Source organism: Plasmodium coatneyi, chromosome 5 (assembly GCF_001680005.1).
Source record: "Plasmodium coatneyi strain Hackeri chromosome 5, complete sequence".
Taxonomy (NCBI): domain Eukaryota; phylum Apicomplexa; class Aconoidasida; order Haemosporida; family Plasmodiidae; genus Plasmodium; species Plasmodium coatneyi.
Genome location: NC_033560.1, coordinates 1,353,324 through 1,497,502, shown reverse-complemented (window position 1 = coordinate 1,497,502; position 144,179 = coordinate 1,353,324). Strand labels below are relative to the sequence as shown.

Sequence of the window (144,179 nt, the reverse complement as noted above, 5' to 3'; positions counted from 1 at the left end):
CCCCACAGATGCTGTGTGACCGAATGTCTGTGTCTGTCCCTGTGACAGTGTTGAGTCGCATTGTGCTTTTAACCGTTCTGGATTAATGTTAGTATTACTCCCACCTCCATTGAACATTTCTGTAAGTGTGGTACAATATGGTTTACTATTAATATCCCCCTGACAATACTGATTCATAGTTCTATAAGCTTGTTCAGCCTCCCTCAGATAATGCTGATATTTCCTACAGCAAGAATTGCTATTATTGCTGCCCTGTAGCTGCTCCTGTATAATATCACGATCTTGGGAGTAGTCGTACAATTTTTTCATATGGTCGAATAGGCCTTCATCAATATTAGTTCCTATATTTGTGCAAGGCTTTGTGACACCTAACATTTCTAATTTCTCGTAAATTCCTTCTATAACTTGCTTCCATGTGCTCACAGTCCTGTTTTGAGATAATAAGTCCCCAATCCAGTAGTAGAAATACCAGCAGGGTTCCTTATCCTCCGAATTTTCCCCTACTTCTTGGTTTATATAGCACCATGTTTCCATAACGGAGTCTATGGAATCCTTAATTTTCTGGTATCTCCATAATTCATTCTGTAGTTTAGTCTTCACTCTCATACGGAAATCAGTGCTCCCATTGCACTGATTGCTCATATCCTTAAATTTACTATACATTTCCCGTGAAGGTAATTTATCTACACTACACTCATCCTACAGCAGATGTTGTTGAAATGAGTGGAGTACACATAAATGTATAAATGTATTTATTTCTTACCTTCCATTTTATTGTGTGTTATTGCACATAGAGGAATATTATATGTGTGGGCACAATAATGTACATTCATTTTATGGAGAATAAATGAAAGGGGGGGGTGATTACTTTTGTCATGGTTTGGGTCGTTCTTTGTTTATGTACATTGTTGTTGTATGTATATGTGGAATGTGAATTTATGTGTTAGAAATCGTCCTCCCTCTATTTATATATTTATGGAGAATGGATATGTGTGCGGCACATCCCTTATCTTAATAATAACATTCTGATCACCGGTGTACACCTACATGCACAAACACACGCACATATGCATAACGTTTCATTTATAATTTTTTTTAATGCTTAAACTGTATTTATAATTTTTTAATGCTTAAACTCTATTTATAATTTTTGTTAAGTGCTCAAAATATGTGAGCATAATATGCTACTCCTCCTTCCATTGCACCGTCAGATGTGCAATATACAATTGAGAAAAAGTGCTCATTATTATTTTTTCTTTTTCTCTCTTTTTGTAGGAAAAAAAAAGAATACTAACCAATTCAGGTACTACTGAAATAGTAGAATTATGTGCTAAAATGAAATAGTTTTTCATTATTTTTAATTATCACATTTTTAGTATTAATGATTGTGCATACTAGTAAATTCCTTCTTCATTTTAAAATATATATACACACACACTGAAATAGCATAGTAATAACTAATCGCAAGTTGCACCCACAGAGCAAACTCCATATAAATATTTTATACAAAAAAGAAAGAAGTATTTATATAATGCAATATGTACATATATATAAAAAAAAAAATATTGTCACAATTTTAGAATTTTATTAAATTAAAGAAAAAAATAATAATAATAAAAAACAACCACAAATGACGGCAACAGAAAATGTGTTGTGTGTGTGTTTGTACATGGTAACTTTTATTAAGGATATTACATGTTACATTCTCGCTATGAATGTTACATTCTCCCATAACTAATATTCCTTCTTTGTCCTTGCTTTTCCTTTTGCTGTTGCTGTGGATGTTGCTCGTTCCTTCTATTATTATTATTATTATTTGCTCCTCTTTGGGAATATTTCCCATTATATATAGTAGATGCTTCATCTGTTGTCGAATCTGCTGTTGTTAAATTGGATGATGAACCACCAACTGTTGAATCGTACCTTGAGGTGTCTTCTGTGAGTGTGTCGTCGTCAAAGTGATGGCGTCCCATTGTGGTTGATCTTCTCTTTCTTGCGTTGCTTCCTCTACTGTTGTTTTCTTTAAAATGACTACGTAACCAATCAGGGAGAATATTATACTAAAAATAAAAGGAAAGTAATGTAAATGGGAAGGAGGTGGGGAAAGGTGGAAGGTGTATTACATATATACATATATAAGTACATATATATGTAAAACATACATATATACATATATATTGTTATATATATGTTTATACATATGTCTACATACATATATATGTATAGACATATATGTGTATATATATATATATATAGCCCTATTATAATTGTTGTAATTGTTCGTAATTGTAGTTATTACTTACTTTATATAAAAAGAATGCAGCAATTGTTGGTAATCCTACTGCTGCGGTGACCAATGCAGAAGGAACTGCAATGGATGCAGTACCAGTTCCTTCCTCCCGCTGTGGTAATGCAGTTTGTGGTTTGGATGCTGCTTTACATTCCAAATTTAGTAGGTCCTTAGGATTGTGTTGCTTATAGTCGCTCCCAAAATTTTGACAGTACGTACTGCTAGTATTATTACCCGTACAATATCCATTCATAGTACTATAAGCTGAATCAGCCTCCCTCAGATAATGCTGATATTTCTCCTTACAGCAAGAATTGTTATTATTGCTATCACTGTCTAACTGTCCCTGTAGTTGTTGTCGTATAGTACCTTCGTCTTGAGTATAATCGTACAATTTTTTCATAAAACCCAAGATGGTTCCATCAATATCAGTATACACAACATTACATTCATTTTCAACGTTTAATTTTTTCAATTCCTCGTAAATTGTTCCTATAAGACTTGAAAAATCATAAACGACCGAACCTTTAACTAATAAATCCCCTATCCAGTAGTACAAAAAATTGCAATATTTATTATTGGACTCATCTTCTCCTTTCATTTCAATTGCGTGACACCAAGCACTCATAATCTTATCAATATGAATTTGAATTTTCATGTGTCGATTTAACGCAGTATCTAATCCACTCCATACTGCGGTTTTGGTGTCCCCATTATTGCACTTGTCTTTGCTTTCATTAAATGTTGCATATATTTGTTTGGAAGGTAAATCATTCACATTACACGGTTCCTCCTACAGAAGATATTGTTGGGTGGAATTAGCCATATGTACTAATGTATATTCCTACAGTTTTCTATTTTATTATGTGTTATGCGCATAGAGAATGTTATTATGTGTATACAGATGCATTAATTTTAAGGAAAGAATAGGTTGCATTACCCCTGCCATTTTAAGTGTACATTTTTGTGTATATGTGGAATGTGAATTTTATATGTTATAAAATGTGTGTTGTGCTGTTCATGAATTATTCATACATTCCTAATAGGAATATTAATATAATATTGGAAAGTACTTTATTACGCAAACTTTTATATTATAATACATTTCCATGAATTATTATACAAAAAAAAAAAAGAGAAGGGGCTCGGGTGAGGGAGTAATTTCTTTATGCACTCTTCTCATTTTGCATACACAGGACTATATTTTATGTGGAAAAAAAAAAATTTTTTTTTCAGCGCATGTACGTTGTACATTTTGCGTTTTTTTCCTTAAAAGAAAAAAAAAAAATGGATTACTATGAAATATTCACATGCATATATTGTATACTGTATACTACATACATACAAAGAGAGCATTCTTCCCTTTAAATCTGTGCATACTTATTCATATTTAGTAAAGGTAGGAAGCGTGTACATTTTTAAAAATATGTGTAAAAGATTATGATACAGGGAATTACTATAATTATAAGGAAAAAAATGTTTGTACTTTAATAAAAATGCTCCCCTCACCATACACCTCCTTCCCCTTATAGTGGTTTAGTAATGATAATTTTTTCTTCTTTCCCTTCCTTTTTTTTTTTAAAAATATAAATATTCTTTTTTGAAGAGGTTAGTACTGTTCTTTTTTCCTTTCTTCTTTTCTAATGTATAAAAATAAATTACTCTATACAAGATATTTCCTTAGTTTGTTATGCCCAAAAAAAGAGGGGTCATTTGTTCTTCATGAATGATGTACGTTTTTAATAGGGCGCACAGAGCACAGAGCACAGAGCACACTGAGAACAACAACACATATAACTGTAGTATTCCACTATGCAAGTTAGATGGGGATCCTATGATACACACATATATATATATATATAAAAGAGAAGAAGTGACATTACCATAATTTCTGGCGACCATAAAATTCACTTATTTGTGTATACTAACTACAAAAGGGAGGTTGGTTAGCACACACCCTTATATAGGGTGATATTTTATATTCGTTCTTTGTCTTAACTGCTTTTGTTGTTGTTGTCTACTATTCTTTGCTACTTTAGACCTAGCTGTGGTATATGGAGCAGAAACTTCTGTTCCATATACTATGGTAGAATCATCGCTAGTGTATAATGTTGTTAAGGTGTCGTTGTCATCTTCTGTTAGTGTATTGAAATGGCGTGTGGTGGATCTTTTTTTTCTGGTGTTCGTGCTTCGTAATTTTTCACTTAACGGAAAAGGTAAAAGGTTATACTAAAAAAAAAAGAAAAGGAGTGGAAAGGAGGGGGTATAAGGGCATAAATATATATATATATAGTTATATATACGTATATATATGGACATATATATAAAATATATGTTATATATATATCATATATACATATACGTTTATATATAGGTATATTATAATTATTACTCACTTTGTAAAGGAGGAAGGTGATTGCAGCAAATCCTCCTAATGTAGCAATTGCAGAAGGAATTGCAATGGCAGTGGAGGCAGGAATTGTTGAATCTGCTGTGCTGGGTGCAGAACGAGTTGCTGTTGCAGGGTCCTCCACTTGGGGTTTAGGTGCTGCTACAGTACACCCTTTTTCTAAGAGGTCCTTATATCTATTGTCTGCAGACTTCTCGTGAACTTTGACACAGCATGGGTCACCATAATCCTCATTAGGTTTACAGTATGCAACAACATCACCATAGACGTTGGAAACTTTTTCCAGATATTGTTTATATTTACTTCCACACCAATTGTTTTTGTTATCGCTTGGTAAGCTGTCGTATATAGTTTGGTAATTGTCGTAATAGTCGAATACTAATTTTCGATTTTGGAAGAGGGACCAAGTAACATGGTTAGGGGTGGTTATAAGTGGGCATGAGATTCCTTCACCCAAATTTATTAATTTCCCGTAGATCAGATTCATAACATTCGCAAATGAACCATCGTTTGTTAAATTTTTTATTATTAAATCTCCTAACCAATAATAGAATAAATTACAGCGATCTGTATAGGATGGATCATTGCTGTCCATTTTCTTGTTCACATAGTACCATGCACCTATGATTTTATTTGTACAATCCAAGGTATTCGGATACGATTGTAATATATTCCGCATACTACTTCCATGTATGGCGGCAAGACCAACACTGTCATCCTGCCTTCTCCCGAGCTCAAAAGCTGCATAAGCCTCAGCTGAAGGTAATTCACCCAAGGGATCCATTTTTTTAAGGAGATAATTAGTAAAAGATATAAGTGCCCATACTTTTTTTTTTAGTAACCATAGTACATTATACAAATAATATGTAATATGCGCATATGTGCATGATCACTTTTCTGAAGGAATGTATGGACGAACCTGTTGTGGCGACATCTTCGTCATTGTTATTGGTTATGCATAGTGTTCTTTGTATAATTCACTTTTAAGTATTATTCATATGCATTTATATAGAATTTTTTGTGGGAAAATAATAAAGTACAGAAAAAAAATTTGCTTGCTAAATGATGATTATGTCCTCCTATGGAGTTTTTATTTTTTTTCGCAAATATATATATCTACTCCTAAATTCCTAATTGGTTTTAACACATTATATATATATGTACACATCAAAATCATTTCATAATATGTGCACATAATAATAATAATGAAGAAATATAAAACAAAGTTATTCTTCAAATAGCAAATATACAAAGTAGAGGAACCGAAATTCTCATGTGTATATCGTTCTTCCATACACTATAATGCTCCGTTATAGTGGATTATTGGAAGCACTGGATTAATATATACAACATTTAGTTATTATTACATATGAAGGGGGAGGAAGCGCAATATCTCCTATTGCGAAAAGTTTTCATCATATATATATTTTGTTCGTCTAAGTTTTAATTGTTATGTTTTAAAAGAAGGGGGAGGAATGTTCATTAAGAATTGATTAGAAAATATTGTTAAAAATTCATTAATAAATAATATTGTACAAATTATATGTACGGAAAGTAAATTCCCTTCCTTTCCGCTTCCCTTTTAAAATGAACCACTCCCTTCCTTCCTTCCTTTTCTTTTCTGTTAAGTGTAGATTATATTCTACATATACTAATGTGCGCATGCGCATTTTTTCCCCTTCCTCTTTCATTCTTTCCTTCCATCTTTCCTTTTCTTCTTTTTCGTTAAATTATAAATATTTCACTTAAATTGTGAAACACACGCATAAAAAGAGAAAGGGGAAGGATGGGGGAGCATCGTCCCTACATCGTCGTCGATCTCCCATACATATATGTACACACATTTACAAAACATTCCCCCCCAAAAAAATGTGACGTCTATCATGTGTGGTATAATACGTTCCTCTCCCCTACATCGTCGTCGTCTCCACATTGTTCCAGATTTGTACACATTTACAAAAGATTCCCCCCCCAAAAAAGGGGGAAAGCAATGTTTCCCCCACTACAACCTCTTAAAAGAGAAAGGGATGGAGGATGTTCCCACACTACAACCATCTCCTAAAAAGGGGGACAGGGGACTATGTGTTACCACTACAACCACCTCCTAAAGGGGGGAGAAGGGAAGGTTTCCACTACTACTACCTCCTAAAAGGAGGAAAGGATGGGGGATGTTTCCGACACAACCTTCTACGTATATATGTGGTGCTGTTCCTACTTACCTATGTGTACAACTCCCCACAGGGGACCCCCTTTTTTCATGGTGCCATTCCTCCTCCTCATCCCCATCGACATGTCGGGGGTGGGTGGAGGTATTGATTGTGTCCAATCCATACCAGTTCAATCCATACAAGTTCAATGTACACCAGTCTTATACATGTTGGTATGGATAGGCTAAGGACAGGCTAAACGGAGCACCTACTTTCAGCACCTGCACTTCCTGTGAAAGGAAGGGAAATTTTTTGTTCATTAAAGGGGTGTTTGGATAGTGGTGAATGGTAGATGCATTGCACTGCACTAGCACTATGCGTGGGCACATTATTATCTAACCCCATCATATAGTGCACGACTCCGTATGGAAAGATTTGTCTAACGAGGAACGTTGTTAGATGGTACATGGAAGGGAAGGCCGTTAGGTGGTCGGTTGAAGGAAGGTTGTTAGGTGTTATATGGAAGAAAGGTTGCGTTAGGCCTGGAAGGAAGGTGGTGCTAGGTGGGTGGTAGGTGGGTTGTTAGGTGTGTGGTAGGTGGGTTGTTAGGTGGGTGATAGGTGGGTTGTTAGTTGGGTGGAAGAAAGGTTGGTAGGGATGTCAGGGTGGTAGAATGGTGTTAGGGTGGTAGGTGGGAAGTTAGTTGTTAGATAGTAGGTGGGTCGAAGGAAGGTTGTTAGGAGTGGTGGTGGGTGGTGTTAAGGATGATTGTTAGGTGGGTTATTAGGGTGGTGGAAGGAAGGTTGTTAGGAGTGGTGGTGGGTGGTGTTAAGGATGATTGTTAGGTGGGTTATTAGGGTGGTGGAAGAAAAGTTGTTAGCTGGTAGCGTGGTAGGTGGGTTGTTAGTGGTGGTGGAAGGAAGCTTGTTAGATGGTAGGTGGAAGGGTTGTTAGGTGGTAGGGTGCTAGGAAGGTTACTAGGTAGTACATGGGTCGAAGGAACGTTGTTAGGGGGTGGTAGAATGATGTTGTTAGGGTTATGGAATGATGTTGTTAGGGGTAGTAGAATGATGTTGTTAGGGGTAGTAGAATGATGTTGTTAGGGGTGGTAGAATGATGTTGTCAGGGTGGTAGGAAGGTTGTTAGGGGGTGGTAGAATGATGTTGTTAGGGTTATGGAATGATGTTGTTAGGGGTAGTAGAATGATGTTGTTAGGGGTAGTAGAATGATGTTGTTAGGGGTGGTAGAATGATGTTGTTAGGGTGGTAGGAAGGTTGTTAGGGGTGGTAGGAAGGTTGTTAGGGGTGGTAGGAAGGTTGTTAGGGGTGGTAGGAAGGTTGTTAGGGGTGGTAGGAAGGTTGTTAGGGGTGGTAGGAAGGTTATTAGGGGTGGTAGGAAGGTTGTTAGGGGTGGTAGGAAGGTTACTAGGTAGTACATGGGTCGAAGGAACGTTGTTAGGGGGTGGTAGAATGATGTTGTTAGGGTTATGGAATGATGTTGTTAGGGTGGTAGAATGATGTTGTTAGGATGTTAAAATGAAGGTTTAGGGTGTTAGAGTGAAGGTTCCCGTTATTAGAATGATGATTTCGGGCTGTTGCAATGAAGGTTCGGGATATTAAAGTGAAGCTTCAGATTGTGGGAATATGTTTAAGGTTAGGGAATAAGGTTTTTTTTCTAGCTTATGGAATAACAATATGGCCTGGTATTTAGCTTATTAGAGGAATATTCTTTTTGTTAAGGAAAAAGGAATAAGGAAGGAGCAAAAAAAAAAAAAAAAGAAAGAGTGGAAAAAAAAAAGCAATGAAAGAAAGAAGTGTCAAGAAAGAATGTGAAATCCATATAGGAGAGAACGGAAGGTTGTATGGAAGAGTTTTTTTTGCTTTAATTTTTTTTCTTTAGAGAAATAGAAAAAGAAAATGAATGAAAGAGAAGAAAAGAATTTAGAGAAGATAGAAAAAAGCAAAAAGAAGGAAAAAAGAATAATGAATGAAGGAAGGAAAAAGAAAAAGAAGAAAAGAAAGAAAAAAAAGGAGGTTGCAGTGTATGGGAGTAGGTTTAAGGTTATGAGAACAGGGTTCAGGGTGTGGGGGTAAGGTTCTTTTCTAGGTCATTTCAACAACATTATGGCCTACGGCTTAGCCCCTTAGAGGTGGGAAGGGGAAGAAGGATAAGGAAGAATGAAAGATAGGAAGGTAATAAAAGGAAGGAAAGGAAAAAAAGGAAGGAAAAAAGAAGGAAAGTAAAGAAGATTAGGAAGAAGGAATAAGAAGGAGAGTTGTGTTCGGTATTAGAGTGAAGGTTCAGGGTGTATGAGTAGGGTTCCGAGTGTTAGAGTAGGGTACAGGTTGTTACAATGAAGGGTTCCGGGTATTAGAGTGAAGGGTTCCGGGTGTTAGAATGATGGTTTAGCGGTGTTAGAATGAAGGGTTGCGGGTGTTAGAATGATGGTTTAGCGGTGTTACAATAAAGGGTTCAGGGTGTTAGAATGAATGTTTAGGGTGTGGGAGTAGGGTTCCTTTCGTGAGAGTAAGGTTCCATTTGTGAGAGTAGTGTTCATGGTGTGGGGATAAGGTTTTTTTCTAGGTTATGGAGATACAGTGTGGAATGGTACTTAGCTACTTAAGGGGGAGATGGTGAAGGAAGATAAGGAAGAAGGAATGTAAAGAAGATTAGGAAGAAGGAAGAAGAAGGAGTGTTGTATTGGGTATTAGGGTGAATGGATCAGGCTGTAGGAGTGGGGTTTCGGGTATTGGAATGAAGGGTTCAGGGTGTTAGAATAAGGGTTCAGTGTGTGAGTGTAGGGTTTAAGGGTGTTAAAATAGAGGTTTCAGGTTTTGGGTATAGGATTATGGGTATTAAGTTGAAGATTCCGAGTGCAGGAGTTGGATTTAGGGTTTAGTGTTCAGCTTTTAGTGTATGGAAATTGGATTTCGGATTTATGTTTAATGTGTATGGGTATATGAATTGGATTTCGGTTTTCGGATTTAGGTATAATAATAAGGTTATTTTCGGTTTTTGAGCAACACTATGATCTGGTATTTAGCATCTAATGTAGTAAAAAAAAAAAAAAAAAAAAAAAAGCAATAAAAAAAATGGAAAAAATGAAAAAGAAGGAAGAAAGAAAAAAAGAATTCAGGAATAAAGAAGGATCAATGGGTGTATGTACGTTCTCTGTGTAGACAGTATATGCATAGTACTTAATGATGAGTAATGTTATTATTGCATTCTTAATTTGATAAGCAAAAAAATTTCATTGAATAGAGTGAAAGGAACAAAATGAGCACACACAGAACATGGAACAGTTTAAGGAGTAGTTGGAGAACGGAAAAGGGGGGCGGGAATGTAAAATGGATTATATTGTTCTTATGGAACCATAAATAGGCATTTCGTACATTAATTATTGTCCTGATGAGTATATGAATTAAAGAACAACGGAAAGGAAAGTGTGCGTGTACGTGCTTTTTTTCCTGTAGGATCCTCCAATAGGATTAATAGAGGGGTTTTTTAAAGAATTCAAGGATGAGATAAGTAGCAATATTAATAATGATGAGGATACATTATATACGTTCTGTGAAAAGAAGGTTGGAGATGGTGTAATACGCGACATGTCAAAACATAAGGATTTATGCCACTTTCTTAGGGGAACAATAAATATGCTCTATAACCATGGGGACGAATATAAATCTACGAATATAGAACATAACATGAAATATTATCTGCGCTGTTTCGTATTGAAAATATGGATATCAATGTTACAGTGGAATAATTGTCATACAGTGGACATTATTAAATACTTACTGCACGCAATGAATGAAATAAACAGAACTTTAATAAAGGACACGACGTCTACTGAATGTCTGCTCGAAACTAAGGATGTTGTTTTTGTAGAAGAGAAAAGCATCCTATATAAAGGTTTTAATTGGTTAACGGAAAATGCAGATATTAAGCGTAGGTACGAAAATATACCTTCAAGGAATGATTGTAATGAGAAAGATAGAAAGACAGAACTAACAAGGGAAGATGATAACGAATATGCAGAAGTGGATGAAAATGTGAGAAGAATATTTGGTGCACTGGACGAAATAGCACAACAGGTAGTCCCACCTACCAACGACCTAACAACCGGCCTACAACCACCACAACAACCACAAAAACAAGACGGGAAAATCGCTAATGCAAAATCCGTGGGTTCACCATTCTTCATGAAATTACTGCTAAGTTTGTTACGGGCAAGGACTGGCGTGGACAGGAAAAACATAAATGTAAGGGACCTTAAAAATAAGAATAAGGAATAGTAATATGGAAGTTATATTAATGAAGAATAATTCATAGTATACTTTATATAGGAGCAATGCGTATATACACATATGTTTATGATAATTCATTCTACAGGTAGAAGTATGGGAAGATTTAGATACAGTTTTTAAGGATATGATGAAAAATGTAGAGAGCGATGCGGGAAATGATCAAGGGAAGTGTTCCACGTTGAGGGGCGCCAACAAGAACAGGCAAAAAGAGTTATGCAAATTATTATTAAGAATGTTCTACTGGATGGATGGATTCGTGAGAAAAAAGATAGATGGATCGCTCGACCAATGGGAACGGAGTATAAAGGGGGAAGGAAAAATGAACGAAGAGAAATTACAATCTTACTATAGATGCCTGTTAGGAAATGTGATTATAATAAGGATGTTGAGCACACATTGTGACCTGAAAGAAGTAGCAACAACCGTTAGAGATGGTAGGGAAGAAATGAGGCAAAGTGTTGGGGATAGGGGAAGTGGGAATCAATTCTGTAATGAAGTAGATGTCGGGAGTTTAAATTTAGGGGGAAAGTTCATATGGGGTGAAATTAGTGAATGGATAAATAAATATAAGTGGGCAGGGGGGAATGTACATGGGTTACAGGCACGAATAAAAGGAAAGAACAAACTTGACAGAATAGAGAAAGAGGGGCAGCAAGCTTGCTGGAAAAAAAGTGAAAAGGAAAAAAGGGAAAATAGGCGGGAAGCACTGAAAATTTTAGAAATAACAGTCGACGACCTTAAAGACTTGGACATAGGGAAAGACAGTGGCAATTTGCCGAAGGGTGCTCTGGGGAACTTATTGAAGAATGTCGAGGATGCAGTGAATGCCTCACGATTAGCAAGGAACAAAGTCCACGGGGATGGGGAAATAGGGGAGGAATTGAAGCGGGAAGTACAAGCAGCCCTGGAACAAGCCATGGAAAAATTCCTACCAGCACGCCTCATCGATAGACAGAATAAGGATACGCAACTAACGCCGCAGTCACGTCCTGGGCACTCCCAACCAACAGCACCGACAGGTGATCCTTGCGATGGGGACCTTAAGAATCGCTTAGAAGAAGTAACAAATAAATGGGAAACAAATAGAACAGAACATGGACAGAAGCCAACCGAGGTAAGAATCATTACTATACACTTTAATCGCGGTTAATTCAGTGCCTAGTGCTGCTTATGTATACTAGCACAAAAGGGTAGGGCGATCATTAATTTTTATGCATATGCACTGAGTATACACATACATATGTGTTTCCGTCCTCCTTCCTTTGGACAGGCCCAATTTTGGGGGGACATTGATTACCGGGTTAAGATGTTTGCCGAGGACATAACTAAGAATGAAGTAAGTATGGATAGTTATTGTAATAATATTTCAGGGTCAAATGGTAAAACAGTCACTAACAGAGAGAAAGAGGCTTGCAAGTTTATTACTGCAGGATTAAAACATATATACAACACTGGAATAGATAAGAGTGATTTAAATGATGGTAAAAAGAATGAACGTGAGGACGAAAAGAAAAGGAAGGCGGAAGACAACAGGGATTTCAAAAGAACTATTGGATGCCTAATATTAAATGCCTTCGCTGAAAAAGTAAAGGATAAATGTCGTATCTCAGAGGACGACGTGCAAAAAGCATTTACTGCCGGAAAAGGTTTCCAGACAAGTGAGTGTACGGAGGGTAAATGTGATGAATGTAAAAGATATAACTGCACCAAGTACGAAATAAATGGGACAGACCTATGGGAAGGAACAGAAACAAATTCCACGAAGAATGAAGGATTTAAAGAAATAGAGCAGACTCTGGAAGATCTATGTTCTGTAGCAGTCAAACCTGCTGCAGCAGCAAAACCGACCGAAGACGTTCCTCTGGCCAAACCATCGGCAGATGCACCAGCACCAGTAGTACATCCACATACAGGTAAGGAGAAAGATGAGGAAAGTGCATGTAAGGATAATGCTGAAAAAACTAATACTCAGGGTGGTCCCAGTAGTGTCCATATAACTGCAGGGTTTACATCTGCCAAATCCTTGGGAGCAATATCTGATCATACTGACGATGATGACAGTCTTCCCCCAGGTGTTTAGCTCTCTGATATTGGTAAAAATGGAATAACTTTTGAACCCGCTCCTACAGATCCAAGTACCATATCCCAAACTCCAAGCACAGGAACAGACACCCATACTCCTTCTTCAACTGGTGACCAGGAGGGTGTTGCTAAGAAGAATGACAGTGAAACCACTGACAAAACTGATAAAAATGAAGAAATTCGTGAAGAGACCCCAGAATCTTCCGTTCAACCGCTCAAACCTGCTCTTGGTAGAGGTGGTGGTAGTGATGGATCAATTCCAGTTACCCCTTCTCCTGCCGAACTTATTGACATGAAGGACAACCCCGTCCTTCCATACCTTCCTACCATTCCCGTCTTCATTGGTCTTTCTGTCATAATTTGTCTGCTGTTGAAGGTAAAGAAAAGAAAAAAAAAAGAAAGAAAGAAAGAAAGAAAAGAAAGAAGAAAAAAAAAAAGAAGGAAAAAAATGAAGCTTAAGAAAAAGAAAAAGAAAGGAGGAAAGAAATAAAGAAAGAAAGAAAAAAAAAACAAAAACAAAAAAATAAGATAAGAAAAACAGAAAAAAAGAAAAAATGAAAAAAAATAATGGTACATGAATCAGTGCGGAGGTGTGCTGTATTTCGCATTTTAGGGGTGTGTGTGTTGGATTTCGCATTTTAGGGGGTTATGTGTAGGAGGATTTCGCATTTTAGGAGTGCGTTTGTATAGGATTTCGTATTTTAGGGTGTACGTGTAGGACTTCAAACTTGGGTTTGAAGTAGTAATTACTATTGCGTGTGAACAAAACGTTTCACCCCTATTAAAGAAACATTTTTTCCCTGTTTTTTTTTTTTTTTGTAGTACTTTGGAATTCTTCGTAAAAATAGAAAACGTTACAGAAGAGCTCATCATGTACGTGGTCCATCCTTAGAACAGCAGATTGTTGACCCTATGGACGACAAAGATGGTCCACATGAATATACCTTAGTAAAGGAACGCAAACCTCGTTCTACGCTTAAAAAAAGGAGGAAAAAACGTGCTGCTGGTCGTGCTCCTCGTCGTGGTGTACGTCGTCGCCGCATGATTATTGATATTCATTTAGAAGTCTTAGATGAATGTCAAAAGGGCAACCTTCATTCGAGAAAGGAGGACTTTTTTGCCATTTTGGTTCAAGAATTTATGGGAAGTGAATTCATAAAAGGAGAATATGTTACTGAGGAAGATGTTTCTAAGGAACAGGTTCGATGTTCAGATTCCGGGTTTAGGGAGGAAGACTTCGTTCCTAAGGAATATTGTTCTAAGGAACAGGTTCCAAGTTCAGATTCCGGGTTTAGGCAGGAAGACTTTCTTCCTAAGGAGGATGTTCCTAAGAAACAGTTTACTGGGGAAGAGGTTCCAAGTTCAGATTCCGGATATAGGGAGGAAAATTTTGTTCCTAAGGATGAATTTCCTATGGTTGATGTTCCTAAGGAAGAGGTTCAATGTTCAGGGTTCCGGGTTTAGGGTGTATTAACTATTTTTCCTTTTTTTTTTTGTTTTGTGTATGAAAGTGTTTACATGTTCAATGTGTACCTGATATAAGTGGAAGTGAAAAAAAAAATTTTCTTACCCACTTTAGTTTGATTTGTTTGGGGATAAATTTCTTCTTTATTGAAGAATTAAAAAAAATGCTTATTTATTTTGTTACAAAAATTTTAACTTCGTAAATTTTTTTTTCACCATTTTTAAATACACCAATATTTCTTTAAAGATGTCAGCACCTTTCTTTTTTTTTTTTTTTTTCTTCTTTGCGCGCCCCTTTCTGGGAGTATTTTTTCCCTTGATGGAGACTTATTCATACACATACAAATGTAGGAAGGAAAAAAAGGAAAGAAAAAATATGAAGAGAAAAAAAGGAAGGAATAAAAAAAAAAAAAAAAAAAGGAGAAGGAAGGAAAGGAAAAAAAAAAAATTAGCGTTTAAGGGAAAGAAGGGCGAAAAAGGAAGAATGGTCATTTTTGCTTCTGACATTGTATTAATGTCGCACTTCATTATGTTCACGCAGGAAAGGAACATTTCACATTCTAATGTGTGTTACATATAGGATGGTGTTACATTACGATGTGATGTTACATATTTTGATAGCCTATTTTTGGACGACCTGATTCATTATTTCCTTTTGCTCTTGCTCTTCTTTCTCCCCTGTTAGGCTGCTCTGTGTAAGCAGCAGCAGAGCGCAGTGTGGAATTCTCTGTGGGACCTATTGTGGAAGTGTCCGTTGAATCGAATGTTGAACTGTTTTCTGTGAGTGTATCAAATTCATTCCTTGTGGACCTTTTATTTCTTGCTCTTCTTCCTCCATTTCCAGAAGAGTGGTTACCAAACCAAGAAGACCATGGTTTATACTGAAGGGATGGGCGGGTTAAAAGACAAGTTAAAGGAAAAAAACGGTGTTAGAAGGAAGCGAGGTCTAAGAAGGGAAGGAAAGGAAGTGTTCTAAGGAAGGAAAAGGAGGTCTAAGGAAAGGAGGGTCTAAGGAGGAGGAAGGAAGGGGGTCTACGGAGAAGGAAGGAAGGGGATGGTCTAAGGAGGAGGAAGGAAAGGGAGGGTCTAAGGAATGAAATACTATTACTTATATTATTTGGCTCTTTAATTATACGTATTATTTTACCTTATATAAGAGGAATGGTGCACCTATTGTTGCTAAGGTACCAATGATAGATGAAAAAGCCGTGGTGGTGGTAGCATCACGTAACTTCTCCTGGAATGTTTTTAAATTTGCATCTGCAAAATAGCATGTCGTATCTTCCTTCTCTGTTTCTGGAATTTGTGGTGATTTACACTCCATTGCTGTTAGCCTCCCTCTACAGTAAGCTCCGTATGTTAAATAAGAATTCTCACAATACGGATCACTACTTTTTTTACCCTGCCCGCCGGGTTCGCAATATTGTTGTACAGCTTTACATGCTGCTTCAATGTTCTTCTTGTAAGTGGACCACTGTTCGTTACATTGGGGCCAGGTTCCCTCTAAATGACCTTCTATAGCACCACGGTTATGGAAGAAATCGAATATGATTTTTCTTTGTTCGAAAGTTTCTCTTTCAATTTCGTCACAAGTAACTTTACACCTTTGATCTTGATATGTTTCGTTTATTTTTAAACAAACCTTGTTCATTAGGCTCTTGAACTGGTCCCTTCCATTTGTCTCACTTTTCAGTTCGTCCCATATTTGTTCTCCTATCCAATAGTACAAAAAACCGCAGCGGTCACAGTAGGATGGATAACTCTTGTATCTCTTCATTCCCGACACAAAACAGAAGGCACTTTTAATCTGCTCAACAAGATCTGTCATATTTTCGAGTACACCTTCGAGTCCTTCAATATTTTCGGAGGACCTATCTTCACAGTTTCCCATACTATTTTTAAATTCATCATAGAAATTGACTTTCGAAGGTAAACTATTCAAAATTACATCCTACAAGTATATTTAAAGGTATATATGTATTTGTGCATTCCTCCTGTACAACGTATAAAAAATTACATGTGCAGTATGTGCCCCTTTTATGTGCTCCTCTTTGTATTGTACAAAAGAAGGAAAGGAAAGGAAAGGAAAGGAAGTGAAGAAGCAACCCTCACAATATTATATTCCCTTACATCTCCTGCTGACATTGTTATTATGTATTCTTCATATATAGTAAATTTATATGTTATAAAAGGTTGTTTTAAAAGGTTGCGTGTGCTGTATATATTTTAAAGGTTGCGTGTGCTGTATATATTTTAAAGGTTGTGTGTGCTGTTCCCTATATGTGCTGATACAAAATTCATATAGCGTTATTTCTCTTGTTCCTTTAATGAACATATATATTAAAGTGGCAAAAATATAAATTTCTTATTTATTTCCCCTTTCAGCACATGTGTATATATTTCTTAATTCCTTAAAAGGAAAAACTGTATAATATACACATAAATACATATGTACATAAAAATTAATTATATGTATATATAATTATGGTACCATTATAAGGAACTAGGCAAGAAATAAAAAAAAAAAGAAGCAGAATAGATGAGGAGATAAATTTTAAAATTTTATGATATATATATTTTTTGCATTTCATCCATATATATTACCCTTATGATGATGTTACATCTTATTATACATTATACACCTGGTACATTGTACACCTTGTACATTGGAGCATGTATGTTATTATTATTATTTGTACGCTCCTGTTATTGAGTATAGAAGCGTATTTTTTCCTTCAATCAATATTTTAGCATGTATTCTATTCATTTATGTTTTATTGGCACTTAAAGGAGTGTTCAAAAAAAGCATTGTTAAGAAAATATTGTTAACAAATAATTTTAGGAAATACATTGTTCACAGATTCCTCATATATATATATGTAGTATACAGTTCATATATATTTGTACAAGGAGTCACATTCCATCCCTCCCCCTACTCTAATTATATATATATTGCTCAATATTCAGTAAAAAAATATGCATGTGTAAAGTACAGTAAAGGAATATGATCAATAGTATTTGTATAAATGACATGTATAAGAAAACATATACTCGCACATTTTTAATAACATTTTCTGCATTACACTCTTCCTTCCTTCCTTTTTTCATGATGAAGATAACTCTGTTTTTTAACAACTTCCCTTTTTTATTTTCCTTTTCTTCCATTTTTTTATTTTTTAGAGGAAGGGTGAAGGCTGGAGGAATATGGTACAAAAAAAATTGCAATCATTATATACCGAAAAAAAAAAAAAAAAAGAGAGAAGTATATACACATCCTTCTAGTAATAATTCGTAATACACACGCCTATCTCCACCTTCCTCATTCCTTCTTCTTTCTTACATTTATGATTGTTCTGTAATAATAATATTTTCACTCCTTCCCCCTTTTCCTTTTCTTATACCAATGAATACATTATATGCAGCTTCCCTTTCCAAAAAGCACATTATATTATTTGAGCTCTTATCTCCTTCTCATTACAGATTACATTCTACATATGAAAACTGTGCTTCCCTTTCCTCTTCCATTTCATTTTTTTTTCCCATTTATAATAATAGGAGTGGTTCACATTGGTTTAAGGGAAACGTTCAGAGAAGGGTTCATGGAAGGGTTCACATTGGTTTAAGGGAAGGGTTCAAATGGTTCAAAGGATTGTTCACGGGGAAGGTTCAAAGAAGGGTGTTCCAAAGGAAGACTTTTTTCCTAAGGAGGATGTTCCAAAGGAAGGATGCTCCAAAGGAAGGGTGTCCCAAAGGAAGGGTTCATCGAGAAGGTTCACGGGGGAAGGTTCATGGGGAGTTCCATGAGCTTCATATTGTAGCGTGCCACAATATATATGGAGTGTACGAATACTGTGGGGTTATTATTATTTTGGATGTATACGCGTCACTACACGTTAATTGTTGCCATCACTTATATATTTTTCCATTTATGGAAGTTTATGATCATTATAGATAATATGTGAGTGAACATTATTTATACTAATGTGCACGTATACATTTTTTTTTTTATATTGTAATTTGCGTACTGTGCACATGTTACCAAGGAAAGCGTAAAATATGTAATATAGAAGGATAGGAGACAAGTTCGTTTGTCCAACATTAGGACCAAGTTCTGTGCAATACAGTGTTAAACTATACCAACTACTTCTTCCACTTTTGTACGTACACAGAAAAATTGTGATAGAGTACCATGTTCCATACAACTGCGATAGACTACCATGTTTTATACTACTGTGATAGACTACCATGTTTTATACAACTGTGATATTGTACCATGATGTTCCATACAACTGGGATAAAGTACCTTCTATTAGGAATGGTATTCAATAGAGGCTAAATTTTAAATATACACAGATCATCCTACCCTTCTTATAGGATTAGGAACAAATTGTTTACTTTTTTTTTTTTTAATTCCTCTATACTATGAACTACTTCTAAAAGCCTGTTCTTTTTTTTTTTCTCACTTTTTCCACTTTTTCCATACGAACCTGTACGAATACGCCCGCCTTCACCCCCCTTACTTATTAATGGTGGGGTGCGTATACATTTCATTCTGCGAAAAAACACACACACATATATATACATTCCTTAATGAACTTTTGACATGCCATGAGTAGCTTCTTCAATTTATATATGGTAGGTGGGGTGGTCATTCATAGTGCAGTGTAGTTTATTACAGATATTATTATGGATGAAAAGGAAGTTGGAGGGACGGAAAACAGGATTATTCTTTCTTCTTTATATTATTTATGGACATATGTAAGTATGCATACCATTAAATGTAACACATCATTAAATGTATAGAACACATATACATCATTAAATGTATAGAACACAACACATCATTAAATGTAACACGCACATTCGTAATGTAACACCTGAAAAAGGAAAGTCTACCCCCCTCTCTGAAGGGGGGACATATATAAACGCACACGAATACAGTTTCTATATACAGTGTGTGTAAAGGAAAGAAGCAAAAATGACCATTCTTTTTTCCTCCATTCCTTTTTCTTCTTTACTTCTTTTTTTATGTTGTATGAAGGTGCTTATGTTAATGTGTAATTATCATAAGCGAAAAAAAAAATTCCACACTTGCATACTTGCAACTCACATACTTACAACGTACAACTTACAACAATACAACTTATAAGTTGGATTTACAACTTATAATTTGTATGTTATAAGTTATAATTTGTATTTTTTATATTTGGAACGTTGGATGTATTTTTTTCGGGATCGGTAATAATAAAATGCTAGTAGAGCACTAACCATGAGGAAGCCGACAATTGTGAACGTTGCGCGCACTATGGTCTTGGTCTGTGGATCTACATTAAATAGGATTTCAGTGCATTCCCCTGTTCCAAAAGGTTCTACGGAGCTTTTAGAAAGAGAACTTATATTGGTGCTTGTATAATACGGAATGAACAAACCAAGAGCTACCAATGCCAATATAAGTAGTAGTAGGGTTCTATGTTTAAATTTTCCATATTTACATTTGTTATGTAACCTTCGACATTTATCTTTTAGGGTGATATTTTTATTTTGGTTCTTCCTTCTATGTGATAAATCACATGAATTTGCTCCTAAGTTTGAATTTCTAGGTGGTTCTTCATATGGCAAAGTAATTTTAATGGGGTCTTTATCACTTCTACTATAAAGTTGATTTGGCAAGTGTGTTCTTGTACCAATTCCAACACTTGTTGATGATGATACTTCACTACTTGTACTGCTTGAATCTGATGAATCATATGGGTCATATGGGCTGGTTGTTGTTGTTCCTGTTCCATTATTACCATAGCGTGATGATGATGTGCTTAAAGCAATCACCTAACGAAAAAAAAAGAAAAAGGTAAGGAAGCGGTAAGGAACAAATGTGTTCATAATTCATGTGGAGTATATATAAGTATTACGGTTCAAAAAAGAAAAGAAGGAGGAAGGAGGGCGGGGGAAAGGGAAAGATTCCTTCCCTTCCCCTTTCCCCCACCCCGTCTCTTCTTTCCTTTCTTCCTTCACTCAGCAAAAATGAATAAAATATTCATTCATAATCATAACAAAAATGTATGTATGTGTATGTCACAAAATTTAAGAATGCGGTAGTTCTTATCTTACGCGGTGGTTAGGGTATTGCGTCCAAAGGAATAGGGTACAGGTGAGTATTAAATATTTTGCAGAGGTTAAAAGTGCCATCATTTTGCTGTTTTTGCTTTTTTTCTAATATGAAAAATGCTTAAAAGGGGGGAGGGGGCGATGTAATCTTCTTGCTTTTTTTTTTTTTTTTTCTTTAATGTAGATAATGTTTTAATTTAAGCTGTTTTCGCACATGATGAAAGTTTTTGAATATGAATGTGTGTAAGTGTATTTTTCATTCTAAAAAAAAAAAAAAAGAATTTAAATTCATAATAATATACATATATAAAAAAGAATATACATTAAATACAAAATAATGGTCAAAAAAAAAAAAAAAAAAAGAAGAGTATTTCATTTTTTTTTTAATTGCACATATATAATTATAATATTCAAATGTAGTGGGAGTGGTTCGTATTCTTTTTTTTTTTTTCTACAAAGAAAGAAAGAGAAACAGAGCGAAGAAAAAAGTTCGCTCTCTAATTTATAACAGTTCTAACAGTGTAATAAGTACGATTTACTCATATTTTGAGCACATTGCAATTATGCATGTTTATGCGCTCAAAAATTTTTGTTGTTGTTTCAATGTTCCGATATAATGGGTGAATAGAATAGAATGAGGAAGCAATGAGTTGGATTTTTTGCATGTGTTGGGAAGGAATGATGGAAGGAGTATGTTAGTTTCTTCTTCTTTTTTTAGGAAATATAAAGAGGACGTGGTAGAAGTTTTTTTTCTCCCTTTTTTTTTTTTTTTTTTTTTGGGGGGGACCTTTTTATCTTTTTTTTATTTTAATAATTTTATTTTTCCTTCTTTCTTCTTTTAAAGAATATAGAAGGAAGGGAAAAAAAGCAATTACACAAAAATAGATATAAAAGAGAAAAATGAAAAATTAAAAAAGAAGAAAGAAGAAGGGATGGTCATTCCGTTTCCGCACTGTATGAATTCTGTGCGTGGTTATTTATTGTTCCCTTCCACGGGAAGGACATTACATTAATTCAGTGTTACATTACAAAATGTGTGTGTTCTACATATGTTGATAACGTATATTTCTATTCTGTCGTGCTCTACTTCTATTCCTTCCTCCTCTGTGAGACTGTTTAGCACTGTATGGTGGAGCAGAAGAATATACTGTAGTAGAATCTTCTGTTAAGTTCGATGACGAACCAAGTGTTGTGGAATTTAATTCAGATGAAATTTCTGTAGAATCGTCGTCGTAGTCGTTCGAAGAACTGTTATTAAAATGCCGTTCTACGGATCTTCTTGCTCTGTTCCTTCCTCCTGTGTTAATCTTTCTAAAGGAGTCCCTTATCCATGAAGGTAAAAGATTATACTAATAATAAAAAAAGGAAAGGAAGTGAAAGAATGTGCATTATATACACACACATACATATATATATGTATTATATATGGTGCATATATGTATGTGTGTGTATATATGTTCATATATATGTATGTATACAATACATATATATATATGTGCTCCATATGTATATGTATTTTATGTATGTGTGGGTATATTATTCTATTGTTACATGTATATAATGTGTATTAGTAATTATGTAAGTGCTTACTTTATATAAGAAGAAGGCAGTCATTGGAAGTCCTATTAATACAACAGCAGCAGATACAATTGGGGCGGTGGCGGTGGTGGAGGTGGTAGGGATGCTAGGTAACTGTGGAGTTGGTACACAAAGGACACCACCTTCGGGGATGGAGACCCTTTCCTGAAGAGGTAGTGAACACAGTTCATCTTCGTCCTCCTCCCCCAATTCGTCCCCTGACTCATCTTCTGAATGGTCTGCTCCCAAAGAAAGAGGTTTTAGATGTGTATGTGTCCTATTTGCCATATTTTTTTGGTCTTGAGATTCTGTGTACTTTTCTTTCTTCAGATAGAAAGTGTTCCTCTTGATATCCAAACATTCAATTTCACACCCACCACCATTAACCAACTCCATCAATTTCCCACAAATCGTACTCATAAGACTGGTAAATTTACCCCCCTCCCCTGAACTTGTTAGTTTGTTCCATATTTTTTCTCCTATCCAAAAATAGAGGAAATTGCAATATTGGCAATAAGAAGGGTCTCTCGTTGTTTCTTCTGCCATGTTAGCCACTTTACACCATGCATTTTGGATTTTTGCTTTCTCAGCCACAATTTCCTTATGCCCCCGGAATATGTTCCCTATCTCAGTAGCAGTGGCGCAAGATGTTAAAACTGGTGCTGTGTTGTACTGATGGTAGTAGAAAGCATTGGACCTTCTTATTCTTTGTTCCCCTTCCCCTTCCTAAAAGAAAAAAAAATTGGGTTAAACGCACAATTCCACATATCAACTCCTTATTTCATATATGTGCACACCAAATATTATAAGTGTATTATTAAATTCTTTATTCTAAAAAAAAAAAAAGGGAAGAGGAAGAAGTGAATCCCCCATACCTCCTCCACACCATCCCTCTGTAGTCGCTTAAAGTCTGTCTCATTGATTTCTTCACATTCAGACTTCACCTTCTTGGGATTATTTTCGTCAGTGAGGACGTCGTTAATTTGTGTACAATACAAATCATCTGTTGTCCTTAAACAAGTTGTTTTCACTTGTTCGTAAGTTGCACAAATACCTTCCAAATATGCACAATATTTGGAAGGGCAATCGAATCGATTGTCAAGTATGTATGGTTGGATAGCATGATGATAATTCTACCAATAATCAAAAATAGTTTTTCGTTGATTAAATTGGGATTGGCTGCTAATATTGTATTTCATTTCACATTTCTCACCAGTTGGGAATAAGGGCTTCAACTGTTCGTAAATTTTATCTAATATCACTTTATACTGGCGACCGGCGGTACTATCATTATATATGTTGTTGCCTAACCAATAAAATAAAAAATCACATGGCTTATCATAGAATGGTTTGTTGTCTTCATTTTGTACCATTTCGGACACATGGCAAAAGGTTTTTACAATTTGTTCGGCATGTTCCTTAATTTTTGTATATTCCGGTAATGCGGTTTCTAAATTTCCCTTATACTTATTTATCACGCCCACCTTAGTGCATGTAACATTCCCATTTTTAAATGTATTGTATATTTCTTCTGCGGGCAACATATTGGCATTTCCATCCTTTGTTAGTGTCATTCTGCTTCTATTTGTGTATATGATCAATATATATAAGTTCAGAAAGAACAAACCAAAAAAAAATGTACTTAAAAAAAGAAGAAAGTTAAAAAAAAGGAAAAAAAAAATATTTTTTTTCCTTTTTTTTTCCACTCTCTAGATAAGAATTCTTGCATACACTATCCATTTTATATGTTTTATTATTATTTACAGCGTCTATGCAAAGCTATTCATATATATGCGTAGTGTACAGTTCAACATGCACGGAGCACATTTCTACCTCTTCCCCTTCCCGTTATCCTTTTTTGCACAATGTGCGCACATATTGTATTCATCAGTGTTCATTAAAAAAGTATAAATTTATAGGAAAGAGTACGGAAGGAATCGACAAAAAATAATATATATACATATATATATTAATTATACATATATATGAAGAAGATAGAGAAAGAAAGAAACGAAAATTGTACTGTATGTGCGCACGCGGAACTCTCTCCCCTTTTTTTATAATATGCTCCTGTGCCACCCTTCCTCTTGCTAATTCATAATTGCTCACGAATAATAATAATTTTTATTTACTTCCCTTCCTCCTTCCTTTTCTTTCTTTCCTTTTTCGTTCTCCATTTTTTCATTTTATATAAAAAATAATTATATAAATAATTATATGAATAATTGTATGAATAATTATATGAATAAATATATAAATAATTATATGAATAATTATAATGCGTAATTATATAAATAATTATATGAATAATTATATAATGTGTGTTACACATTTACTACACACACAATATTTTGTATTTTGCGTTCTGTTGTTTTTTACATTCCACACACATCAATGTGTTGTGTGCTGTTTACACATTCCAATCAATGTGATGTGTGTGTTGTGTGTTTTACATTCCAGTCAATGTGATGTGTGTGTTGTGTTGTTTACACATTCCACATATACAAATGTGTTGTTGTTGTTTGTTGTATACAAGGATTGTTGTAGTAGTTGTTTGTTTGTTTGTTTTGTTTGTTACATACGTTGATAAACTATATTATTTCTATTCTGATGTTGTCCTTTCCTTCCACTTCTGTTATTATTTGTTCTTCCATTATTTGTCCTTCCTGCTGATGGTGGCGGTCTTGCTCTAGAATTATATATGATAGAATGATCTTCGGTTGTTGTGGACTTTGCTGTGGACGCTTCTGTGGAGTACTGCGTTGTTGTGTCGTCGTTCGTAAACGAATCAAAATGATGATCAACGGACCTCCTTCCTCTTCTGCTTATGCTGTTCCTACTTTCTCCCTTAAATATGTTATGGAACCAATCAGGTAGAAGATTATACTAAAAAAAAGAAAGGACAAAGGAGGGGTTGTACGGGCGGTAATATATACACATATACATACACACATATATATGTTATATATATATAGTATATATATATGGACATATACATTAATGTATATATATACAATACATACATATATATACATACATATATATAGACCCATGCATACATATACATATATATATATATATATATATATGCACATATGTGTATATACATATATATATGTATGTATATATATATATTGAACGTACAGTCTATTCTATTCTACATATTTTTATTTTTTCAGTAGGAAAAATAAATAATAATAAGCACTACTATTATTATTTACACTTCCACCATGTTGTCTATTACCTTATATAAAAGGAAAAAGATGGTAGGAAGTCCAACTGTTCCTAGGATGGAAGGAATAATAGAGGCGGCTGTAGGTGCTGGGTTTTCCTGTGGTTCTTTGTCAGTAATTACAACAAAAGTTTTTGTATCTGCTGTGCGTTTTACTTTTTCCGCATGTGTACACTTCGACATTGAGAGTTCGTCAAAACTATGTTTACTATATTTGCTCTTGAATTCATTACAATATGTACGATCCTTATTAGGATTTCTACATTCTCCACTTACCAGGTTATAGGCTAATATAGCCTGCATCAGGTATCCGTCCAATTCCCCCCTGCTACAGATGGATCCATTCTCCTGTAATTTTTGTTTTATATCTGCGTGATCCTTATAGTAGTCATATACTTTCTTCGCTTCTTTGAAAAGTACTCCTTTGAAATTGTTACAGGTAATGTCACACTTCTCCCCACTCTTAGGGAGTTTGTTTATTTCCTCACAGATAATACGCATAACTTCTGTAAAATTATTCTCCTCCTGAATGTTAGATATTATATCCCCCAGATGATAATATAGAAAATAACAGGGTGCATTATCATCGGCCCGTGCTTCCTTCTTCTCTTTCACGTAATACCAATATTTCGAAAAATTCTCAGCATAATCTCCGTCACTATCATATGCCGCTAGTGCTCCTTTCATCCTTCCTTTTATATTATCCTCATCTGTACTACGACTATCTCTACTTCCTAGTTCAGTGTACGCTTTTCTAGATGGTAACCACTCTAAATCATCTCCCTATAAATGTAATTATAAAAATAAGTATATACCCATATAACCTCCTTTCTCAATTTATTATGGTACAGATGGGAATATTACATATGCATGCATGTATACATTAATTTATGTTTGATTTTTTGCTTGTTATGTAGAACATAGAATGTAATTTGGTAGTACTTTCTTCGTAAGCACCATTTCTTACCATTGTGGTTCCTATGTGTGTACATATAATGCTCCTCTTCCTGCTGCGTTTATGTATAATTTGAACTTAATTTAAATTTTATATTGAATTTTATAAATACATGTTAAAGAAATTGCATGTTGTTCCTAATGTTTTCCTACATGTGTATACACTTTTGTTGTATATATGTGGTGTATGCGTTTATGTAATATGCCTATGTACGAAGGTAATTTTTTTCCCCAAATATATATTTTTTTTTTTTTTTTCTTTTTTTTTTTTCTCGTTAAAGGAAATGACCTTCCTTCTTTTCACCCATAATACATTTCCTTAGGTGCACCCTTCTGCACATTGGCCCTAAGCATACATCCCCCAACATACTGCCACAGATGCACTTTCCTGCACACTTTCCTCTCTCCCTTTTTTTCTTCCTTCTTCTTTCTTTCTTTCTTTCTTCCTTCACCTTTTCTTCTTCTTTCTTCTTTTTTTCTCCTTCCTTAAATCCTCCTTTTTTACACCTTTTCTTTCTTTTCTTAAAACTTTCTTTTTTTATTTCTTATACTTTCTTTTTCTTCTTCCTTAAACCTTATTTTTTTTATATAAACCTTTTTCTTTTTTTTTTTTTTTCTTCTTTTTTTTTTATACAACCTTCGGGTGTTTCCCTCCCTAAAGGAAGTGACCCTCCTCTTCCTTCCACCCCTAAGACCCCTTCAAACCACCTACCACCCCCAAAACCCCTAACAACATTCCTTTCCTTAGGAAGCACCTTCCTTCTACCAACCACCCCAACAACCTTCCCTTCCTCCCTCCACCCTAAGAATCATCCTTCCACCCACATACTACCCCTGAGTGCACCCCCCTACACACTTTCTTCCCCCTCTCCTTTCATTTTTTTTTTTATTTTTTTCTTTTCTTTGTTCTTTGTTCTTTGTTCTTTGTTCTTTTTTTTTTCCTTTTTTTTTCTTCTTTTTTTCATTTATTTTTTTTTCTACTTTTTTTATTTTTTTTTCTTTTAAAAAAAAAAAGAGCAACCTTCCCTTCACCCCTAACACCCCATAAGTACACCATCGTGCACACATTCCTTCCTTTTCTTTCCTTCTTTCCTTATTCCTTCCTTTTCTTTCCTTCTTTACTTCTTTCCTCCTTTCCTTCTTATTCCTTTCCTTTCAAAAAAAAAAGAAAAAAAATGGAAATTTTTTCCCAATATATTCATTCCCTATTTATTATATTATTACCATATGTATGTGTAATTATTTGTACCATTATATATAATTATTTGTACCATTATATATAATTATTTGTACCATATTTAGATATGTTGCATATATAGAAAAGAGGGTGCATAATATTTTTTTCTTCCTTTGGAGCAGAAAGTTTTTGTATTTTTCCCCTCTTCCTTCCACATTAATATTAATAATGTGTTTTTCCCATTAATGGTTTCTTCCCATTAAATGTTTTTTTTCCATTTCACATTAAATTAATAATATGTTCTTCCCATTAAATGTTTTTTTTCCCTTCGACATTAAATGTTTTTTCCCCATTAATAGTTTTTTCCTCCGATTAAATGTTTTTCTTTCCTCTTCCTTTTACTTCACTCTATTTTTATTTGAACCTGTTGGGTAATCTTCTTTTTTACGGAAAATCGGAAATATTCATTTTTTTCTTCTTTTTCGTTTAGACCTTTACAAGTTTTTATCTGTATAATTTTCTTTTTTCCTTTCTATTCTTTCCTTTAAATATTTTTCTGAGGAGAGAGATAACATCTCTTTCCTTTTTTCCTTTTTTTTCTTTAAAGGATATAGGAAGAAGGAAAAAAAAAAAAAGGAATAAAAAAAAAAAAAGAAATGCAAAGAAAAGAAGGAACAAAGGAGGAAATGTGTCATTTTGTTCCTCACATACTATATAAAATGTATGGTTATTTATGCCTCCCCCTCTGGAGGTGGAAAGGACATTCCTTCCAGGTGTTACATCACATATGATGATATATTACATGCCTTGATAAGTAATATTTCTTGACCTTTGTCGCCTTTGCCTTTGTCTCTGTTGTTTGTTTGTTATCATCTGCGAAGAAGATGTTCTGTTGTGTGTTCGTTCATCTGAGAAGATGTTCACTCATTTAAGATGATCGTTCATCTAGATGTTCATTTAGATGATTATTCATCTAGCAGATGTTCGTTATCATCTGTGAAGATGTGGTTGTTGTTGTTGTGTTCGTTCTTCATCTGAGAAGAAGATGATCACTCATCTAAAGATGTTGTTCATTCATCTACCAGATGATCATTCATATGGACGATGATGTTGTTGTTGTGTTCGTTATCATCTGAGAAGAAGATGTTGATGTTGTTGTTTGTTCGTTATGATCTGAGAAGAAGATGTTGTTGTTGTTCTTTCATCTAGCAGATGATGATGTAGTGTATGGAATAGAATATTCGGACGAATTAGTTGTTGTTGAGTCGTCGTCGTCGTCCGGGAACCTGCTCAATTCTCTCCTAATGGCCGACCTTTTCCTTCTGCTTCCTTCATTTCCAGAGTGGTTATTCCCCTTAAAGAAGGAGGAGAGGAAGAAAAGGTGTGATTTATACTTGTAAAAAAAGTATGCCAATGCAGGAAGTCCTACTGCAGCTAATGCACCAGACACAGCAGCAGGCACAACACCACCAGAACCATTTGCTCCTGCTGCTGCAGCTGAAAAATAAATAAAGAAAAGGAATCATATTAGCGTTATAGTTTTCTTCCTTTTTTTTCTTTTTTCCTTTTCTTTAGGAAAGTTTTTCTCTTTCCTCCCTTCCCCTTAGCGAAGGAAATGTTCCTTCCCCCCTGAAGGAGAAGGAATTGTTGTTCCCTTTCCTTCCTTTCTTCCCTTAAAAGGTATTGTTCCCCTGGAAAGTTTTTCTTTTCCTTCCTTTTCTTAGGAAGGAATGTTGTCTTCCCTTTAATTCCCTCTCCCCTGTCTGAGTACACTTACCTACTATACCCGTGGTGGCACCTGATGTGCCTTCCGCAGGAGGAGTTTCTTGTTGTGGCTGTAACTGAGATTTCAGTTCTGATGGTTTTGGAATAGGGTTGTCACCTTTCTGTTCGAACATGTTCTTAAAATCAATGCACCATTCTTTGTCAGAATTTTCCCGTATTTTACAGTAATTCCCTATTTTTTCATGTGCATCAGTGGCTGTGGTTAGGTAACCAATGTAGTCTCCCTTACAGTCAGGAGTGGTAGGAGTTCCAGTGCCCTGTACATATGTATTTATATTTGAATAGTCCTGTGTATATTCATATACTTTTTTCATATTTAGGAAGGTGTCCAAAGGGATGTTGTCCTTCCCATTATATAAAATATTGCATGGGTTATCAAGCCCTGACCCCTCCAGTTCCTTCAATTTGTTGTACACTTCCTCCATAGCTTTAGAAAACTGTTCGGGTTCGGTGGAAGTGCCAAATAGTTCATTCCCTAACCAGTAATATAAATATTTGCAATAATCTTTATTGGACGATGGCGACTGCTGCGGTTTCACCTTCTGTGATGCGTAACAGTAGGCTTTTGCAGCTAATTCTCCATAGCCTGGAATGCCCCCATACTGGGTCAACAAAGCGTCGATTACACTTCCTACTGTTTCTTTGTTCGTTGCACATTTAGGCTCGCCAATGGCCTTACTTAATTCTTCATGCATTTCATAGAAAGGTAATTGTTCCAAACATCCTTTCTATAAGTATGTAATAAAGGGGAAAGGGAGAACATATGTACTTACATATGTGTATATACATGTTTGTATATATGTAGGTGGTGGTGTTTTATCATTATTTATTATTATTCATTACTTATTATTGCTATTATTTATTATTATTTATTTATTATAGCGGCTGCTCCGTTGTTCTTCTTCTTCTTCTTACCTGTGTTACCGTCAATCCTGGTCCCGGCAGCCGTTCTACGGGTATCAATGGACACTTCAGTTGCTCCTCCCCTTCTGTGAAGTACTTGTCATATTCCTCCTTAATTTTGCTGCACCAGTCACTATCACCACCATTACTGCAAGTGCTAAGTACTTCGTTCCATGCAGTTTGCGCTGCACTTAGGTAATTGGAACAGTCTGGACTATAAGAATTTGCATTACTCCTTGCTTTCCTCAGTGCAAAATTACAATTATAGTAGCTGTCAAAAAGTTTTTTACTCTTTTCAAAGAGGTCTTCGTTTATTATAACGTCTATGTACCTATACCCACATGCAGAGATGGAGTCCCTAAGATCACTATGAATTGTGCTCATAACCATTTGGAAATGGTTCCCTGTCGTAAATGTTTCCTTTACTTTGGTACCTAACCAATAGAAAAAGAAGGTATAACGATCATCATCGCCCAAAGTACCCACCCAGTCCCCTTTCGCGCTACACGCGCAGCAGTAGTTCTGTACAATTTTATTGGTCCAAGTCCAATTTTCTCCATTGTATGATCGTAATGAATTTTTTATTGTCCCTGCCAGGGTACTAGGGTTCCCCTTTTTCCCCTGGAATGTACAATGTCCCGTACTTGTGTCCAATTTAGTATATATTTCTTGTGAGGGTAATGTAACCTGTGCTGGCGCCATTTTTCAATAGTGTACTTCTTCTTTGTACAATATATAACTATACATACACATACATATATACATATGTATACATATATATGTTAAGATTACTCCTTCATTTATATATATATAAGGATTGATAAAAGAAAATTTCCCCTTTTTTCATTATTAGGCATATTACATTTTGCACTTTCTCCCCTTTTCCTTTTTCAATTATACTTGTATATATATATATGTGTGTATATATGAAGTATATGTATATCAAAAAAAAAAATTTTGTGCTCACTACTTTTCACTATTTCCTTCCTGCTACCTTTTTAAAGAACTTTCTTTTTTTTTTATATTGATGGAAATGCGCAGATTATTTAATTTGTTTTGTTTTCATTCCCTAAGGTGCAGGATAATACATTATATACATGCATGTGCACGCATCCCAACTCATATTAATATGTATATATGTAATGTGAATTTTATGTTAAAATTGCTATTTTTTCATCTACATATATTTATATATATAAAAAGAGTAGGGTATATGAAACTCGTTTATATGGGAGATTCCCATATTCTATTATCTGAGCTATATTCCCTTCTCTTTCTCTTTTATTCATATTATATGGTTACAAAATTAAAGTTTTGCCACTTCCCTATCCCAAAGGTTAACATTATGTATGCCTGCTCCCTAATTAAATTATATAATTCTTTCCCCTGATACATTACTTTCTAATTGAACATTTCACTTTTTCTTTCCTTTGTATGTATTTATTTGTTCGTAACTACTGTATATTATATAAATATTCAAAAGGGTGGAGGGCGGAAAATGTAGAATATGAACCAGGATTTATTGCGAATTTGTGGTGATGTTTTACACACTTACTCGGCTTGGTGTATGTATATGTGCCTGTCCACCCCCACCCCATAACTGGTATATATTCATATAGAACTGCGTATATATACACATATATGTGTGTTCCTCATACATATATACATATATAGATATATATGTATATATATATAGTTATATATGTATATATACATATACATTGTGTACACATATATATTTGTGCATATTCCTATCTCCATACGCACATACGACGTTCTACAAAGAAAAAAATCACATTAAAAATGAAACAACAACACCCCAAAAAAAAAGTACCAAATGAGACAATTTCCTTGTTTTCCCCTTAAATTTTATTATAGGTGTACCACATCTTATGTAATGTTTTCACCCCTAAGAACCTTCCTTTCTTCCAATTCCTTCCTATTTGTGTGTGTACACACACACATAATTGTAATATTCTTCGCTCCATTCTATGTTACTTCTTTAAAAAGAGGGCGAACACTTAACCAAAAAAACAAATATGAATGATCTAGCCGTTCGCTGTAGAATAATAACTAACACTATATTCGTCATTAGTAGAAATAATGCTGCTATCCGTATCGGCAAAGGAGGAGGAAAACACGTCCTTTCTCTCCCTCTCCCTCCCATTCTTTCCTTTTACATTCTTCCATTTGTTATTCCTTCCTCCTCCTTCCTTATTCCTTCCTCCTCCTTCCTTATTCCTTCCTCCTCCTTCCTTATTCCTTCCTCCTCCTTCCTTATTCCTTCCTTTCTTCCTTATTTTTTCATGTACAAAGGAACGAAGAGGAGTAAACTAACATAAAAAAAAGGGGGGGTAGTATGTATACATATACATATGTCCATATATGTATACCAACATATACATATATATACAGATACATATATAAATATACATGTATATATATGTGCCCATATATATAATTATACATATATATGTAGTTATATATATAATTATTATAAATTCGTGTAGAATGAGCAGCACTAGGTGCTACTGACTACTAATGAAGGTTATACTTCATTAATGATATTTTTTTTTCTAACCTTATATGCTAATGGGATGAGAAGGAATACCAATATGAAGGTGGTGGTAGTAAATCCTTTAATTAGCGCTAGCCTTTTTTCCTCGTTTTCCTTTTCTAAAATGGGGTCATATTGGAGTAATTTAAATTGAGGACTAATTTCACAACTGGCATTACTTTTAACTAGTTGAATACTCGCATTATACTTACTTCTAAAGGACAACAATTCATTATAAAAGTCGTCATTGGTGCTATTGCACCGATTTATTGCTTTGTTGTAGTTATCATAACAGCTCTTTATGTAATGTGAACAACGTTTCCCATTATGCATTTGTTCATCTTGATCTGAAAACTGAGTGGAAATTATGTCCTCATTATAATATAGTCCATATAGAAACTCCATCTTTCCTAGATCCTCTGAACTAATGTTACTCATATATTTTGCTAAATCTGGACTGCCCGCGAAGGTTGCACTATTCTTATTTTTGATTTCATTGAAAAAATCCTTCACATTAAATTCAACACCCTCCTCAACACTTTTGCTTAATTTATCATTTAGCAAATAATTTAAGAACTCACAGTCTAGACCTAAAAGTTCCTCTCTTTTTGAGGGAGATACCACTACATTATGCTTCTTAAGGTATTTATAAATTGTTGTAAAATCTTCACATATTTCTTTGGTAGGTGAGCCGCCCTTGAATGTTAAAGTTGTACTTATTGAATCACAGTTTATTCCATCTATAAGAGTTTTTTTACTACTATTAGCACTACTTGAAATTCCATTGTAATAAGATGCGTCCCTACAAAAGGAATACTGAAAAAAAAAAAAAAAAAAAAGAGGTGGTAATAATTACATAAACATATAAAAAGAGTTACTATTATAAAAATACTCTTCACACCGTTCATGTTATAGGAATGCACATATCATGACTATTTTTATAGATGTGTTTTATATTTTGTAGTAGTGGTGGTGGTGGTGATGTGTGTGTGCTTAATTACCATGTTGTTTCCTTTAGTGCATGGCATTTTGGTGCAGCGAAATATTGCATTATTAACAGTAATATTTTTATTCTAATATAAGTACTTGCACGAAGAAAATATTTTTTATAAAATTGGAATTTTATATTTTATATACAATGTACAAATTATCATAAGGGCAAAATTTTAATTTTTTTATAAAAAGTGAACCTTATACAATTAATTGTGACATATATATCATGTTTCATGTTTCATGGTTTATGGTTTGTGGTTCAGGGTTTAGGGTTTGAGGGTTTAGAATATTTGTGTTTTTTTTTTTTATTATTCCAATTTTTTTCAAAATTTCTATGTTGACATACTTAGGTTGATAATGGAGAGGGTTCAGGGAAGTTCAGGGAGTTTATTATTTCATGTATTCATTTACTCAGCAACTAATTTTTTTTTTTCATTTATTTATTTATTTATTTATTTATTGTAATATGTATTGTTATGAAGGAATAAATGCAGAATGCAATGTACGCAGTTCCACAATGTTGTGCACACGTATTCTTTTCTCTTGCACGGAGTGTCATTTTGACCCAATTGAAATGTATAACAAAGGAATATCTATCTATCTATATATATATATATAATTAAAAAAATTAAAAAGTTCAATAGTTAAAGGGAGATTAGCTTATATTATGTGGTCATTTTACATTTAATACACTATGACTAAAATAATTGAAATTTTTTTTTTTTTTTCATACGTAAAACAATTATGTGCGCGTGCAACAACTACCATGTCGTATAATATTATACATAATTATATAAGGAAGGAGTTTGTTACACTGAGAGCATTTGTGTAAGTGGGAAAAAAAAAGAAGGGATGGTGGTGGGGTCAAATTGCATTGACAACTCCCATCCAACTTCCCTCCCTAAGGGAAATGTGAATTACCTTTCCTTCCTTTTCTTTCTTTTTTTTTCCTTCTTTCATCATCTAGATGAATGACCATCTGGTAGATGAATGAACAACTTAGGTGTTCATCTACAAGGATGAACATCTTCACCGATGAACAAACAACAACAACATCATCTGGACGATGAAGTAGTAGTGTATGGAATAGAATATTCTGTTCCCGAATCAAATGTAGATGAATAATCTTCTTCTTCCGTAGAAGAAACATCATCATCTTCCTCATTTCGCACATTCAATCTTCGTACTAATGATCTTGCACTTCTTCCTTCTCTTTTTTTTCTTCCAGTGCTCCTGTTTACCCCTCCAAAACTGTTCCTTATCGAGAAAGGTAAAAGATTATACTGAAAATTGTTAAAGGGGTGGAAGAAAGGAGGAAAAAGGATGAAAGGAATATGGAAACATACACCATTTACCCTGTATACCTTACTCTATATAGATTTTTTTAAACCAAAAAGGGTAAAAATAAATAGAATCCTATTGTTCATATTTTTCATTATGATTATGTTAATTATACTTACCTTATATAGAAATAGTGCAATTGTTGGTAGTCCAACTCCTGCTACTCCCAATATGGAAAAAATAGCGGTAGTAGTGAGGGTGTTTTTTCCAAGGGTGGTTGCCTCCCCCGTCAACTGTTCAGTGCACCCCGTTGTTGGATCGTCAGGAGGCAGTTCACCACCACCTTTAGAAAGAAGAGGAAGAAGGAGATCATCTTCCTCCTCTTCAGGCTCCTCTTCTGCAGACAGTGGCTGACATTCTAATTGCAACATTCCATTGTTTCCAATTTTTTTAAATATTTCTTCAAATTCGCTATGGCAATCATCACCCTCCTTTCCACACTTAGTGTGCACCTCGCTATAGGCCTTAACAATGTCCTCTAAGTGTGCCTTATATTTTTTATCACATTGCACATTAGAAGTGAAGGAACCGCCAAATTGTTCTTTCATCTTATCATGGTCATGTAAAAATTGGAATAATATTCTTTTGTGGTTAAATTCATCCTTCCCTATATTAGTTTCCTTCAGTTGACACTTATATTTTTCTGGAATTCCTTTCATCTCTTCGTTAATTATATTTATAACATCCGAAGGTGCAGTATCGCTCTTTAAGTATTTATATAATATATATTTTAGCCAATAGCTGAAAAATTGACAGTGTGTATCAGTGAAATCACTATCACCTCTTTTCCTGGTGTATACGTAACACAATGCTCTGGTAATTATATTAGCATACTTTTCATCGTTAAAATGTTTTTTTATTTTGTTCCATATTTTTTTTCTAGGAAAACAAGGATAATGGCAATATTCCATGCCCCCTTTAAATCTACCATAATACTTTATAGTCGAGTCTAACACCTCTAAATGCGCCTTCTATAAGTGTATGTAAGTGGAAGGGGTGTTTTGTGTAATTAGGGGTAGGGGAGGAGTGTTAGGGGGGAGTTATATATATGCTACTTATATATATGTAGTTATACATATGTATACACATATATATACATGTACATATGTATGTGGTGGTGTCTTTTTTTTTTTTTTTACCGTTAGTTGGATTGATGTGGTTGCTTTTTTTGGTGATTTTGCTTTTGCTGCTGGTTTTGGTGGACAGGAGGAGGGGACATCTTCTTCTCCCCCTTCTGAGCATGATGCATGTTCTTCGTCCTCGTCGTCTTCGAGAATTTCTGTTGCGCATGGTAGTGGTTGTGGTGGAGAGAACTCAGTCCTTTCCTCCTTCGATTTTTCGATGTTGAATTTGTCACAGTATGAAAACCCAGAACGAGTTGAACAACTTTGCCTTACTTCGTTATAAGTTGATTCGGCTGTGCGCAAGGAACTTTGGTAATTTGCACTACTGCAATATTTAGTAAGCTCATCGCTGCTTTCCAGTCTTTTATAGTCGTAATAGTAATCGTGCAGTATTTTTGCCTGTGTGAACCTATCCTTGCTAACATTATCGTACATATTTTTGCACACATATGTGGAGATGTACTTATTCAGATCAAAATAAACTGAATTCATAACCATTGGGAAACTCCCGTCCGCGTTCAAATTCTGTTTTATTATAGTGTCACCTAACCAATAATAGAAAAAAGGACAACGGTCATCATCCCCCAGCATATCCAATCCTTCCCCTCTCCCCGTATGCATGTAACAGTAGTTATTCATAATTTTTTTTGGCAAGGTTCTATCCATACTCTTTGTGTACGATTGTAATGTATTTTTTATTCCTGTCTCTAGATTACTACGTTCCCTCAGTGCCGCCCCCGATGTACAACTTCTTCCTACTCCTTTGTTTAACGCATCGTATATTTTTTGTGAAGGTAACTCTTCTGAAGGATCTTCCATATTGTTATCAACATCAACATCAAATCCGCAACGAACATCACCTTTTATAGATGTATATATTCTTCTTCTCTTTCTATTGTGTTGTTGTGGATATATGTGGAATGTGTAATTTTATTTTTAGAAAAATTGTGTTCCATCCCTTCTCTTCCTCTTATGGAAAGTAATGTTCCTTCTTCCTTTCTTTCCTTCTAACCCCTTTCCTTCCAGCTGCTGCTGCTTCCTTATTTATTTATACAGAATGTGTTCATGTGTGTGTTGAATATTTTGTACATATTATAGGAATGATTATAAGAACAAGCACACACATGTCAATTTTATCAAATTTATCAAACTTTTTTAACTTTTTTTATTTCTTTTCTTCTTTTTTCTGATTAATGATGATGTACATATATATATATATATATATATATATATATATATATTTGCTTAAAAAAATTTTTAATTTTTTCAAAGGGACCGTTCATGCATTATATATATGTATGTATGCACGTACGTATGTATGTATATGCATGCACGTACGACACACATATATGGAGGGACATATGCTTTTTTTATTTCCTCCCTCTTGAGTTGGAATTTTTTTCTGCTGGTACGCACTTTTTTCTCACTTTTACGCCCAATTATTTATTTAATGGGGTTATTAATAGAACATAATTATATGACCATTTCATCATTTGTACCTTCACTTAACTGTTGTGTTTATAGGAGGAGTGTAATATTTCATTTTTTTTCCTCTTCCCTTTTTTGAGCAGGAAAAAATTCTCTTCCACTTTATTTTGACTCGTTTGGGAAAAATTTTTTTTTTATTGAAGGTTCCAAATGCTTATTCATTTTTGCTACAACAACGTTTTGTATTTTTGTGTAATTTTTTTCTCTTTTGCTTTAAATATAATAATTGTTTTTCCTTTCTTTTTTTTTTTTCTAAAAAAAATAATTAATTAATAAAAAAAAAAAAAAAAGAAAGGAAAAAGAAAAAAGAAGAGGAACAGGGAAAAAAACAAAAAAAAAGGGAAAAACAAAAAAAAAAGTGTGTGTCCTTCTCTCCTTTTATTGTTATTCTGCATGAACTATACCTGATCACACACGTACTTCCTGGCGGGCATCCATTCATTTAATGCTACATTAAATACGTTGATAAGCTATATTCTTCCTTCGTTCAGGGAGATCATTCTTCGTTCTTCTTACGCCACGTGGTAGTTCATTATATATAGTAGATTCATCTGTTGTTGACGAATCGAATGTTGTTGTATATAATGTGGACGTGTCTGTTCCATCATTTGTTAATGTGTCGAATTGTTGTTGTCGGGTGGTAGATCTTTTTCCTCTTCTATTGCTTCTATTGTTGCTGCTGCCTCCAAATTGGTTGCCAAACCAAGAGGGTAGAAGATTGTACTGAATGAAGGAATGGAAATGAGAAGGGTGGAAGGAATATGTACATATACCTATACATATATATAGCATATATATACCCCATATATACCATATATACATATATAAATCTATATATTTATATATATACATATATATGTATGTATATAGTTTTATATATGGTATATATATAGGTGTATATATAATGCACAACGTACAGTCTATACTATATATATTTGTTTGTTCATATATAAAAAGAAGAATGGTATGTGCGTGTCTGTGCGTGTGCACACACAATTTTTTCAGTTGTTATTGCAACTAGTACCTTATATGAAAAGAAAATAGCGGCAGCACCAATTCCTGCTATAGATAATAGGGATGATATGGCAGTAGTTGTGGTGGTGTTTCCAAGGGTGGGTAATGGAGTGCATGTTAATTGTGCTAGTTTGCTGTCCTCACAGTAATTGTTACTTTGTCCATCTTCTTCATTTTGCTCCTTAAACCATTTACAATATGGGTAACCTTGAGTGCTTCCCATGTTACAATTCGTACTTATAGCTCCAGACGCTGATTTAATTTTTTGGATGTGAGCATTATAATCACTGTCACAATCTTTTCCATTACTAGTTAAATGGGTTTGCAGGGTTGTATAGTCCTTGTAGTAATCATATACTGTTTTTCTCTCATTGAAGCTTTTTCCATTAACACTTCCACAAAGAATCTCATTTTGCCCATCTTTACACTTATCCTTCATCTTATCGCAAAGCAAAATCATGTAGCCCGCGAATGAACCATCATTTTGCACATGCTTCCACAATATATCACCAATCCAAAAATATAGGAAATTATAACGTCCATTATAGGATATTTTTCCTGCGTCCTGCATTTGGGATGCCCTGCAGGAGGCGCCTATAACTTCATTCTCATAACTTTCTTTATTAGAGAAAACACTTATACCTTCCTTTACACCCTCCCTGCATGTGTCCTTACATTCCCCATCGCCCGTTTCGAATTTACTGTAGAATTGTTCCCGTGAAGGTAACTTTTCCAGGAGGTTAGCCTATAGGTTCAAATGAACAGAATTTATATATAAATATATATATATATATACATACGTAGATATGTATATATGCACATTCCATGTGTATTCTCATCTACATGAGATGGATGATGCATAATGGATGATGTATACATATACGTGTGCGGATATTTATTTATTCATATTAAAAAAAAAAAAAGAAATAATAACCGTTCGTCCTGCTCCTTTTCCTGCTGATGATGGTGCCATTGTTTATATGTGTGTGTACATATTCTTCTGCTGTATATGTAATCAATTGTTTTTATTAAAATGTGCTCATTTCCACAAGATATATACATATACATGTAAAACATATATATATATATATATGCATATATATACATACATATACCCACATATATATAAGCATATATACATGAAGTATATAGGTATATATATATATCGCATATATGTATATGAACATACATATACACATATATAAGTATATATACAAGAAGTATATAGGTATATATATATACATATATGGCATATATATATGTATGTGTCTACATACACATATATATGTACATAATTAGAATGTGGATGCAAATTGTGCATGTAAAATATTTTGGATGTACAAATTTTTTTGCATAGATATTTTTTTTGCATGTAAAAATTTTTGATATATAAATTTTTTTTTTTGTACAAAATTTTCGTACAAACTTCCCACGGATGGTTACCATAAACGATTACATATTATTACATACACTTCTTATTTTTCTTCCAATTAATGATGTACATATTATTACTCAATTTTGTTAGGTAGCAATAACACTTTTATACATATATGCAAAACTATTATTTTTTATATATAATTTAAGGCCAAGAAGTGGGAGCACATGTAATAAAGTATCAAAATAAGGGGCAAGGAAGGGGGTAGAGGGTAGAGGGGTAGAATTTCTTCCCATATAAATCCCGTTATGTACTCATGGATATTATTGGATTTGTTATGGACTATTGAGGGATGTTATAATTATATATTTACTTCCCTCCATTATTATATATATATATTAGTGTGTCACCTTTTTTTTTTTTTTTGGATAAAGAATTTAAATATATATAGATATATATATATATATGTATGTATATACTATTTATTTTATCTTTTATTATTATTGAAGAAGTTCGGTCAAAACTTTATATATACATATATTGTATACAGTTCATATAAATGAAGAGTGCTGCTGCTCCTCCTCTATATATATGTGTACATGCATTATTCAATATTCATTGAAAATAGCTCTACCCCTATATAGAGCAAAAATTAACTACATATATAAGAACGAAGGGGAGGGAGGGAGGAAGGAAGGAAGCCTGGGAACAGGAATTCAGTAATTGCATATATTATGATCAATTCCCATGGGGGAAGTGTACATGTAAAATTCCAGCAACTACTTTCCACTTTTGTACACAATAATTGTTGCAACATTATTCCGTATTATGCATGATCGTATAGGAGCCGCTTCTTTAATAAATGTTCTCTTAGTAGAAGGAAATAACTTAGTGTATCTGTATTAGGTAAACATGGAATATTGTACATATTATTTCCCCCCCCTAATATACCTAATTTTTGTTTGTGCCAATTCCACAATTATTTATTCGACGTACTTCGTTCTACTTTATTATATATATATATATATAAGTGTGTTGTATGAGTGTTGTATGATTGGTTGTATGAAGTGTTGTATGGAGTAATGTGTGATAGAACACTGTTCCACATTCCTAATGATGGATATATGTATGTATGTAACAATTTAGCATATGCGTATCCGCAGATTGTGAATTTATTCCTTCCGAGATTAGGAGGGGGAGGGGAGAAGGGAAGGAACGCATTACACATTCCAATGTGTTACATTCCACATTGTGTTTTACATTCCAATGGGTGTTACATTCCAAGTGTGACGTTTTACATTCCACATAGAATGTGTATGTTTCACATTCCACACACACAAATGTGTATTGCATTACATTCCAAATATGACGTTTTACATTCCAATGTTACATACAATGTGTTACATTACATTCTACCATAACTAATATTCTTCCTGTTTTCATTTTCTCTTGTACCATTATTTGTTCCCCTTCTTCTTCCTCTGTTAGACGGTGGAATAGTGTATGGTGGAATAGAATATTCTGTGGAAGAGTCCGTGTCACCTATTGTTGTAGAATTGTCTGTTTCTGTTGTTGAGGTGTCGTCAAATTTGTGACGTCGAATTGTTGTTGTTGATCTTTTTTTTCTTCCTCTTCTGTTCCTTCCAGCGCTACTGCTATTTCCAAAAGTGCGGTTACCAAACCATGAAGGTAGAAGATTATACTAAAAAAAGGAATGGAAAAAAAGGGAAGAAAGTGGGAATGGTTATATAGACTTGCATTATATATATATTTATATACCTATATACATATGTACATACGTACATATATGTGTATATACGATACTATGGTGGATATATATATTATGGGCCTATATAAATGGTAGTTTATAATGGTAGTTGTCCATAATTGTAATTGTACTTTGTACCTTATATAAAAAAAAGGCAGCCGCTGGTAATCCTAGCAATGTGGCAATTGTGGAAGAGACGATTGGGGCGGTAACCTGGTTCCCTGCGGTGGATGTAGAACCAACTATTCCCCCTGCATCATGTGCTGCAGGTTCCTCCACTTGTGGTTTAGATGCTACTTCTATACATGTTAGTATTTTTAGCTTGTCTGCGCTACAGTAACCTGTCTCCCCCTGCTTTCCTGCTCTGAACTCGCCACAATAGGAACCATTACTACTCTGGGCATCTGGACAGTATGTTTTCATAGCATGGCATGCTTTAGTAATGGTGTCGAGGTGATCGTGATATGCTTTATCACAAGTCTTTGTATCACCATTACTTTTGGCACCCTCTAATTGCGTTTGTATAGTATGGCGATCTTTAGAATAATCATATACCTTTTTCACGTCGTCGAAAATATTATCTTTCACATCCTTGTATATAATTCCACACTTCTTCCCTCCAATAGAAATATTCCCCAATTGTTGGTAGATTTTTTCCATACTGTTCAAAAATGAAGTACCAACTTTTAATTGGTTAATTAATATGTCTCCTAACCAATAATAGAAGAAAGGGCAGAGCCCAGTATAGGATGTACCCGCACCTCCTCCCATCCGTGAGGATGCGTAACAATATGCACCTAATATCTTCTTTGCATAATCTTCAGCAGTTCCACCGTTTTGTGACAATATATCCTTTATTTTATTCAGCTCTGCCCCCGACCCTGGACAGTATATGCCAATGTAACTTCCCCTCCCTTCATCGTTAAATTGAGCATATGCTGTTTTGGAGGGTAAACTATTTAAATTTGCCATCTACAAAAATGGAATTGAGATAAGGAGAAAGTGGAACCATGTACATTTGTGTAGAAATTGAAAGGTAATGTTCTTTCCCACATATATATATATACACTTTTTTTTTTCTGCATTTGCATTATCCAATTCTATTACATTACACACTACACACCACACACACACACGAAGAGGGTACTATTATATATGTGTATAACATATGCTCATATATCCATATTGAGCATAGGAAGGGGGGGAAGATAACGAACCGTTAATAATGCTGTTGCCGGTTTTGGTGTCATTGTTCATATGCATTTTACTATACATATAATGTGAATTTATGCTAAGAATGTGTGTTCCTTCCTTATATTTATGCAGAACATAAATAAGTATGTGCGTACACAGGGATATTTCTGCTTCGCATTCTCATTATGTAGAAATATTAAAATTTTCTCTTCTTTATTCAATAATGAAACATTCTTCAATTGCTTAAGAAATGACAACGCATTACATATATATGCATCAAAATCACACTATACACATAATTAAGGCAGGAATACTAACACAAGTTTCACAGTACCAAAATAAAATAGAACGTACCGGGAATAATTTAAATTACTCATATCGTTGCTTGCTTATTCATACATTATATTAGTGACTGGTATATGATTATTTGTATCATTATATATAATTATTTGTACCTTATTTAGATATGTTGCATATATATAGAAAAGAGGGTGCATCATTTTTTCCCCCACATTGGAGCAGAAAATTTTTCTATGTAATATTATAGTTCATGCTTTCTTTATTATTTATAAAGAAATTATTGAAAATTACTAGCACCCACTGTATACTTCATTCGCGCACGAAGAAAATTCACATTATGTATACTATTTCAGCATTTCTACTCCCTTAATTTTATACTATACATATTCGTGTGCCCCTTCGTTTCTCCCTTTTTGCTTTCTTCCTTTTTCCTATGATTATGTTGCAAAGAGCTCATTTATATATATCTATGTGGGTGGATTACGTGCACTCCTATATTGTTTGAGATGCCCATAGCTCTATCCTCCTCATTACATGATACATTCTTCACATTAATAATATTTTTTCTCCGCTTTATTCTTCTTCTTCTATTCTCTGTGTAATGAGTATATTGTAACTCCTTTTTTTATGGGACATGGGCACTATGCCATGGAAATTCCCTTATTAATGTATGTTTTATTGTACATATTAATGTGTTTTTACTTTTTTTTTTTTTTTCTTCAGTGAAGTTTACATGATGATGGGATAGAATAGCAAGGAATATGCGGAATATGAAGAATGTTCAAGAACATAGAATACCCCCTTGTGGGAGAAGTACACATAATGAATATATTTGTGTTCGCATCCTATAGGTACATTCTTCCCATAAAGAGAGACAGGGCCGGAAACGGATCATGCACCAACTTGTTCCCAGCGCCCCCTATATAATATGTTCTATAGGAGGAGTTGAAGCATGTTCCCCTTCCAACTGTTATTATTACTATACTAACTTCAGGAAAAAAGAAGTGGTACAGTTGCACTGATCACTGCACAAGTCTATATGTAAAGGAATATGTGCATACATAGTTATGTAAGAACTGCAGCAAAAATGTGTATGTAGGTACTGTTGTAGGGAAACCTCCTAGCGGGGGTGTGGGGAAACCCCCTCTTGGACATGGTCATGTACATGGACTATGATCATGTCCCATACTCAAGTCACATTAAACACATAGAATATGTTGGGGGGGAAGGTACGATCTCCCTACGTAGTTTCTACTTCCCCTTCCCTTCTGCACATTTATTATTCGTACCGCACCAGGAGTACATGACGGATGTGGTGGACACATTGGTCCGCTTTTATACGATATATGTCTCTGTTTATGGGAGGAGTGGCACAGAAGGGAAAAGAAAAAGGTTTGGGGTGGGGAGTGAGGGAGAATACACCCTCCCACATATATGGGGGATGTTCCCTCCCTCCTACATACATATGGGATGTTCCATATATGGTATGGTCCCCACATATGGGATATTCCACACACACATACATATATGTGGGATGTTCCCCATATACATATATATGTTGGGGAATTCCATGGTTCCATATATATAGACCATATAGAAAAGGAATAGAACAAAGTAAGAGCACTTAAATACGTCACATTCCCAATGTTGTTAGAGAAACCTCATCATACAAAATATTTCGCAAAAACTAATTATTCATTCATTAATTCAATGGAATTGTTCCCTACAGTTAAATTCAATTGTTCATTCAATAGTTCAATTTAATAGTTCAATGCAATTGTTCCTTATATATATATGTAAATTCTTTTTGTACATATACCATGTGCATGTAAAACTTTCTTTTTCCCACAGATATTTCCATTTTCCAATAGGGAAGGAAAAATTTTTATTTGCCCATATTTTACATAATAATACGTTCTCCATCTACCACCCCACCAACACCCCCTCCTCCTCCATTTTAGTGTGCGCAAAAAAAGAGGGCGGACGCACCTACTCTCTTCAAGTGTTTTTTTTTTTCTGTTCCTTTGCACGGTTCTATATTCACCTTCCCATTCAAAATTTGAAGCAATACAAAAAAATACTGGAAAAAAAGAATTTTTTTTTTTGAGCACACGCAAACATGCACATATACAACTCTATTTATAATTTTTCTAAGTATTCAAAATATGTGAACATAATTTGCTACTCCACCTTCATTTCACACCGTTAGAATAAGTGTGGAATACTATGGAGAGTGTGGGCCACTCTCTTTGTAGAAAAAAAGGAGGAATTTTGATCATTCCCGCGCCCACTTCCACTTCTACTTCTTTGAACTTAATAATTTTTTTAAAACAACATATAATTATGCAATAATGAAAAAAAATTTTTTTTTTGAGCGCCAACATGCAAGCAACACAATGCTGTACACCCATATATGTATATATATAATGTTAATGCTCAATATATGTGAGCACAATTAGATCCTACGGTACACCATCAGAAAAGTGCGACACATACAATTGGAAAAAGCAAACCACACCTTTTTTCATAGAGGGAGGGAGAGAGGAATGTTGATCACTCCCACTCCCATTCCCACTAAATTTGAACTTAAAATTTTTAGAGCAATATAATCATGTAATAATGAAATCAATTTTTTGACCATTATTTTGCATTATATTACATAACACCTTCCACATGTGTTAGTGTACATTCTAATTTTAAATTGAGGAATAAAACTTCATTTACACACTTAAAATTATGTAGCGTGAATTATAGGCGCCTAAGTGACGTAATAAACATTTAGAATTAACAAACATAAAAATAATCACATAATGTATTAATACACATAGAAGGAAAGAAAAATTTTCATTTTATATATTTTTTTACATTAAAAAAAAATAATAATAAAAAATAAAAATAAAAACAACAAAATGTTGGCATTCTTCCCTACAAAATATTTAATACTCACCTGTACCCTGATGGTCCTTTGGCAATACCCCCAGCACCACCACCATGTATGACAATAACAACTATTACACTTTTAGAGTTCGGCGAACATATTCATTATGATTAATGAACATTTTTTTTATTTCTCTTGGGGAAAAAAACACCTCTTTTTTTTTTTGGGTGGTAATACTTATATGTGTTATGTAAATTTTGAATGTACATTTTCTGCTTAACCTTTCCTTTTTCTTTTTTTAGGTGCGTGCCTTAAGCACATCATCATCACATTATGGTGGAAGAAGAGGTGCATATGACTCCTCAGATGAGAGCACGGTGGGGTCATCATCAAGTGGAAGTACTGTAAGAACTCAAGTGCAGGGAAGTCCATTTTCTCATAATAAAAGTTATAAGGAACAACCTCCCTTTAGAAATACTTCCCTAAATGGAACAAATTCAAAAAATTCCGCTTCAAGGTTCGATTCAAAGTTCGATTCAAATTTTGATTTAGATGTAGATTTAACACATTTACCACATGGAAGAAAAAGAAATAAATATAATAAATGTATTAAGGACGAAAATAACAACACCTTAACGGAGAAATGTCGAAGGTGGTATAAAAAATGTAAATATGGAAAATTTAAACATAGAACCTTACTATTGCTTATAATGGGTATCGTGGCACTTTCTGTGCTAATTATATGTTTTGTGAGCTTAACTGAAATAGCTTCTACTGATTTTCCTCTAAAGTTTTTAGCAAAAGCAAAAGAAGCTGACTCCCTCTTCCTTAATGATTCTGAATATATTTCGCCGTGGGGAACCGCAGTTGCTGCATTCATTGGACTTCTTATGGTAGGAGCATTCGTAGGATGTCACTATTACCGAGCTCGAAAAAAATATCTCCAACGATCCAAATACAAAAGACACAAACTATAAATACAAATAAAAAAAAATACAAATTATAAGTTGTACGTTGTACAAAATATAAGTTATAATGCAACTTATAAATTATAAGTTGCAAAGTTGTAAAATGTGGAAATGTGGAACAGTTTTGTTGTCTTTTTCTCCTTCTTTCCTTTCTTTTCCCCCCATATATTTTTCTATATTATATATATTTTTTTTTTGGCCCAACTTTTTGTGCACATTTTTTGCAATTTTTTGGAGAATTTTTTTTTTGCTCATTTTTGCACACCTATTTTTCAAACACCTTAAAAACCATGTGTATATAGTTTTCTTTTCCGTATGGATGATCAATTCCTCCTCCTCCTCCCCATCTACATGTGGGGGTGGGGGGAGGGGTTGATTGTGTCCAATCCATACACCAGTTCAATCCATGCACACCAGTTCAATCCATACACCAGTCTTATACATGTTGGTATGCATAGGCTAAGGACAGGGTGAAATGATCACCTACTTTCAGCACCTACATTTCCTGTGAAAGGAAGAGAAATTTTTTTGTTCATTAAAGGTGTGTTTGGATAGTGGTGAATGGTAGGTGCATTGCATTGCTATTATCACTATGCGTATCGCACATTATTATCTAATCCAATCATATAGTGCACGTCTCCGTATGGACGGGGGGGAAGGAGGCTTATGTAGCGCTTTTATTTCCTTTACATGTTGTGTGCCACACACACATCATATATAATATTATGTGCTACACATATATAATTATTATTTGTACAAATAAAAAAAATAGGAAGAAACCTTTGTAGAATTGTAATATTGCCCCCCTTCAACCTTCCACCCCTAACAACCTTCCTTCCCTTCCCGCTGAACCCCCCCTGTATTTCTGTACGAAGCATCTATATTTTAATAGAATGTGTATTCTGTATTGTTTTCCCAGTGCCCGAAAATTTGAACACAGTAAAAAAGAATGAAAAGGGGAAAGAAAAGAAGAATTAAAAGGGGGGAGGAGTGCACATTAGTATATAAAAAGTATAACATAAACTGAAAGTAGGAAGGAAGGAATGTACTAATAGAACTATTATTATGAAAGATGCATATAAAATTCTTCCTGCAATACATATAATGTATACAAGTTCCGTTGGTTTTATATGTACTTTCTTCATATCCATTCCATAAAAATGTACACAATCTTCATTTCCTAAAAATATGAATGAATGTATGCACATTCAGGGGAGGAAAGGGAAAGAAAAAATATTGTACTTATGAACTATGCAATATGTGCATGTATGAACTGTATACTATACATATTTGAGCAAAATTTAACAATATTTGTTAACAATTTTTTAACAATATTTGTTAATAATTTTTTTTTTTTAATAACAGTTAAATATAAATTAATAGTGCGTTCGCTAAAATATCTACGCCAGAAGGAAAAAAAGAAAAAGAAATAAAAAAGAAAAAAAGGAAAGTTTAAGCAAGAAAAAAAGAAAAGAAAGGGAGGAAAAAAGGAAAAAATACTATAATATAAGAAATTATAGTATGCACTTAAAAAAAAAGGGAGAGGCGTAAGGAGTAGCTCATGTTCAAAATGGTATACATAATGCACATATATATATATATATACATATTATATGTGAATGAGTTATTTATGGTGTATTAATAAGTAAGAAGGGAAAAAAAAGAATAGGAACGACGTTACCATAACTGAAAAATCATAAATGAGAGAAAAGAAGTGTACCATAGAAAAGAAATGTTATGAGAATCCATACATTTTTTCCTTCAATAAACAATTAATATGTAATTACGTATGTTATACTTTACTTCATTCATTTATTTCATGAATGTACACTCTCCATTCATGAAATATGGAATAAACAAGTCTATACATAATTCCGTAAAAGGAAGAAAGAACGGAATAAATAGATATTTCACATATGTATATATGTGAAATATATTGTAACTACGTCCCTTCAGAAGAATTAAACAATCTATATTATTTTGTACGATACAAAAATTTGGCACATATTCTCTCTGTTATAATTCTTGTTAAAGGAAGGGAACAGAAACTTTCTTTGTGTGCGCTCACACATATATATGTATTCATCCTCTGTTATGAATACATATGTAAAACAGTGTTAACAGCAGCACAGCACACACTTTTCCTCTAACAAAAAAGGTACTTTATACTGAATATATATATACATTTAAACAATGGTAAAACCACCGCAACCAGAGGATCTACCTGGTGGAACACAAGAAATATTAGGGGTACGTTTCCCCTTTTTTTTTTTTTTTTTTTGAACATGCATAATTTAACATGATGAATATAGAACAATTTATGTGTAATAATATGATGAACTGATAGGAAGGGAAGAATGTTATATATAAGAGTATATATATTTCCACTGAATCACATTTATAGGAGAAACAATTAGAAGAATTACCATCAAATGTATTTTACTACAGACTATTCAATGAGGGTTGGGTTCATTGTAAACAGCCTGAATTATGGGCACAAGGAATGAAAAGTACACTCCAGGAAGATCCTAATGTCGGGAGTCATGCAGAACGAATTGTAGGAGCGCTATGTTATGTAGAAAGTATGAAGAGCAGTACGAACGCTAGCAAATTCTGTGATTTCTTTTATTTTTGGGTGGGGAAATTATTATCACAAAGTTTAAGTGATACATCATTCCAAACAGCTATGAAACTGATTACGACCACATTAAGGTCTAAGGAGAACTATCATAAGTGCAAATTTGAGCACCGTGAGAACCACAAGGAATATTTCAATAGGTGGAAAGGAGTGTATGAGTTTTCCAGGGACTGCGTTACTATGCAAGATGCATTGGGAGACGCAGAGGTTCCGTGCACCTGGGGCTATTACAATCACCTGGAGGAAACTGTTTCTGCCTACAAAGCTGTACAGGGATACTGTTCGCAGAATACTAATGGTGAAGACTGTTCAAAATTGAAAAGCATGTTTAATGGACACAAGGAGGAAGAGTTATTAAAATTAAACTGCAAGTTAGTATCTGGAACGAACATCACCGCTGCTATTTCTTCTATATTTTCTATAGCAGGACTTGGACTCGCTACATTCTTTTTACATAAGGTAATAGCGACTACAATTATGGACAACTACCATTTATATAGACCAAATATATAAAGGGGCAGTACTGTCATATATATATATAGACATATATGTCTACATATATATATACATATATATATATATATATGACGTATAAATATGTATATTTAATACACACTTCCACCCCCTCACTTTCCTTCCAACTCCTTTTTTAGTATAATCTTTTACCTTCTGGGATAAAAAACTTCCTAGGAGGAATCAGCAACAACAACAGCAGTAATAGAAACAGAAGCAGAGGATGGAGATCAGCCGAACGCAACTTCGAAACCCTCACAACAGACACCTCTTCATTATATTCAGCTGACACTTCTACAGACTTCTCCACAACAGACAATTCTTCCATATATAATGACGGACTACCACGACGACTATCAGCCACACAAAGAGTAACAGTAGCAGGAACAAATAATAAACGGCAGAAGAAAAATGTACCTTATCAACGTATGTAACGAACACAACATACACATCACATTATGTGGAACACAACACGATGCACACACATTGTATGGAATTTAGCACTAAATGCATGAATGTTCGGGAGGCCGGGGGGACCATAAAAAAACCGCGCGCCTTACACAGTATGGGAGTAAAATGACATTTTTCCCTTCCATTTTTTCTTATTCTTTTACCCTTCCTTTTCCTTTACTCTTTTTTTTTTTCTTTCCTTTTTTATTTCTTCTTTTTTAACTTTTTCGTATTATATATTTTTTTGCGTACGCTTTCCTTTCTGGTTCTACAGTTACCGGTGGTGATATTGTGAACGCAGTTAAAATGAAAACTGTGTAAAATGTGAACACAGTTAAAATGTGAAAACTGTGTAAAAATGTGAACACAGTTAAAATGAAAACTGTAAAAAATGTGAACACGGTTAAAATGAAAACTGTGTAAAACGGAAACTGTGTAAAATGTGAACACAGTTTAAATGTGCAAACTGTGTAAAAAATGTGAACACCGTTAAAATGAAAACTGTGTAAAATGTGAACACAGTTAAATGAAAAACTGTAAAACGTGAACTGTAAAAATGTGAACACAGTTAAAATGATAACTGTAAAACGGAAACTGTGTAAAATGTCAACACCGTTAATAAAATGAAAACTGTCGAAAATGTGAACACAGTTAAAAATGTGCATTGTCTGAAAATACAACGAACACAGTTAAATGAAAACTGTATAAAATGTGAACACAGTTTTAAATATGCATTGTGTGAAATACTACAAACACAGTTAAAATAAAAAACTGTAAAAATTCTAAACAGTAAATTAGCAACCGCAAAGCAGAAAAGTGCGAAAAAAGATTTTCGTCCTTGCCGTCGCTGTTGCGCGAAACTAGTGAAACGTTCACCAGTAATTGCGGGGGAAGCAAAATTACGCGGCATAAAGTATTTACAAAAAAAAAAAAAAAAAACTATCAATTGATATTACGAAAAAAAAAGAAAATCATCAATGAAATTTATGTTGCAAAAAAAAAAAAAAATTTAATAATTCAAATCACAAAAAAAGAAGTAAGCAGAACAAAAAAAAAAAGGAAAAAAAATTAAATTGAATTAATTCATAATATTAAAAGAAACAAAAAAAAGTAAAAGGAGGAGGAATCCACTTTGTCCTTTACACATTGTATGAACTGCGCATAGCCCCCTTTATATTAAATGGGTCACATTACACATCGAATTTTTTACATGTTACTTATGATGAGCGTAGGAATAGATTTTACTTATTGCTTGGCGGAAGGGCATATTATGCAGGATGGTAACGTATATTCCTGCGACCTCCTGTTGTATTCGGCCTTCCTCTTCTGCTGCTGGTGGATGGTCGTGTAGTAGTGTATGGGGCAGAATGCACAGTAGAATCCTCTACTGAATCCTCCACTGTAGACTCTTCCGTTGAGTCGAACGCTGAGTCAAATGTTGAGTCGTCTAATGTGGAGTCTCCTCCTGTCGAGGCTTCTGTTGTTGAATATTTAGTAGAAGAATATTCCATGGAATCGTCGTCATCCGTTTCCATATCCAAGTTCTGTTCTATAGATCTTCTTCTTCTGTTAGAAGAGGAGTTATTATTCCTTTTAGAAAATATGGAGGTGTACGGAAAGGAAGGAGCATATTCAAGTATATGGTATATATGTGTACACGGCCGTGCCATTTACATTTATCCTGAATATAAGGACACATTAGTGTATGTTAGCGTATGTATATATTTATTATTTCTGTGTACCTTATATAGAAGAAAAGTGATGATACTAATTCCTGCTGCTGGCAACACAGCAGATACGATGGGGATGGTAGGGATGTTTACTTCAGATGGGGAGGCTGGAGCAAGGAGTTCTGCTTTCTGCACTTGATGGTCACTACTATCCGACATACTCTGCTGCGGACCCCGTGAGTCCGTACCTTCAGAGTTGCCCGGATTACCAGGTTGGGCATGCGGTTGTGGTTTTTCTGGTATAGGTACTGGTGGCTTCTTTTCCTCCTTTGCACTCTCATCACCTCGGGTACCTACTGCACCTGCTGGACCTGCGGAGCCCATTGGACCAGTTTCTCCCCTTGGACCCTTTTCACCTGGTCCAGGTCCTGCTTGAGGTTCTGAAGGTCCATTCAGGGTAGTTCTTTCTTCCACTGAGTGGGTTTCACTGCTTGTAAGTTCTGGTGATGGTGCTGATGCTGACAGTTGTCCCCCTCGAGCTGCTGGTCGTGCTGGTTCCGGAGGTGGTGGAGGTTGGCATGTCAACTTTGATGGGTCCGGGACATTTTTACCCGTATTTCTACTATTGAACATTCCCAGGAGCTCGGTACAATAACTTTCACTCTTACCCTTGCCACAACGTCCCACCATACTTCCATATATTCCTTGAATCTTCCGCACATACGCAGCACACTTAGCGTCACACTGCTTACCATCACCCAACTTCCCTTTTGTACTACTACTATAATTCTGCCAGTAGTCAAATAATTCTTTCATTCGTCCGAAATCTTCTACGCTTATATTAGGGCATAGTTCTTCACAACTATTATTATTATTAACCTCTTTTATTAATTTATATATTTCCCTCATAGTATCCTCGAAGTCCTGGTCCTTGTCTTTTATTTGTGATATTACACTTCCGAGCCAATAGTAGAAGAATTTGCAACTATGCCCGATTGGTCTACCTACCTCTGTTCTATTTTTATTCCCTTTACACCATGTATTCAGAATTTTCCTCCTTAAATTTTGGGAATGCGTACATTCCCCTAATATACCCTCCACTTCTTCCCCCTTTCCATTTTATGAATTACTGCATCTATTAGTATTTGCCCAACTATCGAGGCCCTTATATATAGTTTCGGAACTTAAGCGTCCGAAACAATCTTTCTGTAAGTACAAGAAACAGTATAAATGTATTATACTATGTATGTATTCCGTAATATAGTACACACATTATGAAGTACTTTTCGAACATTACAGATTTATTCTTCCTTCCGTAAAGTTTTTTTACCGCTGACATTTTATCCTTTCCTTTGTTGCGATATTTGGATTTATAATAACTTCATTCTCCTATTTGTATATACCTTCGGTATATACTCCCTTTCCTCTTTTTAATGTACACTTTTTGATTATTCCTTCCTGCGCTTCATTTATACTTATGGTTATACACAGTACATTTTTTTTCCTCCTGTAGCAGTTATTTTCTTATTATTGGAATTAATTATAACACATATGGGCATATGTACTGAATTTTTGCATATATATTATTCATTCACTCATAATAGGGCTTCCATAATTTTAAGGGTCCTCCATAATAAAAATATAAGAAGGAAGAACCATATATTTTTAACTCCTACACTTACACAATATTCCATTCTTCCATCCTTAGCATTATAATTCTATATATATATTACTTATTTCATACGTATGAATGTAATTTTTTCCCCTGAATATTATATTTGTACTATATTTTAAATTCGCATTCTACTGTTGCTAAAATTTATTATTTATAATTATTCATATATTATATAATTCCCAAATTATAAAGGATTCCTCACTCCACCTTACATCGTATACAGTAAAGATCTGTTTGCACTATTAATTTACCTTCCACCGCAATTTTATTTATTCATACAATGCGATTACTCCTTTTATTCTTATATAGAGCGTTCATTTTTTTAAATTTCTTCTTTGCACCTGCGATTTTTGCATATGCGCGATTTATACACACGGTCGTTGTCCATTTTCCTTCCTTCTTCCTTTTCTTTCCCTTTTTTTTTTTTTTCTGGACAATTCTTTTTTTTTTTTCTCAATTTTTCCTGTGTGACAAAATTTATATTAGGGCAAGTTTCTTTTTGGACAATATTTTTTTTGTGTGTGAAATTTTTTCTGTGTGACACAGTTTATATTAGGGCACATTTTTTTCTTTTTTGTGCAATTTTTTCTGTGTGACAAAATTTATATTAGGGTATTTTTTTTCTTTTGGACAACTCTTTTTTTGTGCTATTTTCCTCTGTGGCAAAATTTATATTAGGGCATTTTCTTTTTTTTTTCTTTTAATTTTTTAAAGGAGTAGACGGATTATTATTTTTCCTTTTTTTTTGTATGTTTGAATAAGCATATAAGGAAAGAATGCTCCAAACAATGCGGGAAAACAAAAAAAGGAATGTGCTTACTCCTCGCAAAAAAATATGTGTAAAAAATTAAAAACAAAATTTATGAAGGTAAAAAACTATAACAAAAAAAAAAAATTTTAATGAACATATTTTGGATCCTTCAGTAAAAGAAGAATTTCCCAAAGAAATCCAAATAAATTGGAGGGAAAAAAATTTTTTTTTTCCTTTTGAACTTATATTAATTACACATTAACATAAGCACCTTCGTGCAATACAAAAAAGGAAAGAATTAAAGGAAAAAAAAAAAGGAACAGAGAGAAGATGATGCCATTATACCTTGTACACTATATGAGCTTAGCGGTTATTTATATCACCCTCCCTCCGAGGCGGAGAGATGGAACATCACATTCAATGTTACCATCCGAGTGTTACATTCCAATGTTACACATTCAATGTGTTACATTACAAATGTGTTATATTACATATGTTGATAACTAATATTCTTGCCCCTTCCTTTCCTTCTTCTTCCTCCTTCCTTAGACCCTTCCTTCCATCTTCTATCATCATCTAGATGATGATCATCTGGTGGATGAAGTAGTGTATGGGATTGAATATTCTGATGAATTTATTGTTGTTAATGTGTCGTCTTCGTCGTCGTCGTCTGACAATGGTGACTTAAAATAATGATTGATGGTTGATCTTTTTCTTCTGCTTCTTCCATTTCCAGAATGGTTATGGTTCCTCAAGAAGAAAGGTTTGTACTTATAAAAAAAGTAAGCCAATGCAGGTAATCCTATTGTTGCCAATGCACCTGATACAGCAGCAGGGACGATAATGCTAGCATCTGCTTCTTCCCCTTCTTTTCTGTGACTACCACCACCGTCTCTCCCTCCCTTTCCTTCTCCACCAGAGACACCATCAACAGGGCATGAACTGCCAGGTTCAGTACAACTGCCACTACTGCCAGCTTGATTTGGATTAGGATTTGGTTTTGGACATTCCAGTTTTTCCAGTTCCTGAGAATTACAGTAATCTTTACCTTCCCCTTTCTTCTGATTAAACCAGGCACAATATGGATCACTACTAGTTGTAGGTTCATTGCAATGTGCAATTACAGCAGTACATGCTTTAGTAATGTTTTCTAAGTGTTCTTCGCATTTACTTATACATTCAGGCCTACTACTCTGTAACACTGTTTGTATATTATTACGGTCGTAGTAGTAATCGAATATTAATTTTCTATTTTTGAATTGTTCCTTGGTAATATTACTGTCCTTGCATACTCTGTTACACTCATGATTGCAGCTCTTGCCAAGAACTGATCTCCCTAGGTATTGGTAAATTGTCTCTATAACTTCTCCTAGTAATTTGGGCCTTTCTACTTTATCTTCTACTTTATGACCTATCCATAAATACAGGAAATTACAACGTTCCTTATGCGCAGGGTTGTCACCACCCATTGTACATGCATAACAGTAGTTCTTCGCAATTTCCCCTGCATCACTATCATCCGCTTTATACATTTCTAATGCTTTCTTCACCCCCCATTCCGCCGTACTCTGGTTCCACTGATCTCCCTGTGCTGGACACACTATTGTTTTCATGTCGAACGCAGCATACACTAATTTCGATGGTAATTGCTTTAAACATTCGTCCTACAGTTGGAATTGAACAAAGGAATCAAAATATATAAGGTGGTATTTACGTGGGTGCTTACATTTTTATTATATTGTTCAAGGGATATTATATGTATAGTAGTAGTGGTGCATCCACTTTTAAATAAAAAAGAGAACAAATCACCAAGTACTTCGTCTCTTCCCTCCACCATTGTTTACATACACATTTTTTGATGTATATATATAAAAGTAATCTAACAATGTTCAATCATTTAAAAGGAATGTGTACAAAAATATTCCTTGTTTCATGATTATGAATGGAATTGTATGTGTGACAATTCCGTTTGACTAGTGATTATGAGCTTGGACATATATCAAATTCTTATTCACTTCCTCTCAGTAATACATATTGCTTCATTTTCAAGTAATGATAAGATATTATGTATACACATAAAATCACTTTACACATATAATTATTGCACAAGTAGAAGAAACTAAGCAAGAAATAATGAAATAAAAATAAAAAAATCATACTTCATATATTCTTCACACACCATACTCTCTTATTGTTGCTAATAGTTCAAAGCATCATATTATTAATCCTACCACTTAGTTATTATATACATAAAGGAATAGTCATATATGAGCAAAAATGTTAGCACTTATTATATTAATTCATGCTTCACTGTTGTTTAAAAGATTACTAAGAACTGTTAACAAATGCAATACACTTCGTCTGCATTGTGAGCTCTTTATTTCAACCTCCAAATGTGTATATTCCTTATTATTCAACAAGTCCAACGTACACTTACACAATAAGTGATACATAACTAATGAGAAACACTACATTATTTACATGTGTGAAAAAGAGAAGGTTACGAATCCGTATCATCATATCTTACATGACATCTTCCCCCTTCTCTTTCATGGTCCTTCAATAATAATAATACATCTTTTTTTTTTCCTTGCTCCCTGATAAGTGTGCTGTAACTCATTTCTTACATGTGGAATGTGCACTACATTATTTGAGTCACTTCTCCCATAATGCATATTATATTCTATATATTAATGTAAACGCCCTTTTCTTCTTTTTCCCTTTTATTTTACACTACTAGGTAGTTCATAAGGGTTAAGAAGTTTGGGGTGTTAGGACGTTTTGGTTTTCTGGGGGGAACTCCTTTTTTTTATGTGTATACGATGTTAGTAAAATATATATATATATTGTTGTTATTATATATGAATGATGATGACCATCATCATTACTGCCATTGGTGTACTCATTTGTTCCAACATATAGTAATGATGATAAATCACAATTTGGAAGGAAGAAAAGAATAAATGAAGAAAAGTGAAGTTTAATAGTGTGTTCGGTGTGTGCGCACAGCAAATATGATTATCAATAGTACTGCATAAGTGTATATCAGAAGTTTATTAAGGAATATCTTATAAGAGAATAAGCTGAATACACTATAGTCGCGCCCCCTCCTTCATGTTCAGAACAGCGTTCCTTCTTCTACATATTTTTTCCGTGTTAACTTACTTCATGTTGTGCTAGTAAATATTCATTTATTACAGACATTGTTCTCTATACATTCCTTATATATAAAATATTTCGAGTTTATTCCCTAGTAGGGCGACCATACAACCTTTACTCCATCATACTGCACTCCTCTTAATTATGTCGAAGACAACGACAGTCATAACAAAATTGGAGGTACTACCGTAGTATGTTGCCCCATGTGTGGTGAATATAGAGTGGAATTTGCACAGTGAAAAACCCCTTTCAACTGAACTACAGCAAAACGACATTGCACATGTGTAGACTTCCCCTAGACCACCTCCTTCCCTTCCCTAGACCCCCTGTTTCCTTTTTAACCTTCCTTTACCCTAAATGCAGAATCCAACCCTTTAATCTTCCTCCTCCCTTAGACACTCCTTCCTTATACTCTCCTTACTTCCCTCCTTAGGCCCTTTCCTTTCCTACCTTCCTCCTTAGACCACCTCCTTTCCTTTCCTAAAATGGAAATTCCTCTTCCTTCATCCTCCTTCCTTAGACCCCTTCCCCCGAAAGTGTCATGTTCGGACCTTCCATATAACCCAAGAATGTAGTATACATTCCCTCCCCCATTTGCATTACCTTTCCCCTCTCTGAGCTTGACATTCCACTGTCGCTGATTAGTTCTATGGACGTTTCCTATTTTAACTTTTCCTTTTTTTTTTTTGCACTTTTGGGGGGGGTGCCCCCCAGCATGGAGGGTCCTCCAAAGGGGGAGACCCCAAAGGGGAGCTATAAATAGGGAAAGTAACCCTAACGGGGATGACCCCGCCGTCGGGGCCGTCGCCCACCTGAGTAGTATAGACAAACCTCCAATACTATGGTTGCCATGACCACGTATTATATGCGTAGATGGTGCGTACATAGGGCCTAAAAAGGGTAGCCCATACAGAGCATAGAGAACTGTCCAATTGCAGACTACGAATTTGTGTACAGTTGCGACATCGCCCAAGATACACATATATATAATTCTACACACCATGTGGATCGCGTGGACCATCTGCAGCACTTGGACCATGTGGATTATATGGTCGACATGGTCTACATGATCCATATGGATCATGTGGTTCATGTGGTTCATGTGGTCAGCATAGTTCTAAGAACGCCACGTGTGCGCTACACTTGCACACAGGGATAATACTGCAGAGAAGAGTTTGATGGCAAAGTTGGATGGTATCATACAATTTGGGGTTAGCTCTGTCATGTTCCTAATAGGAATCGTGGCGATTCATCTATGTATAAGTGAAGGTTAATATTCCAATGCACAATTGTAATGAAGGATGTAAGTGAAATATATGTGGGTAAAGGACAGCGGGGAAATATATCGTGCTCATAATTCTTAATAGGTGTTGTGGAGAGTGTGGATGTTAATTTTGGCTTTGTTGTTTGAGGAGTGTATGAAATGGAAAAAAATGTGTGTTGTGAGGAGGTTTATTTAGATCATTTATTACACAACACCTAAGGAACGAGGGCGGTGTGGTGTTATACCTCATATGTTATACTATGTTTACATTTCGGTATGGACAGACTTGGTACAGAGGGATATCTCATTTTTGAACATTCCTATATTTGTCAAATTTAATAAATCTCTCTTTTTGTAAACCTGTGACCAGAAGGTTCACTCTGTTCTTTTCCTTGTTTTTTACACCATATCTATATGATGTAATATTAATATTACTACTTGAATGTGCACAGCTTTAATTCATCATTAAATGACAAAAGATATAAATTTCTGTTTAATTTTTGATCCGACAAAAATTTATTAGATTACGCTTTTTTTTTTTTTTTTTTTTTTTTTTTTTTTAGTTTACACGCATATATATTATTAATTATGCATATCGAAACCATGTTTTGTGACATACAACAATTGAACACAATATTTGTTTAATTTATTACCACCCTTCCTTTTTCAAAAGGACTTCTTCGCTTTCCTTAACATTTTTCATTTTCATGTGAAAGTGAAAGTGAAAGTGAATGTTGAAGTGTCCAAAAAAAATAATCCTCCGCAACGAACACATCAAAAATAAATGTTGCCAATCGGAAGATTATAATTTTTAATCAACATAGTAAACAGTTATGAAGGGAGCATAAAGAAAAAAAAAAAAATTAATACACAATAAAATGATCAACACTGATTAACATAAAAAAAAAAAAAAAAAAAAATGAGTCACACAAAATGTTACTCCTGCGAGGTGTACACACACATTCCCGCGCCATCGTGTCATTCACTCTCTGTGTTAGTAAAAAAGGTGGATTGCACATTTCCTTAAAAAAAAAAAATAGAGAAGGGGAACCATGTGCATTCCTTTCCTCATAGGGAGAAACACCTCCTATATGCTAAGCAGCTCAGATGCTCAATTCCCTTTCGACGTGCTGCCCACTTTTGACGACGGCAGACCCATAATCCAATCTACGATTTTTTTCAAAACTTTTTCATTTCCGGGCTCCTGAACGACGGTATGTTCCATATCCTCCAGTGTGTGCATTTCCTTATTGTTCACATCGAGTCGATTATAGAACGACAGGGATCCGTCATAGCAGCACAAAATGTCCTCCTTAGAATGAATAATCAACACAGGGATATCTTTAGGCATGTGTTCTATGTCATTGTCTAAGGTGCCAATTGCTTTCAAAAGCTCATAGCCAAGTCTACACGTGATTGCCTCCTTAGATCGAATTTTATCATACTTAATAATATATTTAACATACGGATACTTCTTATATGGATACTTGGAAATAAGTCTCACCGTTGGAAACCAATCAGCAATGCACTTGGACAATGGGAGATAAACGTACTGAAATAGGAACGAATTTCTCGATGGTAGCTTTTTAGCAGTTATCATCGGAGAGATGGATATGCATCCGTTGATATACAATCCCGTACCTTCTCTTCTATTATGCGACTTCCCTAATATTTGTAGCATCCTTAAAGCGATACTTCCCCCCATGGATATGCCTACTACGTAAGTGGGAAGAGTCTTCCTTCCACATATTTGGTCCTCCCGAAATGGCAAACTACCATCCTCCCCCTTCCGTGGATCACCAACATTGGAATCATTTATGCTATCCTGAATGTTCCTAATATACTGCATTACATCATAGGCGAAATCATCAAACTCTTTTACGTTAGCTTTTAAATTGTCCCACCCGTCGGACAGTCCATGACCTTGTAAATCTAATCCAAAAACGGAATATCCATGTTTATTAAAATGTTCTACCCAGCTATCTTTATAAACGTAAAAATTATTTCCATCTTTTAATATGGCTTTATCGTTATTTACTATTTCAACGTTATGCCTCAAAAATGAAAACCTCGTGTGTGAATTTAATCCATGGATTAATACAATGAGGCCTACCGCATTCCTTACTATCCATCCGTATGATCGTAATAACAACCCATCCTTATTAAAGAAAGCACCAAGTGTTGGTTTGCCGTCTAATCTAGTGGCCCCTCTCAAGCATATTTCTCCATCGCGCGATTCATTATCAACCATTATATAAGTTAAAAAAAAAAAAAAACAAAAAAAAAAAAAATTTTTTAGTTCAACATAAAATGAAAAATCAAACAAACAGTGGACAGAAAAAAATAAAAGAAATGTGCGACTTAGTATAACGTCTCAAGGAGAAAGCTCCTCAAGAGAAGCTGTTCTCAAAGGGAGTGTATATTCTTAATACAATAATGATCACAGAAAAAAGGGGGGAGGGGAACTTTTCTAACTTCTGCTTTTAACTGTACCGCATTAAGCCTATCCATAAAATGGGTAATTCATCCCCTTCCCTTCAGCTTCGGTTTAATTCAGCAAAGACCTTAAATACACCACCCCCCATGGAATTTGGACAAAATACTATTTCTTATTGCATCGTAGCCGCGCGTGCTCCCACTTTTTTTACAAAGAAAAATTACTATTTCTTTCTTTTTCTTTCTTTTTTTTATTTTTTTCCATTGCACTAACTTCCAATGTTACTTTTCTTCGTAATAAAGTAATATGGACAAAAAAAATACAACTTTTAAAATTATAATTTTTTCTAATATATACATTAAAGTAAAAACAAATTACTCCTGAATGGTGGTTGCGTTTCATTCTATTTTCATCCTAGTGCACAAATTAATTATTCTTGCGTCTGATAAGAATATATGTATTATTTATTATTTTAAATGAGACGACTAGAAAAATACAAAAAAAAAAAAAAAATGGGGGGTACATAAATAAATAAATGATGACAACATCGCGTACCGTTGCTAGGGCCCGCATTATATACCCCGCCACAGCGTGCATAAAATAATAACTGCAACAAATTATTAGGCACATACTTTGACATGCTTCCCATAATATTTGTAACCCCCTTCCCTTTTCATCGCGTAAGGCGCCATAGCGCACCATATATATGTATATATATATGCTCATATAAATAACATACAAAAATACACTTCTGAGCATTTTAGTAACTCTAAAATTATAAATCCTAACACTCCAATTTATAAATCTCCTATATGCGATTGATGGAGGCCCTTCTTCTTTTCTAATTTACTCCGCTCCGGTTGAATTTAAAATCTTTTCAACCTTCTAAATGAACAACAAAAAAAGTATAAGCAACGAAATTAGATATATCAGTCCGTCGACCCCATGGTGTTCTATTTTTTGTGATTTCGTTTATATATATATTATTAATTATTATTTCTGCGTCTGCCCGGATTAGTAGTATCATCACGGTTTCTTAATCATTGTTATTGCGCATATTAGAAGAATATTAAAAATTGCATAAATAAATATGCGCATATTATTTTTTAAGCAACGCCACATTATTTGCCTTACAAAAAATATTTTTTCCCTTTTTTTTTTTTCTCCTTCAATTCACGTTTATACTTATATTGAGATTCGGATGAGAATCATTTTAGAAAAATAAAAATTTTAGATGTAGATTGATTCTTCAGAAAATGCATTTCTCAGAGTAACAAGCATTTCATTTCAATTGGAAGTTCCTTTCTTGTACGTTCGCTTGCCCGCAATTTTTTGAATTTTTATTTTTTTCTAAATAAAGAAAAATCAACATCCCTAATCGATTATTTTATTCTATTTTCTCCTTACCCTGAGTGAAGAATTTAAGTATAAATGCCCGAATAAGATAGGTGCAACTGGGCTAAGAAATTTTTATTCCTCCGGAATACAGCTTATAGAATATGTTCCAATTTCATAGCAGCTATTCTGCTTTTATAAAACGATCACTTCACGCACTCCCTTCAGTTAACCAAACTATTTCACCACAAACAGTCACCATGGAAGAAGCTACAGAAGTTTTGAGCACCCCCTTGACAAGTTCCAATCCTCTTACAGAGATAGCCTTAAGGTACAAAGATAAACTCCTAACCAGTCTCGATAAGGAGCAGATGGTCCTAACGGTGGGTATCATCATGACTGCCATCACATCCGCCGTTGCTTTTGGCGTTCTTTCCACGGTAAGATAAAAAAAAAAAAAAAATCTACATGTGCAAGGGGGGATAACAGCACTAGTCTGTTCTCTTCCCCCTGTTTGTGTTAACCTGTTCGTATCAACCTGTTCGTATCAACCTGTTCGTATTAACCTGTTCGTATCAACCTGTTCGTATCAACCTGTTCGTATCAACCTGTCCGTATCAACCTGTTCGTATCAACCTGTCCGTATTCACGGTTAGTTATACATATGATCCCCCTCGCCTTCTCATGCCAGAATGGAGATTTTAAAGACTTCATAGGAGGCCAATGCGAAGATGAAGAGGAGGAGGCCCCAAAGGAGGAAGAACCCGTAGAAAGGACCGAAGAGTGGAAAAGACAAGAATGGAAGGACTGGTTGAAGAAATTGGAACGAGAATGGAAAATATTCTATAAAAAGCTAGAAAATGAAAAAAATGCATTTATGGAAGAAAAAGAAGAAGATTGGAACACATGGATGGAATCGATACAGAAAAAATGGTCCCACTTTAACCCTAACATGGATAAAGAATTTCACACCAATATGATTAAGAACTCCATGAATTGGACTGAGCCTCAGTGGAGAGAGTGGATCCAAACGAGCGGAAGAGTATACCTCGATATCGAATGGAAGAAATGGTTTTTCGAAAAACAATCTCACCTAGACGAATTAATTGTGAAGAAATGGATTCAATGGAAAAAAGACAAAATCATCGACTGGTTAATGTGTGACTGGAAACGAGAAGAACAGGAACAGTGGGAAGGGTTTGAAGATCAGCCATGGTCTTCCAAAATATTCCAAATATTTAAAAAAAAAAAGTATGAAGCTTTTAAAGAGAGAACTGAAGATGAATGGGATGATTGGTTCGAATGGGTAAAGAGAAAAGATAATATTTTTATTACCAACATTCTAAATGAGTGGATACAATGGAAAGATGAAAAGAACATTCTGTACAACCAATGGGTAGAGACCTTTATCACCAATTGGATGAACCAGAAAAAGTGGAAAGTGTGGAATGAGGAGAGAAGAAACCTAACCGCAAAGGCGAAGGCTGCATTAAATAAATAAAGTTAGTTACACTCAAAGAAGGAAAAGTGGTCCAAACTAACAATGTGCGCATTAGGCGCTTCTTTGCTCTGCCAAATGGACCCCTTATCCGCTACACGGCTGGGTCAACTATAACTGAGAAAGCTAAAATGTAAGAAGAAGAAAAGGGAGGGGAAAAAAAAAAAAAAAAAACTTATAAAAAAGGATAACCTTTTTTTCCGCGTTTGCCTATTATCTCACTCCGAATAAGGCCACGTGTTCCATAACTGCGAAGTGTATTCTTATCCAACATTAGATCAGCCCGAATGAGATGACACCACTGAGGGGATACTTTCCGAAATGGGACCGTAACGATTTGCTCATAGCTTGAAAAGGCACAAAGACAATAATAATAGCAATAGTAATGGTAATACCCCCAGAGGGAAAACACACACTGATATGCGGCCAAAGCAAGCAGCGCGAACAACGCACCTAAACCCGCAACGCAGTTACAAATATGGCTTAACGGACCGAATTAACCATATTTCCAAATCGATGTTTCCACGATTGGTTCATAGCTATATAAATATTCAAGTACAATTAAGTATTTTTTCCTTACTTTGGCCACTGTTTTATGTAGCCCACCTTCTGTCGCGTGGCGAAATCGTTTTTTCTTATTTTTTTTTTCATAAATAATTTTCTTCCTCTGTGTGCTATTATACATATGTGTAGGCCCATGTGCATTACCACGTACAAGTGCCAATACAAATATAATTATAAATATGAATATAATACAAATAAATATTCTACACTTCCCCTTTTGCATATTTCCCCACAACATTTTCTCTCATCCCCTCCCCCCCAAAAAAAAACATATCAAATATAAGTTATTCTATATTCAGCTACTTCTCGCATTATTCATAACACTGCTTCGGTAGATACCTTTTATGGGAATAATTTCTTACCCTGCTTTGAACTTTAAAAATATTTACGGCAGGAGAAGTATCCGAATATTACAATAATATGTTCCTTCCCCCATAGTAGACAAGAAAAACATTGTGCGCACTACACAGTTGCGCTCCTAGGCATCATATAGCAGTGTACTGTCATAATCAGTACGAACTAAAAATGAGGGATCAGCTGTGCCAACGGGGATTTTTTTTTTCTTCTTTTTTCCCTGTGCCACATGTTTGAGGAAGTAGGTCCACGATATGGATTAGTTCCACGCTATACAAAATCCTTTGACCTATCCCCTTTATTGTCACATCGACATATTCACAAAATCACCTTTGTTTGCTTCCGTTATGCGTTCCACTTTTACAACTGGGATTATTCACCATCCAACAAATGAAACGCATCCGAAAACATATTCACCTAATTTACTGTTCTTATCAAAATTCGTAAATACATACTGCACATATAATATATATTTTTTCCCATTACCATTACAAAAATTTCTTTAACACTTAAGCAACGAAGGTGAGGAAAATGCCACAACACGCTGAGCACGGCAAAGTGGAAGAAAAAGGGCCATGTTTATAAGCCCTATAACTCACGCAATAAGGAACAACATATTGTGTCACTCTTTAATATTAGTGAGCGTGACGAGCTGCATTTTTAACTCCTTATAGTGTGCCTACTTTTTTAAAATTAACTTCCCGATCAACATACACATGTCGGGCAACAGATTCTGTATGCTCGCTCCTATAACCCCTTCTGCACATCTACCGAATTACATTCCTTCAATTCCTTCCACCTTCCTAATATACCTCCATATTTGGCTCATTTCCCTCTCCGATAATGCATTTAAAAGAAATCCCCCCGTGTTTACACGCAATGGGAAAAAGCCGAATTTTCACTGGAGCTACGCTAAGAAAGGATGCATATGTACATAGGCACATTATGTACATATTTATGTTCGCAATATTTCTACCTTTTTTTCAGCGAACAGGTCAACAAGCTGATCAACCTTTTACGCACAAAGTGCTCCCTCCTCATTGAACAGTTCTCAAAAAAAAATAGTAAAAGGAAGATGAAAGCATAAACATACGTAGGTAAAAAATGCGGTATATTTAGTACGGGCTTCGCGATAATTCAAAAAAAAAAAAAAAAAAAAAAAAAAACTCTCCCAAATCAGAGTAACTCTCTTGTCATAACAATACTTTATAAGAGAAAGAAAAAAAAAAAAATAAATAATACTAAAAAAAAAGGGGTCCCAATTTTAACACTCTATTTTGCCATTTATAGAAGGTTCATGGCACATGGTAGGCCCCGTTTTTTTTTTTTTTCTTTTTCCCCTTTTAAACATTTATTTTTGAGTGAAATGATATTTAGTTTGAGGTGTTATTCATTAGAAGGATACGTGCACAAATGGGCAAGTAGGGTACGTCGTTTTATGCATAAAGGATCAACGTAAAAATACATTTAACAAACGCTTCTCATAGTTTCATTCTTTCTATTTGAAATAAATTTATGAAAAAGAAGTGCTCAAATATAGGGCCGCTCAAAAGAATAAATATTATATATCTCAATAATGCCTATCATCCGAGTTACGAAAAAAGAATGACGAACGGCATATCTAACCACCTGCCAAAATGTCATTTTTCTTTTTTCCCTCAATACCCATTAGTTCTCCTCCCCTAATTTTATTCTTAATGATGAATTGGGGGAATGGCAAAAATAAGCCACATTAAAATTGAACGGCTTGCCCATCTGCTGATTTGCTAATTTGTTCGTATCAACATGCGTGTAATTTTTTTAAGTCACCTCTTCGAAAAATCAAACCGTTGGTTAGTCAATTTAAACGGTGACCTCCTATACACTTTATGCATCTACATTCGTTACGCAGTTCTATGCACCCTCCTGTAAATCTCATAAAACGGAATATATACTAGTTGTACTTTTTTTCTTTTTTTGGCTACATATTCTTTATTTTCTTCTCGATCTGCCGCCCCTTCTGCTGCAGTTCTTCCAGTTCCAGCGCGTGTAGTTTTATAGCTCTGCGCATTGGAACTTCCTAGTTCGACACAAAATGAGATGCACGCAGGGAGAAAAGTGGATGACGCGGAACCAGTAGGCATTTCAAATTTTTGTGTACCCACATTCCCCTGAAAGCTGATATCTTTATATGTATCGAACTGGAAAGGGAAAAATAGCAATCCGCCTACACACAGACGGTGCAAAAACCAACAGAAAGCAGTGAAACATCCGAAGCAGGACAAAATGGAGCTAGAAACATATCAAGATGACAGTGCCCCCCAAGGCAACTTCCTTTCAAAGTTAAATATACAGGGGCTGAAGCAAATGTTACCGGAAATGAACGAGGATACTTTAATGGCAGTTGTATACATCGGTCTGTTTACCTTCACGTGCTATATTCTCCTTTACATGAGTTATTACATGGTAAGGCCTAAAAATTGCGCCAAATTGCCTTCTGTAGCAATCGTAATTGGTGAAACTGCTAAACCGGGCAATACGTGCTGGAGCTGTAAAACGCGATGATAACACAAGCACTATGCCCTTTTCCTCACCCCACGTACGCCCCATTTTAAACGTTTTTTCCTTTCTAACCTTCTCCTTCATTTACAGTCCGCTAATAGGAAAAAGAGGAACATACACGACACCACGGGAGAGGTCTACTTCGAACAAAAGCTAATAAAAAAATCGGAAAGCATGAAATGTTACGCATGGAATAACTGGATGAACCGCTTAGAACCAGACTGGAAGCATTTTGACAACGCCATTAAAAGAATAAAAGAGAAATGGCTCGAACAAAGAGAGCAATCCTTGGAAGCATGGCTCAAAGAAGTGGAACACAAGTGGAATCATTACCATGAACATATTGATATTTCATACAAACTTTATATCCTGAAAATGTCGCTTTCATGGAATGAGTCTCACTGGGAACACTGGGCGAACGAAGAGTTAAAACGCTTTTTGGACAGAGAATGGCATGATTGGGTCGATCAAACTGAACACCATTTAAATACTTGGATTATGAATGAATGGACTAAATGGAAGGACAGCAAAATAGAGGATTGGTTATCCAGAAACTGGAAGCTCAATGAAAACGCATATTGGGAAAGAATGATAAAGAAAAAGTGGGTCAAGTCCTTATTCAAATTGGTCCGAAGAAACTGGCGCAAATGGAAGGAACGAATTAATAGAGAGAACCAGCAGTGGAACAACTGGGTACAGGGCAAGCAGGATCAGTACATAAACAATCATGAATGGGATGCATGGGTTAAGTGGAAGACAGAAAAGTACACCTCTCTCAAAGAGGTGAGAGAATCCTTGGTCACAAAATGGGTCAGGGACAAGCGGTGGATGGCCTGGATTCAGCATAGACACCATTCGCTTATGGAGGAAAAGTATGAAAATACCTTTCCAGGACACACGCGCATGAGGGTGGAAGAAGTATACTAAGGGAAGGAAGGTTGTCAATATTCTCGGCATCACTACTAACAACTTTTGTCATAATGACTCTGCTTTACCTGACTTCTCTCCAGCTAAATGAATTTTACCCCCAATTATTCTGCAAAATAGCGAGGGAAGCGTAAAAAACGCAAAGTCCGTTAAAATTCTGCAGCTCCATCATCCATATGGCTGTCTTAACAATAACGAGGCCGAGCGTGCATTTAACGCGAGGACACCTATTCGATGTGCGCACATGAAGGAAGAGAAGCCACTTCTTTGGTATGCCCCAAACGGATTAACCGCACAAGAAATGTTTCAAAAATATGCTCCCCATTTTTCATGCACACATAAGGTCCGATCAAAGCTAAACACATTACAAACACTCGCTATGCAAAGTGCAACGTGCAGTATGCGAAGAGGGGCCAGCGGCACAGGACCTATTTCATTAATTAATTAATTTCCGACGGATATATGATGCTTTCACAAAGTTGATAGGACGCTCGTCCTCTTTTGTGAACATGTCCATTGTCATATATTCCAAACTGCTTGTAAAAATGTATTTGTCAAAATTGCCTTATGAAAAGGGTGCTTCATCTGTCTGAATTTGCATCTACATGTAATCACGCTTCCATGCATTTGCCCACGTGTATGCGTCTACGCACATGAACAACTTACACACATGTAGTACCGTTCTTTTCGCCCCAATTTGTAACTGTCAATTTTTCAAAATTTTATTTTATTTTTTTTGTCTCATATTAAGTATATATATGATATGTATAAAGTTGGTTCCCTTGCGGCCACCTAAATTTTCCGTTTTTGCTAAAATTAACTATCCATTATAAATACTATGTCAATTATTTTTCTATCCTTTGTGCCATTTTGCTATGGACATACTCAAGGCAAACATGTCGAAAGCGTCCACGCAGCTGCGCCATTCAACGTCTAGGGGAAAATATCCCCCAATTCGGCTATCTCATTTGATATAGAAAAATGTTTGCACTCTTTTCTCCTCTTTTTGGAGGTGTAAATTTGAAAGAGAAAATATTCATATATATATTTCTTTCCCGTCCGACGGGTGAATAATTCTTTGGAAAAGGAATCCGCCAACAAGTGTAGCGTAACGTGAGCAACATATTCTGCCATTTACGATTCATCAAAAATGTTATAATGAAACATAGCAGGATAGAACACAAGAAGAATTATCTTTTGCGCAGGCTCAAAATAAAATTTCCCCTTTTCTTACTAGCCTATCCTGTTATGGTATATCCCACTTCTGAAGCGCTTCAAACGGAATATTTTACGTCTGAGCAGTTCACCACCACGTACCTTTTCATGGTTGCCCTTCTTTCTTTAAATAAATAACAGCACAGTTTCCACGCAAAAATTTTAATAAGACATAATTCCATCTGGTACAAAGGATTAACTGCAAAATGATACCACAGAAAAGATGTCCTTCGCCCATTTAGATACCAAGCAGTGCCAGTCACCGATGTGTACTCATAATATGGGTGGACAAATATGCCATGGGAAGAACCTGCCTAACGACTTGCACATGTTCTATTCTAGATATTCACATCGCGAATAAAATGTGGACCCTTATAATGCTCCAAACAATGCGCTTAAACAGGTTCATAGGAAATGCAATATGCAATGTTTATAATTTCTTCCTCGCGCCGTTCGTCCGCTTGTCCTTTTATTTTTCTATTTTATATTATTATTATTTTTTTTTTATTTTGTTTTATTTTCTTTTTATTTCATTTCTTTATTTTTCTTTTTTTTAACCTCTGCGAATCCGCTGCTACTAAAGCGCAGATAACGCAGAAAAAACTTCAAATGTTCGCATCTGTATACACGAAGCGGCCATTTCTCGCAGAAGGGAAATCCGCTGGAAGGGCAATTCTTCGTTCTCCTGACCGCACCATTTTTTTCTAAGGCTAGTATAAATACGCACCTGAAAATAATTGCTGCAGTACGTATTATGTAAAAAAATACCTCTAAACCGGCGCGTGACATTTGCAGGCAGAGGCTTATATACTTGTACTGTTTTAATTTTATTTACAATTTTGCTATGCTTGTGCTCCTTTTTTTTTTTTTTTTTTTTTTTTTCTTATTGTAACCCCTTTTAACCTAATTTCTGCGTGATTCCATTAGCCGTACAATTTTTATCCACTACTTCTTTTTACCTTTTTTCTCATTTGATAAAAATTGAGGAAAAACTGGCTTCACGTTTGTGTTCACTTATAAAAGAAAATTGTTATTTTATTTTTTTATATTATATTATACTGTATTATATTTTGATTTATTCTTCATTTTGTTTTTTTTCGTGCCCAGGGCCTCCCCTAGACACCTGAACAATTTTCATTCTTCCATTTAGATGTAAAAGAAATATGGAAGAAGTTGTCGAAATACCGGAACCCACTTCGAATACGTCCTTTTTGAACGCATTTATTGAAAAATACAAGGATAGTTTTTTAGCGAAGGCGAAGAGGGAGTTCCTCATTATTGGTACAAGTTTTATGACGGTCCTTTTGGCTAGCTACATCTTTCTAACATACGTCAATTCGGTAAGTGAAAAAAAAAATGTTGCAGAAAAATAAGAAATAGAATAAGGCACGTGCAGCCTCCTTTTTTCCTTTTCTTTTTGCATCCTAAATGTTCGGCCATCTAATTAGCCTAAACGAGCGTACATTTGTACATGTGTGGAGAGTCGTCCGTAGCGGCGCGTACGGGGAATACCCCCAACGGTGGTTCCATCTTACGTGACAACGAACCCTATTGCCCCACCTGTAACTTATACACACGCTTCCCCCCAACCCCCCATCAGCCGGCCAAAAAACAAATAAAACAGAAAGAAAAGACCGAAAAAAAGGCAATTACCAAAGAGAAGGAAGATGAAAAGAGCAAATCGGATGAGTGGAAAGCAAAAGAATGGAAAGAATGGATGACGCAGTTAGACAGTGATGCAGAAATATTCACAACCTCTTTAGATCACAAAAAAGATCAATGGATAGTTCAAAGAGAACTAGAATGGGGAAATTGGATAAAATCCATGGAAGAAAAATGGAATCATTATAATGAAAACATGGGTTCAGAATACTACTCCTTTATTTATAAAAACACCCCAACATGGACAGATGAAGACTGGGAAAATTGGATAAGGACTGAAGCAAAGGAATTGATGGAAATGGATTGGAATAACTGGGTCTCAGAAAGTGAATCCTATGTAGATGTCATGATGGTGAAGGAGTGGATTCAATGGAAAAATAACAAAATTATGGAGTGGATTACGAAAGATTGGAAATGTAAGGAAGACGAAAAGTGGGATGCTTGGGAAAAAAACAAATGGTCCAAGTGGCTCTCCATTAATGAAAGGAAAAAATGGGCCCAGTGGAAAGACCGACTCAGCAAAGAAACGGAAGAATGGACCGCCTGGGTGGAAAACAAAGAAAAACAATACCTGGATAATGAAGACCAAAAATTAGCTGAATGGAAAAAGAACAATTACGTTTTGTTTAACAAGTGGATGGAATCCTACATCAACAAGTTTATTAAGGAGAAGCAATGGAAGAATTATTTCAAACAACCCAATAGTATGGAATCGCCAGAAGCGATGTCCATGAGTATATAACCACGTGGAGTTTTTTTCTACTCCATGTTTTTACTGCAACTTATTTTTTCATCTTATTACTTCCTTTTTTTTTTTTTCGTATACGTGATTTTCTTATGCGACATGGGGACACTAGCGCTGCTGTGTGTATATGCCCATCTGTCCAACTGCGCGAATGAACAAAACTGATGAACAAGATCAATTAACAGAAAAATAAAAAAAATTCCCAAAAAGGAATCCTTTTATGTGATGCCAATTGGGTGCTGCTACAAGGTGGATGTACATTGTGTCCCATATGTACAGTATTAAAAACTGACATTCATGTGTCACATGATAGGTTTAGAAAAAAAACTCTATATTATCCAGTACCCGAGTATTTTCCTCCAGGGGGAATTACATAAACACAATTTAAAGGCACACCGTGGGCACTACCCGAATTTTGTATTCACGTGGGCATTTCGTACCAGACAGCTTTTTCCCAATTACAGCTGCTGATGAGAACCACTTCACACCAATACTGTTACCAAAATGGCACTCTTATGATGACGTAAAAAAATACAACCGTTAAGTCAACTGTTCATTTTATTTTATTTTTTTATCCATCACGGGAATGTGCAAGACGTGCATGCACATATGCCCTGATGCTTCTGCTTTTGTGCCGCACTTCCATTGTATGTCGAATTGTCCTTCTCAATTGCCTATCTTCCACTGCAGATGTCAAACCGTGATGATTCTTTGTCAGTTTTGCAACCCTGCCAAAAAAAAAGTTGCTCATTAAAAAAGCCTCATTTCCCACCCCAATTGGAAATTAATTACTAACCTTTTTTTTTTTTTTTTTCCTTTTTACCTGTTTGGTGTTAGCAAGATGAACAACCTTCCACGCTTCTGTTGTGTTCCTCCAAAATATTGTTAATAACGGAGGCATGTCATATGTAATGCACCTGGCGGGCCAAACATAACCAAGGCAGGACGGGAGGGGTGACCAGAAGGTGTTTGTCACCCAATTTAGCTAGCTAACGAAACGCATCCGCATTTACGCATATGCGCCCGCATGGCCATTCTCTCACTGATGCATAGGAGGGGTGTGAAAATCCCCCTGTTCCTGCCATAGGGGTCCTTCAAAGTTCGCTTACACAAAAACAGGAAAAGCACAGTTTACGGTGGGTATATAGTAGCCATATATGTAACAACTTATTTCTCCTTCATTTTGTTGAAAAATTGTGAAAGTAAGTGTAGTCTCATTGGAGCTCCTTTCAAGGAATATTACTGTTCGGTGTGCAGATACGGAAGGTATCAAACTTGTATGTATACCCTACATGCCGGGCGATACACCACCTCCCCATGTGTACCACTCACGCAACATGATCACATGTACCCTTTTGCAAATTTATACAAACGGAGAGAATACTTAAGACATAAGGAAGAAAATAAAATCCCCCTGTCGACGTTCAAACCATGGTAACTTTCAGAACACTTGGCAGATTTTTTTTTTCTATGTGCATCTTTAACCCTATATGGTGATAACCCTCTAAGAAAAGCCCTTTCCGAACAGGAGTATAGAGGGACCTTTTTCTAAGGCTACACTAATGATGGGCACTACACCAACGGTCTGCAGCTACATGAACAGATAAATGTGCCTATGCGTGGTGTCACCTGGTAGAAACAGCGCGCCGCCAATGTTTGCATGCACAAGTTATTCGATTCCCCATTTGAGTAAACTACCATTTTATTTTTTTTATTTTATTCCATTTTGTTTTTTTCTCTTTTTCATATATGTATAAGTATAGATAAATCCATGCGTATATATTATTATATACATTCCTGGATGTGAGAAGGGCACCTCTATGCGAGTCAACCGTATGTTACTCATTGCAGACGTGCTAAGCTTTAGATACCATTAGTAGTAGTACTACTATTGCTGCCCACTATATGGTGGCTTCTCTTTTGTAAAAATATATTGATGGGCATACGCGCGTTTTCTTCATTGTAGAACCCTTTTCCTACCTTGCATAAAAAATAATGCTCAGCGCAACTTATCGCTCTAAAAGTGGCATAAAAAGAGGTAACCCTAACTTACTGTTATGCTAATCAGAAATGAAGGAAATGCCGAAATTTGGAAAATGTAAAAAATTATAAAATAATTGTATCTTCTAAAATGGCACAGGAAGGAATAAAAGGAATAGAGCAAAATAAAAAATAAGGCCAGCCACTTTTCTGAGTCGATTTTTTTTTTTCCCTACACCCCCTCATTTTCTTGTTATACATACTTTTTAAATTAAATGAATAAAATTGCAATGCAAATATATATATATATATATATAATTATTTAAAAAAGGTTTTCCTTAGCAGGACTAGTAAAATATAATAAAAATTAGCCACATATTATATTTCTACAGGGAATTATTTTCATGTGCATATGAAATGAATGCATATATGTATGCTCTTCTTTTGCAATTTACAATTTTTGATCATTCACCTGGGTTATATTATATAAAGATTATACTCTCACATACAAGGTAATATAATAATAGTACTGCCTCTTGCTCCCCAGTCGAATAAAAAATACAAAAGAAAAAGGCAATACCATGCGAAAAGAGCAATGGACAAATGCCCCCGCGTTATTCCGCTCTTTTACTTTTTTCTTCCTTCTTTGAAAAAGGGGAACATGAAAAAAAAACACGGCACATTTTTTCTGCAATGTATTTTATTTTAAAAATAAAATTCATATTCTACCTTTTCCTATTTTTATTAAAGCAAAGTTTTTAATTTCCTTTATGAAAAAAAAAAATCATTAAAAGTAAATAACCAAAAATGCAATACTAACAAAATATAATATATTGGTTTTTATTTTACCTTAATTTCTGGTTCCTAAATTTATTCACGTTTCAATGATAAAAAAATAATAATGTAGAATCTATGAAAAAAAAAAAAAGAAGGGAATTTTTATATAATTTCTTGAAGAAAAATATTAGAGCAAATTAACTCTTTTTTCTGCTATTTAAATTTTGCATAAATGTACAATTACACCACATAATATATATGTGAAGTATTAACCTGTTTAATTTATCTAATTATGCTAATTTTACCAAGGCAAGGAAATTTTTCTACCAAATTTCCCTAACGTTGTATTTATTCGTGTACCATTTATACAACATATATATATGCTACACCCCATTCCAAACGCTGAGGAAAAGTGAATTCACCATTTTATGTGCTCAAGGAGTATACCAACACGAGCTCTTTTAACATATCCTAGCATAAGCGTAAAACATAACGCGTATTTATATGCAGTGTTCCAACATTGGAAGAAATAATGACCGGTAAAGTATTCCCATAAGAAGTATCGCTCCTAAGATCAAGCAAGCCGTAAATCATTCACTTCTAAATTTCTATTCTGTTTGTTTTCGTTTTGTATTACAACACTCTTTTGAAGAAACGAAGGAATCATAATACGAGTAGCAGATTCTATTCCAAGTATCCACGCACCTTCCCCATAACGTCGCAATAACGCATTACACAAGTAATGTGTACCTATTTCTGTCCCCACGATATGTTATCATATTAACATACACTGGTCAGATAAGCTCAACAGAGCGTTGTAGAAGAGACATCTGCAGTCATCACATATATATCTATACAATACATACCCACGCATCGAAGCGTCTTCCCTTTTTTTTGCACAATCAAGACCAACTCAGTAGAGCACCCAAACCCTTCGCCCATTTTCCACATCGTACCCCCCAAACACAATGGAGTCATACTATAAGCATGTGTATGATTACGTGCCCAGCACAACCACAACTGTCCTAACAATCACACCAGAACCTGCCCCAACAAACTCGCAAGAAACTGTTCGAATAAGCACTCCAGAAGCTGACCTAACAGGCACACCCGAAACTGACCAAACAGACAGACCCGAAACTTCCCCAACAGGCACCCAAACACCACCACCACCATCCGACTTTTCGGAACCCTCCAGTGCCTCCTCCTCATATACGCCCTCAGAAACACCTACCTTTACCCCCCCTTCCGATACCCCTATATATGATGCATCACGCAATTCACCAACCTTTACTCCTACCGGAGCTCCAACCTTCACTCCACTAGATGGTTCACCTACTTATTCCCAAAGTTGGTCTCCCAATTACGCATCTACAGATATGTATAATGATCGAATGAACTATGGTTATCCATCCCGACATCCCCACCCCCATGGTTCTACCTCTCCCTTTTCCCCTCAATCCCCTTATGGAAATGTGCCTAACCAGATGGACAACCAGATGGGAAATCAGATGAACAACCAGATGGACAACCAGATGGGAAATCAGATGGACAACCAGATGGACAACCAGATGGACAACCAGATGGGAAATCATATGAACAATCAGATGAACAACCAGATGAACAACCAGATGGGAAATCAGATGGGCAACCATATGGGAAATCAGATGGGCAACCATATGGGCAATTATATGGGTAATCAGATGGGAAATCATATGGGTAATCAGATGGGAAATCAGATGGGCAATAATATGGGAAATTATATGGGTAATCAGATGGGCAATAATATGGGAAACTATATGGGTAATAATATGGGTAATAATATGGGTAATAATATGGGAAATTATATGGGTAATCAGATGGGTAATCATATGGGCAATCATATGGGCAATCATATGGGCAACCAGATGGGTAATCATATGGGCAATCATATGGGCAATCATATGGGCAACCAGATGGGCAATCAAATGGGGAACCAGATGGGCAATCAAATGGGGAACCAGATGGGCAACCCACAAAGACAGCTAATGAGGAGAAGCAGAGGACCATACCCATTGCCACCACCCGAAAATGAAAAAAGCACTAGCAGCCCCAGCATGTTCTTCTCCTCCCTCTTAGCTTCAATCATGTATCTATTCTCTTCAACCTCTGTCCTATTTAGCAACATTGCACACCCACCACCCAATGCAAACAGCCTACAATTTAACGCCCCACAAGCAATCGAGTACCACCCAAGGTTACTAGAAAAATCCGAAGAGTGGAAAGACAACGAATGGAAAAATTGGATGAACCAATTGGAAGGAGAGTGGGTAGAATTCAACAACACAATTGAGAAGGAAAAAGGAAAGTGGATAAGTGGAAAGGAAAAGGACTGGGACGAATTTATACAATTTATGGACAACAAATGGATGCACTACCATGAGGACTTAGAAAAAGATGTAAAGTCAGACATATTGAAGAGATCCCTAACCCTAGACGAAAGAGAATGGAAAGAATGGATAAAAACAGAGGGAAAAGAATTAATGGAAAAAGATTGGAAAAACTGGATTACCAATAATGAATCCTATTTAGACGTATGGAGTGTTAAAGAATGGCTCAAATGGAAGAACCAAAAAATTGTTACATGGATTATGACGGACTGGAAATGTGAAGAAGATGAATATTGGTCCAAGTGGGAAGAGTCCTGGGCTAAATGTCCAAACATGCATGACAGAACCAATTGGCTCAACTGGAGAGAAAGATTGAACAAAGAAATGGTCCAGTGGAACAGTTGGGTTATGATGAAAGAACAGAATATTAGAGAAAACCGCTCCAACAACTGGGCCAAATGGAAGAGTGACAAGCACGTCATGTTCAACTTATGGATGGATGCCTTCATCAACAGATGGATCAATGAAAAGCAGTGGTTCGTGTGGGTCAAGGAGAGAAACCATATAAGATCAAGGGGAAGATACCAGGGCTACTAGTAAATCTGCAGAAAAAGGGGTACCTGCACAGAAACCGGTGGACACAGCGACAATTAACGAGATTCGCATCTCCCCCCCCGGTTCCTAATTACGATGGAAAAACCGGCGCCCACACAGAAAGGTAGTAAAAATTGTCCCCCACCATGTATAACAATAATGGCAATTTTTTCTTTTAGAAAAAACATAACCTTCTTAAAGAGGCCTCCCAAAAAAAGAAGCTTTAAAATAATCTATCCATGTACCATCATTATAGCACATGCATTTCTCAGAACAACGTTATTAATCTCTCTGTTCATTTTTTAATTGTATATATTTTATATATATTTGTGTTTAAGAAGAAGAGTTTGTTTTTTTGGGACCTTTATTTTTCCCTGCTAAAATGATTGATGAGTGTTTGGAACTCCTATTTTTCCATTCTCCATGGATATATAATGCTTATATATGTATATATATGTTTATAAACATACACATGATGCAGTGCCTCATTTTTTGTCTCTGAAAATGCATGTATATATGTGATAATATACACATAAATGTACATATATATATTTTTTTATTTTCCTATCGCTATTTGCACGTACGTACATGTATGTGCATATATGTATGTACAAAATGGCCTTTATTAAAATTCCTTTTTATTACCATTTAATTTTTTTTTTTTCTTTTTATTCTTATATTGCTTATGATATGGGTCATCACACCCCCTGCATGCATACATGAAATGTGCACCGCCTCCCCTCTCTGCTTACCCAAATGTTTCAGTATGAATTTTGAAAAAACGACACAGTGTAGATTCCGCATGTAATTCTTTAATTTATAATAATCTAAAACTCGTGACCCCATCGTAATATGTGTCCTCGTGACATTTACGTAGCGGGTCCTCAAATGTGAAAAGCGGTCCACACGCGATCACATCAGACGTGTGCAAATGTGTGGACTGTACATTATGCACACATCGTAGAGGGAGTCCTCTTCGATTCAATTAGTCCCCACGCAGCATACGCCCTTAAAAAGAAAAAAGGACTGCAACCGTTAGTTCATCCCTCCCATGTGTGTTCCATTTGTCCAACTTTTGCACGTGTATGGCAGACCTACGCGCTGTCGTTTTAACATAAATTTGCAGCATATAGCCGTTATTACGAGATAACAACCGTGTCATTGTTTCAAGAAAACATCACGTGACTCTCCCTTATGCTCTATTTTTAAAATAAGCTCATCTTCTTCAAATGGGGCCTTTTCCTCCACTTGTTCTATCTACACGTGGGACAGAACGGGGATTGCGCCCTCTCCCCCGAGGATGGCAATTCGTGAAAAAAAAAAAAATAATTAAATAAAATAACGCAAAATAAGCCAAAATAGTGTAAAAAAAAATGTTGAGATAAAATATAGTAAAACAGAAGGAAGTGTTGTGACGTGGTGACACAACATGCGTCTCAACGCAGAGCTGAGTTCTGTCTACTCCCCCGGTTTTCTTCCCCAAATGAGGGGAAGAATCCTCTGATCAGTCCCCCTTGCAAAGTCTAACCTCATCCGTTCACCATCAACTGACTGCTTGATCCCTCCTCTTGTGGGGACCCCTCGCTACAGCGTCATATATCATGTTCCTCCCTATGCCATCCATATGGCGCAAAAAGAATTTCCAAGAAGACTTTTTCCCCCTTATGAAGTGCACATACTCATCAATAGTACATTCTCCCATATCCGCCAATTTATATAAAGACTTAAAATCTTCAAAATCTTTTTTTAACAATTCCTGAATCATGTAGGAGGAGATATGAGTCCATACCTCTTTCCTATACTCCTCATCCAAAAGTTCTTTTTTGGACATACTTTCCAAAAAAATTTTTAAAAGGTTTTGCATTTTTTTAAATTTCTTTCTTTCATTTTCGTGAAATGAATTATACACAATAAACATATCCCTGAATGGCACCGGGTCATCCAAATTTTGAATCCTTTCAAATATTTCTTCTTCCGTCATGTTTGCATAAAAATCTGCGGCTTCGCAATCGACTGGAACATCGTCGTCTTCTATTACCTTGTTATGCTTGAGCAACCTTATTTTATCGTAATTTGAGTTTATCAAAATACTGTCCTCGAACACTTCCTCGCCTATTTCGATATCATCAAGGGACCCGTCTGAGAGGTTCCACACGCTGTCGTTCTCACCATTACTCCTGATTCCACTGCTCCATTCACTGCCGAGGTCGATGCTTTCGTTGCTGCTGACGTGGTTATAGTAATCGCCCAGTACAGAATCCGTTACGCTTCCCCTCCTCACCCTCTTAAGGTGGTCCACCATCTGTAGGTATTTGCTTTTCCTTGGGACCCTTCTGTAATAGTTACCGTATGCGTTTATTTGGTGCCCGGGGATTCTCGGGTTCTCCATTATGCCCTACCAGGGAAGGAAAAAGAAAAATCACCATGTAATGCTTGCACACACGTGTATACGCAAAAACGGCACAGATGCACTAACAAACATGTGTACGGCTTCCCTCCCCTCCTCCGAGGGGGAACTCACCTCGGTGGGGCTGCTGCTCAACAAACTAGAAAATGACGAGAGCATAAAAATTTTAGATAAAACATTTTTAGAACCCCTGCTACTGCCCCTTCCACCTCTGCGGATGTTGCGCCTCCTCTTTCCCCCTCTATGCACATAGGACTCAATTTCGTTATCGTAAAATTCCTGCATGTGCATCCCATGATCCTCATACAGTTCGGGACTGACAAATAGAGACTCGCTAGAGCTGTGAGACATGATGGCCAGTTTTTGTATAGCCTCCCTCTTCGCAGTAAGATGCGCCTTCGTTTATTAGGTGATCCCTATTTTGCTTCTACTTTGCTCTTAACCTGCCTCCCATTTGCGCTAACATGACCCCTGTGAGGTTCTATATTCCTGAATAACCTTCTTCCCTATTTTAGCAATAGCGAATGTGCAAAAATAAAAAAAGTGAAAACTTGTCAAACTGTGGATATCACCCTGTTTGCAATTTATTCGCGTAACAAGAAAAAAAAAAAAAATTTTATTTTAAAATTGAAAGGGGAAAAACTGTGCCTGCTGCACCGCATCCATAGATGGTACTTAACCCCTGATGAATGCATACCTATTTTTTTCTCAAACAAAAAGTCCAAAAAAAAGTGCCAAAAAATATGCGCTACGAGAGTAATCTATCGGCATGTCACCCAATTTTGATGAATGCCTCTTTTTTGCTGTTCATCTTTGCTTTCCCCATTTGGAGATATTTTTATTGTAGGCATAGATATGGATTCGTAGAAATTATTTGTCCTCTTACATAGAACGAATTTTATTGTTACTTGTCTTCTTTCTCTAAAATAATTATTTTATTAGTGGAAAAAAAAAATATAGCACCATTTTTTCGCAGATTAGATAAGCACCGATTCGACTCTTCCGCTTTTTTCACTTTTGCATTAATAGTCTAAAAGGAAGCGACCCGCAGTTGTATATACGTAAATATATATAATAAGTACGCATTTGAATGTGGATCAGGATGCAAATTATTTTCCTTTATTTTAAATTTATTCTGAAATGACTTGATCCTCACGTGCAGCTCGTTTTCTTTTCCTAAGCGAGTTACGCGGTATACGTGCTCGGGCTGCTTGCGGTACTTTTTTTCGGTCACTTATTTGACATCACCCTGCTATTACCGTTGATACTATGTTCATATTCATTGTTTTATTTTATTTTTTTATTCAGTAGAACAAGTTTTTCCTGCGCATTTTAGAACCTACCCCCTTTAGCCCATTTTTTTTACTAACCTAGTTGTTACTTCCCCTGTTAGAACAAATCTGCTCCATGGGGAACAACCATCAGCATGACGATTGGCGCTTCACTTCTTCTTTCTCGCGCAACTCACAATAAAGCACGTCACAATGGGTTTCTTCTCCGTTCTGTTCTGTTTTGTTTTTCTTTCTTTTTTATAATTTCCTCCCCTTGTATAGTCATAAGAAATATAAAATTCGCTGTGACTCCTTTCCAAGTTAATGCACCCCCGTTGGAGGATAAAACGAACAAATCTATGAAAAAAAATGAAACTAAAAAAAAATCAACTAAGCTGTCAGCGTAAAAATAAATTTCGCATCCACCCACTTCTCGGCCATTCCCCTCATCATAATTTGAACTGCATAAATCATGTCCATATGAATTTCACAAGGGACCCCCCGAATGGTGTTACGGATTAGGAAACAATCCGTGCAATCACTAAAATGGGGAAGTATTGCAAAAAGGGAGGAACATGTCACCTAATCACACGCAGTTAGGAGAGCCAGTTTCTGCATCATCTTTCCCCTTGAAAGGCTAATTTTATGAAAAAAATGAAAAGTGCATTTTTACACATCCAAAAGGGGCAGTTATATAGACTAAATTGGGAAAAAAAAAAAAAAAAATGACAAACCTTTGCCCTACCCGCAAAATCGGAAACAACATATTTTTCCACCATTTTAAAATTCGCCGTAATTTTAAATTAGATCATTCGTTCCAAGTGAGAAATGGGAAAATTAACACCCCCTGCGAAATTCCACCCTTCTTGTAAATAACGGTTTAGAGCGGGTAAGGGAAGAGCAAACAAAAAAGAAGCAACAATTTAGGGGAAAAAAAAAAAAAATTTACACACCGGATTGAATCAGCAAAGGTGTAGAAGAAAAAAAAAAAAAAAAATCCCCTTTTCTTAGAGCAATTCTGCCAATTTCTTGCAAAGTCCACAACGAACAAATCGCGCCTGTGTGTTATAGTCCTGTCGCAGATTTTCGGATGGACAAAATTGTTTGCAACATGGGGGTAGAATTGGGGAAAAAATATTTCACCTCATTATTTTCCGTTTGAAATTTTTTTATTCTATAATTAATATTTTTTATATTATTTCTTTTATTTAATTTTTTCGTTTCCCCTCGTGACAACGTTTTTTCCCCTATGTTTTCTCTGAACTAGCGCCCCCTTTTGGCCTGCTAGGGGAGTACCTCCACGTTTTGCCCCAACGCGCAAAAGTTTGACACTCTTTTCAGACAAGTCTACTGAAAGAAGAAAAAAAAAAACGCTCGCTTTAGCCTCACGGGTATTCAGTTCGACCTACCCCTTGCGTCTTTCCAGTCTTATTTCACTCCTTCACTTCCCAACCGAGCAAACCCCCAGCGTTGCAGAACTCTCCAGTAACATCGCGACTGAGTGACCTCTGAAGAAGCTAAAATGATACTCACAAAAATTGCACTTTTGTTTTTCTTCGTGCTAACCTGCCTAAGCACCAACAAAGCGAGCAAACAAATAATCATCCTGAACGATGAAATAACAACCATAAAAAGTCCGATACACTGCATCGTCGACATTTATTTCCTTTACCGCAATGAATTATACAAAACGTGCATACACCACGTCGCTAAGGGAAGCACAGAGATCCATGTCCTCGTGCAGAAACGAATCAACAACACTTGGAAAACCCAAAAGACTCTTCTCCAAGATAAAACGTGGTACCAACTTCCATTCGTTTTTAATTTCATACAGGGCAATGAAATTATTATTGTAGTCTGCAGATATAAAGGTTTGACAAAAAAGGAAGGAGCCACCTGTGAACGTTGGAGCAGCGTCACGGGGACCATTTACAATAAAGAGTATATTAGCATAGATGAAAAATCCCTTATCAGCAAAAACTTAGATTCATACGCTTCGGCTCCTCTAACAATTTCAAATAAAAAATTTTTCCATATTTGTGGAATACATTCCGACGAATACGAAAATGCTAAGAAGGATAATTTCATTTCTTGTCTTGCCAGTGAAGACAAGGGAAAAACCTGGAGGTACGTTTGCTCCGAAGGGGCAGAATGAAAAAAAAGGAGAGGGAACACTTTTGCGCATCCCCCCCAAAGGCAGAGGCATGTTTGTCCTCCATTCCACGAACACATTTTTCACTCACCCTAAACCCTTTCCAAATTTCAACACATTTTTCCTTCCTCATACGCCGCTTCTCCCCCGCAGCACCAAAATCCTCATAAACTACGAACAGTTCAAAGAAGGAATTCCCTACTTCTATCTGCGACCTCTCGTTTTTAACGATGAGTTCGGGTTCTACTCCTACTCCCGAGTAAGCACCAGCAACACGGACAGGGGAGGTAACTATATGAAGTGCACCCGGGATGTGAACCACCGAAGATATAATGAATATAAGTTCACATGCAGAGACGTTGAACTCATTAAAAAGAACAAGTCCCTTCAAAATATTACTAAGCTAAACGGATACTACATAACAAGCTACGTCCATAAGAACAACTCTAATGAGTGCTACCTATACTACACAGAGAATAACGCCATTGTTGTGAAACCCAAAGTGGAAAACAATAACCTTAACGGTTGCTACGGAGGCTCCTTTGTAAAATTGAATGAATCGGAGGTGCTCTTCATCTATTCCACTGGGCACGGTGTTCAGAACATCCACACGCTGTACTATACAAGGTATGACTGAGAGGGGCACATCGCAGCGGGGATCCAACAAAGATAAACGCAGAACTCCCTCACCCCTACAAAACGGATCACCCTTTGCCATTTTCCCTGAGGGAGTTTTCCCAATGTGTGAGCCCCTAAAGTGAGGAAAGCAAACTCACAGAACTGTAAAACTTATGTTCACGTTAATTCTTTTTTTTAATTACTAAGGAGAAATATGTGTGTGCATTTTATGCAGATGTAGAGCTTTCTCACTTCCCATAGTTCAACCCTATTCATGTCGTGTCTGGCCATTTAATCTAACATTGTGTTACTCATTTTTATTTTGCTCCTTTTTGAGCATTCCATTCTTATGAATTGCTTCCGTTTGGACTTTCCCATCACAACCGATATTACAAAAAAGGAAAAGAAACGCATAATAGAGGGACTATATAAATAATGCCCACCTTACTATAAAGTTTTTTTTTTTTTTTTTCCATTTATTTTTAATCAGAAAAATGTCGTAACGGACGAGAAAAAGTTGATTCATTTTAAAAAGGAAAAATGAGCCAACTGGAAAAAAAGAAAACCCTAAATTTCGGTTTAAAAAATACTACTAAGGCACAAATTTGCTCAAATGAGGGGATCCTCTTTGTGGAGGTTCCCAATTGGTCAAACGGAGCACACACGCAGAGAAGGTATCAATAGATAAAACAAAACGGTAAAACAAAACGGTAAAACGAAACGGTAAAACAAAATAATAAAAAGAAACAGTAAGAAAAAACAATAAAATAATGATAAGGAATGATAAAATAAAATAGTAAAATTCCCTGGTGGCACACCGTATCCCGGCGACCGGCACAGACAAATCGCATTCTGCCAACCGGATCCAGACACACGGTGGACTCCCCTTCAGTGATCCATCTAGACAACATGCCTTACCATTTCCTCTACATGAGAATAGTAACCCTCGTCTTCTGATTCCGCGTTACGAAACACTGCATAATCTTCATCGTCATATTCAAGTTCCCAGTTTAAGCCTCTTCCTTCAATCTATCGTAAAAAGAAAAAGTGGAAAGGGTAAAAGTTTGCGTGATTCCAAATGGGCGTGCCTTCAAACGGGCGTGCCTTCAAACGGGCGTGCTTTCAAACGGGCGTGCTTTCAAACGGCTTTCGTAACACATCGGCGTAAGCGCGTCACCCCCATGTATACACGCCCTCTTTTGTATGCATTACCTTCATCAATTGAAAAGTGAATATGAAAAAGAAAAGGTACAAACAAACAGCTATTGCAAAGAAGATGCCTTTCCCGCTTATTTTGCTAATATCCGGAAACCCTGCCTTCCTAAGGTGGTCCACCATCCCCCCAGAAAGCATCGACATTATTCCCTTTGTCATGTTTGCAAGAGTGGACTAGGATTAGCTTATCTTTAGTAGGTTAAGATTTTTTTTTTTCTTTTTTGAGCGGAAGAGGCCGCAACTGTTTTTCCAGTTAAAGGTTTTATGCTACAAGTTAAGCCCGCGCGAAGATAAATTATGCAAGAAAAAACAAACAAACAAACAGAAACGACGAAGATCGAAAGGGAAAAACAATTATTATGCTATAGCAAATTATCTTCCTCCCCGCCTCTTTTAAACGTGGAGCGTAGACAATAACAGGAACGAATCTCTGCAGGCTGCATCAAGTACAGGGTTGTCAAATGGAGCATCTCCTACTTTGTATTAAATTATATTTTATTTTCACTTCCCAATGAGAGAAAATTGAAGATGCAAATGAAAAGGAAAGAACAGCTATTTCGATTTAGAAAAAGGCGCTTTAAGCACTTACTGATTTTTATCTGCCTGGGTAATTTTTTCCTAACCCGTTTTGCTTTTTTTTTTTTTTTTTTTTTTTTTTTGCCGTTTCTGCTTCCTACCGGGGGGCAAATATGTCTTTTATCAGGGTAAGAGAATCGGCTACATGGGGCAGAAAACAATATGGCGGCACGTAATCAACATAATCAAAGAAAAACTAAATTTATGCAAAACTGAAAAGGTATACATAACATAGAATGGCAAGAATGTGAAAAAAAAAAAAAATAAATATGTATATTTTTACATGTTTATGTTTATGATTTTTTTTTTTTTTTTTAAACAACCTAATTTTTCTAGCCATTTTACGCGCTACTGCTTCGTCAAAAGTCTGACTTTTAATTTGCGTTTCTGTAATACCTCTTTATGCCTACATCTGTACATACCATGTTATAGACCTATTTTCGAGCCCTTTTTTTCGCTGATCCCGACGCCCGCGCCGATGGTATACTGGTGGCACCAAAGTCGGCATTAACCAGTTTAGCGCTTTCCGCCCACCCCGCGAATATGTATACCAAAGTAGAACCACCACCCCCTTTCAATGTTTTTACAACTAGATTAAATCTAAAAAATGGAAGTTACAACTTTTTTTTTTTCCTCCCTGCTGCGCTACTGACAAGCTAACATATTAAAGGCTAGATCGACGGTGCTCTAACGCTACCATTTTTTCGGTCGATATATTTTTTTTTTTTTTTTTTTAATAAAAACTACTATGCAGAAACATATATATAATATTATGAATATATACCCCCGGGGACAAATGTGAACCAATTTAACATGCACAAATTTTATCAGCCCGCGTACTTCTTCGCTGATAGAAAAAAAAGAAAAAAATTCAATGACCCAATGACCGCCTTCCAGTTAACCTAACAGTACCGCGCATCACTCCGTGGCAATAGTACCCTGCCCCCCATTTTTGCAACTCACAAAAAAGTCGTTCTCCTTGCACCCATGAATAATGCGAGGTATTCTCGTGGGAGACTCTCACCCATACACCCGTGACTTCACCTATTTTAAACGTCCCCAATTTAGGTGACAATTGGGAGAAACAGAAACGTGCGTTCCGATCATGACAACCCCAATATAGCGCTTTTGCGAATGTTGCTTTTTCAAGGGATCAATTTTAAGAAAAACGTGGCACTGCCACAAATACAATAGAATAAAATAAAGTAATCCTTTTTTTGTTCCTTTTTATTACTACCTCATTGTTATTCACGCTTGGCTGTTTTTTTTTTTCTTCCCACCTCCTGATTGCTTATTACCCGAATGGGCAGCTGGAGCCCCAGCTTGAAAAACCTCTCGACGTTAACCTGATGCTACAGTGTAGGCACCTCTAATATATGTGCTTCTTCCCCCTACCAGTTAACATAAAATACAGAAGACTTTCTAATAGCTGCACACCCACCTCCCGTTTCACCTTCCCGTCATACCTCCACTATGTACCCATCGTAAAAACGTTCACCACGTCAGCATCAAATTTAAGCCGAAGGGGGGGGAAGGAGTTGTTATAAAAATAGCACTAAATGGAAAGTCCGCCTGGCACACTTCCCATCGGGTAGCAACATCCCTTCCCATTTTTAATAACCCGAATTAACAATTTTTTTTTTGCCAAAAAAAAGTACCCTTATATTTGCGCTAATTAATCCATCTACACATACCGCTTAACTGCGCCGCCAACTTGTACCTTGTTGGCAGTTCTAGAATTGGTTCGAGTAGCCCCTAGAGCCGCTCAAGCCTCTCCGGCCGGCCATTCGACTTCCCACTGGCAGTCGTTCCTAAAAACAACAAACGAGCGAATGTCACACCAGAGATGCCTAAGATATTAGTAGTCCCTTTTATAACCACATAGGGATTCACATGCAAAGGTCGACCTACATAAGTTATGCTTCCTTTCATACCACCTTATCGAAAGTGGGCTACGTTAACTATTCTCACAACCGAACGGCTATTACACCCAAGGCTGCCTTCATTTCTTTATTTTGCCACTCTGCTATTCTTCCATTCTGCCGTCTTTTTCCTTTTGGTTGGGAGCTCAATCTAACTTAGCCCACAGCACATTCGCCCCCGTGGCAAAATAATAAATAAATAAATAAGAAGGAAGCGTAACAAAGAAGAGCAGCATTTCCATTTGTGATATTAACTGTAGGAAAAACGTCTAAAGGAGGGCGCTACCCTACTGGCATCTAAAAAAGGAACAAGCACACACATGCACGTGCCCTCCCGTATGCACACACTTAACTTCTATTCCATCCCCATGTTGCATTGTAAGTTCCGTCTCCCATCTGCCACAGTTGTAAAAATATTTCTTCCAATGGAAGCTGAAGTGTGCTTACCCTATATTGGTACCTTCTTAATGGCTTCTCCGTTGGAAGTTCCCCCGTGGAGTTGCAAAAGCATCGTTAAAAAGGGGATAGTTTATAACACCGCCAGCGATGGCAAGAACCTTGGGTTGCCAAACAAATGTGCCTCCTCCTCACTCTAATGAGCCATGCAACCTGAACCCACGCTCTTTATTTATCCTCCTCCGTAAAGCTAACTAGCACAAAAGATTTCAAATAAACTGCAGGGGCAATTTATCCCCCCCCGTGCAACTCCCCCATCTTTATCGAGTCACACTCCTATGCATGCTGATGAATAAGTAGACCTACTAATAGAACGCACCAGCCATTTTGTAACCCTTCCCCCTTTTCTTTTTTTTTTATTCTTTCCTTCTTTTGTTCCCCTTTGTGACGTCCCCTCCATTCGCATAATGCAAAAACACATGTAGGTAGAACTGATACAATACATGAGCGATGGGCTCTTAGGGTCGGCATAAAATGTGCCCAAATTACTCTGCGATAACCTCCACTCGGGCATGCACATATATACATATATATATAAATAAATGCATAACATTCGCGTGGCGTACACTTTCTTCTGCGTAATCAAGGTTGTGTGAGGAAGTACACAAAAAATTATGATCCTACCCCGGTAAAGAAGAGGGGGCAAAAAAAAAGGGCAAGAAGCGTTCCGCCGTTTCTTTAACCTAAAGGGTTACGATGAGAAGCGGGAGGAAAAAACCCCATGCCGGATATACAGCACAAGCACAGGAACGCAACTAAGCAAAGGGCGGGGGGGTTAAAAATTGCCCAAATAGATGGTCCAAATTTTTATTCGAAAGTTTACCCAAAGTTTACGCAAAATTTACCCCAATTTTACCCACAGTTTTACTCCAAAATGGCGCAAAGTACAGCTAGCCAGAACAACTAAAATATATGCAACAAAGGAACGAGGGGTAAAAGAAGAAAATCTTTACCCGAATTCTTACTCCCTGTGCGTATCGCACATGCAACATAATTTGCGGATGCACCGGGCGGGGAAAAGCAAAGCAAGAGCAGCAGCAGCAGCGGGGCAATGCTAAATAAATCCCACGAGCAACAAAACTGCGAATACGGGGTAAACGCCGTGCAATGTGCGCGTAAGTACGCATAGGCATGTGAATATAAACACGTATACATGTACCACTACACGCACTGTATGCGAACCTTCCGGAAATGGCAGTGTCCCCGTAAGTACATAATAATTTTTTCTACCCCTTTTTACTTAAAATTTTTGCTCACTAACACAAACTTTTTTTTTTTTTTTTTTGCTCCTTAACATGTGAGCCATTCCTACGTATGCACCTTGTGCGTAATTTAATATGCAAACGCATTATCTATACATATTAAATACATATATATATATACTATGTATACCCCTTTTTTTTGATTATATTTTAATTAAAAAAAAATTATTATCACGCACCTAATCGTGAAAAAGGAAATTACTTCACATAAGGAAAATATTTTCAAAAAATAGCAACCGCTTTTCCGCCATATATTCGACACATGGGAAATTACTTTTAACATAATAACACTTCGAAAAAAAAAAAAAATTTTTTTTTACTTTTCCTTAGTTTTACCTAAAACTTTTAGAAATAACAATAACACTAAACATTTTTAGAATTTCCATAAAAATTTATTATTCTGAGTTTTTCACATTTCACTCCTATTTTTTTACGCATACGTTTCGCTCACTTTTTTTTTTTTTTTTTCAACGCTTTAATTTTTCTTCTCAGTTTTTACTGTTCACCTTTTGAGCATTATTTTTTTTTTTTTTTCCACCCTCATTACTTTAAACGCATCGGCATACGCGCGATAAATATAAATAGCTATATATGTGCTTAATACATCATCCATATTTTACCTTATAGTTTTTTTTTTTAATACAAAAAATCTTCACGGCTTTTATAACATTACCTGCATTGCTACACCTTTATCCATCCCCTTCACACTCGCGAAAATGAAACTAGCTAAATTATTTTACTTCGTCGCCTTCCTCATAACCATTAAGGTGTTCGTTCCAGGATTCAACAATGATGGATTAGTTGAAGCAAAGAAGGCTTCTAACGCCAAGTCCTTAAAAAAGATCGACAAGGATATGCTAAGAAAAAAGAGAAATAAAAAGATCATGATCATATCTACCATCGCCACTAGTTTAGCTCTACTCATTGGTAGTGCCTTAGGAGGATACAACTACTACAAACAAAAGAACACCAAGAAACTCCAATCAAAAACAGGAACTAGAAACTTAAGCAAGTCACAGGAGGATATCTCCAAGGTCCCAATAACGCCACCCACAATGCCCCCACCACCGTCAGTAACACTACCCTCACCACCTTACAAACCACCTCCCACCAAAACCCCAACATTCCCAACAACCCCATCAACCCCATCAACTCCAACAATCCCAACAACCCAAACAATCCCAACAACCCAAACAATCCCAACAACCCAAACAATCCCAACAACCCAAACAATCCCAACAACCCAAACAATCCCAACAACCCCAACATTCTCATCAACCCCAACAACTCCAACATTCTCATCAACCCCATCAACCCCAACAACCCCAACAACCCCATCAACCCCATCAACCCCATCGGCATCCGGACCCACCACGAATTACGGTTATTAAACTGAGCGCGAACAAATGTGTAGAGAACAATTTTATCTGCGTGTGTGAATAATTTTCTTGTACATGTGTAGAGATGTTATGTTACACACCTAAGTACACTTCAGCCCCCCGCACCGTGTCTACGTTTAGAAAATACGCAAACGTAGAAAAAATATATGCACACACGTGAAGCAGTAAATTTTGTACTTGTCGAAAAATGCACGCCGTTCATCGCACGCCCGATGTGTATGAAATGCATAAGATAACTCTCGAGGGGTGTTTTAAACTGCAAGGTGTTTTTCGGTTTCCACACAAGTGAAGGAAAAAAGAATAACTGGATGGATACATCATAATTCCTGTGAAATGCATTCCTGACACTACTTTTTGTGGCACATTACACACTACACATAACATGCATCAGAAGAGAGATAAAAGAAAGACAGAAAGAGAGAGCTGTTTTTTTTTTTTTTTTTTTTTTTTCCTTTTTTCAATTGTTTTTACCTTTCTTCGCTAACCCTCTTATAGGCATGGGAAGTGACTACATGAAATACAGAAGACCATAAGCTCCATACCAAAGTGAGAAAGGAACCACTAGCCCAGCACCAAAGTTGATGAAAAGCCAAATGATCAACAGAAGCTAAATTTGTGTAAATGCATTTGTGCAGAGTATACCGAATGCACCAATGTAGGAGAAAAAAGAAGCTTTTTAAGCTTTAATTTTTTTTTTTTTTTTTTTCGCCAATTTACGTGTGTGTCTATAGTTGTATTATAACATATGCTTGGTTATACATACACATATAGACGTTTTTTCGTCCCCTACCGTGTTATTTGCCCTACCGTGTTATTTGCCCTACCGTGTGAATTACCCTACCGTGTGAATTACCCGACCTGTTCCCGTTTGCCTCAACATGTTCGTACGTAGGTGTGTAATGTTCGTGAGTCCTTTCTAAGTACGTTAAGTGTTCTTGTGTGAGTTCTGTAAAATAGTTCGCCTCGTCCGTGACCCGCGTTTTTTTTTTAGTAAGTCGGTCCGTGTTGCTTGTTCGTGATCGTCCGCCCCTTTTTTTTTTTAACTGTCCGTTTTTGTACTGCCCCGTATTTTCTACCGTCCGCCTATTTCTGTTTCAGTCCTGCGTGTTCTCATGTTCTCCTGCTTTCCTGTTCTCTCGTGTGTAACTGTAACTGTACATTTGTGTGCAACTGTACGTGTGTGTGTGTGTGTGTGTGTTTGCTCGTTCGTTCGCATGTCCGTAAGATCGTACTTTCGCATGTCCGTAAGATCGTACTTCCGCATGTCCGTCAGGTCGTTCGTTCGAATGTCCGTATTCGTGTGTGTGTCCTGTGAGTAATTTTTTTTTCAAGTGTGTTTTCGTTTCCGTTTGCGTGTGCGTGTGCATAGTTATGTATGTACAGACGCCGAGTGCCCAACTCTTTAAAAACATTTCAGCTCTTGAATGTACTTCAGGGGAAAATTAGTTCTTATCTCTTCGAAAAGTAAAGAAAAAAAAAAAGCCGATGCAGACTAACCAGTGCTGATAGCCGCACCTGCTAACTTCATCCCAATCGTATCATTACGCTCCTGCGTATTGTCACCCCGTGCTACTCACCCATGTCCTACCAAATTGTTTCACCTAAACAATGTCGGGATGATCATATGTTTGCACGCATGACGCGTGAACAAACGTAAAAGGTGAAGAAGAATAAAAAATCACCGTTTTTTATGTTCCTTTGCTAAGTTTGAAATGTCCCTTATTAACAGCCGCATTTATTTGTGCGACGGGAGGGAGAATATATGAGGGTTGTCTCACCCATGCAACAGGACCTATGTGCATAACAGCTAAAACATCGAATGACCACACTATATACCTTCCTACACTTATGCATTTTTGCGAGCGCCTCCTATTAGCGTGGAAAAAGAGTGGCAAACTAATTTCTCCCCCCTGAGTAAGGAGGTTACACTTTTTATTTTTACGTCAACGGGGGGACTATATACCCTTTCGCTTTTCCCTCACTTCTGGTACGTTCTCTCCCCAAGGAAGGACATTTCCTCCCATATTGCACTTTCGAATAAAAAAAATAAAAAGGCGCTACCAAATAAAGACCTCCAAAAAAATATTCATCCTTGTTGTACCCGTCATGTCGTTTTTATCAACCCAGTGACAAATCAGACAGGGAAGGAACCAACCCCCTGAATGCTCCCCAACATGTAACATTTCGCCTTCTATAAATACATGCAATGGGGCTACCAAACCAGTCGACCACCCACAAAATGTGAAACGAAATATTGTCGATGAGGAGAGCAACTCAATTTTAACCCACGAATTGGCAAAAATGGATTAACCTAACCTGTCCCGTTTGTCCCATTTTTCAAGCTCCCCTTTTCGCCCTTAATAGGCTATCCAATCAGCACACCTGCGTCCGAAGCATTTTTGTTCTTTTTAATGTTCCCGAAAAAAGCTCCACGAAGGGGACAGCAGTCAAAGGGAAGACGAACGTGCATACGTATAAATATATTTATAATTTTTCTTTCACTTTTTTCCTTCACCAAGTCAAATTCCACCAAAACTGCTCCTTTGTCCTTCATTTTCACGTCCCTTTTAACCATTGGGATAAGAATGAAAGGTGAACCCGCGTGCCACCTTTACAAACCTACTGAACAACCGGACCTGTACCTTCCATTGCAGACTGGTAAAACTGGGCGACATGTAACTTCCTTTTTACAACGCAGATCGAAATTGCATTTTTTTTTTTTTTTTCTCCTGTTTTAATCGCGCGCGCGGCTTCGCGAAAAATTCGGGTACTTTAAGAGGCCTCTAACCCGCATGCAGATATGCACACCTGCACATATGCCTATACATACACATGCTAACGCATGCAAATACATGCACATACATTTTCGCTCTCCTTCATTTGTCATTCAAGTCACAACATGCTGCTCCATTGCCCCTACACCACGACTGCATTACGCAATAGAGAAAAAAAGAAAAAAAAAAAAGGTGAAAAATCCGGAAGGGCAAGCGGAACGAACAGAACAAATTCACACCCCGCGGCTCCGATGAGGAATCCTCTAAATGCATGCAAATTAATTTTTCAGTGTGGCCCAACGTCGATCGGGTAAGCTACAATTTTTCCCCCGTTCAGTTGGATGAAAATACTTCCAGGCGGAAAAAACAAAATGAAACACACATATGTTTGTATGTACAAGCAGGTACATGTGCATGTGCGCGCTTATATAAATATTTATACTCATATGCATGCGTGGCTTGGCGCAGATATATTCATACAACACGCATGTAGAGAACGAGAATCGACCTGACAACCATTTTTTCTTAACTGTGAGAGGGATGCCAAGTCCACTTGAAGCACAATTCAGAGGTTGGTTTTTCCCCTCCTAATTGTGCCAGCCAATTTTTGCATCCTTTACGAATTTTCTTATATATCTGTTTTTATTTTTGCGCGCATTTTATTTGCCATGCTGACATTCCTCTGCTACCATTTCGAATTTTTTTCTAACAACCAATCCTTGCGGTTGTACTGCAACTTTTTCTCTCATTTTTTTCTTTTTTTTTTTTTTTTTCCTTTTTTGCATTTTTTCTCTGCTCTCCTGATTGTTTACTGTTATGTGAATTCCACGCAACTACGTGGTTTAAAAGATAATTCACTTTCGAGCAGCTTGCTTAATTGCCCTGACACGTTCCAACGGGCATAGATCAATATGTACAACCTGCACAGTGTGAATACAAACATTTGTAAAAATGAGATGATTAATTTGTCAACGAGTCACCTTTTCCGCCAAAGCGAAAAATTTGTTTGTATTTTTTAAAAGAAACATTTCGCGTTATATAGAAAGTATTTTTTTTTTTTTTTTTTTTTACACTATCCACTTGGTCGATTTGCAACCGCGGTATTGTTTCTGCGCTATAGAGAAGCACCGCTTAACCATTTGTTCGATTGCTTATTATATTTTTTCTGAATTTTTCTGTTTCTCGTGGCAGCTCCCAATTGTGCTTGTTGTTTTTTTGCAGAAGCCGCGTTGCTCCACGTCCGTTCGTTTGTTTGTTCATTTGTTTGATTGATTGCTTTTTTGCACCCTTTTTTTTTGCTTCCTTTATTATCTACAGCCGTCCTTTTCCCGGCTTTACACACCCGCACGTGCACTTACCCACCATGTTTTGTGATAAATTCGTCTTCCTCTTTTTCTTTTCCCTTTTAACCATCGTATGGAGAGACGTACACAGTAGGGACGTCAATGAGAATAAAATTGTAGTCAACCCCGTTGACACGGGAACGCCCGGGGGGGACAACTCCTCGGGCGGAAAGAAGGGATCCAGCGGGGATGAGAAGGCCAACAAGGCAGACAAAGTGGGCAAGCCCGATGAGGAAGAGGAGGACGAACCAGATGTAGATGTGGACGCCGACGAAACGGAAGATGCGTCCCCAGAGGGAGAGGCTACCACCCCAAAGGATTACCCAACTGAAGGAAAAGACAACCAGGAAAATAACATGGACGCCATAATAAATGAATATTACACAAATGTGCTCATTCCAAAGGAATCGAAGGATCGCGCCGAGATGGAAGAGGAAAAAAATAAAATGTCACTCATCACAAGAATTAAAAAGTTTTTCACAAAAAAAGAAGAAGAGACGGAAGAAAATCCACCAACATTAATTGAATACATACGTCAGAAAAATAAAAAAATATGGGATCTCGAAGAGGAAAAGGCAAGCAGAGACAGAACAAAAAGTATGTATAAATATCTTTTCTGGACCACTGCTTACCTCCTAATTAACGTGGCTATAATCCCATTCTTATCTTATTTTTACATGTACAAGAGGGTTAAAAATACCATTATGGAGGAATATAAAAATAACCCAGATAGACGTCTTGTCCCCTACAACTACGACTTTTCCTCTAACAGACCTTCGGTAAAAATTTCCGGCAGGACTTTCCGCAACTGCAGGTATTATCCTCCGAAGAGGAGGACCCAATTCCCCTTCCTGGTCGGGATGCTCAACGGGAGCCCTTACGGTAGGCAGATGACCGCACGGCTGCAACATGGCACGATCATACATATACGCATAAATTTGCATACCTACGTGCATGCCTACGTGCAACCCTTCCATCAACACATTACCTTATCCCTCACCCCTTTTACCTTCTTTCCCCTTTCGACAGCGATTGTCAAACTATGACACGTGGAATTGGCAAAAATCGAAGGGTTAATACCCACGACGTGGTTACTCTCCCCCGTCGGATGGAGCCTCCATTTCACCTCCTGACGGACCCCCTGAAGCACCCCTGTATATGTACGAATTGCCCACCTTTCGTATATCGCACCTGCGCTGATTGCATCACGTTAACATATTACAGTCGTTTAAATTCATCATCAGCTGTTTGGACAAGCTGTGCTCAGGCAGCTGCCGGCACATACAACACACGCATAAATTTACATCCCCCAATTTTACTATTCAAGAGTGGTTAAGCAAATGGCGTTACTGACGGGATGGTCCCCGTCTGGCACCATCTCCCCCATGTACAGGCCAGCCGTGGAGGGTAAAAGCTCTCCATACAACAACGCCTCTCTATTTAAATCCCCCAACTGATTGACCACTTTGCATTAACATTTGTTTCATGTGGGCCATGCCTTTTTCCAACACTGTATTGTTTTTTATATGTGCACAAAACGAACACATTTCATGGGGATCCCCTCAATCTATTTGCGTTTAAAAAAAAATTACACATAGTGGGGATTTAATTCGCGTTTGTAATTTTCTTTCACGTTGATAAAGCAATGGTTGGCATGTTGATCGGCATTACGCTTGTCACTCCTCTCATCATTTTGCTTCCCTTTTTTTTTTTTTTAATCCTTCACCACGGTAAACAAAACTTTTTTTGTCCACTCATTTTAACCTTTTCAGAAATGCGTGCATGCAAACGCATACCTGCTTGCGTATTTCCACTCGTTCCATCCGAATGGGCGATTAGCATTTACCCCCCTACGGGCTGTTCCTTAAATTGCTTTTACTCATTTGGAAGGGGAAAAAAGCATGGAGTAAAATGCGCTGCTAAACTCCGGCGTTAAGAATGCAGCAAAATATTTCTCCTTCACTGACCGGGTAAACGCAAAAGTGACACTCCACATGAGAGCATAAAATATGCATACCGCACGTACGTACATCTTTTCGAAGCACCGTGCACAAATCGGTGACGAACACGCTACGATGACGCACTTGCATTGCGGCACTCCTGTTCCCCCGGTCAAGGCGAAATAACACTCATGCCGCCAAACGACCCACACGGAATACTTACAACATAGCAATTCCACCTGTACGCAAATGGGAAAAAAAAAAAAAAATTCCCAATTACCTTCCAAACAATTTAACCACTACGAAGCGGTCAAACGCTGCTAAAAATATATAACTCCCATCCCCCCGTATTTTGAATCCCCACAAGGGACATGCCAAACGGGTGTTTATACATTCATTGTATATTGCTATGCTTTGCCCCAATTCCAGTGCGTTGCCCTCCAAGTGAAGCCATCCACAGAGCAGCCACGCAACAGCATATGCAACCACCCCCCTTGTTGTGGAAACATGCCCCAATTCGCAGAGACGTAAGCCACATGACCGTTGTTGGGGGCGATTCACATTTTCACCTGACTACCAAGCGGTATGCTCTTCGCTGAATAGGTGCTTTGGTCCCCCCGAAGCAGATAGCACAACCCAACTTGTAGCTCCTTCTGCTTCCCTTGTGAAGGAAAGAATTCCCAAAATGATCTTCAAACAAATTGCAGAGAAAGCCAGCCAAGTGCTGATGGGCTCGGACGCAGTAACGCAGAGCGATTTAAAAGTGAAGACCCCGGTGGGCAAAGAAACCAAATCTATAATCCCCCACCAATGCAACGGGGCTGATACCGCTGGAGGAAGCACCCATGTCAACGCCGAACGGGACAAGTTGCACACCAAAATGAGCCACAAAAAAAGAATACACGAACGAGCGAAAAAAAAAGTGAACCTGTTCTTAAAAAGATACAAACTGGAAGGACGTAAAAAAAAAAAAAAAAAAAAAACAAACCCCTCCAAGTTATCCAAGTCATGCACGTCGTCCACTTTGTTACTCTCACGAGCAAAAAATAGAGGAGTGAAAAAGTTGAAAAAAATCACTAAACTGGAAAAGATTAAGGACGACTATTTTACCATTCTTAATTTGCACAAAGAATTTGTAGACAAATATGAGGAGGAGAAGTCCTTCCGGGAGACCATCAAAAGTTACCACTCGAATGAGTTAGCCAAGGATTGTTCCTACGCAGTTTTTTTCTTCCGTCTTTTTGTGAGAGGGGAATACCTGAACGGGGAAGCCCTCACGGAAGCGCTCACCAAGGATAATCGTAAACCTGCCGAATCGGCAACCCACGTGCCTCCTCTTCCCGTAGATGACTCCAACCCAGATAAAAAATCACAAATAAAGAAAAAAAAATTTAAGAACGCCATCGCCTTCCTCAATGGAAGGAACACACGCCTCCTCATGTGTGACTATCTAAAAGTCTTATTGAACAATATACAGAATGAGAGTGAAGTCAGCACAAACTTCCTCATCCTAGAATACGTTGCTTCACACGACACGAAGGAACAGAAGAATTACACGCAGATGATTAATCTGCACAAATTAGGAGGACACGTGAAGGAGGAACAGTCCACTTTATCCTACAGTCTCAGTTCTGTAAAGGAAGCAGGCACAAGTCCCTTTCCGAGTGGGGGACCCATCATCGAAAACGCGCAAAGTCAACATTTGGAAAACAATCCAGGTGGAAGTAACGCACAAAAGAATGGTAGCAATGGTAACAATGGTGGCAACCCAACGGACGTAACTACCAGTGGTGGTAGAAACGGGGCAAACGCAGATTCCATCCAAATGAACGAACTCCTATTTAACAGAATCTTAAGCAACTTCGTAACCGAACTGAGGAGCTTCTTCTTTTCCGTCATTGCGAAAATTCAGACAAGCCAAGTGGTATCCCAACTTATAGTTGCCTTCGCAGAAATTTGCCTCACGTTAACACCCTACTATGTGCACATAATAAACCTCATAGAAATTCTCTCCGATTTTGCAAGCATCATTCCGGTTAGATACATGGATTATCTGATGACCTTCTTCCAAAGGAACAAAAATATTTTCATCGAAAAATATAAGGAATTCCAAAACTTTGTCATTTTTAACGACCCCATAAAAACGCAATCCGTTGGAGCTCGACTTATTGGCTTCATAAAAAATCTGCAAAAAAAAAATGCACTAAATAGGAAACAAAAATCCAGCAATGTTTTCTTCCTTCATATGTTACTTTCCGAATGTTTGCCGATCAATCATCTTGGCTTTTGCAACAGACAGTCGGCAAAAAATAATTTCCACCTTTTGTTCTACGACTCCATGCAACGTTGTAAAAACACGGCCAATGATGAGTCCCTCATTTTTAACGACTTCGAATTGGGCATTCAGGAAAATGTCAAAAATCACGCCAAAATTAGGGAACTCATTTTGGCTGAAATTGACGCACGTTGTGTGCAAGCATCTACCAACAGTGGGGGCGACGCGAAAACGGATGGAGATCACTCCGATCAGGTTGATCAGGTTGGTCAAGTTGGTCAAGTTGATCAGGTTGATCGGGATCACCACCACAACGGCGAAGCGAACCAGTCGACCCACCCACCTAACAAAGACAAGAAGACCCACACAAATGGAAAGGACTCCATCGGAAAGCGAAAGAGGGACGAAGAAGACACTCCAGACCAAATCCCCCACAGTGATAAGAAAGATGTGAAAAGGCCAAAACGGAACAAATTAAGTGAAAGTCCAAATGAAGAAAGCAAAAATTACAAAGTGTACCTAGCCTACCTGTACCTCATTTCCTTCATCCGTTACCCTGAAATGTGTACCGCTCAGAATTGTGCCCCCCTGGAAGACGCCTACCACTCATTTAACATCCTCATGGCACATATAAAAAATTTTAAAAAAGAAAATATCGCCAACCCAAATGTTGTTAGGGAGTACCTCTACAACGCGGACGTAGACTTCCTAGGAAACATACACATGTACAATTTGCTCATTCGGGACAAGAATTTTCTTTGCGTCTTCTTTTTTAACATCCTCCTTGTGCTCAACTACCTAAACGTTGAACTGAACATTTTAACGCCCACTACAGATGGAGGCGGCCCCCCCAGTGAATACAAAACGACGGACTCGAAAGGGAAAGAATCGAACCGATCGAATAATGCTACACATAATGCAGACTCTACGAATCAACCTGCATCTACGCACTCATCAGATGTAACAAGAAATAGCGAAGAAAAAAGTGGAAATTCTCCATTTTCGCGGAATCCCTCAAGGACGTACTTAAAAAATGCCAAAGAAGGAACATCACACGTAGGAAGCAGCACGAACAGTCTTACCACCAAAGGTAGGGATAACGACGCCACTCAAGCAGCAATATCAAGTAACAGTAGGGGTAACCAAAACGTCACCAGGGAAAGTAAAGAAGTGAAAGATGTAAAAGAAACTAACCCAAGCGATACAAAAGGGAAAGACCTCCCCTCGGCTAGCGAAAGGACAAAACATATTTTGCACTCATTTGTGAAGGACTTATTACGTTATCTAGGCAACTCCAAAGGTTTGCAATTCTTTATGAGTCTTCTAGCCTCCGAATATTGCTGGTACAGTTGGAAAAAACAACTCACCGGAAAACCGACAAAAGAAAATTTAGAATCGCCTTTCGAATTTACCCGTCTGGAAGATCAATCGGAGAGGAAGGTAAAAGACGGAAAACATAAAACGAATCCTAGTGATAACGCAATGGTGGACGAAAACTCTTCCCCCCTGCAGAGTCTAATTCAACTCGTACATAATTTTGAACTGCTAAATGAAAAAATGAAAAATTATTATTTAGCCAATTTGGATAATCCCAATTTGAGAAAAAATCCCTACAAGTACACAAAGCTGATTCGCAGTTGTGAGAGTGGTGCGAATGGACCTACTGCGGATGAAGAAGAGGGGGAGGGTAGCCAATTCGCCGCCCCAACCGATGGCGAAAACTACAATAATGCATATGAGGTGGATCACAGAGGGCACACCGCCAAGGAAAACATCCACGAAACGAATGAACTTCCCGACGAACGTAACGACGTGAAGACGTACCCCCAAAACCTGCGTGACATCCGCAAAGTGAACAACTTCCTCCTCGAAATTAACAAAATTTACCTCGGCAGACAAGCCGAATTCTGGGAACTAGACGATACGGACTCAATAACCGATTTGAAGAAAAAAAAAAATGAAGAAAAAATATTGATAGAAAAATTAATCGACAAATTGGAAGATTACAAACAGAAAATGCAAATTGATAATGATCCTGTTAACGAAATTGAGGAAAGTGAAAAAAGTAAGAACGATCCCGTCTTCAAATTCAGGCTAGCCAAATTGTTTATCGTAAAGTATATTGACCTGTACACAATTGTGAAGGATAAGGAATTCTCCACGGATTGTGATTTTCTCTACAATCTGATGGTACATATGGATAAAAATTTGGCCAAGAAGAAAATTCTGCTCAGCGCACAGGAGGGCGAAGTGGGCGAGGACGGCAAAACGGACGGCGAAGGGGGGGATGAAGTAAACGGAGAAGAGGCAAAAACGGAGGGGGAAAAAGTTACGATGGAAGAAGAACCCGAGCAGAAAGCATAGCCGAAAAAAAGTGCCACCCAGTAAATCCCAATAGAACTCCTCAGCATCACGTCCATTTTGACAAACCTGTGGAATGAGCACAACCGAACCAATGTAAACAATCGGTGGGGAGTCATTCAATATGGCCTCAGGTTTAGCGTTCATTTAACTTTGCATAGCTTCATTTTGCATAATTTAGCCCCCTCGGGGAAAAACATATACACAGTTGTAGTATGCTTCACATATATGCTTTCCCACGGATCAAAATAAGCGTTCACATTTTGTGTGAACACCCAATCCCCACACGGCAATCTTACCTTTCCCCCAAATTGGAAAAAATAAAAGGGGCCCAAACTGCTCGCACAGCAACATAGCTATAATACTGTGCACACATAACCATGTAGCAATTTGTGACCCCCATTTTTTCCACACCCGGTGCTAGCTCCTTATGGGCATATTTTTTGTGTATATCGAAAAGGAAAAGTACCTCTACAGGGACGCGTAGCCCTATTCGTTTTCACACAAGGTGTAGTTCACTCTGTGTCGTCATTTTGTCAAACTTTTTTTACCCCCTTTACCACTGCACGATGCGGCCGGTAAAAACGCTTGAACTGTTCTTACAAAACAAAAGCGCGCCCACTCCCTCGGTGTAGAAGAATCATTGTCTTTTTGAAAACAAAAAAGAGGTCCACTTGGCGTTTTTTTACAAACAGTGGTGTGATATACCTGCATGCAGACACGTATGCGAACGGACAGGTATGTATGATTACATGTATGTATAATTCCATGTATGTATGATTGCATGTATGTATATACACACACGGGTGCGTGCTCCTCTTATGGAGAAATAAACAGTTAGTCATCATACAGGTGCGGACTCGCCTTGCACGGTGATCTGTCGATACGGTTCAACAGAGACACACGTCATGGCACAAGTGGAAACCTTTTATAACAACAAAATTGTAGAGAGCAAAAAAAGGCAAAATCATAAAACACATTTTCGCAGGGATAAAAAAAATGCTGCATAAATATAAAATGTATTTACAATGCATTCTCCCGTACAACAACTCATTGGGGGCCTTAATTTTTAATGCGCCATCGGGGAAAAAAAAAAAAATTAATAAAAAAAAAAAAATGGCTAGAAAGGTTAATAAAATTATGAACGTTCATACGAAAAAAAAAAAAAAAAAAAAAAACAATTTCCATAAAAATATGAGTACAATTTGCTTCTCCGTTGCTTCACTGATGCCTTTCCCCTATCGATCTTTTCCATTCTGCATTCGTTTCTTTGCCATTTTCGAAATATTCCCGCCCATGATTTACGCAGGTGCATATCTGTCCACTGTTTAGCCATCCAGACAAACAGCTTAGCTAGCCAAATGTGTGCACTTCATTTTTTTTTTCCCCTTTTCACCTGAACGGATCATACTTTTCAGCTTCCTTCCGTCTACACGTCACCCTCAGAATTGGCCATTTTTGGCGTAATTCTCTGAAACCCCCATTTCGGCGTTCTGCTTCACTTGACCTTCAATTTGAGAGTAATCATAGGTGGTTGGCATGCCGTTATTCTGCGCGTATATGTTTGGGTCGTAGGAGTTTCCATTTGCGTACTTCTCGTTCATGTTCTGTGGAACCATCTCCTGTCCATATTCCATATTCTCTGGGTTTACATTGTATGGCTCATAAACATTTTCTTCGTTATATCCCCCCTGTTCGTCCTCGTGTTTCACCTCCGGCAAGACGTCTGCGTTTATGTCTCTGCTGTGTAATTCTGGGGACCATTTTTCTAGCAGTGGTTCGAAGGAAAAGGCCCAGACGGTTGCGCACATTATCGCACCCAGGAGCAGTATGGAGAAAAAAGCTCCAAATCCGGAAAACACCATCAGTAGTTCTGCGAAAAAAAAGCGGGGCATAGAAAAATGGCGTGGTCAAAGGGCTAAAACAAAGCACACACAACGATGCACACAATGATGCACATATAATGATGCACACAATGGTATACACACATGCAGATGTCGTCACCGTGACACCAACGCAACGTGAGCGAAGGAGTAACTCCTCCCTGGGGACGTACCGGCCAAACCTGCCAACTTGAATAAAGTCAAGTTGGACCAAGCGAGCTCCTCGTAGGTGCCCTCATCGTGGTAAGCTTCCATGTAAAAAAACGCAGCGCCATATATAAACAAAGCGAAGCTGTGCACAATACTGCCAAAGTGGAGGAGTGTCCAGTCTGACTTGGTCTGTTGGTATCTTGCCCACCATCTCATGCTCATGTAGAAATATGCATACAAGTACTGTACTAATCTCAAAATGGAGGATAAAAGATCTAACGTCACAGCTGCAGATAATAACTTAGAACCCGCCCTGAACCCTCTGCACCATTTGCTGTTATCTGCTACGAACACTTGGAACATGGCTATATACAAGGTTCCCAATAAATATATGGCCATCAAAATAGAAATGGTTAAATGAAATGCACTTGATACTTTTACGCATTCTGGACCGGCATATAAATCGAATACAAAAATTCCTGTACCACCAAAGGCCCAATAAAATATGAACATAAGCATTAAGGATACACACTGAAGGAAGAACCCGGTCCTTAACAAATGGGAACTGAAATAACCTATGAAGGGGGTGTGGTTTTCCCCTCTAGGACTTGGTGACTCCTCATCTTGTCCGTACTGATTTTCATATGGGGATGGGTACTGAGGCTGTGGTAAATAGGTGTCATCTCCTTCTACTCCGTATGTATACATTTTCGTCAGACGGTATAATTTGCACGTACTTAATTTTGTATACTTAAATGTATGTATATTTTGTTATGGGTCTTCCAAGTGGCACTACTCCCAATGCGGACTTCAATTTCTTAATGAGGAGTGGAAAAACGGTTTGCACACAAGAGGAAATTCACGTTACTCCTTCGCGATACGGCAAAACTTTCTACCGATGTGTGTGTAGACAAACGTTCTCGTGTAGGGGGACCTGCTGTCTGTGCGCTGTTTTAATTTTCACTTGAGTATTCCTTTTTTTTTCGTAAACATTTCTGCGATTGGGGAGCGCTGTAGTTAATTACGAGTCGCCGTGAAGGGGATGGGCAAGGAAAAAAAGCTCGCAAAATGACGATGCAAAATGATGATGCAAAATGATGACGTAAATGGGTGCATGCAAAGCGGCGGAAAAAAAAAAAAACTTCAAAATTCCTAACAAAATGGGGGAATTAAAACTTAAAAATAACGTCAACAAAGACTTCGCAAGGGGGGCATGTCACCGTATACGTGCGCGTACGCATGTGTATGTTTAAAAACGTTCACACGCGACTTCACATATTATACGGGGAATGGATTTAACGGAAAAACACTCTGTCTGCGAAATCACAATCAGTTACGCGCTAAAAAAAAAGTGAGCAGTGCAAGGAACGCCTTCCGTGGTTAATGTTTTCTTTTGCGTATGCATATCAGTGGCGCTCGCGTTTTTAAAATTCGTCTGTTTGCTCAGCTGGGTAAAAAGGGGTGGACATTTGTATACGTATGTTCGTTTGTGCGTTTGCACGTTTGTACATTTGTACATTTGTGCATTTATTTTTGCTTCTTCACAAAAGGGAAAATTTTCCTTTTAAATAGAAATAAACACAAAAGGGAAAAATGTACGTTTCGCAGGTTTGAAGTTTAAAATGCCATCGCGCGGAAAATGGGAAAATATGGGAAAATATGGGAAAAAATGGGAAAACATGGCAAAAAATGGGAAAAGAAAAAATCAGCAAAAAATGAACACATTCTGTGTACACAATTCTGTGCGGAAGGAATTTTATCTTTTTTATCTTTTTTTTTTTTTTTTTTTTTTTTTTTTCCGCGAAACTACAGTGATAACCCACACAAGGTATGTATATATGGTCTTTCCCAAGGATAGAATTTTTTTTTTTTTCCAGCACATCACGCAACTTATGTGAATATACACACATCTGCATATGTGTATGTAATGGTTCACTTGTGAATTCCTCATGGTTCCCCTCACTTCTCCGTGCTGCGTTCCCCGTTTGTTTCCTCGTTCGCGCGCTTTTCTTCGCTCCTTCGTTTTTTTGCTTTTTTCATTTTGCCTTTGACGCATGTTCCACGGTGCATCGGATAATTCCATCCAATCAGACGTCTGTATAATTATTCATACGTCCGCCCCTGCGTGTGTGTGCGCGTGTTGTAAGCCTGTCCCTACGTGTACCTCCTCACGTTCGCACCTCCGTATCGACGTTCTACACAAACCCCACTTAGCACATGACAACTTTCCCCATTTCGGCGTCCCCCAAAGAGGGGCCTAACCTTCACTGATGGTCGCCCTCTTTTCACCCCCTTGCAATTATGCATACTCGCGACTAGCGAAATAGGAAGTCAAGTTCGCAAAAAAAAAAAAAAAAAAAAAAAAAAATACTAGAGAATCGTTAAAGGGTCACTAAAACATCGAGGAATGGTAGACCAGTCACCAACATGTAGCTAGCACGCTGCGCAAAAATTAAATAAAACCCTGCTGCGGGTAGGAATAATAACGACGTGCCGCTCACCCCCCCTGCAGCCATACCGCATTGCTATCTCCACCTAATCATATTAACATATAGCCAAACAAAAGGTAAAAAGAAACGACACAAATTTTTTCAAAAAAAAAAAAAAAAGTTCACATGAAGGGCATAGCTGTATACGGTCAGCTGAATGGGATAACCACTATGGAGGACTTCTTCGACCACCGCTCATATAATGGCCCCTTCCAACCACCTGTCACACACAGTTGTGTGTCTCCTCGCTAGCATACAATTCCTGCACCCATTTCAATTCTGTAGAAGAACCCTTTCTGTTCCAAAATGATAACTGTGAGGTGTCTAATCTCGGCATGGGTGTTCGCACACATTTGTCAACATATAAAGCGACGTTTATAACAGAACCAAACAGGGTCCCAAAATTTATGCAACCCCCTTTGGACATCCCTTAAACCAAATATACATAGCATGTTGGTGAAAAAAAAAAAACCACTACGAAGTGTGCACAAGTCGGAGGGAGGCCGAATCAAAGCGTACAACCTGTTACATAGTCACACTACAACTGCGTCAGGGGGGTTAATAACTCCCCATCCATGCTGTCTATATTGCCACGTTGCTATGTTGCTGCGTTGGTAGCGTGGACTCTTCCCCTTTCGCCCTTAGCACCAGGTGGAGCGTATTCTCCACGCTGCTAAAGGCATAAACTATTTAACCCTCTCACCGTTAAGTGATCACGCACACTTTCCCACCAAAATGCACATGGTGCATGTTTCCCACAGGTGATACCTTTGTCAGGAAAAAAAAAAAAAAACTATTCCTTGATCGAAAAACTTAAAACAAAAATTAAAAAGTTTCCGCCAAACGGGGGGAACACCTCAAAAAACTGGAAAAACGATCATAGCATTTTTTTACGTATGAATTTACGTGTGAATTTACGTCTTCATATGTGTGTAATTTTAAGGCGATATTCAGGGGATGCAATTTTTTGAAAATTTAAAAAGATTAAAAAAATCATATTGTTAAAGCAGGCACGCGCAACACGCGCTTCGTTGCAGATGCAGTGAAATTACGGCACGCCAAACAACTTCAATCCAGCGGTGAAGACGTTTGACACGACGTGGCCGACGATGCCCGAGGGGGTCATGGGTGGAGGTGGGGGGTGGTGCATCACAGGTGGGGGTGGCGGCGGAAGAGCCGTCATGGAGCCGCTGCCGTTCATGTTGTTATTGTTATTATTGTTGTAATTGTTATTGTTATTATTGTTGTAATTGTTATTGTTATTGTTGTTGTTGTTATTGTTGTTATTGTTGTTATTGTTGTTGTTGTCGTTGTGATCGTGATCGTCTTCCTCGTGGTCCTCCTCGTTGTTGTTGTGATCGTTCTCTCCACCGTCGTCACCATTGTTATTTGAACTCACGTTGTTATTCACATGGTCAGCATTGTCATGCCCATCTTCCTCTTCTTCCTCCTCGTCAGAGGGACCATCTTTCATCTTCTCACTTAAAAGAATGAATGATCCATTTTTCATGTCCATCACATTATTCGTGTCTCCCTCACCTACAGAGTGCGTACCCTCCACATACACACCGTCATCGTTGCTACTGTGCGGTTCCTCTTCTTTTAAATTGTCCAGGGAGGAAAAATTGCTCGCTTCATCATCAGGGGCATTTAGCAAATGCGCAGAATCATAACTAAATTTCTTCTTTCTGAAAATACTTTTCCCATTTGTGTAGCACCATACCAGGAGTACCACCAAACTGGTAACCCTAATTATGTGCATCTTCCTGCAGGGTCATAAAAACAAATGGAAATGGTTTTCCTATCCTTATTATACACTTCTGTTGGGGGGAGTGACTGCCACGCAGTGATAAACTTCCTTTCGTCCGTCCGTTCGTCCTTTCTTTTTTTTTTTTTTTTTTTTTTTTTTTTGTTTTATGCGTTCTCCTTTTTGTTATTCCACGTATGCACACATACGTCTGTGTAAACACATTGTGTCCATTTTTTTTTTTTTTTTCTTTGCTGACGGGGGGAGAAACTCGTCTGCGCGGTGCAAAGATTGTCGTCTCTGATCTGATCTGATACCAATGGGCGAAGTTGCTTTTTTTTTTTTTTTTTTTTTTCTCCTTGTTCGCCGGATCGCTACACAGCGATGGCAGAAAAATGCAAAAATAAAGTTAACCGTGGAGATATACCACACCGCGCATATAAATGCGCATATAAATGCGAATGTAAATGCAAAGTACATTCGAATGTACAGGCCATACCACCAGGCATTCCCTGAGCAACGTTACTACGCACACCCATGCTCCCCTTGGCATTTCCCCCCATTTTGTAGAAAAGGCACCATGGCGCAGCATCAGACAGGGGGCCCGTGCAATGCAAAACCACGGCGCGTCAGACGTTTCACCAACGGTGCCATATATCCAACTAATGTGCACACCGTCAAAGAGAGAAACTTCCTTTTTTTTACACATTACCCAAATTAAGAAAAACGGTTTCGCAAACTATTGACTTCGCTAGCGGCAGGTAAATTAAGTACATGCATTGTACTGTACACGTCAGACGATATTGTCTTTTCTTTTATACCTAAACAGCGGTTATCGCTTCATATTTTACAGGGGAACGCATCGTCACACCACAACATAGCTGCACAAGTGGGACCATTTAACGTAACCATTTTGTTTACCTCATCTTCTTGCTTCATTTTAAGTCCGCTAAAAATGTAGCCGGTTAGGGGAGAAAAATGTATATATATATATATATATATATTACACCTCACCAGATCACGAATTCCCTCCACACACATATGCATGTTCAATGGCACACGTTGCCAACATCGTGACAACAACACTCAGGTCAATTTTCCACTAAGGCAACGGTGGTCATTGCCCACAGTGGGCCCCTTTTTCCTATGAGGCATTTCTCTGCAGGAGATAAATTCACCTCCACAAAATGACCCTTCCAAAAATCCCCTTTTTCGTATGAACCGTTCATGCAAAAATGGTAAAAAAGGCAGCATTTTTTATGAACAGGCAAGGTATTCTTTTTTTTTTTTTTTTTTTTTTTTTTTTGCCAAGGTAAAAAGCTTGGTTTGCCTTTCCCAGCTTGACATCATTGAGGGGGGGGCCCCATCGGACATTTTATTTTCCTCATTTGTGTGCAACAAAAGTATCATTGGTATCCCCGGGGGAAGCCCCCCATTTTGTATTTTTCTCAACTACAAATTGAAAATTTTCTTCTTATGGTAACACATCTTTTAAATGTTAAAAAATGTAGTAAATATCCCGCTTCGTCGCAGAAGCTGCTCATCTGTAGTTATCACACGAGGGAAAAACTAGCAGACACGCTCCCCAATTGGGACACAGTTAATTCACAAATGTGTCTCCCCCTTTGGCATATATTCCCCTTTTTTAAGTGTTCCCACAGTTGTAACATCAGCAAAACAGTAAAACATTTGGCATCCATATTTTCGATGCATAATATATACACATAATGGAAAGTGCGTGTAATTTTTATTTTTTGCAAATCCGTTTCTTTCCCCTCTCGCTTTCTCCTTCATTAATCTCACAATTGTGCATATACACGAGTGCACATTTTCGTACGTGTGTTTTACCATTCTGCATTCTCAGAAGAGGGAAGTAAATACACGCATCTGCATACCCACGTGCGTATTCCTTAGCGTATGGTTACCCCCTCGCGTTGCCCATTCGACGGTGCAGAACAGTTGCGATTTGTTCTGGGGAAGAAAAAAAAAGGAAAATTTTGTCTGTGCTGATTGCACAACACTGCGCGGGGAAAAACGCCTACCCAAATGACTCCCCGTTTGGAAATAAAAAGGAGAAAAGTCGGTTAAACTTGCAAATGGAGATAGTGACAAAAATATGGGGGCGATACGAACGCTGCGGCGGGGGGTGAAAAATTGCGTCGCATATAGCTAACCAGATGGTCGAATGGACAAAAAAAAAAAAAAAAAAATCGCAAAATAAATATACATATAAACGCACAAACAAAACATTAATGATTCGTGTCAACACTGCGGCAGTGCGCATATCCTCACTCGTGTGTTTTCCTTTTTTTTAAAATCTTCACGAAATTTTTCACCGTAATTTGCGCCCCTAAACAAATTGAACATGTCACCCCCGGTAGACAGACATGCCACAATATTCCCATACTACAAACTTCCTCAGTAGAGAGAAAAATGAACAAAATGGAAAACAGAATAATGAAAAAGGAGAAAAAAAAAAAAAAAAAAGAGTAACACTCATTTACAAGTTTATGTGCATACATTTATACCATTTATAAGAATCAAAAATATTAAAATAAAATAATTTTCTAATTATTAAAAATGGTTCGTCTACGGCGGGGGTGCAACTGTCTATGCAGTTTGGTGAGGAGGAGGCACCTTGCTGTGTTTTTAATCATTCTGGTTGGTGTCCTTGGCCAGAGTAGTCAATTTTCTCTGATTAACGTGGCTCAACAGCTTACCACCCTAAATCTTACTACCCATTTTAGCACCCTTAGCTTCGGTTCCCACTTTTCCCCCGGTAGCATACTGAACCTCTTCAATCTGTTCCTCCTTCTAAATCTACTCAATATAATCAATAGAATTGCGACTTCAAACCGCCGTGGGGAGGTAAAGAGTCGTCATTACAAACTAGAACAAAATTTTCACAAGAATGGACATTTACTACTCACAGATGGAAGTGTAGAAGGGGGGGAATCGAAAAAGGAGAGTTGCGGAACCACCTGGATATGTTCGTCAGATGAGGCAACCCTGTGGAGGAACCCATCCCAGAAGGGCTCAACACCGCAACTAACATTTTTAGAAGATTCAGAAGACTTCCAAGGGGGAACATTCCAGGGGGGAAATTTCCAACTCGGTGAAACAGTACACAGTTATTACACACCAAGACATTTATCCCTCCTCAACGGGGGGGAAGCACAAAAAGAGACCGAAGGAATTGTTCCTCACGGGAATGCTCGTTCACTCCTGTCCTTGACCAGGACGAAAAAGAAAAAGAAGGGAAAAAAAAAGAAAAAAAAAAAAAAAAAAGGATAAAAAAAAGAAGAAGAAAAAGAAGAAGGAAAAAAAAAAAAAGAAAAAAAAAGACAAAAAGAGCAAAAAGAGCAAAAAGAGCAAAAAGAGCAAAAAGAGCAAAAAGAACAAAAAGAACAAAAAGAAAAAAAGTCGAAAGAAGGGCAAAAAAGGGAAAAAAATGAAAAAACGACAAGAAATGGATGACCATGGGGACGAAGATGAAGATATAATCGCGGAAAGACGTCCCAAGAAGAAAAAGGCAAATAGAGACGACGATGACGATGATGATGACACACCCAAGGGAAACTACAAATCGGACGACGTGGAAGACGCAGAGGACGATGCTGCCGAAGAATACGCGTTGAGAAAAAAGAAGAAAAGGGGAAAAAAGGGGAAGAAAAAAGGAAGGAGCAAAAAAGACCTAAAAAAAAGAGAAAAAAAGAGCTCACTAAAAGGAGCGAAAAAAAAAAAAGGACGAGGCGGAAATACGGATGACGTAGCGGAACGTGGACCCACTCCGAAAGGTAAAAAAAGAAAACGATCAGCAGAAAGTGACGATAATAGCGACCATGACGAAGACGAAGACAATCAACCCAAAAGGAAAAAGATGCGCAAAGACATGGACGATAATTACAAAAAAAAAAACAAGTACAAAAAGTCGATGAAAAACAAAAGTACAAAAAAAAAAAAAAAAAAAAATTACCACGGTGACAACACGGAAGATGAAATAGAAGAAAAAAAACACGAATTGGAGGAGCTAAACGAGGTGGTCAGTGAACTGTCCTCCAAAAAGAATCTCCTCCAAAATGCTGAAGATCAAATGGAAACCTTGTTAGAGACGATTCACTCGCTCGAGACGAAGAAGTAGTCCCAGCTTCGAACGGGCACACAACAGCCTTCCCTGCAGCGTTGAACTAGTGACCTGTGCGGAGTTCTTCCCACTTCCCCCTTGCTTTAAAGTTCACTTCACTTCATAATTTTTTAGTCTTTAATTTTTTAGCGAAACAACGCAAAAAAAACGAAAAAAGGAAAAACGAAAAAAACTGCCACACATGCATATAAACATGTAACCAAACAAATCATGTCGAAAAACGCTTTTAATTTTCCTCACCATAAACTCTACCAACCGAACCTATTAAACCTCCTTGACACTAAAAAAAAAAAAAAACACCCACTACTTGCTCCCTTCCCTCCTGAGGTGACAGGGTGGGGGTGTCTCAATCCCATCACCAGTTTAGCACGTCACCCGTTTAGCACGCCCCCCCACTGCACCCCGCGTCGGAACTTTGCCCCATCACGTACCGGCAGCGCCACCGTGTTTTCCCTCAAACGCATTCTTCGTAACGATGAGCTTGATCGCAGAGAAGTAACGCCTCCAAAACTCGTTCTCGCTAATAACCTTTGGAACCAGGTTGTATCGAATTCTCCGTAAATTCCTATTTTCCTTCAAAAGAGATGTTGCCCACATAACCATGTCATCATCGAAGTGAAAAGGATCAATGCACTGCACTTGGGTCATGTTAAAATATGTCTCTTCATCTGTTGTTATGTCTTTTATTTCTTCTATTGTTTTTTGGATGGCCGCCAGGTTCATGTCTACGTTTACATCTTGGCTGCCCCACTGGACGATTTCGTTCCAGGGGAATTTCACTTGGAACTCTACAAGGGGGGGCACAAATGGGTTCACACTGTGGCATGTCGTGCAGTGGGTAGCAGCGCTATGGTAACTACCAGCACACACGTAAAGATACACACGTACATGCCTTTCTTTTCCTTTTACTCTCCCCCGCTCTGCGCGTACCTTTCTCAAATTGAAATTCACATAATTCGTATTTTTTCCGCTTTCCCTGTTTATTCCCCATCCTTCGAAGGATGCTAGGGCACACGATGGGTAGATTCCCCTCTGAGTGTTATTTCATGGGGTGATCGTTCCCCACTACGCCTAAATTTTAAGGTACACACGGTGGCGCGAGTTCACAATGCAAAAGATGGAACAACCGTGGTGAAAGCCAAAAGAGAGTGGAAAAAAGAAACGAACGGGGAAATGAAAAAGAAAAACCGACCGCCTAACATCACGGCGAACGATTGCCAAGTATACAATACTTCATTTCGACAAAAAAAAAAAAAAAAATAAAATAAAAATAAATAAATGAACAATGCAGGGAAGAGAAAATAGCAACATATTTTGAAAAAAAAAAAAAAAAAAAAATGGGAAATGCTAAAAAGGCAAAGCCTTCTATTTTATTCCCATTCCATCAAACCATCCATGCATCACATTCCTGATTTAAATTAAAGTCATCATTTTAATTTCCCTGTGTGATCTTATTAACCCCCGGAAAGGACTAGCTTCTTTTTTTTTTTTAATTGCACAACTTATGTATGAGAGCAGATCGGTTGGAAAGAATATCGCCCAGGAGCATATCCCATAGGGGTGATGAATAGGAGTTGCTCATATGGACTCCCGCCGCTTAACCACGCCGCCTACGAACAACTCAACATAGGAACGCCTTGCCCACCACTCACGCAAACATGATCGAGTTCCTTCTTATGGTCAACAAGCAGGGCCAAACGAGGCTAAGTCAGTACTACAACAACCTCAGCATCGAAGAGAGGACAATCCTTGAGGGGGAACTCATACGGAAATGCCTGTCCCGAGTCGACTACCAGTGCTCCTTCCTGCAGTACAGGGAGTACAAAATTATTTATAGAAGGTTGGCTGCACTACATATGCTTTGCACTGCACTGGCACAGTGTACCAACGTGATTCATTCAACACGTGCAAGAAGAAAAAAAAGTGCACACAAGAGTGAACGAATGAACGAGTGAACGAATGAACGAATGAACGAGTGAACGGCCTCCTCTTCCTAAACTTTCCAATATGCTTTTGCAAAATGGTGACGCACTTCCGTCCACACATTGCACATACCTCCCCATCCCTTTTCCCTCCTCACACCCACCAGATATGCCAGCCTCTACCTCATCGTCGGAGTGACAAACCAGGACGTAAACGAATTCGCCATACTCGAAATGATCCACAACATTATAGAAATTTTAGATAAGTACTACGAAAATGTATGCGAACTAGACATCATGTTTAACATTGACAAAACGCATTTTATAATTGACGAAATTGTGTGCAACGGGGAAATATGCGACATGAACAAGTCCAACGTCCTCCGCCCAATTTTGCTAATGGACAAATTCTCTCCAAAAATGTGAAATTAACATGCAGACACGCTCAGCACGCATCAATGAAGGGAACCTCCAAATCGCTGCCAACACAATGTTCACACCATCACGTAAGTTTAAAAAAGGAGAAGAAATGAGCTAGCCAATGAAATGGCTAACCAAGTGGCGGAAAAAAAAAAAAAAAAAAAAAAAAGTAAAAAAAATATGAACAGGTCAGGTGATTTTGCTACCTTGTAAGCGCACACAACACAAATGTGCAGCCAAAAATGTGTGCACATACGGAAGCATCATACACACATAAAAATCTTCATATAAAGACAAATAAGCGTTAACGAGGGGCTAATTCGAATAACTGCGCCATTTCATCACTCATATAATGGGGACAACATTTGTGTGTCCTACTATGGTGACGCATAAAAATTGCAAAAGTGGGAAGAACAGAAGGAGTTGAATTATTTTATTTCTATCCACATTCGCCTAACCACGCAGGGAGGCACAAAACGTGTGTATCTTTTCTCACCCCATCATAGGTGATTTTTTTTTTTTAAAAATGTTTCAACGAAATGTGGGGACGTACAGATGCAGCGACGTCGAAACGGAGAAAAAAGTCAACCACGTCGTTATGGCCACTACGTCATCCACACTTGCCTTCTACCCCTTCACTACTTCCACTACTTCCACTACTTCCACTACATCGTGTAATTTTCAGCGAAGTTGCACAGAACCCCGTTCTGGCAGTATAAGCATGTGTGCATGTGAATCATCAGCAGCATGGCCTTGTTTCGTGCTACGGAAGCTTCGCCATACATATATATAGGGAAAAAGTATTTGCGAATTTTATTTAGCTTGTTTTTAAATTTGCAGATATATACATTATTCTTCACTTGAATTTCGTTAATAACTGTGCAGTTTAATTTTTTTTTTTTTTTTATTGTGTAGTTTTTTTGCTTGTTTGACTGATGCTGCTCATTTTTCGCTTTGCAACTTTTTTCACGTCCAGCCTTGTTGCTGCGTTTTTCCGTCATCTCCAAAACTTTTTTTTTATCTCTCTTTAAATTAATTTGTTCCCTTTCCTTTTGATTCATGCGTGCATGTGAAGAATGGCGTGTTGCTACGACGGAGGAAGATTTTGCATTTTTTACTTCCCTTGAGTCTTTCCTTTTTTGGAGAGATAATTTCAGAGGGGCATTCTTCCCAGGCGGGGAACCCGATGACTTTTGTTTTGCGTTATGGATGGTGCTAGATTTTCGTGTCCTCCTGTCTTTAACCTTTAGCTTTGCGTCTTTCACATTTTTCCTTGAGTCCTTAGCGTTTATCTTTCTGTCTTTACTCTTTAGTTTTCCATTTTTAGCGGCTCTCTTCGCGTCTTTTGCGATTGTCTTCACTACTTTAGGGTTTCCTTTTGCATCCTTTATATTTCCCTTTCCGTCCTTTTTGGCCTGTGCCCGTGTTACCATTTTCGATCCTCCCTGCGCAGGAACTGCTGCGCTTTCCACTACTTGAGTGCTCACGGTGAGACTCCACTTATCCTTCCCTCGGGCTGACCCCGTCCCGCCGGACGATTTCTTACTGCCGCTTTTGGTGTCATTCCCCTTTTTAGCGCTACGCTGCCTTTCAGTTGAAGCGTTTTTCCTCGCTAATTTGTTCATTTACGGTGTGTCTGACTGCTTTATGGTGTATTTTGATGCATCCCTAGGTGTTGATTTATTTGTTCTTTAATTTTGCTTTTTTCCTTCCCTTTAAGTGGAGTAATTTCTTTTCTATGATGAGGCTTTTTTTTTAATCCTTAGTGTTCTTAACTTTACGCCTTTTCTACTAGCTCCTATGAGCGGTTCAAATGTGGTGCTGTTTTCCCCTTTCCTTAACCCAATTTGGCTCCCCGTTCACACAAAAAACTAAACTATGTACAGATGCTACCCTTCCTATCGTTTTTCCACCGTGATTAGCTACTATTATTTCTTTAATTTGTTTCTTATTCTTTTTTTTGCCTAGTTCAGTGTTATGTTGTTTCTCCCCCCTTACGGCTTCCTATTCTGCTCGTCGTCGACTTCCTTCGATGCGGGGCGAATAGATTAGTGCGCGTCGTTCAGTTATTCGTTTGACGCAACCATGCGTGTGTGATATGTGTTATGTATTTGCTGTGCGCTTATTTATTTATTTTTTTTTTTTTTCCCATATTGGCGTAAAATTTTCTGAACCTTTTTGGCTGTTTACCTGCACAGGTCAGGTGCCAACTATTTTTTTTTTTTTTTCACAAATGTGTTAACATTTTGTATGCTTGGAGTTGACGTGGTTCGTGAGTTCCCATGAGGAAGAAAAACCAAACGGGTGATACACCAGTTATTAATAAAGTGTAGAAGGAGTATACGCAGGGTGTGCTAAAGAATCACCAAAATGGTTCACCCAACATGGCCACGCACGCGCTGAGCCCATTTACACACACTATGGTTAGCTAGCTCCATGAAGGTGGGTGACCGAAGTAATAAGGAACGAAGCAAAATAGCATATAAACAGAAAAAAAAAAAAAAAAAAAAAAAATAGCCGATTACAGATAATGGATACCAAATCGTATCCGCCTCGTGACATATTTAAATACACACAATACGTGCAAGTAATGGAAGGGAAGGAGAGCTACCCTCTGCGCTTCTCAAAAATGTATATGCAATTTTTTAGAGCATCGTTGCTGCAGTTTTTCCGGAAAAATGCACTGCTCTTTTCATCATAGGTGTAATTATAAGCGTTCAAAAAAAGGTCAAGAATTTCCTCCTCACTCTTTTCATTTATCGTCCCCGTGTTGAAGGTGTCCGGAATGTCCCACGATAAAATAATACCCCTGCTGTTTAGTCTGTCCAAATTTTTGAGGAAAGCTTCTTCTTTTTTCTGCAGGTGGGAACGAGTCGGTTGTGTTGTGGGCATGCGGTCATCCCTCAGTAGCGCAAATTGACTGAGCGCACTAATCAGACATGTGATGTAGACGCATCTGCCTAGGCGTATATACCCTCACTTTATCCTCTCCAAACTTACCTTGGGAATATACTCCCCCACGTTCAAACATAATACGTAGTCAAAGTGGAGAACGCTCCTGCCAATTTCTGCGGCCTTTTTTATGACTTTGTTCGCTTCCAAACATCTGTCCTTCGCATGCTCTTTCCTATTCGAGTCGTTCACTTTGTTCAGTATTTCCGCTACGAAGTATTCATTCGTGGCGTCCAGTGGGAAGATGTCCTCTATAAGGGAAAAAAAAAAAAAAAAAAAAAAAAAGAAACATGCCACAATGTGCATATGCTCCACAACGATGAACCCTCGCGCTGAACAAAAAAACGTACCATTTTTTAGAAGATTGACTAGCTTAGAATTCCCGTCAACGCCCACTGCCCTTATTTTGTGAAAGTTTAATTCGTTCACGTAGTGCCCGTACCCACACCCTACATCTATAACCGATTTGACTTCTGCAAAGGGGGGAAACAGTTATGCATGTGAAGACACCCTTACGTGGGGGGTACACTCTAACGGAGCGGCGAAATGCCCCCTCCAAAAGGATCGTTCTACTTACTCTTTTCCTTAAAATATTTTATCACTAAATTGGACAACATATAGTCAAAGGAATAATTCAGATTTGTCATCCAGTAGCCATTTTCGTGAATTCCCCACTTTACTGTAAAGCCCAAAAATCGCAACGTTTCGCTCAGCAGCTTATGTTCATACTTTTTCACATAATACATATTTTTCGCTCGGGGGTGGAGAAAAATGGCTACGTTGAAAGGTTCCTCCTTCCTGCGGGTGCATGTTTGGCACAATGTTATGACTTGGCTGGAAGCATCGGGGGGGGGAAGGCAGCAAATTTCGCAAAAGATGCAAACTTCCCATACGTGTGCAGTCCCCTCGAGCAGGAGGGCCATACAACGGTTGCCGCAAATATGGGAAACTTCACAAAATGAACACTTAAAAAGACTCCCACAACACAAAAAAAAATATATATAACCGTGCATATGTGTAGCGATTCCAGTACCGCTTTGCAACAGACGGGTGGCCGTCACAGGTTGGGTAACAAAAAAAGGGGAGCTTCTTCTCCTCCCTTCACCTGCCTATGCCACTAACATGCATCGTTCACGTTCACCCTGGTGAGATCATTCCATCTGACGCGAAAGGAGTCACTCCATATCCAAGTAGGGGTGCCGGGATTCCGTGACTTCGTACTTCTTCTCCGAAATGACGTGCACCAAATCTTGAAAAAGGGAAAAAAAAAAAAAAATAATAATAAATAGCTAGCTGTATGAACCGTTCAGGTGAAAAAAAAAAAAAAAAAAAAAGCTAGCTATATAGCAGAGTGAAGTTGCGTAGATAGGATCATATGCTCATGCAAACGACCAACTGTTACACGCGTCACTGCAACGGGTCTGCACAGCTGGGTCGCTCCACCTATTACATATCAAAATTAGAAGGTTTGAAAAGTGCACGTACAGGTGGGTAAAATGGCTGCGGAGGGAAGAAAAAAAAAAAAAAAGAATGAATATTTTGCTAAGTACCCGTGGAAGGAAAAACAGAGCAGCTTCTTCCCTGGGGGGATGCCTACACGTACGTATTCCCATCTCCCTAGGACAGTGTGCGGTGGCACAATACACCCCACTCATGCCCCCATCCACCCGCAGGAGTAGCGTATCTCCCATTTTTTACACGGAAGCTTTGCTCATCAACAGGTAGTACGCCGGGATGGACAAAATCCAGAGGTTGTATCTGCAGTGTTGAGGGGACGGTTTCTACGTGAAGGAGGGGGAGCGTCTGTAAAGGCAGGGAAGCACTGCCACACGCACGTCAGTGGATAACCCCCCTGAGTGAGTTACCCCTCCCCAATGAACTAACAAAAACATGTGAAGTGATATGAAGAAAGTCTCCTCCCTCGAGGTCTTCTCCATCAGCAGTCGTTTGTAGTTTTCGTAAATCTTTGCTGACGTGAGGGAGGAATGAAAGAGAACAGGTTACAACATATTAGGTGAGGACAGGTGACATAACATGGGAAGTACTCTCCCTCCCCCGATAACGTGAAACGCTACGGTGGAGAAGCAAATCTGCACCTGCTATGATCACGCGGTAAACCACAAAAGGTAGAGCTACAACTGCACAAAGGTGTATATTTGTATATGTGTATGTGTGTGTGTGTGGATGAATGAATCGACATGAAATGGTAAAAGGGTAGGAACGCGTGGATACATTCACCACGTGGGAAGTAACGGCACCATGTTTTGCTCTTCCCCAACCTGAGTGCAAAGATGCGTAGAGATTCAACTCCTGCTGGTTTTGCATTTCCACCAGAAGGTACACAAATTTGAGGACGCCATAGCTGAGCGAAGTTCGAAAAGTGTCTTCCCTCCGTTTCTCTCTATCGACTGTGCAACACATAATGTAAAAAATAATGGTCACCACGAAGCAGTCGTAAATGGATTCACCTATCTGACTGAGCACCTTCAGTGAGGTGAACCCTGTCCCGTTGAACGCATAAAAGAATATATGTATGAGGTAGCATATATTAGAGAGGACAAAAAAGATTGCAGCCATGTGGACGCCTTCCTTCAGGGCGCTGTGTGCTCTCCTTAACGATTCCTGCTTCGATTTGTATGCAAGGGAGAGGACGCCTAAGATGACCACCAGGAGAAGGTGGATCTCGATGAGCCCTACGGGGGTGAGGGGTGGTAAAGGTGTGCTAAATTGGGACAAACATACACAGGTGCAGAGTCAGAATTGGCAAGACAGCAACGCGCCTTCTCCATTGCTCTTTCAATATTGCACACCCTGATCCTCGCAAGAAAAATGATTCCTCAAAAAGTGCGTATTATTTCGGAACTCAATTTTGTAGGCATTCTTCACGTGGCGTCCACAAGCGAGTAGGACAAAGTTCAACTGGGTTCCCTTCAAATGGTCACCGATATGTTCCTCATAAAGGGAATACGAATTGGGTAAATTCCCTTGGGGGGTGCTCCCAAATGGGTGGACAAACAAAGCTTTCCCCTCTAAGTCTGCACACGTCTTTCCGTCCTTCCCATTCATGTACTTGTTAATCTCCTGCTCCGTCTGCTTCAGGATTAACATTTTCCCATTGGGGATGTACGAGCTGGTCAGAATAAGCACTCCCTTTTTTTCCTTTGTGCGCCCACTCCTACTGTAACAAAATTGGGCATACACACTAAAGTCTCTGTCTTCCTTCAACCCATATATGACCTTCCCTGCTGCGTAAAAGCGGCTCACATTGGTTCTTCCTTTAACACTCAACAGGGGGACACAACTGTGTGGCCACATCTCCCAGGGGGCTAAACGCCCATCCCAGAGCGCAGCACACAGGAGGAAAAACACAGCTTTTAGGAATCCCCCCCTTGGCATGGTCATTTTTCACGGTGGTATTTCCCGTGGTGGACGTAGTTTACTACATGGGCAGAAAAAACATAAGCACTAAAATGAAAACACACGTGTGCACACAGAAAAGCGGCTTAAAAAGGGAATGTGCCAAAAGGTTGAAATGTTCTGCACGAATGGTCTTCCCGCATTATGGGGAAAAAAAAAATAACCTCCCTGTGTAAGTCACCCAAACGGCCGTCTCTTCCACCGACTGCGTGCTTGGCAAAAGAACAAACGACGGGGCAACGCTTGGGGGATTTTCCTTTCCCCTGGTTCCGTGCTTTTGTCGTGAGTGGAAAAGCACACATGCAGATCAGCAGCGTTGACGTGGTGCCCGTGGTGCACCTGGACAGGGCAACCCAAACATAAGCGGATGAGCAATTTTATCCTTCCCCCCCAAGGTATTGTTTACATCGCTTTATTAGCTTTACGACGCAGGGAATGCCTCAGTGGCAATCACATGTTAACAAATTGAGTTGCAAAAAAAAAAAAAAATATGACCCGTTCAGGTGAAAATGGAAAAAAAAAAAAAAAAAAAAAAAAAAAAAACAAATTAGCTAGCTAACGCAAAATGAAACCCTTCCGAAAGGTTCCCCCTAGAGCAGCTCTGTGATGTTCATAGGCATCTCATCAATCTGCGTGGAGTAGTACTGCTCGATATCCCTAAGAATTTTTATGTCGTCATTTTTAACAAAGTTGATGGCAACACCCTTCCTGCCAAATCGACCACTCCTCCCGATGCGGTGAATGTAGCTCTCTCTCGAGTTGGGCAAGTCATAGTTTACGACAAGGGAAACTTCCTGTACGTCCAGCCCCCTTCCCCAAATATCCGTTGATATAAGGACACGGAATTTACACTGCCTAAACTTTAACATGATATCGTCTCGCTCACTCTGACTCATCCCTGCATGCATTTTACAAACGGTAAAATTCGCCTCCTGCATTTTTTTTGTTAACCAATCTACCTTCATCTTAGTATTACAAAAAACAACAGCTTGGGTGATCGTCAAACTTTCATACAAATCAGCGAGCGTTTCATATTTCCACTGTTCCTTCTCTATCGATACAAAAAATTGTTTTATTCCTTCTAAAGTTAGTTCATCTCTTTTTACTAATATTTTCACAGGCCTGTGCATGAATTTATTTGTTATTTCTAACACCTCCTGTGGAAGTGTGGCTGACGAAAGTACGATCTGTGTATTCGGTGACAAAAAACGATAAATGTCGTAGACCTGTTCTTTAAATCCTTTGTTTAGCATTTCGTCTGCCTCATCAATCACTAGCTGTTTTATGTACTTGCATTTTAAGTGCCTCAAGTTTAGCATGTGGTAAATTCTCCCTGGAGTACCACTAATTATATGCACTCCGTTGTTTAGGGCCTTTATATCGTCACTCATTTTCTTCCCTCCGATGCAACAGTATATAGTTACGTGTATATAATCTGCTAGGGCTAGACACACCTTCTGTGTCTGTTCTGCTAGCTCTCTTGTAGGCGATAGTATAATCACCTGCGTTTCACTCAAATTACGGTTAACACAATTTAGAGCACCCACTGCAAAGACACAAGTTTTTCCTGTCCCACTTTGACTTTGCAAAATAACATCTCTGCCACTTAAAATTGGCTTGATACCTCTCTGCTGAATGGCAGAAGGTTTTTCAAATCCGTATGCGTAAATTCCCCTCAACAAACCTTCGTCAATTCCTATGTTTTCAAAACTCGTACATATTTCGTACTTTTCCGACGTTTTGTAACTCTCCTCCTTCTCCATTTTGACATACGTTTGACTTTATCGAACAGGTGGGCTAGCAGGATGACTGTATTTTGTAACACTCTCCTCCACCCTTCTTCTGTCCGTTACTGAGTGGTCACCCAAATGTGATATAGATGCTCTGCGGCTGGACGCACCACGTTTTCACTCCGCAAGAATGGATTGTACGTCAAAATGGCATTCTTTAAGGGATTCTCTTCTCCTGCCCACAGGGGGCTTTTCCTTTTAAACTTCCTGCAGTGGGATATGCTCGGTTTGCTCCCTTAGGACCACTGACCCGGGAACAAACACAGCTATTTGATTCTCTCACGGTTGCCTTTTCTTCCACTTTTTGGTAACTCTTCACGTAGAAGTAGTACTGCTGGGCCGAGGCTCACTATGGTACCAAGTGAATCGAGCAATTAAACCGAGCAAGTGTTGCTTGGGGGAGGATCCACATATCTTCCTACGTGAGTGACGTAGCTATCTATGCAGCCCCTCCCGGTTTGGTTTGGTTTGGTTTGCTTTGCTTCTTCCTCTTCGCTCTTCCCCGTTGCGCCTTCAGCTCGGCCGCTACATTCCAGTTTATATATCTCCCAGGGAAAAAATAAAACAAAAACAAAAAGCATGTAACGCAGGAAAGGCAAATACAAATGGCAACAATTTGGGGGGGCACTATTAAATTTTTCTCATCTCCTGTAGAGGCCACGCCTAAAAAAAATCGCTCCGCAGAAAAATCGTTACGCCGCGTGGAGGTACACGATGCGCAAATACGTGCATGACTGCCCGTGGGGGTGGAACTGCTTTTTTTTTTTTTTTTTTTCTCCCTTCCATGTTTATTTTTTTTTCCTCTTTTTTTAACTTAAAAAATTTTTTTTTTTTTCATCGACACTTTGCCCATTTCGACAAATCCCACGCAGTTGCGCTCCCCACGTAGAAAGGTAAAGAAGTGATTCTCCTTTTACCACCCCCCGAGGAACAGCCCCAAGAAGACCCACCCGCTGAGCGTATATACCAGCAGGTATGCCTGCACACAGGATGCTGCTGAAGCTTTCCATTTAATAATTTAATCACCCATGGCACTAACCACGGACTACTCCAAGCTCAGTGACGTGATCCACCAGTCACCCGAGTCACCCTCCCTCTACAACCAAGCAAAGTACCACACACAAAAACAGAATGACTCCTTCTACGATATAAAGCGGTTTATGTGTTTGGGAAGCACTATCCCTGATCATGCCAAGTATGATGTGGACCACTTACTAGACGAAGGAGAGAAAAAATGCAAAGACCTTTTAACTGAGTCCTTTAAGGTGGTGGGCTACAAGTACTGCACTACCAATAACAACGACAACGTCCACTTTTCCAAACTTTTCAATGATCACTATTCGAATTTGTTTTACTGCATGCACCTGCACAATGATGATAAGAAATGCAACTCCCTCTTCAAGAACTTTTACGAAACGATCAGTCGTGGGCAGCCCATCCCGAAGTAGCTTCGACTGAGCTGGCCCGTGGAAGTACCCCCTCATATGAACATATACCTTTATATGCGTACCAACGTAGGAGTTACCCCCCATTATCACTTCATTTATTTTATTTTGTTTTATTATTATTTTTTTTTTTTTGTAAAATTGAAAGAACTGCAAAAGGGACACGGTTTTCCCCTGCACAGTTGGAGTGAGCTCCACGGAGGAAGTCACCCACCAGGTTGGCATGTTTAAAAAAAAAAAAAAAAAAAAATCCCCCAATGGGTGCCTCCAAGTGCAATCCAGAACACTACTACATGTGTACCAATGTAATAGTGGTCCACCCCAACTAGACGAAGCAACCCTTTCGTCTAGTCCTGCCCGTCTGCTCATCACGCCACCACCTGAATGGCAAACTCGTACTCCTGGTCACAGCCCACGTAACAGTCGTTTATGACGTAGATGACCACATCGTAGCGGCCGGGCTGGTCGGGCAACTCAAAGTTCACCTTCACGTTATTAACGGCTTTTACCAGAGGCTGCTTCTTTATAGAGAGGAGGAGGTTCATTTTTTTAATACCAATGACGACCCACCATAGTTCCTCCTTCTCGAAGGGGAGGTACAGAGAGTGTGCAAAACAGTTGGCAGAGGAGTCCGGATCGTCTTGCACCAAGTCCCGTTCTACAGTTAAGTTCAGCGTGGCAATTTCATTCACTTTGTATTTTTTCTCCAGGTCGATATCGTAGTGCACCTCAATGACAGGGAAAATATTGCACACGTTAGCAATTTCGCTCTTCTGCTTCTCATCCAGTCGGTTTAGAAGCTCCTCTCTCTGTTCGTCCTCCGCATTGATCAGGTCATACACATCTGCTATCTCTAACTCCTTCGCCTTTTTAATTAAATCATCGTCGAAGTGTGGTAACTGCATCAGGTTGGACTCGTCCGTGCTGCTCATGCTCTGCGTCAACATCTGCGATATCTCCATAACGAACAGGCAGAAATTTAAAATGTTGTTACTGCTGATCACGTCTATAAGTGCATTGATCAGCTTAAACGTTTTCTGCAAAACCCTTTTCGTTTCTTCCACGTAGTTCATCGGAATGCTATAACGATGGATGTGTGCCTGCAGAATGATTAGTGCCTTCAAATGGGGCGTAAAATAAACCGGGTTGGAAATAAAATTTACCAGATTTATGTATTGCTCTTTTTTGTCATTTTCGCCTGACTTGTTCAGGTGATCTGATGCTCCATCTGGGTCGTCTCCTGACGGGAGTAGGCCATTTTTCCCCGTAACGGATTCAGTACTTATGGAAAGCTTCAAGAACTCCGAGGTGACCTTCATGTTACACGTCTGGGCAATCTTCACGCACAGCATCACATCGTAGTTGCTCATTTTTACCACCTCAGACATGACACTGGACAGGCACACAATTTCCATTATCCTGTTTTTCTTCAGCCCCTTCAGGGATAACACGTACTGATTAAAGAAGTGAATTACGTGGTAGTCCAGATTGTAGTATGACGCAATGATTCCCAGATTGCACGGCTTAATGGAGACGGAACCACTACTAGCACCTTCCCCACTATGCAACATTCCATTGCGTGATTTTTTGTCCTCCCCCGATTCGACCGCCACGCAATTCGCAAAGGAGAGTAACTCAATGTTGCTTTCAATCAGCTCAGACAGGTAGTCGGATATGTGCTCATTGGATACCCCCTTCAGACCGTAATAATTTGGGTTCTTCCTAATTCTTCTGTAGAAAAAGGACCACGTGATCCAGTCGATAGCATCCTGATACGTCTCTACTGTACTCATCACAATTTCGTTGTTCAAAAAGTTTGGAAGGTAATCTTCTATGTTCGACTCTACAGTCAGCGGTTCGTAAATGAAATTCTTGTAATATTCCTTCTTCGTGATGTAGGTATATATGTAAACAAACGACTTTGTGTCTTCTCCTTCCCGACCTGCATAACTGAGCATTTGCAACACACTCTGAATGGAATAATCTTCCTCCTTTCCATCGAAGTGCGTTATTATTGTGTCTAACAGGATTACCACATTTCCATAAACGTTCAACCGATACACGTAGTCGTGGGCCACTATCAGTAACTGAATTGCCTTCTTATCGAAGAGCGCTTCTACAACTTTTCTCTCCATCTCACTCATGTTTCGATACAGGTAACCCACTCCCTGTTTGAGCAACTCCACCAGCATCCTATCGTTAATGTGGTCCTGCAAATTCTCCTTTAAGGTGGACCCTCCGATGGTGGAGAAGAAACTGAACCCGTCATTACAGGCAGAAAGAACCAAATCGAGGGCCAACGTTTTGCACATTTTATCCTCCGTCACGAAGATGATTGCGTTCTTCCTTTTCAATTTTCGAACCGTCTGGTATACCTGCCTCTGCATGGAAAGGTACCTATTCTGCTTGTTCATGATGCTGACGGCGTGCAGGTAAATTTCGATCGGAATACTCCTCACACTGGAGAGGAAATTGTAATAATCGCTCTTCTTACACCCGATCCATTCGGCAACGTCTTTGCAGTTGTTAACGGAACAGCTGGACAGACACACGATTCTATTCACCCCAATGTTTTCGTAAACATCGTCCATGGTCAGGTGTTGCATTTTGTTAAGGTTCTGAGCAGCGTCGGAGGATGCTCCTTTCTTGTCCTTCGTTCTGTCGTCCCCCAGGTTGAGGTCAACGAAGGGAGGCAGTTTCGACTTTGCGTCAGTCGATGCAGAACCTGTGCTTGTGCTGCCTTTCTTGCCCCGCTGGGATTTGCCCAAGTCCAGCTGCGTTGCTATGTACCTCACCCGGCTGATCAGAACCTCCATGATTGACCCCTCCAACGTGTCTAACAGTTCCATATGATCAAATATGTATAAATTTACCGATTGAAAAATTTTCTTCCTCCTCCATTTTTTAGACAAATTATTATACCTATCCGGGGTGCACAGAACGATGTTATTCCTTTGTAACACTTTCGTATCCACCTGTACGTCGCCCGTCAGTATTGCCATTTTCATCCCAAAGGAGTTGGAAAAATGGGTCCAGTTTTCAAACGTCTTCAGAACAATTTCCTCCAACGGGGCTACATAAACTATTTTGATGAAGTCCATTGGGTTGTTGTAAGCCATACTGGCAATACTCTTATCACGAACAATCTTGTAAAGGTCCTCCTCCTTTTTTATATACCTCCTAAGGTAGGTGTGTAACTCCTTCACAGAACGAATCATTCGTAGGATGGCAAACTCAGCTGGTGTTAGGTAGTACCTACCAGGGGAACTGCATATTATTACATTGCCACCCATTTCGTAGACGGATGGAAATATCTGCGTATGTACTGGATTAAAATGGGTCACATTTCTGCTGTGGAAAAATTGCTTTGCGTCTTCAAACTTGAGGGCGTTTACTGGCAGTGCCTGCAAATCGAGCAACGGCGTCGAGAAGGAAATCTTCGACGGTAGAATTATATCCTTTAGGTATAAATTTATGGTGCTTTCGCATTCCAACCATTTGTCTGAAACTACCTTCACAATGTAAAAGGGATTTTCATTTATCGGTACGAAGAAAGTCAGCAGGTGATCATCCAGCGTGTCACCTCCTGTATGGTCCCCCTCACGGTGCATCTGTGAAGATGCATTCATCGAATTCATATTGACCGTGCTAGTCATGCCGCCCCGTTTTAAGCTAAACAAATCGTAATGCAACATACTCTCACTAGATATGTCAAAAACGAACACCCAAAATAACATAAAGTGGCCATGATATTTCGGATTGTAAATAAAATCTGGCGTAACATTCAGTTCTACCTTCAGCATCCGATGATTGATCGGCTGGATATACGCGTTTAGCTCAATTTTCGGAAAATGGTGAACCAATTTGTATACATTTTTTGCAATTTTCTTATTCTTAAATATGGTTATGTATTCATTCAGACTCATATTTAGGTAATTCCTGAAGGTGATGTTTTTCTTCTCAATAATTCGGATGAGCTCGTTACTAAGCAGACCAAACTGTCTTAACGGTGACATGGTGGCCCACATTTTCCTTTCCACCATTTTGCAAAACTTCAGTGTCATTGCGCTTAAATGGTAAGAATTCTTTTTCAATGATATTTCGAAAAAGGCTCTAAAAATTCGCAACGCATTCTGTTGTATGTATATTAGGTCCGCGTTTATGACATACCCATTTAGGGTCACATTAGACAGGTACAATTGCAGAAGAATGTTAATCTTCGTGTAGGGAATGCTTATTGCCTCCTTCAACGGGATCGGTAGCTTTTCCATTATGATTGACAGCTCCACTTTCTCCTCCTCCCTCACGAAGATATGTTTAAATTCGTCACTCATTCCGAAAATTTTCAACAACTCCGTCTCATTCGTATGTTTGTTCAGCTTCTTATTATACAGATCTATCGACCGGTAGTCCACATAATAGTAACTGCTGATTTTTCCTACATACGTGCTGCTCACCGTGTTTAGCTTCTTATTGTATTTGATCAGGTCGTACTTTTCCAGCGTTACGAAAGCAGAGTATATAATGTTGTAAATTTTTTTGTTCAATTTTTGCATGAACAGGTCAGAAATGTTATGCTCCTTACCCTGATCTGTGTATATGTGGTCCGCTTTTTCACCCTTGGGGAGAACGCCATACAGTTTTGGATTCTTCATCATGCGAATGTAAAGGTACGTGTATCTGAACCAGTTCACTGCTTCCTTAAAATTCTGAATGTTCCTCAGAACAATCTCTGCGTTAATTACATTCACTATGTTCCTCATCAGAGTGGATTCAATGCAAAGCTGCTCATTATTTAGAGATAAGTAAAGCTGCAAATTCTTGTGCTCCGTTATGATGACTGCCTTTCCACTCTTATCATATTGAGGTCGTCCTGATCTTCCTACCATTTGGAGCACATCCATTGGGGACAACTCATCGAAGTCACCTACGCTTATGTTATATACACTTGTTCCTTTAATGATGACTGTATGTGCAGGAAGGTTTATTCCCCACGCTAGGGTGCTTGTGGATACCAGCACCTGTAAATGCCTATCCGAAAATAAATCTTCCACTAATTTACGATCTGTTCTTTTCATCCCTGCGTGGTGAATACCAAACCCGAAGGAAAGAATCTCCTTCAGTTCCTCATTCACTATAGCCTCCTTTTCCGACAATAAAATTTCACTTGATATTTTTTTCCCCATCAGAAATTTATTTAAATTATCGCTTTTCAAAAATTTGTCTATTAGCATTTTCGCTGTTCGGTAGGTCTCCTTCCTACTGTGCACGAAAATTAGTATTTGATTCTTTCCCGCCTCTTCTAGGACCTTTTCATAGGTTACCTGATTCATGAGGGCGTACTTTTTAATGCCCTTCTTCTCCTTAATACCAACGTAGTGCTGCTCCAGCTGGACTGGTCTGAAGGAGTAATCAAAGTAGAACACACCTCTTCGCAGGTCAGCTCGCAGAAACAATCCAACGTCCTCATAATTTGGTAGCGTGGCGGACAGACCCACCAGACGGATCTTCTTCCTGTGCATGTTTAGGTTGTTTTGCTGAACATCATCCATTGTAACGTTCGTCCCCCCTGTGGCTGCCCCACCGTCATAGACCAGCGTGTTGTCAACATACCTATTAATCCGACTGATGATGCTCTCGAGGACGTTTCCACGTGCCTCATTCAACAAGTGTATCTCATCGAAGATGATGAGCTTTATCTTCTGCAGAAGGATCTTCTCATTCCACTTTCGACTGATCACCTCGAATTTCTCCGGGGTCATCACAATCACCTGACTCTCGTCAATCTCCTTACTACTCAAATTCACATCACCTGTTAATTCGCTCACCTTCAAATTTAAACACTTCAATCTCAGAGAGAATGACTGCACCTGCTCATTCACCAACGCCTTCATAGGAGATATGTATATAACCTTAAAGTTCTTCCTGTCGATGTTGCCGCTACGTAACCTATAACTTCCAATAACATTCAGCATACATAGTAAGGCGATGTTCGTTTTTCCTGAACCCGTTGGGGCACAAATAAGCATATTTTCCTCATATCTGTTCAGGGCCACATCATGCACCTTGGACTGTATAGCGTTCAGTTTGCTAATTCCTACGCAGGTGAAAACTTCCTGCGCCCACTCGGGTAAATCTGACACGTTGACAAGGTTTATATCCTCCGGGTTCGTGTAGTAATTCTCTCTCCCCCTTGCCTTTTCATTGTCGAGGGATCCCTTCGCACTGCTGCTTTTACTTCTCGAACTGGAAATAATAATCTCATCGTATTCTTTTTTCTCCACTCGGGTGCTATCCACAGGTAGGACCACTTCTCTGTTAAAAAAATCTGCTCCTTTTTGCTTAACATCCATCTTTTCCAAATCGACATACTTGGCTCTGAAGTGTTCCACTGATTCTTCGTCTTCCTCGTTGTCCCCGTCAGGGTGCTCCCCCGTATTGACTTTTTTCCCTCCCTTCTTCGTGCCCACCTTCACAGTTAATTGGTTCGTCTTCAGAGGGTGTTTCGTGCCCGCCTTGGCGTTCTTCGCAGGGGCGTCATCACCGTCACCGTCATCCTCTTCATCATCTTCGTCCTCTTCTTCATCTTCATTGTCAGTTTCGTCGTCCTCCTCCTCACGGATGAACCTGCCCCCCCCATGAGGAGTCCCCTCCGTGGCGTCCTCCACCCCGTCTGCAGGGTACCTCCTCTTTTTAAATAAATTGTCTGCCTCCCTCCGCATCGTCTTGGCAAACTCGCTCTGCTTGTTCCTCTTCATGGCCTTAAAATTGGAAAGCTCCTCCAGAATCTCTTCTCCCTCCTCACTCTTCCTCATCTCCTCCATGATCCTCTTCTTCTCCTTCTCCGTCTGGGCCTGCCCAAGCAACGTGCAGTAGTAAACCTTCCACCGATTCTTGATTAGCAATTTTGCCATGGAAAAATTCTCGTACTTTAGAATGTGTACTAGCTTATTCTCACATTCTTGTATGTCATAGATACCTAGCACATCGAGCACTTCCTTCTCCTTCTCTAGACAGAGGGACGGGTCGGTAAAGACTTTATTCAGTTCCCTCTGCAACCAATGTGCATCTATCGAATTTGTTTCCAACTCGTAGTCTTCCGTTTCCTTTCTCTTCCCATCCGTGTCTTTCTTCATACCCTTCAAGCTTAGATGTTTCTCCTGCTTTTCCTGTTTTTTCTTCATGGGGAAAGCACCCGGTGTGGTAATAGTACTACTTTTGGCGCTCTTCTTCCGGGTACTTCTCTTCCCTTTCCCTGTTGCGTCTTCCCCCTCCTGGTCGTCCTTCCCGTCGTCCTCCTCCCCGTGACTATTCTCTTCATCTGAAAGGTCACTTTTCTCATCGTCATCATCATCACTTTCATTATCTTCCTCCTCATCATCATCATAGTTTTCATCCTCCTCTTCCGCATCGTCGATGCCAATTTGGTAATCGTCACTCAGCTCGTTCGTGCTGGCCATGTCCTCCTGACTCTTAGTCCCGTCCCTCCCCTTGGTGCTGCTTCTATAGTCGAAGTATTCGTCATCTTCCTCAAAAACCACGGCAACCCCCTCCTCTTCATCCACTTCTTCAAAAACTTCCTTCCTGTTAAAATCGTAAATTTCCCTGGCGTAGTTGTTCAGCTCGATAAACTGTTCATCCCTCATGGAGGACACCTCCAGTGCATCTTCCACTTGTTTCTTCTTCTCCTCATCGTTTAATTTGTCGTTTTTCAGAATGAGTAGTATCTCGTTACAGGCACTGTTGATTATGTCCCCCGTGTGATCTCCAATAATGGCTCTAACAGAACCCATTACATTGGAAAACATTTTTTCTGTGTATTTCGTGCTGGGCTTATACATAAATATGTCCTGCAGGTTAATACTTAAAACGCTCCTCTCCTTAACGCTTCCACTGGTTCCTCTTCTGATTTTCTTCCTACTCTCATCGAAGATTAGATCCTTCCTTTTGTTGCTCCTCCTAAATGATTCATCTCTTCTTCCTTGGATGGTAGGTTTTGTGTATTCTACTTTGTCGCCCATCCTATGCTTCAGCTTCCCAACCAGACTTTCACTCTCCCCCGTGGGTTCATTAAAGTTTGGAATGGGACCCTCCCTCTGGAGGACTAAGTTCGAATTCATGCGGTATTCAAACCGCTTGTACTTTTCATACTCCTCCGCCATGGTGTACTGGCTTCACTACAACGGGGTGGTATCCCCTAAATGGGTGGTTTTCCCTAAATTGGTGGTCTTTCAAATGGAGGCCACTCCCTGACAAGCGCTAACTTGCCACCGATTTGAATTCGCCGTAGCGGTATACACTTCCACAACAATGTAGTAAGCGTATGCTACTATATGCGCCTTCCCTCTTTTTTTTTTTTCTTAAAAGAAGGAAGGAATGACCTCCTCGGATAACCTCCCCAAATGGGGTCATACCCTAAATGCCCCTTCGAACAAATAACACTAAACGACTGATGGATGTTCCCCTTTCCATCCCCACGAACACGCATAAACAAAAAAGGTAACTTCAAATAAGTAGCGTGACTAGAACGGAAAATATTTGAGCAGGAAATCACGTAACAATTGCTCGTACTTCACCGTTGTGTGCTCTCTTACGCATGGGCTGCTTCCCTCCCCTTTTGCATATGCTCCTGCTAAGCGGTGGGGGTTTATATCGATTTGGCGAAACACAGGGGTGACTGCCAACGGAGAAAATTGCTTCCCAAACGGGGCTCCTCCGCATCGGAAAATGTGGGTCATATTACCCTATGCGCGTTTAAAAAAAAAAAAAAAAAAAAAAAAAATACCTTTGGAAAATGCACGGAGGTGGAAAGATTCCTCCATTGGGAATGTGAATGGCCTCGTCCCGCAAAACGTTGTATACATTCGTTCTCACGCAGAAGGAACTAAGAAGGGAAGCCAAACTTTAATCGCGCAAAATTCGCGTGGGTCAACGCCTTCCTCGATGTTATTTCCCCATTTTTCCAACAAAAGAGGTGTCATTACGCCCACGTTACATATATATATATTTTGTAAGCACTGCTTTCTTTTCACGGGAACAGATACCAATATGGGTAAGTAAGAACAAATTGAACAACCCACATGGGGGACAAAACTTCGCTGACGTGAAAAGGTTGTCATTCTCTTCTGTTCGCCAATAGATAGCGGGGTATTCCACAACGGCACGCTTCACCCACCCTATGTGCTCTCCTTTAAGAAGAGGAAACAACAAAAAGGCAAAAGTCAAAAGGTGATGGCAACCACACTGCGTGTTCCATTCATACCTGTGTGGAGGCCACCCAATGGGCCTCTTCCTCCTGAAAAAAGTACAATTTTGTGCGTTTTTCTTTACCTTCCTTGAAATAATTTAACTCCATGAGGAGAGGTGGCCCCAGACACGGACGCCATATCCCTCTGTGTTTATTTTAAACGAGCAGTTTTTCTGTCAACAAAATGTGAAGCGATCTTTATGGAAAAAGGAGGTAAAAGTTCATTTGTTTGTTCCATTTTTTCTTTTTCGCCTGACTGTTCAGGCAATTTTACCACTTTTGCCGCGCATTCAATGGGCTTCCCGAAATTTTTTAAAAAATTTAACGCATAAGTTAAAGTTGCAGTTGTCGCTGTCAGGGCGGCACGGCTGGGGTTCTCTCCCCGCAGGTTACCGTAACGTTTTTCCCAATCGACGTGAAATTGTAAAAATAGGATATAAGGTACCACAACATTGAAGTATTAAAAAAGGGGAATAACACACATACATATAAAATTCACAAGATGGTGGAAAAAAAAAAAGAAAAGGAAAAAGTGCATCCCACTTAAAATTGTTGTTATCCAGGGGTAGGCAGCATACTCACGCACAGATGCAACAACGTGTGGTTTCTCTCACGTTCGGTGAGTCAATACACCTGGTGCAAGTTCCACGAGATGCTCCGTCTGTGGTTCCGCCTTTTATCTGCACAATACTTTCTAACGATTCCACTTTCGTGGGAACTTTCCTTGCTCAGCCTCTCTGTCCCATCACTCCTTCTCCAATTTATACACCTTCTTGTTGATGTACCTGGCAAAGTTGTTAATGGCATTCTCCCCCTTGGTGGTGAGTCTTCTTCCCTTTTTCTTTGGGTTCTGTTCTACATAACCGAGATTCTCTAGCTGCTGCAAAATTGACCTTAGGATCTTTCCGCTAGCCAAACTGGTGTGGTTGGGGGCAACACCTCTTCTTTGCTTGTAACTGTAGTGCCTTCTCAGGTAGCCAACTCCAATGTCTGGACTAAGGTACAATTTTCTTAAGATGCTCGATGCCTTTACAAAATACCAGTCCTCATTTAGGGGGGCCAACTTTCTTCCCTTTCCTGTTTTCACAAAGTTACACCATTTGGGGAAGGTTATTTTGTTGTGCAGTTTTAAGTAACTAGCATATGCCTTAATGAACAACTCGGAATCTACATCCTTGATGCAGTTGTTCGTCCTTACAAAGGGCACTGGTTCGAGCAACCTCTTGTTCACCACTCCTATATCTTCTGTGAATTCTTCCGCCTGGAGGGTAGTAAAATGGGGGGGAGCATAGCAACATGGATAAGGCGGCATGCCAGATAAATGGAACGAAGGGATGAGCAAATACGGTGCGCCAACATGTTGTGCATCATATATACGAGCGGGGAGGGAGGAAAAATCGACGATACTGCTGAAGCGCGTTCGCCAAGCGGCTCCCTGTTTTCCCCTTCTGGGCTACGTAACATCCACAAGAAAACAACAAAAGGGATTCGCGTAACTGTACGGTACACTCAAACGCGATGTTGCCGCTCTCATGCAGGCTCCCTACACCTACATTCCCGCATGGCGAACGCGTAGGTGGGTCATACAAATAGGAGCAATTTAATTATTTTATTTTTCACGTTACCATTTTTCCTCAATTGAATGCAAAATTAACAGATTTTTATACGTTACTCCGTTGGGGTATCTTTGACTGTTTTTGGTAGATTTTTGCTTTTTCTCTAAGCGTACAATTTTGCGAGCATATATATGCATATACATATATTATTATATGCCACTTTTAGAAAGTATGGGTGAGGGGGAACAAATACTAAAATAATCCCTTGCGAAAGAGCAGTGAAGTGAGTCAACCTCCTTTTTCCTTCTGTTCTCGGAAAATTTAAAATTTAATTTCATGCATATGATGGCAATTTATTTTTGTAGATCTTTGTAAACACTTTTCATAAAAAAAAAAAAAAAAAGAAAAAAAGCAGAGCATATAACTATATAGTATTCTTGCTTACCTTGTGCAGTTTTCTTTTTTTTTTTCCTTTTTACATACTGCGTTCGAATGGCTCATCGGGGAGGGAACGCAATTTTGTGCCCACTGGCAATAAAACTTTACTAGCGTGTTCTTTGTACCTTGCGTTGCGCATATGGCATTTGCAGAAATGCCCCTCGAGGAATACATATATATATCCCGCCCATTGTGCGGTGCCCATTTATTATTTTATTTTTTCCTTCCCCTTTTTTCCCATGCGGAAGAGTTCGTCCCCAGTGCGCTTCACCACCGCCACCTTTCTTTTTTTTTTGTTGAATATATCACGACCGCACCGCCAACACCAACAAAACAACGGCAGTCACAGTTTAGGGCTCGTGGGTTATCACAACGGGTGGGAAAAGGTCAACCACAGTATGCTACGTTATCACGCGTAACAATGCTGAGCAATGTGGTGAAGCAAGTGCGTGTTTTATTACGTGGTGATTATTGCTTTTTTCCCCGTCATTTTTTTCCCACCTTATAAGGTTCGCAAAGCACGCAGCCGTCAACCTTTTCTCTTCCCCCTGCAATGAAGTTTGTTTATGTCGCATTTGGCCTCTCCAGTGCGCTGTATTATTAGGGGCGTGGTGCATATATAAAAGCCTAACGTATGGGGGGCAATCGCGCATGGAAAAGAGTGTATCTGCCCCCTGCGGTGGAAATTTTATTTTTGAAAATTCCTCATAACTCCACAACACGGGCATAACACGAAGAGCCGGTAGTTGCTCATATATGCTGCACGCCCAGCACATTTTTCATTACGGCATTTTTTTTTTTCGCGCAAAGGAGATTATCATCCCCAAAGGAAAATGGGGCGCTTCCCCCTTTTTTTCCCACCTGTTCAACGTTCAACCTGTTTGCAATCGTAAATATGAGATTCTCCCTCCTCATGCATGCGCCAGAAAAAGCGCTATAATTATTTTTAATACAAATTTCGTCAATATTACATGATCACTTGTGTAGATAATTAAGGGGAACAGTTTTCCATTTTCTTCATTTCGTGACAATTGTAGGATTTACCCATAAAAGCGGCACTGCATATATTATCCACTTTTTAACATTCAACAGTAGGATGCGGTACGTTGGGTTGGAAACACACATTCCCTTTTTTTCCTTTTTTTTGCCCTCGAAAAAAGTTGCCAAAAAAAGGTACATTTTTACCTGAACAGGTCAGCAGAAAAAAAAAAAAAAAAAAAAAAATGCAATAATAGCCAAATGACGTTCTTCACGTGTGTGAATGGCAATATAGAAATAAACCTGCCCATCCTGATTAAAGAAAATTTTCACCAGTCATAGCAAAAGCTGGACCAAATCAATCTGAGCGCCGGGGGTGGGGACAACCACGCCATCTTCATTTTGCAATGTGTCCAACTGACATGTCCATCACGCATGTAACACCAATAACCTTAGCAGTACATCCAGTACTGCTTTCCGTTCCGCGCACCTTTTTGTAAAAAATGTAAAACTGTGAAATGGTCATTTGAGTTCGCCACTGTGTTTTGTTTGTGCTAAATGGGTGTGTTCATTGGGTGCACGCAGGGGGATATAACTGCACGGTAGGATTTGGCATATTTGCCTTATCCATCCTCCCGCGTATCGGCGGCGGCAGGAGGTATTACACACGTCTGTGCATGGATATATAAATGTCCACATAAGTGCAAGCATCCATATGTAGGGCACACTTCTCTGCTCATTCGTTCACCGGTCAATGAAGCGCATAAAAAACTATAATGCGTTAAAAAAAAAAAAAAAAAAAAACACCATTGTGCCGCTACACCTCTGCGTTACTACACCTTCATGTAAAGACGTGCAAATCAGCAAGCATGGAGCACTCTTCGGAGAGCATGAATTATTATTTTTTTTTTTTCTATTTTTTTATTCTTTTTTTTTGAGCCACTTGTAAGCGCATACTTGTACGCATTTGAAGTGCACAGCTCATTCGTATCCTTCGTCTTCGCCTTCACCCTCGTTGGTCTCAATACCGACCTCTTCGTAATCCTTTTCCAAAGCGGCCAAATCTTCCCTGGCTTCACTAAATTCCCCCTCTTCCATACCTTCTCCAACATACCAGTGGACGAACGCTCTCTTAGCATACATGAGGTCAAATTTCTGATCCATTCGGGAGAACACTTCAGCAATTGCGGTGGAGTTACTTATCATGCAGACGGCTCTCATCACTTTCGCTAAATCTCCCCCAGGAACAACAGTTGGTGGTTGGTAGTTAATACCACACTTGAATCCTGTTGGGCACCAGTCAACAAACTGAATGGACCTCTTCGTCTTAATAGTAGCAACAGCAGCGTTCACATCCTTCGGTACGACATCCCCTCTATACATTAAACAGCAAGCCATGTATTTTCCATGACGGGGATCACATTTCGCCATCATAGAAGCAGGTTCGAATGCAGAGTTCGTAATTTCAGAAACGGATAGCTGCTCGTGGTATGCCTTCTCTGCACTAATGATTGGGGCGTAAGACGACAACATAAAGTGGATACGTGGGTAAGGCACCAAATTTGTTTGAAATTCCGTAACGTCCACATTTAGGGCACCATCAAATCGTAGGGAAGCCGTCAACGAGGATATGACCTGGGCTATTAGTCTGTTTAAGTTTGTATAAGTAGGCCTCTCTATATCCAAGTTCTTCTTACATATGTCGTAAATAGCTTCATTGTCTAACATGATCGCTACATCTGTGTGTTCTAGTAGAGAGTGGGTAGACAAAACCGAGTTGTATGGTTCCACCACAGCGGTTGATACTTGAGGTGAAGGCCAGGAGCAGAAATTCAACTTGGATTTCTTTCCGTAATCTATGGCTAGCCTTTCCAATAGAAGACATCCCAATCCACTTCCTGTTCCTCCACCCACTGCATTAAACATGAGAAAGCCTTGTAGACCTGTACAGTTGTCTGCCAATTTTCTCACTCGATCTAAACAGACGTCTACTATTTCCTTTCCAATGGTGTAGTGTCCTCTTGCGAAATTGTTTGCTGCATCTTCCTTTCCTGATATTAACTGCTCTGGGTGAAACAGCTGGCGGTAGGTTCCTGTCCTCACTTCATCTACAACGGTTGGTTCTAAATCGACGAACACACATCGTGGGACCTGACAAAGGGGGGGTTGGCAAGCGGGTCAACAGATGCACCAAACGGGAGGCCCAAGAAGGAATAAATTATTTTTCACCCTCGGGAGGATGCTCCCCCTTGTAATTGCTCCCTCCACTTACGTGCTTTCCAGCGCCCGTTTCCGAGAAGAACGTGTTGAAGGCATCATCTCCCCCTGCCACGACTTGGTCACTGGGCATCTGTCCATCTGGCTGAATTCCATGTTCCAAGCAGAATAACTCCCTGTAGTGGCACCGAGTCAGGCAAACGTTTATATATGTGTAATGGTGCGTCTATTCATTTACACGCACGCTGCTGAGCAATGCAGAGAAGTTTGTGCCACTAGATCAGGAAACGGTTCATCGAGATGCAAACGGAAAACATCACAAGTGACACAAACTTCTCTTCATTGCGCCAACACGATTATAATTTTTTCCTTTTCTCTGATCCCATTACCAACAAGCATTTCCAATTTGAATACCAGCCTGACCCACGTGAATGCTAATGACTTCTCTCATTTTTAGAACTTGTTAACTGCATCGGGGGGTGGGAGGTGAAACGGGTAGCATGAGGGTGGTGTGCGGTCCAGTAAATGGGGGCCAGCCTTCTATCAGGGAGAGCATCTCCTAGGAGGACACCTATTGGGTTATCCCCCCCAAAAAAAGTGGACCCCACAGGAGGGAGACGCCCGATTCTACATCCCCACGTGAGTACGGCAGTGCTGCAGGGCCGAGTGAGCCTCCCCGGAGAAGCACGGGTCAGAAACGGACTCGCATGGACTGCTTCCCTCAGAAAACACACTGGCGTAGAGGTCCGCAGCGCAAGGTCCCCCACCCGTCCGGCGGCCCTGCGGAGTGTGTGTTCCCCTCAGTAGGGTTCCACCTCCAAACACACTCACGAAAAAACTAAAGTGGAAACTCCTCTGTACCTCTTCACAAGCAATGGAGGGGAATAACAAATCAGCCCAAGCAAGAAATGGTGAAAACGCGACTGAACTCTCTGTGGTGGAGATTCAATTACCGAAAGGGATTCTCTATATTTTGCATGCAAGTAGTTTATTTTGTTCCTTCTTTTCTTCTAAATGTGAAATTACCAAACGAAGAAGTGAAGAAATGATGAAATACACCTAATGACAAAATGTTTAATGCCGTGAGGAAAAAAAAAAAAAAAGAAAAAAAAAGCCTGGTGAGAGAAAAAAAAATTACACATATAATTTACGCGCACATATATACAAGCAAACATATGATGTATCTTCATGGCTGTTTGTGGAAAAAAAAAAAAATTCACACGTGGGAAAAAAAACCATCTCCACAGCGCACACTAGAAACTCTTCATTTACTCCAAGTCGAAATGACATAGCTGGGTATCGCTGTCAAATCACGCAAAGACAGATGTGCATTTGGCAAGTAGCCACAGGTAAGCTCCTAAGCTTCACCGCTCACCGAAGGACAAACTTATATATAAATTCTCCACGCGCATAAACGCACACACATACATATATAATATATATACATAATATATATAATATATATTTATTTATTTACTTATATGTAAAGCCACGCGCGAGACCCGGAAGGACGCATTAGCCAAGTGAGATGAGAAAAAAAAAAGAAAAGGCAGGTGCGCAAAAAGAGGGAAATTCCAAATGGATAACCAAAGTAATGGAGAAAAAAGGCGCACGCACTCCTACATCTAAGTGCATATGTAACCGTCTTTTTTTTTTTTTTTTTTTTATCGTCTTCCGGTATCGCCATACTGCTAATTTGCTTGCTTCCCCAGGTTGTTAGAGACAAAGGTATAGATCTTAGTGCAACGTCAAAGATGGATTTTTTTTTTTTTTTTTTACACACTTAAGGGTGATATATATGAAGACACTTTTTTCCCATGCGTACAAATGGAAGCCGCTTTTTTTTTTTTTTTTTTTTTTTTAATTATGATAGCTCGCTGAGGGAGGTGCTTTCCTTTTGGCAATTTTACCTTCCCATTTGTGCACTCATCGATAATTTTATCGTTTTAAAAAAAAAAAAGCGATGAGGAGAAAAGAAAAGGGGGGAAGGCCAAAGAATGAATTCCCATAAATTCGTACGTGGACGCGGTGCAGCCGGAACGGCGAAACGTTACAAAGGAAGAAGAAAAAAAAAAAAACACAAAAATTATACGTGACAAGTGATAAGTGATAAAGTAGTAAGGTTTTAATAAAACAAACGTGTAATCCAACTTCCCCATTTCGGGGGGACCTAAATGAGGAAAGTTATTTTCTCCCTGGATGTAGGAATAACCAAATGGGAACTCACCACGGGGACACATTTCCATGTTCTACATAATTTGTTCCATTTTTTTCTTCCCTTTTGGATCATTACATTTTATTGACCTTAGAGCGTGTTCGCTTCCCCATTTAGCTAACAATTTTTAAAGGAAAGGGGTCCCTTCCCCAAATACACAATATGGGGAATGCGTACCAATTTTCGCATTTCTCACTTGGTCGCTTTTGCAAATATGCAATGGATTGCGCTGAGGAGACAATGCGCTCCTACAGCTGTTCTCAAAGGCAAAGAAAATCAGACGCATACGCCCTATTAGGGAAGTGCAAATTTATTGGGCGTTCTTTTCTCCCTTAACGTTCGGACGAACAAACAGACGAATGGTTAGCAAAAAAAGAAAAGAAAAAACCTCCCAACTGTGAAAACAACTATTTCCAGAACGAAGTGTTTCATTCACCCCTTCAAATGACTAACTCCGTTACTTTATCATCTGCCCCATCTCAAATTATTCCTCTCCTGTCCATCACCTCAGTTGCGCAAAACAGCCAACATTCTTATGTACGTTCAGGTAATTCTCTAAAATTACCTGACCGAGCAAGGTAAAAATGGGAAAAAGAAAAAGAAAACATTTACCCCATTCTGATAAAACTACACAACGATATATGTCCTTCCAGGGGAAAACAGCATTTTATAAAATACTACTATTGGAGAGATCCACAATTTGAAAAATGTTAACTTAAATTTACACCCAAATGTCCAAAAAATGGCCAACATATACGAAAAAAAATGCATCGGTTTGCATCCCAGCTTGGTCCTTACAGGCCTTTATCAAAATAGTCCCATTTCATGGTAGAGTACATTTTATACAATTCTCACACAACTTCCTCGCCTGCGCTCTTCTTTTTTGAGCAGTGTGCAAAGAACCTTTTTTTTTCCATTTGTCCATATATGGTCACCGCAACGTTCATTATTTACTTTAATGCATCTGCACTACGCAAAAAGTGAACAATATTTTTCACGCACACGGAGAAGAAACAGAACAAGTGCGTTGTATGTGCTCACATGGTCCCATTTCACTTTGTGAATACATTTTATATCTGCGCGCTCTTTGCTTAAGCTCATTTATTGTATAACAAAAGAGCGAACTTAAAATGCGGAATAAAAAAAGGGGGGTATGAATACAGAAGTTTGTATTTTATACTTTCCGCAGTGTTGTACGTATTCATTTCATCAAATAAACGCAAGAAGAACTAGCCTCTCCTTTTTTGACAACTTCTTTTTTGCAATTTTTTCTGTGTGACAAAATTTATATTAGGGCATTCTTTCCTTTTTGGTTAATTTATTTTTTTTTTTTGGCTAATTTTTTCTGTGTGACAAATTTATATTAGGGCATTTTTTTGTACAATTCTCTAGACAATTTTTTTTTTTTTAGCTAATTTTTTCTCTGCAACAAAATTTATATTAGGGCAATTCTTTCTTTTATTGCAATTTTTTTTTTCACAATTTTCTGTGTGACAAATTTATATTAAGGCATTTTTCTTTTAAACAATTATTCTTTATCTATTTTTGTGTGACAAATTTATATCAGGGAAATTTTTCTTTTTTTTGGACAACTTTTTTTTTTTGGTGCAATTTTTTTTTTTTGGCAATTTTTTTCTGTGACAACATATATATTTAGGGCATTTTTCTTTTCTTTTTGGACAACTTTTTTTTTTTTTCGTTATTTGATTAAAGTGTTTACTTTCATGTGTAATTAACATAGCCCCAAGAAATTTTTTAAATAATTTTGACTTGTTTGGTAAAATTTCTTTTACTGAATATTTAAAATATTCATTTATTTTGTTAAAAGTTTTTATCTTTGTGTAATTTTTTTTATTTTAACATAATAATTTCTCTTTTCCTTTTCCTTTCCCCTAAGTTCCAATTATGGATATATTTGAAAAGGTGCTCCTCCATGTTTTGCGTGAAGGTTCGCGGGACGGTTCGCGAAGGTTCCGCAAATGTCTCACCAATTGTGCAAAAAAAAAAGAAAGAAGGAACAAGAAGAGAATAAAAATCAAGGAAGGAAATAAAAAGAAAAGAAAGAAAGAAAAAAGAAAGGAACAAAGGAAGGAAAAGCCAATTTACTCTTTTCACACTGTATGAGTTCTGTAGTTATTTATATGGCCCCCTCCGAAGATGGAGGAAGGGACATCACATTTAATATGGTACATATTACATACTGCCATAACTGATATTTTTTCTATTCTGCTGTTGCCTTCGTTGCCCCCCATTATTTCTTTTTACTCTGGAATGTGTAGTAGTATATGGGACGGAACGTACCGTAGTAGAATCGTCTAGTGTGGAACTTGTTTCCGATGAGCCAATCGTGGAGTTTGTTGTTGAATCATTCTCTGTTAGCGAATCAAATTGGTGACGTCCCATTGTTGTTGTTCTTCTTCTTCTGTTTCTATTGTTCTTTGGAAAGTAGTTACGCATCCAGGAGGGTAAAAGATTATACTGAAATAAGAGAGAAGGACAGAAAGGGGTGTAAGGAGGTGGGGGAAGGAAAGAGGAAAGGGGATGGGGGGGTTAGTGTGTAGTACATATATAATGGAGCTCATCATATATTTATTCTTTTAAACAAAAAAAAAGGTATACATTTATATAGTGCTATTATTATATAC

At 38.0% G+C, this 144,179-nt stretch overlaps 20 protein-coding genes across 20 annotated transcripts; 9 read left to right on the top strand and 11 right to left on the bottom strand.

The window, feature by feature from the left end:
* Nucleotides 1–14,277: 14,277 nt before the first annotated feature.
* PCOAH_00012710 (SICA antigen) lies at nucleotides 14,278–14,700 on the top strand (the record flags this gene model as incomplete). Its single annotated transcript, XM_020058080.1, has 1 exon — nucleotides 14,278–14,700. The coding sequence occupies one exon, from the start codon at nucleotides 14,278–14,280 to the stop codon at nucleotides 14,698–14,700; it is 423 nt and encodes a 140-aa protein (XP_019913422.1).
* A 45,965-nt stretch (nucleotides 14,701–60,665) lies between these two features.
* Nucleotides 60,666–61,805, bottom strand: PCOAH_00012700 (Phospholipase; the record flags this gene model as incomplete). The annotated part of the gene is made up of 1 exon (XM_020058079.1): nucleotides 60,666–61,805. The coding sequence occupies one exon, from the start codon at nucleotides 61,803–61,805 to the stop codon at nucleotides 60,666–60,668; it is 1,140 nt and encodes a 379-aa protein (XP_019913570.1).
* Nucleotides 61,806–63,586: 1,781 nt separating this feature from the next.
* On the top strand, nucleotides 63,587–78,555 carry PCOAH_00012690 (Tryptophan/threonine-rich antigen; the record flags this gene model as incomplete). Its single annotated transcript, XM_020058078.1, has 11 exons — nucleotides 63,587–63,766; nucleotides 64,018–64,760; nucleotides 66,730–66,789; nucleotides 67,806–67,857; nucleotides 67,900–68,187; nucleotides 68,374–69,155; nucleotides 71,576–71,765; nucleotides 72,026–72,791; nucleotides 73,920–73,968; nucleotides 76,242–76,263; nucleotides 76,510–78,555. 11 exons carry the CDS (start codon nucleotides 63,587–63,589, stop codon nucleotides 78,553–78,555), a joined length of 5,178 nt encoding a protein of 1,725 aa, XP_019913492.1.
* Nucleotides 78,556–80,095: 1,540 nt separating this feature from the next.
* PCOAH_00012680 (Uncharacterized protein) lies at nucleotides 80,096–81,310 on the bottom strand (the record flags this gene model as incomplete). Its single annotated transcript, XM_020058077.1, has 2 exons — nucleotides 80,096–80,947; nucleotides 81,074–81,310. 2 exons carry the CDS (start codon nucleotides 81,308–81,310, stop codon nucleotides 80,096–80,098), a joined length of 1,089 nt encoding a protein of 362 aa, XP_019913415.1.
* A 2,442-nt stretch (nucleotides 81,311–83,752) lies between these two features.
* Nucleotides 83,753–85,019, top strand: PCOAH_00012670 (Uncharacterized protein; the record flags this gene model as incomplete). The annotated part of the gene is made up of 2 exons (XM_020058076.1): nucleotides 83,753–84,357; nucleotides 84,536–85,019. 2 exons carry the CDS (start codon nucleotides 83,753–83,755, stop codon nucleotides 85,017–85,019), a joined length of 1,089 nt encoding a protein of 362 aa, XP_019913534.1.
* Nucleotides 85,020–91,147: 6,128 nt separating this feature from the next.
* On the top strand, nucleotides 91,148–91,500 carry PCOAH_00012660 (Early transcribed membrane protein; the record flags this gene model as incomplete). The annotated part of the gene is made up of 1 exon (XM_020058075.1): nucleotides 91,148–91,500. A coding segment is annotated over one exon (353 nt), but the record flags the coding sequence as incomplete, so codon positions are not given.
* A 4,468-nt stretch (nucleotides 91,501–95,968) lies between these two features.
* Nucleotides 95,969–96,994, top strand: PCOAH_00012650 (Uncharacterized protein; the record flags this gene model as incomplete). The annotated part of the gene is made up of 2 exons (XM_020058074.1): nucleotides 95,969–96,830; nucleotides 96,978–96,994. The coding sequence occupies 2 exons, from the start codon at nucleotides 95,969–95,971 to the stop codon at nucleotides 96,992–96,994; spliced, it is 879 nt and encodes a 292-aa protein (XP_019913370.1).
* A 1,579-nt stretch (nucleotides 96,995–98,573) lies between these two features.
* PCOAH_00012640 (Uncharacterized protein) lies at nucleotides 98,574–102,527 on the top strand (the record flags this gene model as incomplete). Its single annotated transcript, XM_020058073.1, has 1 exon — nucleotides 98,574–102,527. The coding sequence occupies one exon, from the start codon at nucleotides 98,574–98,576 to the stop codon at nucleotides 102,525–102,527; it is 3,954 nt and encodes a 1,317-aa protein (XP_019913583.1).
* A 1,391-nt stretch (nucleotides 102,528–103,918) lies between these two features.
* On the bottom strand, nucleotides 103,919–105,319 carry PCOAH_00012630 (Uncharacterized protein; the record flags this gene model as incomplete). The annotated part of the gene is made up of 2 exons (XM_020058072.1): nucleotides 103,919–104,397; nucleotides 104,581–105,319. 2 exons carry the CDS (start codon nucleotides 105,263–105,265, stop codon nucleotides 103,967–103,969), a joined length of 1,116 nt encoding a protein of 371 aa, XP_019913578.1.
* Nucleotides 105,320–108,094: 2,775 nt separating this feature from the next.
* PCOAH_00012620 (Uncharacterized protein) lies at nucleotides 108,095–108,808 on the bottom strand (the record flags this gene model as incomplete). Its single annotated transcript, XM_020058071.1, has 1 exon — nucleotides 108,095–108,808. The coding sequence occupies one exon, from the start codon at nucleotides 108,806–108,808 to the stop codon at nucleotides 108,095–108,097; it is 714 nt and encodes a 237-aa protein (XP_019913424.1).
* Nucleotides 108,809–111,373: 2,565 nt separating this feature from the next.
* On the top strand, nucleotides 111,374–112,934 carry PCOAH_00012610 (Uncharacterized protein; the record flags this gene model as incomplete). The annotated part of the gene is made up of 2 exons (XM_020058070.1): nucleotides 111,374–111,923; nucleotides 112,033–112,934. The coding sequence occupies 2 exons, from the start codon at nucleotides 111,374–111,376 to the stop codon at nucleotides 112,932–112,934; spliced, it is 1,452 nt and encodes a 483-aa protein (XP_019913638.1).
* Nucleotides 112,935–113,360: 426 nt separating this feature from the next.
* PCOAH_00012600 (Uncharacterized protein) lies at nucleotides 113,361–113,928 on the bottom strand (the record flags this gene model as incomplete). The annotated part of the gene is made up of 2 exons (XM_020058069.1): nucleotides 113,361–113,725; nucleotides 113,868–113,928. The coding sequence occupies 2 exons, from the start codon at nucleotides 113,926–113,928 to the stop codon at nucleotides 113,361–113,363; spliced, it is 426 nt and encodes a 141-aa protein (XP_019913564.1).
* A 504-nt stretch (nucleotides 113,929–114,432) lies between these two features.
* PCOAH_00012590 (Uncharacterized protein) lies at nucleotides 114,433–115,285 on the top strand (the record flags this gene model as incomplete). Its single annotated transcript, XM_020058068.1, has 2 exons — nucleotides 114,433–114,777; nucleotides 115,027–115,285. The coding sequence occupies 2 exons, from the start codon at nucleotides 114,596–114,598 to the stop codon at nucleotides 115,283–115,285; spliced, it is 441 nt and encodes a 146-aa protein (XP_019913611.1).
* Nucleotides 115,286–115,944: 659 nt separating this feature from the next.
* PCOAH_00012580 (Uncharacterized protein) lies at nucleotides 115,945–116,904 on the bottom strand (the record flags this gene model as incomplete). Its single annotated transcript, XM_020058067.1, has 1 exon — nucleotides 115,945–116,904. One exon carries the CDS (start codon nucleotides 116,902–116,904, stop codon nucleotides 115,945–115,947), a length of 960 nt encoding a protein of 319 aa, XP_019913403.1.
* A 603-nt stretch (nucleotides 116,905–117,507) lies between these two features.
* Nucleotides 117,508–121,633, bottom strand: PCOAH_00012570 (Uncharacterized protein; the record flags this gene model as incomplete). Its single annotated transcript, XM_020058066.1, has 10 exons — nucleotides 117,508–118,135; nucleotides 118,280–118,482; nucleotides 118,582–118,704; nucleotides 118,809–119,029; nucleotides 119,411–119,480; nucleotides 119,682–119,731; nucleotides 119,930–120,012; nucleotides 120,067–120,200; nucleotides 120,295–120,924; nucleotides 121,042–121,633. 10 exons carry the CDS (start codon nucleotides 121,631–121,633, stop codon nucleotides 117,887–117,889), a joined length of 2,355 nt encoding a protein of 784 aa, XP_019913384.1.
* A 605-nt stretch (nucleotides 121,634–122,238) lies between these two features.
* Nucleotides 122,239–123,411, bottom strand: PCOAH_00012560 (Eukaryotic initiation factor; the record flags this gene model as incomplete). The annotated part of the gene is made up of 1 exon (XM_020058065.1): nucleotides 122,239–123,411. The coding sequence occupies one exon, from the start codon at nucleotides 123,409–123,411 to the stop codon at nucleotides 122,239–122,241; it is 1,173 nt and encodes a 390-aa protein (XP_019913395.1).
* A 1,055-nt stretch (nucleotides 123,412–124,466) lies between these two features.
* Nucleotides 124,467–124,886, top strand: PCOAH_00012550 (Uncharacterized protein; the record flags this gene model as incomplete). Its single annotated transcript, XM_020058064.1, has 1 exon — nucleotides 124,467–124,886. The coding sequence occupies one exon, from the start codon at nucleotides 124,467–124,469 to the stop codon at nucleotides 124,884–124,886; it is 420 nt and encodes a 139-aa protein (XP_019913491.1).
* A 365-nt stretch (nucleotides 124,887–125,251) lies between these two features.
* Nucleotides 125,252–133,045, bottom strand: PCOAH_00012540 (Uncharacterized protein; the record flags this gene model as incomplete). Its single annotated transcript, XM_020058063.1, has 1 exon — nucleotides 125,252–133,045. The coding sequence occupies one exon, from the start codon at nucleotides 133,043–133,045 to the stop codon at nucleotides 125,252–125,254; it is 7,794 nt and encodes a 2,597-aa protein (XP_019913609.1).
* A 1,830-nt stretch (nucleotides 133,046–134,875) lies between these two features.
* Nucleotides 134,876–135,776, bottom strand: PCOAH_00012530 (Uncharacterized protein; the record flags this gene model as incomplete). Its single annotated transcript, XM_020058062.1, has 2 exons — nucleotides 134,876–135,391; nucleotides 135,756–135,776. The coding sequence occupies 2 exons, from the start codon at nucleotides 135,756–135,758 to the stop codon at nucleotides 134,876–134,878; spliced, it is 519 nt and encodes a 172-aa protein (XP_019913532.1).
* A 2,307-nt stretch (nucleotides 135,777–138,083) lies between these two features.
* PCOAH_00012520 (Tubulin alpha chain) lies at nucleotides 138,084–139,770 on the bottom strand (the record flags this gene model as incomplete). The annotated part of the gene is made up of 3 exons (XM_020058061.1): nucleotides 138,084–139,253; nucleotides 139,375–139,495; nucleotides 139,709–139,770. The coding sequence occupies 3 exons, from the start codon at nucleotides 139,768–139,770 to the stop codon at nucleotides 138,084–138,086; spliced, it is 1,353 nt and encodes a 450-aa protein (XP_019913593.1).
* Nucleotides 139,771–144,179: the final 4,409 nt, after the last annotated feature.